At 36.9% G+C, this 144,179-nt stretch overlaps 6 protein-coding genes across 9 annotated transcripts in view; all 6 read left to right on the forward strand.

Moving 5' to 3' along the window:
* Positions 1–4,082: 4,082 nt before the first annotated feature.
* Positions 4,083–48,377, forward strand: LOC139152033 (polycystin family receptor for egg jelly-like). 2 transcript variants are annotated; one of them, XM_070725119.1, is made up of 37 exons: positions 4,083–4,229; positions 4,346–4,367; positions 12,144–12,655; positions 16,712–16,892; positions 17,784–17,977; positions 18,396–19,065; positions 19,466–19,603; positions 19,818–19,994; positions 20,685–20,917; positions 21,355–21,508; positions 21,816–21,910; positions 22,195–23,115; positions 23,516–23,666; positions 23,984–24,152; positions 24,707–24,897; positions 25,091–25,351; positions 25,941–26,110; positions 26,350–26,521; positions 26,797–26,858; positions 27,266–27,316; positions 27,734–27,859; positions 27,977–28,102; positions 31,088–31,208; positions 32,299–32,366; positions 32,588–32,845; positions 33,449–33,842; positions 34,601–34,857; positions 35,325–35,552; positions 36,207–36,308; positions 36,603–36,718; positions 37,369–37,534; positions 37,958–38,233; positions 38,702–38,866; positions 39,398–39,748; positions 40,138–40,512; positions 40,874–41,048; positions 45,561–48,377. In XM_070725119.1, exons 1-37 carry the CDS (start codon positions 4,185–4,187, stop codon positions 47,003–47,005), a joined length of 9,318 nt encoding a protein of 3,105 aa, XP_070581220.1. In that variant the 5' UTR covers positions 4,083–4,184; the 3' UTR covers positions 47,006–48,377. The 2 variants fall into 2 exon arrangements, with proteins under 2 accessions (XP_070581220.1, XP_070581219.1); XM_070725118.1 differs by having other exon boundaries at positions 4,089–4,229; positions 38,702–38,905.
* Positions 48,378–56,261: 7,884 nt separating this feature from the next.
* LOC139150784 (transient receptor potential cation channel subfamily M member-like 2) lies at positions 56,262–64,495 on the forward strand. Its single transcript, XM_070723178.1, has 11 exons — positions 56,262–56,849; positions 57,221–57,315; positions 58,087–58,249; positions 59,030–59,210; positions 60,093–60,265; positions 61,632–61,851; positions 62,476–62,641; positions 63,083–63,221; positions 63,520–63,592; positions 63,889–63,995; positions 64,343–64,495. Exons 1-11 carry the CDS (start codon positions 56,262–56,264, stop codon positions 64,493–64,495), a joined length of 2,058 nt encoding a protein of 685 aa, XP_070579279.1.
* Positions 64,345–80,799, forward strand: LOC139152035 (transient receptor potential cation channel subfamily M member-like 2). 2 transcript variants are annotated; one of them, XM_070725120.1, is made up of 16 exons: positions 64,345–64,476; positions 65,116–65,208; positions 65,615–65,653; positions 66,477–66,618; positions 66,990–67,121; positions 67,542–67,641; positions 68,136–68,361; positions 69,116–69,436; positions 70,065–70,208; positions 71,716–71,970; positions 72,729–72,903; positions 73,388–73,544; positions 74,059–74,246; positions 74,857–74,989; positions 75,442–75,561; positions 75,995–80,799. In XM_070725120.1, the coding sequence occupies exons 2-16, from the start codon at positions 65,170–65,172 to the stop codon at positions 76,722–76,724; spliced, it is 2,901 nt and encodes a 966-aa protein (XP_070581221.1). In that variant the 5' UTR covers positions 64,345–64,476; positions 65,116–65,169; the 3' UTR covers positions 76,725–80,799. The 2 variants fall into 2 exon arrangements, with proteins under 2 accessions (XP_070581221.1, XP_070581222.1); XM_070725121.1 differs by lacking the exon at positions 65,615–65,653.
* Positions 80,800–83,399: 2,600 nt separating this feature from the next.
* On the forward strand, positions 83,400–110,476 carry LOC139152036 (transient receptor potential cation channel subfamily M member 5-like). Of its 2 annotated transcripts, none has more exons than XM_070725122.1 (24): positions 83,400–83,538; positions 86,796–87,434; positions 88,120–88,257; positions 88,906–89,086; positions 90,896–91,062; positions 91,902–92,112; positions 92,549–92,732; positions 93,361–93,490; positions 94,264–94,336; positions 94,925–95,037; positions 96,721–96,855; positions 97,636–97,716; positions 98,416–98,689; positions 99,123–99,222; positions 99,782–100,013; positions 100,751–101,068; positions 101,451–101,594; positions 102,268–102,522; positions 103,201–103,375; positions 104,090–104,246; positions 104,637–104,815; positions 105,396–105,476; positions 106,001–106,133; positions 106,864–110,476. In XM_070725122.1, the coding sequence occupies exons 2-24, from the start codon at positions 86,847–86,849 to the stop codon at positions 107,180–107,182; spliced, it is 4,368 nt and encodes a 1,455-aa protein (XP_070581223.1). In that variant the 5' UTR covers positions 83,400–83,538; positions 86,796–86,846; the 3' UTR covers positions 107,183–110,476. The 2 variants fall into 2 exon arrangements, with proteins under 2 accessions (XP_070581223.1, XP_070581225.1); XM_070725124.1 differs by having other exon boundaries at positions 83,413–83,538; positions 86,799–87,434.
* Positions 110,477–116,263: 5,787 nt separating this feature from the next.
* Positions 116,264–120,189, forward strand: LOC139152037 (uncharacterized). The gene is made up of 2 exons (XM_070725125.1): positions 116,264–117,781; positions 118,710–120,189. The coding sequence occupies exons 1-2, from the start codon at positions 116,551–116,553 to the stop codon at positions 119,018–119,020; spliced, it is 1,542 nt and encodes a 513-aa protein (XP_070581226.1). The 5' UTR covers positions 116,264–116,550; the 3' UTR covers positions 119,021–120,189.
* Positions 120,190–123,346: 3,157 nt separating this feature from the next.
* The window catches only part of LOC139152038 (GATOR1 complex protein NPRL3-like), a 28,147-nt gene continuing 7,314 nt past the window's right edge, over positions 123,347–144,179 (forward strand). Inside the window, exons 1-8 of the mRNA XM_070725126.1 lie at positions 123,347–123,533; positions 124,482–124,572; positions 130,681–130,813; positions 136,412–136,477; positions 138,440–138,669; positions 139,765–139,867; positions 141,728–141,919; positions 142,591–142,697. Of these exons, the coding sequence (XP_070581227.1) occupies positions 123,419–123,533; positions 124,482–124,572; positions 130,681–130,813; positions 136,412–136,477; positions 138,440–138,669; positions 139,765–139,867; positions 141,728–141,919; positions 142,591–142,697 (1,037 nt within the window). The 5' untranslated portion in view covers positions 123,347–123,418. The remainder of the gene's footprint in view (positions 123,534–124,481; positions 124,573–130,680; positions 130,814–136,411; positions 136,478–138,439; positions 138,670–139,764; positions 139,868–141,727; positions 141,920–142,590; positions 142,698–144,179) is intronic.

The following is a 144,179-nucleotide window of genomic DNA, read 5'->3' on the forward strand; positions in this document are numbered from 1 at the left end:
AAAATGGCCACATGGCAGCTATAATGAGTTGCATTATGACAAAAGTGAATGTACATACGTATCTTACAGTACGGCCCCTTACAATGTTTGAATGAAATTTACGGAAGGCCTCAGCTGACCTAAGTTTACAGATAGCAGTATATTAGGAGGTTGGATAATTATTTTAATACTAATTACTGTATTTTTATTTGCATTAGGCTTTACTTTATGTGAAAACATTAAGATTTTATGTGCATAAAGTATTATTTTAGAGTAATTTACGATTATTTTATGTTCAAACACTATAATATTGTGTCCACAGTAGCATTTTATTTGTAAACATTACATTATGTGCATAAACCATTATTTGATGAATAAATACTATTTTGTACAGTTCAAACTGTATGACATTATGTTGTACAGTAGTATTTTATGTTCACACAGGATATTATGTGTACAAGTGCAATTACTATGATTTTGTATGCATATATACCATTATCTTACGTGAAAAAATAATAATATGTTTCAATATTATTTTATCAGCAAATGCTAAATATCATGTGTATAATCATTATTCTATTTTGTTTGGTCATGGTATTTTTATACTTCAGTATGTTATGAGCTTTCTTTATTATATTATGAGCTCGTACTTTTCCACCACTTGAGGGCACACTTTATGGCGCCAAGCAGGTCAGTTCGTGACTTTGCCAGGGATGTTTAACCCCCAAGCATAGAGTGATACCTAGACGACATCAGGGGCAGAAACGCGAAAGAAATCAATGCACTTGGACTGGTCATCTTGTATGTCTCGCAGATCGCTATGCAACTAAGGTATCATCGAGTGTAAAGAAACAGATTCTGCATCAAATGGAACTAGATTATATAGTAAATTGAACTGATGTTGAATGCAATATTCAAAAAACAATCGAAAAATTGATGTCTAATTAAAAGACAATAAGTGATGAAGTAATTGGTTTACCCAAGTTCCGCGGCAGTGATGGTTTTGAAATACTGTAGGTTGCGGGAACAGGTACCAGGGATTTACGATTATTTCAGTGTTCATGGAGTGTAGCTGAATTAAAGGCAGCCGTGAGACCACAGTCTAAAATATATCTCAGGCTAATTCAAAGAAACCTTTCTACAGAGTCTGTTGATCCCGATACCCCTCCCCTCCCCGGTGGAAATCAAGGAAAAGTGTAATTGTTTCCCGAATGAGTTCGATGTACAGAAGCTACGATACCACATGTGAACCTGTGTATCATTTTCCAGCAGTGACTCTGAGCCTGAACCCCTACCGAATAGAAGGGTTTTTGAATAGTTTTACAGATGAATCTGTTGAAGAAAGTACTATGACGATTGGTGCTTGCAATGATCCCGTGATTGCATCAGTAGTAGAATACTTTATGCACATAATACCTCAGTTTTTCAACATAAAGTAATGCCCAATGCATATAAAAATACAGTTGGCACGTAAAATATTATTAGTAATAAAATAATTATGCAACTTCCTAATAAACTACTATCTGTAAACTTAAGTCAGCTAATTTAAAAGCTTTCCATTGAAATTTGTTCAGCTATATGTCTAAGTAATGACTCTGGACATGAATGTTCATGACAAAATAGCCACTTGTAGCCTTATTGGATTCTATCACGAAAAAAATTGCCATGTATATGTACGACATAGTGTTGTGACTTACACAAACTTCGAAACAAAACGGTCCGGCATGTATTAGTTATAGCTACAGACAGGAAAAAATGAACAAAAATATGACCATTTAGCAGTAATATTGGATCCCATAAAAAAATCAATAAATGTGCATATGTACTGGACACGGGGTTATTGTCCTTGTGACCAATTTTGAAACATCGGTTGTGGATATGAAAAAATGAAACAAAATAGCTACGTGGCGGCCATATTGGATCGTATCGCAAAGCAAATCTTTCTACATATGCATGATATAGAGTTATGTCCTTGTACCTACTTTGAAATCGGCCCAGGTGTCTCTGAAAAAAGCTTGTGAACGGAACAACGCACGGACGGACATGGCCAAAACTATAAGTACCCAGAAAACTTCGTCTTCGGGGACTAAAAACTCTTTCAACGATTTCGAGTCAGACATACTAAATTTATAATTCGTTTTTTTTCTCTACTCAAGCTGTTGGTTCAGGCCTGTGTTGATAGACACCTATTCTGAATGATTTATACTATGTGACATTTTTCATGAATTGCTACTGTCGAAATTCAAGCTCCACAAAGCTAATTCTAACCTTAAACCATCATTGCGTAGACAAAAGAATTTAATTTTCTGTTCGAAGAACATAACATCAATCTACCATAGTCACTCTCTGTGGAGACAGCACTGTTGCATCAGCTATTTGATTTTGAAGGTTATTCCTCGGTTAGGTCATCGTATCATGCATATGAATTATAACATTTCGATAGTACCTCATCTCGATATGCATGATAATACGCTTGTATGGAATTCATCGCTAAAATAACACATATTTTGCAACATGTGCAAATTTTTATTCGTAGACTAACGTCCACAGATTACATGTCCTTGGTAAACTGTCACTGTAGGTTCTACATCCACTGGTAACAAGTTGAGGCTAATGTCAAAGCGAACCAGCATATCCGTTATAGTTCACATGCTCAGCGACAGTGAGCCAGGGTTTACTCATTTACTGTTCTCTCTTTCAGTGGTCGTATTTCAGAGACCAACTAATGTCTGCATCAATATCTTATATTGCATTTTTGGAATCAAAATTCCGTGTCGTTGTTTTGTTATTTCACCCGCTGATCTATCCATTTGATTGGGTAATTTGAAACATATTCACAGAGGATTACATCCACTAGTCTAAATCAATACATTTTCTACAAGTAAAGTCCATCAGTCTTCCCAGATGTTCACTCACTATTTGCGCTTTCATGGAAGAAATTCCGGGGATTACATGAAAAAATTGTGGCGCAAAATGTTACAATCACATTTACGACCTTAACAAGTAGAGGCGTTGAGCCAAAATCACATTAACAGTCACAAAGGTACACACAGACGGCTTGGAGATCAATAATCGGGATCGATCGTTGTGTTTTAAGACTGTTTGGTGTAATGACAGACAGATGCTGCCCTGACCAATGGAAGGTGATCATGAAAAAAAGTCCAATTTGTTCTCTAGTCACAATACCAAACGTATAAGAAATATATTACGAAAAACAACAAATACAGAAATTTTTACTTTTCGGCGGAGCTGAACGCATTTCAGTTAATTATAGCCTCAAGTAGCCTCAAGTAGTATGAATTAGTCATGCGGTCTGGTGAAAGGACGAACGTAGAAACCCCTAACACGTCCTCTTCCGTCAGAACACACATACAGACACACGAGATCATGGCTGAGATGAACTTAATAAAAGATGCGTTTGTGCTCAGTTCCTTGAGCTTTTTCAAATAAACGAACAAAAGTTGACAATGATGACTACGCCGTCTTGATTAATTATAAATAAACATTGCGAAAAGAATAATGGTCTCGCCAGTTGTTAATATTTATCGTAGTGTGCATGTTAACATTTCTCGGCCTCGCTTCCACAGTGTCTCCGATTTCGACAGCTTTTATTTGTTATTCAGGAAGCGTAATTTCTGATCGAATTTCGGAGCAAAATATCCTTACATAAGCACAATTAGAACGGTGAAATCGAATGAATTAGAAAATAAATAATATCCATTTTATAAATGTGTTTTACTCGCCACAATGAGAATATTTGATTACCAGACTTAATTTCATTTCCATTTAAGGTAAGCCAATTCTTCTGAGGTTGATGAAAAATTACTCTCTTTGTATGATTAAGAAATATGAGTTTTGTAGTTGCTTTCAAGGCCTCTGCACACCAACGACAAATCAGGTACCGACCGTATCTGATTAACTTGGCGGAAATCAATTCCTCTTGATTCTGTCAATCACGAAGTGAAAAAGGTCTCCTATTGGTTTGACGATGAAAACACCACATTGGTCGAATAATTATGCCTCTTGAATGCATGTCTGATTGGTTAGCATACACATAAATTACGCCGCTTGCATAATTATGCCTCCTGCATACATTCAAGGCGGATTTCATTTCTAAGCGACTCCGACAGGTGGCAATTGTGCAAATGTTTCGCTGAGTGTTCTCCCGGATTCAATGTTCATGAGTACCATGAAAACTTAAAACAATGGATGTTCTGTGGAAACGGCTTTCTTTTTTCATCGGTTTGCTGGTAAGATTTGCTCTACAAATGTTAAATTTGCTTAAAACGATAGTATGGGTTTATTGGAGCATTTCATTCTTTTTCTATCATTTTTCATAATGCCACTTTTTCCCTTTCCATTGCAGATACTGGCCAAGGGATCGAACGGTAGGTGTTCATTTTCGGAAATCAGTTTCTATAGAGAGGTAACCACTCAGTAAGATATAAAATGGCGGCCTAGCTTTACATCACTTCATTACACAAGTATAAGTCATTGCAATTTACTTTGAACTCTAAAGTATAAGTTTTTTAATGGAAAAACGACACTTTTCTGCGACGCCACTTCAGATCTTGACGGTAAAGTAGAGGCGAAAGTCCATCTGTTTTTTGAATGCGTTAAGGAGATACAGTGAAGTGTGCTTTCATTTGAAAGTTATTGGCCACATGTCTCCCCTTGTAACTATGATTGATATGATTGGAAATTAACTTGGTCTTTGTACACAAAAGAAAATAAATAGCGTAAAAGATCGAGTTCCCTAGCAGTCATGAGTTTACCCGCCAATTGAGTGTGTAAATTGACTTACATAGTACATTGGTGACGCGGATTTAGATCACAAGCCCTAGACATTTCATATTTGATATTGAGCGTTTATCGGGAACCCTTTCTGTAAACATCCGCTGGTTCAAGCATTTTTATTACTTCACTAATATCACGAACTATTTCCGCGATTTCGTGGGCATTATGTTTGATGTTGTAATAAAATTCAAGGTTTTCAAGAAATTGCTTCTTTATTTCTTCCAATCTTTCATCACCTACAGGTGTAGGTCTTTGTTTTTAACTTGTCCTGCCTTTTCTATTTAATATTACTTTACAGATTTCCCTCTCCAAATATCTAACTTTGTCTAATGGATTCAGACTAGTTTTACCATTTCTCTACATGTTTATTTCACATCCCAAAACCTCCAAGCATGTCATTAGATGTAATCTTTCAGTCTCTCCTGTCTTATCGTACTTCATCAGTCACTTACGTTGGCTTCCTTTGAAATTTTGCCTGTCTTAGTGTCCCTGTCAGACGATCTGTCTGTGTACCTTTCTCTGTCTCTCTGTCTCCCTCCCATTCATCCACCCCCCCTCTCTCTCTCTCTCTCTCTCTCTCTCTCTCTCTCTCTCTCTCTCTCTCTCTCTCTCTCTCTCTCTCTCTCTCTCTCTCATACAATCTTTTGGTCACATCTATATTTAGGTTTCCACGTTTGAGCTTGTCGACGTTTTAGTCACGGTTAAGTAGTGAATGCACTGATGTGTAAAATCTAGGCAATGGAAAATCTACGCTAATTCAATTCGATCATTAGTTAGGAAATAGGTGAATGTTTCTGGCTGTCTCTTATTTTTATTGTTTTTAAAGACCAAATTGCCATATGCAATGCCTAATGGAAAGACAGACGTAGATTAATTCTTAGCAAGGCACATTTAATAGTGAACAGCCATGCCGTGCCCGCAAAGACGTCTAGTAGACTAATGCGACGCGTTCACCGGTAAACGCTGCAGGTTGTGATGAAACTTTCCCTTCAACTCACTAAGGTCTCATATCCCGAAATCTTCCAAAATTGACAGGTATTTGAGAGACCAAACAAGGTTGATGCAGCTAATTTTCGACTAATAAGGCAAAGTAGCCATTATTCCTTTGTTGCTTTTGATAACACCTCTTAAGGAGATGAAAGTGAAAAATCACTCCTGTTTTGTGATGAATCGTCACCATGGTAATCGCGCCGCACGATAATACCGCCCTTATTGCTCAATAAGCAGGATCAGTAGGTTAAATGCAAGCCGCTAGGATTGTTATACTCTGTCTTTCCTTTGGACGCTGGTTGCCTTTATTTCGGTCATTACATCTGTAATTCTGGCCACAATACCCGATATCGAACATCAAACTCTCCTAACGCTGTCGGGCAAACACTTCACAAAGAATGATGACATCATTTCCTTAGGAAGACAAATTGTGCCACAGTATAATTTCTGTATAATATCCACTTAAGATCAAGGAGAACGTCGAGACAAACAACAAATGGATATACTCCATACATTTCGTTGTTCACAAATCCATACTCAGTGACTCAACAGCTGGACAAAAGTAACATCCAAAAACAGCAAGGTGGGCCACTGGTCGCCTACGGCGGGTGCTGTCGTAAAGTGACCCTATTACCTTCGCAGAATGCGTCAAAATGCTGATATAAAATGTGTCAATTTATTTTTAAAATCTGACAATGGCATACATGCCTTGTAGATTCAATATAATCGTAAATTATATTGAAAGAAAATGCTACGGAATGGTAACTTTTTACTGGAAATCGCTGAGGCCATAAAGAACACTGAGAACGCAAACAGTGAATTAAAATCCACTTTCCGTGTTGCTTAGCACCGGACAAGCGAATAAATTGAAATGAATCAACTCTTCCCTTGAGTTGAATTTATGAGTTTTCTGCCCTGCTTGCTTTGTTTGAAATGGTATCCTTTGGATGGAGGTAAAATGAAAGGAAAATATTCCGGTGAAGGATTTTATGTTTATTTTGCACTCGGACACATGCCTCGGTGTGTAAGGCTCGGGTTTCGCGTTGAAGTATTGCCTCGGTGGCAGATCGCGACAGCTTTGTCAACACAACACTCGACGAGATGCTCAGCTACTGTTTGAAGTTAAAATTCAAACAATCATTGTTGATCACCGGGGGCTTTTTGCTAAAATAATAACTTTGGTGATGAAATGCGACAACACCTCTTACACGTCCTCGTTCGTGTTATTACAAAGATCGTCTTATGAATGTGTAGAGATAGCGTGAACTTTGTGTTGCCGTGGTAATAATGGAATGAAACGATTTTGAATTTTAGAAAGTGCTCATGCAATTTTTTTGCGCTTTCTCCCAGCCCCTTTTGACTAACTTACAGAATAGATTACGTAAGGTGCTCTGATTGCTGACAATGTAAATTTTGATTACATTACTTAACGGAGAAAAACTCACGGTTTCACTGAGTTTGCATTGCCTGTTTTTACGTCAATTTATGTCAATTTCGATTATATTTGTTTGTGTTTTCATTTGTTTGTTTGTTTGTTTTGTTTTAAGACATCCGTATAAAAACAGCATGTTCTTTGCATCGGTGCTGGGCGATACGGTAAACCACAAATGGCAAAAACGTAAAAGTCGTGTGAAGCTTAACATTTTCTTGCTTCCCGGTGACTCCCTTTAGGTTTTGGATACGACTCACAAATATTCAACTAATATATTCCTCATATTGCAACGCTACTCCTGCAGCGAACAAAGGCATTCAAAGACTGGGGGAGTTGTCACCGATTCGGGCATGAAGAAATCCACCACTCTAGAGTCGGGTGAAAGTCCGTGCAATCAATTCCATATCCCTCGATGTAAAAGTTTTAACTTTTATCACGACAAGCAAAACATTATCCCACGTGATCTGTGATTAGATTTACAGTTAACAAAATAAATAGACATAAAGGGAAATTGATATGACTTTCATCTAATTACGTCGGTCGTTGATTGAATGGAAACAATCGACAAATTATTTGTTGAAGGTTCTGTAATCGCTGAAATGTAATTTGAAGGAAAAGAAAATGAGTGATTTAATCATTACCGGGCTGCTGGGTGAATATATTTGCCTGCAGCGTAAAATACTATAATCTTTGTTAAACCACCAACAGATATTTGGTTGGACTTGATTTTGAGTTCATAAACAATAAAATGTTGCTGAGATTAACATGACTGTTCACGGTTCTTGCTCGTTGTCAGTGGTCATGTATGCAGACTCACATCTATACTCTATGAGATTATAGAGGCACGCACAATAATTCGCCAGGCATGCTTTCGCATAGATCCATGAAGAGGGTTGATGGTAGTTTAATAACAGCGATTCAGCCATATTACTGAATATCGTTTTTCTTTTTCACAAAAATTAGTCGTGACTGTGAATCCTAAAGTTACAAAAAATTCAATGTTATTTGCCACTTTTGAATCTGCATGTATCAGCGTAGACGGCGCCTTGGTAACAGCGATAGCTTCATTGGGTGCGTGTTTTAATTACGGATTTATTCTATTGTAGGATCGAACGTGTTATAATAAATGCAACGGAATTGACATTAAATTATAGGAAATATGAAACGTTCTGAAAACAGACACTCTAATTGCATTGTGGATGAAATAATATCATATTGAGATATGGAATAGGTTATCGAGCTGTGTATAGTAACGATCTGTGTTCTACTTCTTCAAATAAAGAGACGCAAAGTTCTTAATTGCAAGGCAGTTTTTCACTGCATGCAATGCAAGGTCTTTTCAACGCCTTTCATCGATTTTAACAACAGCCACAATGGAACGCCGATATTGCATTGTGCGGTTTCCCATGTTATGCATCGAACGCTTGAAAATACACAGAAAGTAACTCCACTTTTCTATTTCCTTCGGTACGTGATTTTCGTACAAATAAACAGCAATCGATCCCTTTCTTACCCGTGCCGTGATGGATACCTTGCCACACTGTAGGCAAGGCCTAGAGCCATCGCCAAATACCTTTGCGATATTGAGTAAATCAATCATTATGGAAGGACTGTATTCATCTCTTTTTCTATCTACAGTTTACCTTAACATTCCACATAATAACTACTCCATTTTCTATTCATACTGCAATCGGAAGAAACGCCATATTGGGCGTGTGTGTTTTATCGATCAGCTTCTATCTACTTGTTATATCAACATTGCATAGGCCGTTGGAATCTGCCTAACGTATGGCGCCCTTACTTCTGTCCTGCGTCGGGGGATTTTTGTCTGTGTGTCTACTTGTCTGTCGTTTACTTCGCACTTCCCAACGTTCCGTATTTTGCGGACTTTCTGTAATTCCCATCAATTTTTTTTTAAGTTTCTGAGTTTTGGTTAGTAAGAAATTTCAATATGGTTGAAACATATGATCGCGATTTTCATGCGTCGTCTGATGACAAGAAACTGAGAACCAGGAAATCAATGTTATTGTCCGCGCACGGACGTAACGGGATACATCAATGTAAATACATTGAAATCTGGTTTATGTAACTACGACATGTTGATCAGGCAACTCAATACTTATTTGAAAGGAAAACTGTTAGTTAAAAGATAATTATAAAACATGGACTGATTGGCCATCACAATTGCAAAACACCACGACGTCATCGAATTGGTGAAAGTGACATAGTCGTGTGATCAACATACATTCAGCAGAAATGGTACTTTTTGTCGACGTTAGAGAAACCATTTCGGCGCGCTATTCATCGTTTCCATCTAAAATGCATTTATTATGTTTTCAATGAAGCATGTAACTCCTCCTCATTTAATATCCGATAAAACCCTAGCAAAGCTGACTTGTAGTGACGGTATGCCAGTAAACGAAACCGATATACGATATAGCGATAATTGATTTGTAGATTATCATTTGGGTTGTCATAAATCCACTTTCCACTGCGAAAAGCTGGATTACAATTCTAATTCTCTCTCTCTCTCTCTCTCTCTCTCCTCTCGTCCTCTCTCTCTCTCTCTCTCTCTCTCTCTCTCTCTCTCTCTCTCTCTCTCTCTCTCTCTCTCTCTCTCTCTCTCTCTCTCTCTCTCTCTCTCTCTCTCATATAAAACTAAATTATATGTAAAAGCAATTCCCATCCATGTAACTCCGTATCGCATCTACCTCTCATCTCTCCCTATGTTCCTTCTCTATATTTTCCTGCGTGTAATCCTTGGAGCTAGAGGAATATACGATAGTGCCTCTGGTACACGACCCATGCCATTTACGAGTGCATTTCGCTTCGTCTAATTGCGGGCTATATAATCGAAAGGAGAACATAAAATACTAATTGACACACGCAAACACGAAAGCCCTAAAACGAAGTATTTCCTTCTAAGCCTGCAAAGTTACAAAGCATGAATTATTTCATAAATTTCAAATGCGCTCGTATTCTTTTCTATTGCTTAGTGATAGCGTATCATTCATGACATGTCCACATGCAGCTGTGTCGTTGTCGGTCGGATAGGAAACTTAATATTTGCATAAACGTTTGTAAAACGATCAAGGGGACTGTCACTTGCCAATGTAAAGCCACAAATAAGTTCATTTTATGATAATGATTGATTGCAGGGGAATTGTCCTGATTCGTATCTTGAAAATAAATAATTTTTACCTTATTTTACAAAGATAACAAGATGAGATTTTTTAAGTTTTGAAGGCTTGCCATTTTTTAAATAGTGTTTGTAGATATGGCAGCATAGTTCCTAGAAAAGGAGGGTCTTTGATCCCAGCTACATCAATAGTAACCAGGAAAACCAGAAATAGACACTGCGTCTACAATTTGTACAATTGTACAATCTGTGAGAGATTGAAGTATAATAGAAATTCAATAGCAGAGTAAGCTTTCTGTACAACTCACTTTTGAAATAAACTAAACAATCTTTGTAGTATTGTTTTTGTTGCCTTTAATGGTATTGCCATGGAAACAGAACGTTTGGAATCCTTTACCAATACAATATGTTTTAAGGTCAATAGCTTTTTATCGAAAATCAGTTTCCTTGAAGTGAGTTAAACCAGTCCGTTTATGATTATCGTTCTTGGGAAAAGATTTGCAGATTATCATTTGGGTTGTCATGTTGAAAATCCTAAAACTCTGGCAGAAGAAAGCGACACCATCATAATATTGACATTGTCAAAACAAAACAAACGAAACGGTGCAAAAATGCGACGAGCTTTCAAAATATCGATTGGATTACGAATTACGCATTGTACGGACTGTCAACCGTGCTAAAACAGTTGAATTCGAAACGAATCTGTATCATATAAGATTGTCCTGCAAATTCCAGCCCCCATTCATCTAATATTCGCAAAATTAATTTGTACATGCCATTCATTCTCTATTGTGCGCCTACACGAACCAGCAGTGGAAACTCAGTGAAGTCTTCGCCATTCAACCTAAAATATGCATCTTTTAGTCCGTGGTTATATAAATTCTCGTTGAGTGCATGAACTATCCTTTCGCGGTAAAATTAAGGATAGAAAAAAGAATGCTACTCATTCTATTCCTCAGCATGGATAACTTTCACCATTTTTTCACAATGTCACTTCTCATAAAACATATACAACAACCCCTACATTGCGAAATTAGATCTGGTTTTTATGAGCTCTTTCCGTTGGATCGTCACTGTTACTGATTTAAAATGACAGCGGTTTATAGTCAGCCTTCCTCGCCAAACACCTGATATCATCATGGTACATATTATAGCAGACCTTACCGACCATTCACTACACTGTTACTTTACTCATCCGACAAACTTGTATGGCTGTTTATAAACGTTTCAGCCTTGCTGTCCGGAATAAAATGTAGTCTGCGATTTAGTGTTCAGCAGGCTATTTCTTTCGGCGGTGTGATAGAGACAGTTCGTGCGAATTTAGTCGGGGACTGTAAGGCCGCATTCTCAGTTACATATTATGACAAACTACCATATATATAGTGAAGCCCATTATTTTTGGATACATATGAAAACATAGGTTACAAACCGCTATAAGTTGCCTACATCATGAATTTCCTTCTTTTTTGTATTTTTAATATTTTATTCGATTCTCTTCCGGAAGAAAGTAATACAGTTCTGTCAGAAACATGTATAGCAACGTAAATATATCCCCGTTTCTTTATAAGTGTATCAATTTTACTTTAATTTTCTATTTGCGAATTTCAGTCTTCAATGTTTATGTTTGTTAGGCTGTGCCACAGTCCCTCTATCCGTGGATAGAGGGACTGTGGCTGTGCGATGCAATTTTCGCTTTCTTTTTCTACTTTTCGATTCTGTTTACAGATTTTCACGGTTTTTCGTTGCTTCAAATTACACATTATACCGCTTCATTACATTTGTTTGCTTTTCTTCATTTTCGTACAGGACAGTACCTTGGTTGTTACTTCATCGACAAAGAGAATCGCGTTTTCGGAGTGTCTCCTGGCAACTATGACCCGAACGCCCTAACCATTGAAATGTGCACCGGCGCCTGCAGCAATCTCGGCTACCATTACGCAGCCGTTGAAGCAGGCGCGTTCTGCTTCTGTTCCGACAACAACTATGATCTGAGCGCAGTGCAACCAGACGATACAAATTGCGACACTCCGTGCACGGGTGACAACGCAGTCACGTGTGGCTCTCACTCCTATAGCAAAGCCTACGAGACGCCATCTCCGATCTCAGTATTTCTGGATCCCAACGTGAACAACTTCAAAGTTTTCACACCGTCAAGTGCGAGCATTTTCAATACCACTGGTCCCGATCTCCTTTTCTCCTTTAACTACGGCGACGATTCCGGTGATACACCCCTACAATCATCTCAAACTTTCGCCCACTCATACACCTTGCCCGGGGAATACATCGTCACCGTGGCAGCAGACAATAACTACATGTCGGTAAGTAGTGTTGATATTCTTACTGATTCACATGCTATCGTAGAAAAGTTTTCTACGATTGGAACTAATTTGGGATAATTTGATCATCATATTTTTTTCAAATTTCTCAAAAGTGTTAGGTGCCCTATGGCTAAATGTTGCAATATTACAAATTACTCATAAAAACAAGTGTGTAACTTAAAAAGAAAAGCAGATGAGCTTACATTTGCAGGTTAAAACGACCTTACTTCACCATCCAATTATCCCAAATTCGTTCCAATCGTGTTAAATTTTAACATTAAATAGTCAAAGAGAACCACTACAGACAGGTGCTTTCGTGATCGAAAATATAATTTACTGTATCGTTTGATCTTTGCTTTTACTTTAAAAACCCAAAATGGTCAAAATATTGTTCGCCGGGGAAAAAATCTAATTCTGTGAATTATTATATAAAGTGCAATTTCAGAATGGAAAGCCTACGAAGTTAGTAACAGTGGCTAGTGTTTCGAAATTCGGGTAAATTGTTCGAATAACGCTCTTAAATTACAGTCACTTCGGTTATAAAGATAACACAGTCGTCATGGAAATAGCTGGAAAGAAAGAGCAACAACCATCAGGCAATGAGTGGCAGAGGTTGTCTTAGTATCTTAAGAACTATCGAGGAGACTTTGTCTGCTATGTTGGCACAGTCCCCATACAGTCCGTAGAAACCTGTTACGCATAAGTCTCCGTTAAATTGGCATGTTGTCCATAAAATGCTCCTGGCAATTAATGATGGTTTTTAATCGACTGACTCGGACTAAAAGCAAGCACGCTCGGTTACGCAGCGACTGTAAGCTTGCCATCCAAAGAAAACAGTGTTTGAACCGTAGCTCGTTTGGATTCGTTTTCATTTACGCTGTTTTTAATCACTTTGTTGCGAAGCTCAATAATACCATGGCAACAGTCAACATCTGGTGACGCAGGGGACACTGTCATTCGATAAAATATTTACAGGCTCGTATTCAAATAAATAGAAGCGGTATACCGTTCTTTTGTTGCGAATTCATATCCGTTGTTCAATAAAGCCTAGGTTTGAAATCTCTATCGAGGTTTTGCGGTGTATCAGTGGAGCTATATGGCTGCCCGGAGACGATGTAATGGAAAACTGATGCTCCTGTTCGCTCATAAAGCGAAAAAGCAGATATTGCAGATGACTGGATGGAAATGAAAGCTATTACCCCGGGTTCGCAGCCACCACTTTTCGATCGGCTGATGTAAAGAAAGGGGAAACTTCGGTGCACTCGATAATTGAATCAAGACATAAGCTATGAATGCGAGAACCTTTTAAACGCCGTCAATATACGGATTTTGAGTGGGCTCGCCACCGAACATTGGAACAGGCTTCAATATAAAAATGATAGAAATAACGTAACGATCACTTTCAGCGCTTGATAGACGTCATGGCAACCGTGATGAAACGGAGTTGCCATGGAATCGCTGTTGTCGTGGCAACCTTGACAAAGCGTACGCCATCGGGGCAAATGAATACACATGAAACATGATAATGTAATCTTTTATACCGCAATAGTCGTCTTAAATTTCCAATATACACAAGTTTTTAAAATATTAAACCCTTAATGTGTTGACTTAGAGAAGATAGATGCTGATCTATTGATGGAGAACCTATTGTTGAGTATGAAAACAGTCCTGGGGACATTCTCATTTCACAAAGGGATTTATGGACCTCTCAAAAATGGTGCATCCCAGGGTGCGCTGTAATTCAAGCGTTACACGCACTGTCTTGGAGAATTCATACAAATGCGCAACCTTCAACTGTTTGCCTTGCATTCTCTCACTGTCGCTCAAAACAACAAGATGGACTCGGGATGAATTTTAATTACATCAGGGCAAGTCAGCGTCGATAACCTGTCTGATCTGTATCCATCGACTTAATTTGCCGAAAAAGACCTATTATCGAAAGTGGTTTCTAAAATCTGCTTGGATTTTTGTTCCTTCTTGTGTTTTACAGTTCACGTGAATTTAGTCGCTTATCAGTTTCCGCAATTTTACTAACCTTGTCAGGTGGCCTGGTCAATCTCACATTCCGATAATTTATTCCATTATTTATTTAGGCCGTTAAATTCTTTGTTTTGCGTCCCCACCCGCGTAGGTTTTTAAGGTTTCCATGAAAAACACACAAAATGAATTTAAATAGGAAATTTTAGGACATGACTGCTTAGCTTTTCTGAACTAAAAATTTTGTTACAATTTTTTATTTGCTGCAATCAAATTACATTGTGTTAATTTTCTTGTGTGGGTTTTTCAGCCGCTTAGACGCGTACCTTTTCCCATTTAGAGTGGACGCAAAACAAAGAATTTAATTACTTTGGCCTTATTTACTTACTTACTATTTGCAGGCGCTAGGTCTTTACTCTCTCCCTCTTCCTACCCGCCTCTCTCTCTCTCTCTCTCTCTCTCTCTCTCTCTCTCTCTCTCTCTCTTCTCTCTCTCTCTCTCTCTCTCTCTCTCTCTCTCTCTCTCTCTCTCTCTCATATCACCGCCTGTATATCCGTATTTTAAACACACATATATATGCTTATCTTTTGTCAGCAAGTCTGAAGATTAGTGGACACAAAGAAATTTTGTTTGAATTGTTAGTAACGTAGGGAGTCCACTCAATTCCTTCTGGTTCGCAACCAAAGATGTGTCCACTAATCTTCAGTTGTCCCTTCTCATCTTCATCTCTTTAATTCTGTGTCGAAATATCAGCTTTATGCGCGCAGATCTCGATCGACAACAGATGACTGATTCCTCCCTTCATGCAGTTTGAATCCAGAACATTTTCCCTCACAATTAATCAGCCGTATTCGATTGAAATAACACGGCGGAAACATTAGCTGTAGTGCATTTAGTGTGCTAATAGTGTTGAAGGGAACTCTACACTATCGGGATATGCAAATTTGATTAAACGAACATAAATCATCTCTTTGTGCTGCACTCTTTACGAAAACACACGAGTCATTTGCTTTAAAAGCATTATGAAAAGTAAAAGACGACTACATTAGCAAATGGACTCTGTTGGCATGCTTTGTGATTGTTTATAATGTACCTCCATTGTCCTTTGATCATGAAAAGACCTGTAAGCTCGGTTATCGCATGAAATGCCGTCAGTTGTTACTATTTCGCTCGGTGCAGTGTGAATGCAAAGACAAACTGAAAAAAGCCAGCCTTTGTAACTCCAACATGGTGGGCAGTTGATATGGAAACGTATGGTTTCTAGCAGAAAGTGCTCTGTCTTTGGCGGTCGTCTCAGCTTTGGAGTTTTAACAGTTGTCGATTCATTTTTCTTTGTCCGCATAACGTCTTTATTTTCACATAAACGCTCTCCACAAATCTTTGCTCCTAATAAGATCGGATATGAAAATGAAAAAAATGCTTAATAATTACTGTATTTCCAGTTGTACATCTCGGGTTTACATTAGATTAATGTCTTATGGAATGGAACTATAAACATGTACTAGATGATTTATAATCTTTCGTATTTCGCTAAAGGAACCCTTATTACATTGGATTGTGATAAGTAGAGGAGAGTTTGAAATCTTTAGGGACTTGGAACAATGATGGAGCGCCATTATTCTTCCGACTGCTGTAACTCCTTCAGTGTATTTTTTTCTATTTTGGTCATAAATGTCGATAAGTTTTGTAACTTAGCTTCTCGAGCCTATATCCGCAATTTTTGCCGTGCCAGGTACGTTTACCCATTTCTAAACAAATGAATTTGACGACGAAAAGAAATTTAATACATTGCCTTTTCAGAAAAGCTTAGTGTAGGAAATGAAATATATTTCCAGTAATTGTAAATACTCTGCATTACTTTTAATGGAAATTTATAATTTTCCTTTTCACTGATGCCTTCTTTAAATTTTCACATATCAGCCTAATACAAGATTCCAATCTCCGAAAATCTAGAACTCTCGACTGTACAATTCACGGAAGTTTATTTCTGGTTAGTATTCGTTTTCGAAAACGTTTCATCTGCCCCTGATTGTTGGACCGCACAACTCGCCAAAGTTACGATTGTATTTCTATTTGAAGCCTGCCTACGATGCCATCAGAGTGTACGCAATGGCGGGTGTGGACAGGATGTCTCTGGAATGCCCTCTAGTGGTACAACCTGGTGATGAGGTCCGATGTATCACGACTGTCATCGAAGGGTCCGATATGACACTCTCTATGGACCTTGGCTCAGCCCAAGTACCGGCGTTCAGTATTGCAGGTATGGTGTAAGGAGAAACAGTGGGTAAAAATTATAAATAAGACTATGGATAGCATTAAATATTTTATAGCTTGTTGTCATATTTGTCTAAATGTTGTTCATGCTTTTAGTTTCCCAGGGGTTCTTTGAAGCCATGGATTATTTTTAACGACATTCGACCATTTGGGGAAAACGAATGGCGTATTAGATTAGTTTCTTTTGTGTAATGCGTCATCACTGTTTACACTGTTGTCCTTTCTAGTTGCTACGCCTCGCGCTTTAAAGATCGTGGATTCACGAGTTATTTTCGAGTGGTAAAATTTCTTACACAACATCAATATACTTCGCTCGATATGTCAGTATCGCTGCTTGAACTGTTGTTACATGCGGACGTATTGCTCTTAAAAATTGCCAGGTAGCGGGTACCTCATCTTAAGTTTCCCGCCTTGTTCAGAATAAGATAGCAGTATTATTAATGGTAGTTACTATGGGGTTGAAGATGCCAAGATTACGTCAAAATCAGAAACTAAGAGTGACAATGAAAACTGATGAAGTAGGCGGAATTATTTTGTATTATGGGGGATTTACTGAATAGGTTTGAACTAACGATTGGGCAGAGTTAAAATGCATTGCGTGATGAGTAAGTATTCATAGTATTGCTAAGTTATTTTATATTAGTTATCCCTCTTTGTGGTTTTATTGAATTACATGTATCATGATACAAACATTTTGGTCCAAAGTACAAGTTCATTGAATTGCCTCGCTGCCTTTTTTGCACTTGAACCAACAGTCAGTATAATCACTTTACATTACCAGAGTATCATGCAGCCATAATCAAATCACAGCCATTGTACGATACACTTGTCGGTCTGAACACTCTGCATGTCTTTTGCCATTTACTTATTTTCACAGATCCACTGTTGTTTGCATTTGGACGACCAGTCCCACAGTACATCGACCCTGGGGTGACTGACGGTGGGGGCTTGCTTGGAGGCAACAGTGACGTTTGGATCGTGCCGGAAGCTGAGATAACTGAGTATGGACGACTCATTGCCTGGGAAGTCTATATCTCTGACCTTGGCACTGACAGTACAATAGAGCTCTTGGTAGGTAGCGAAATGTAAACAAGGGGTGGAATTTGAAGTTCATGCACGATAGACTATGATCCGATACGCACTGTATATATATATATATATATATATATATATATATATATATATTATATATATATATATATATATATATATATATATATATATATATGTATGTATGTGTGTGTGTGTGTGTGTGTGTGTGTGTGTGTGTGTGTGTGTGTGTGTGTGTGTATATACATTTATCTACAACGGTTGAAATACGACCTTGGTGGTTACACCTTGGAAATAGATACAGATATGATGTTCAATTCTGTTCGCACTGTTACTTCGACGACAACTGGTCTACTTCAACTCGTCTATTACATCTTCTAAATATTAACATGAAAAGCTTTAAAATACGGAAAGTATCTTATTTTATTGCATGCAAAAGGTTTTACGTCCAGATTGTGACTACAGTGCTGGTACATCTTACTGTGCGAAGACCAATCTGTGTGAGTCGAGCTGTGCTGGTGTGTGGAACCCTGACGCTAACCCTCTCTACCAAGATATCTGCACCTCCAGCGAGGTGTTCTGCCTCAGTCGGAAGCGATGTGTCCCTCGGGATACGCCGAACACCTGCGATGCAGAGCCACAACGCCATGTTCAGAGTGGAGATGCAAGCTTGAATCCAATGTCAGACTACAGGGTTGTATGGGTGTATACCGCCACCGTTACCAGCACGGGATACAATCTGATAAAACTTGAGTCTATCCCTGACGAGCTGCTCTTCAATGTCGATGTGGGTGACAAACTGGGTTTCAGAGCCCATGTCAACGGGGCTCAAATCGGTTACCATGGCGTCGCGATTGGTGACCCTATCGAATTCAAGTACGACAACATCGCCTCCACTCCGACGATAGGTGAGCTCTTCCCAATAGGAAGCAGTGTCAGCAGCGCCGAACGTCACTTGATACGGGCCATAACGTCAGACCCTTCTCTGGCCCTAGTGACCCATTCATATCTGTCAACCGGAGAGTACACTGTTAGTTCCACGGCCACGAATAGTTTACCATCGGACCACACAGTCTCTACCATAGTACACGTCCAAGAACCTATTGCAGGTAAGGTAAACCATGTAACTAGAGAGCCGACAGAGAGTTTGACCAGGTTGACTGTCGGAAGAGATATTTACTCATCAGGTAGTTTAATTGGATGGACAGTGTCCAACAGGAGAGTTGAGACAGATAGTGATACTGTAGGAGGGACGGGGAGACGGAATTCGAACCACGCAGACCGACCGACACAATGACATATATTTCTATTGTCCTTTCGTCGTTTTTACCTGGCGTCCACTCAGATTTTGTTAATAGGACCAGCAATTATTAGAGGGTATGAGAAGTCTCGCTTTATCAAATACTTTTAACTTTCAACAGACACCATACTACTTTACAGAGAAATTTCTAAACTGCACCCTGCATTTTATAATTGTATTGGCGTTTTTCTTTCAATTGAATGTTACAGGGCTCTACATAGAAGTGGACGTGGATCTCATTGGCATTGGTGATGACGTTGTAGTTAAAGCCTGGGTGAGCACAGGAACTCCTGTCAATTACACATGGTCCTGGGGTGACGGTAACGAAGAAGTTACCACCAGGCAAGGTAAACCTTCAAATTATATATTCAATCAAGTAATATGATGAGATGGGTTTGTTTCATTCACAACTTGAAAGGAAATAAATGTTGCATTCTCCCCATGCTCCTATAAAAATATAGTCTGAACCCGGACTCTCAAGTTCCTCATCTGGACGATGCCTACCTAATAAGACAAAGCCTGGTGTCTTCGCCCTTGACATTTTTCTTAAAATCTTTCCAGCTGCTTCATATGCTGATCCGGACGAGAAGATCCATACATATTCATCTGATGGACACATGGTAATTACTGTGAACGCCAGCAACTATATCAACTCGCTGATAGAAACCTATGAAATCGATGTGCAAAGACCAGTCCTCAGAAACTATCAGTTCACCCACAATGCACCTGTACACGACGGTGAGTCTTTTGAATATAAATTTCATTCTTCCACAATGCTGGTTCAATCACTTCACCTGGATAGGTGGCGCTGTTCCGTGCGTTTTAACACTTGCCTTCGGCAGAAATTACTAGAAGTGTTGCTAGAGCTATGTAATGGCATATGAATCAGCATGTCTCGGGGGATTTCTTGTACTGCACACTTTGAATGGTTTATAGTAGGGGTCACTGCGTACTCGTTTTGCGTTCAGAGCATTTATGTTCTTTTGTGGCAGTATTTATTAGACTAAATGGAAGGATTTCTGATTCTGTTATAAACATCGAAACGTTATAAATTGTAGATGAGCTGTTAATGTTTTCACCTCAAAAACACGCAGCCGTGTACAGAGCAATGAAACAATTCAGCCACATGCATCTTAGAAATTACAAACTACCTCAAAAGAGGGATAAAATTGCAGCAAGTGGAAATTGATACAATAAAATACTAAACGACCAGCGGGAGATAAAAGCACTTGTTAAAAGCAGACGATAAAAACGCGGACGTTTCGGGTTAGGGTGCTGACAAAGGGTGGAATCCGAAACGTCCGTGTTTTCATGCTATGCTTTTTACAAGTGATATTACTTTACCGCTGGTGGTTAGTAGTTTATTGCATTTCAGAAGCTATCCGAGAAAATGAAATCACAGCGTTGTTCTCTTCTAAATCTGTCTAGATCCCGTGACTTACAACATCCAGTACAATCCAGGAGTCAACGAGTATCCGCCGACCGATGCTCAGTTTATGGTTGTCTTTGGTGACTTCGAGAACAGTTCCATCACAACACTAGGTTTGACAAATCCGGGCGATGTCAACTCTGACGTCACCCATGTATTCAGATTCGCAGATGAATATGCTGGCAAGATTATCATCTTTAATCTTGTTAGTCGTGAAGAATTCGATGTTGTGGTAAGAAAAATGTAATAAATACACACATTTGGATGAGACAAAAGTGCTAGAATTTATACGAGGAATCCATTTTAGTATTTGCACTTTTGAAACTATTTTGGAATTTATCACTCATTTATCCCACGAGCATTGATTTGATGTGAAAGTTATGCAGAGTGTTTCGCCAAAGACTTAGTAAATTGCCTTGCAACGGCATTAACTTTAATGATCACTGAAAGTGCTAACCAAACTTTGCGAAATTTCGGAGGAAATGATGAAAATTTACAATGATCTCCTTATTTTATGTTAATAGGCAGAATAGGTACGGTAGTTTCATCCCATGCAGTTCGATCAATTTAAAGTAGACAGTGCCACGTATTTCACACTACGTCACAGACCTCAGCTGACGATATTTACTTAGTTTATCGCACTTTTTTCAAAAATCTCACCACTGACAGGCTGGCTCTTACGAAACCATTACCAATCTTGGAATTTTGCCCCTATACATACCACCCACATCTAATGACGGCACGGCCGTGGTCGGACACGGTCCCTTGCAGAATATCTTTCCAATGGATTCTGAAGTCGTCTTCGAAGGGACCCATGATACAGGTACAGTATACTCCGAGGCAAAATGAAGTCCACAGGAAAATTCATTCGGCCCGTTACACACAATTTTGTTTCTGCGTTTGTCTGAGTATTTGCATACAAGATATATGTGGTACTAGATTTCGAAGGTTGACAAAATCGTGAAAGATTTCCATTCTCAAATGAGCGTATACATAAAACTCTCTGAAGGTGGAGAAAGTGAAATGGTTGACTGACGTTAAAATTATGACATTGAGTTCTTGGCACAGTGACGCACTGTACAGCAACAAGGACAAACGATTAAACATTTTCACATGTGTTTCCACGGCAGGCACAACAATTACTTATACATACACCGACTTCGGAGATGGGCCACCTGTCCCTCAAGTTACAACAGAGAAGAGGTTTTCACACAAGTATAATGCGGTGAGATTTGCAGATTTTGATCATTTCAAAGAAACAAAAACAATCCACATATTTGTAATGCAACCATGTTTGTTGCCTTATACAGAACTTGAGTTATAGAGGTTTTGGTTGCAACTAACAAACAAAATCAAATTCATTATGCATAATAACGTGGTATATAAATGAAAATCTAAGTCCTGTAAGATAGTTTTGCAATAAATTTGAAAATCAGTATTTACTGGGACATTTGAATGGGCCACTCTTGATCATCAACTTGTCGATTTTCGTTGAAACCCACACAACAGATTGGCCCCTACACCGTCCACATGGATGCAACAAATGCTGTGACGCCGACTGTGTCAACTTCGAAAAATATAGAAATTCAGGCAAACATCAAGGGTATTTCGATATTGGAAGGTGGACAGACCGCAGCCAACGAAGCCAAGGATTTCACTGTCGATATAACACACCCTGGGACTGACTCTTGCATCGCAATAGACTACGGGGACGGTTCTCCATTCCAATTCTACGGCGTTCAAGTGACGTGCTCCCAGCACGCGAACTACCAGGTCAGCGGTTATGTCACGACGCTGTCTGCCTCCAATGCTATCAGCCACACTTATACCTCAACTGGTAGCTTTCGACTGCGTGTCCACGGCTTCAATTTGGTGTCGTTCTACGAAGTGAGTCAGGACTTCACAGTGTCCGACGTTGATTGTAGATCTCCGTCACTCAGCATCCGAGATGGTTCACCTTACTGGCAAGGCCCGCGGGCTGTCTACAGATTCAACCCCATCCTCATACAGGGAATCACATATCTTCAATGTGCAGCCACAAGAAACAACTTCAAGGCTTGGTCTTATGTTGAAATTAATCCTAGCACGGGGTTAGAGATCCCGGCTACGGCTGTAGATTTGGCGTCCCTGACAGAAAGTGATCCACGCTACCTGCCCGATGCCGAAACGGCTGAAATAAGACTCCCGCCGTATTATCTGACCTCAGGGACTTACAAATTTACTTATTATGTCCAAATGGACCCCGCAGATACAAACGGCGATGTATTCTCAGGTTACGTCAACGAATTTATTGAAGTCAAGACATCCGATTTGGAAGTAAGGGTTCTAGAATCAGAAGCAACCAGAATAGAGGTTGGTTGGGGTCAAGTGTTCACGCTGGAACCACGAAAATACTCCAGAGATCCTGACATCGCCCCAAACTTGGACCAGGTAAATGCAAAACATATTTCCTAGTTTCTTTCGCTTTCTCGAAAAATTCAAAGACTTTTTCAGAAAACTCTGGCATAGTTAACCATATTTTTTGGAAATATACCTGTTAACTAAATTACTAGATAAAGTAAGCTTACATTTCCAACGAAATGAAACAGGTGGCCTGGTGAATTTAATAACGCGCGTAACCGAAATAAGGGGTGAGCAAAGCTGTCCTACATTTTGTGGCCCAAATGTAACTCCAGCAAACTTAGCTGGTTCTTGAAGGTTCAACAATACATCCAATGGAAATCGCCTCTTATAACGAGTGGTACAGTTCCCATTTCTTACAGAAATATATGTTGAATGTTCAGTGTCATTCATGTCGACTCATTGAGACTTTTCCTGCTGACTAACACAGGGCTTTACAAAGGTGTTGTACTACTGCCGTCAAGTTTATGAACCATGGCCACTGACTGACAACAGAGAGTTGGACGAAGGCAATCCAGTTGGTGGCTACCCAAAGAATCTGACACGTCCTGCAATTGATCAGGGAGGTTGTTTCAATGCCGGTGAGTCATATCAGTCGCTCATAACATGGAATGGGATGAACTTCTCAACTACCAAGAAAAACAACTACCTATACGAGTAACTAAACGTGACAGTGTTCAGAGAGAGTTTCTGCGTTACAAATTTGAGTCGAGTGATTATGACAAGAGCAAATGGTGGTTTGTAAAATCGGTCGGCAGATTTAGACACGACGCAATAATCATTGATATTATGGTGAAAGTAACGTGACGTCATTTCGTCCAGGTTGATTGTAATCTTATTACCAAAACAATCATTTCGATCGGAGTTTTGACAGGTTTGATTTTTAACTCTCATTCAGGGCCCGGACTATTGGACCATAGTGACTGGACTCTGCCCGTTGACACGACTTACATGACAGAAAATGTGACCCATGAGTTTATGACAATTGTTGAAAGTGGAACCAAACGAGGAAATAACACTGTCTTTGTGACTGTGACCACTGGAGACCCACCGATCATGGAAATCGAGTGAGTACACGGCTTTAATTAGTTGTAAAGTTAGAGTATGAAGCCTGTGATCGATTTGGACATGTTGAACGGCTTTCAAATAGATAATTGTGTAGTCATGCCAAAAAGGGAGAGTTGTTTATTGTCCTTGACATTGGGCAATACTGATGCGTTGTTGTGATTGTCTAGTTTTTCTCTTTCCCTTATAGCTTCAGAATGAGTTACAACTGTGACATTTTACTTCAAAATGCTTTCTTCTGTTGGTATGGAGGGGAGGGGCAGTTCAGTAAATACGGCCTAGTTATTTAGGTTATGAATACGCCGTTAAGAAGTTTTGAGGAATTTGAACACATAACATGTCTCACATAACAAAGATATTCACATAAAACTCTTTCAAAATGAAGGACTTCGTCTTTGTTTGTCAATTTTCAAACGTAAAATTGAATTTGCTGAGCATTTGATATCAAGCAAACAGAATACGCCACAAAATGTAACGCTCAAAAGAGGGTCTCCGTTTTACTTTTACGATAATAAGCGCATTTTAATTCTGCAGTGTAACTTTGCTCTCTTTCCAGTTGTGCACCCAGTACGGAGTGTTTCCAGGTATTTGGGGGAAGAAAAATCAACCCCAGCTCGAGTCTGCGCATGACCGGTAGTTGCCTCAGTGGTTGCCATGATGATTTGACCTACCAGTGGCAGTTACAGTTTTACAATTACACATCAGAGGAATATGAGAATATAGACGGTTGGAGGAGCTTCGCAACTGGTGAGATTTGGAATCGAGAACAAATAGTATCTCTGTTTTTTCGCTGTTTTATTGCTTCTAATCATTTGTTGTTGCGGAGGTGATAGTAATCACGAAAGCCACCATTTAATATAAAATAGAATATTTTTAGTCTAGAAAATGTAAGCATGGAAATTGAAGATACTTTTTACTTTTTCCGATTATCACAAACTAGGCGACCGGACGCCGTATCTGCATATCAAGAGGGATTTATTTGAGCGTAATCCCACCTGGACTCGATACAGTATGACCTTGACCGGAACTCGTCCAAGCGGTATTTCTGGAAGTAGTTACCTGACGATTTATTTGAATCAACCGCCCTCTGGTGGTACATGTAGTGTTACTCCAACAAGTGGTGTGGTCAGCACTGACCTATTCAGTGTACAGTGTAATGATTGGATCGATGAAGATGGAATCAAAAACTATCAATTCTACAGTGAGTATTTCCAGTTTGGATCGGAAGTAAAATAAATTAGTTCCAAAAATAGCATGTCAGACGCAATTTATTTGGTAACACAGAAAAAATCCGTAATTTTTGAAATTGCCTAGGCGAGCCTATGAGAAAAACTGTGATTTTTCAGGATGTTTTTGACAAACCAGTAAATTTCCCAAAGGATTCATTACATTAGGTCCTGGACGCTGTATATGTATCAACTGCAATTACTGTTTCAAAGAAATGTAATCACCGTAATACTTTTAAAAATGGAAAAAGCAAAACAATCACCATGAAAAATTGTTATGCGGAAATGTTTGTTGTAATTTTTTAAAAAACACAATATGGAAAATCTACAAAGATAATTCATGCCAAGTTTTAGATAGCATTAAAACATACAACGTAGCGAGTGTGTTCGGTGAAAAACAAAATGCTGAATTATCTGGCATTTCAGTGCACCCAGTCTTATTAGAACTAGATCATGCACAATGGAATCAACATCACCCATGAACATAAAATCACTGCAAATTGCTTCAGAGAACTATCAGAACACTGTCAAATATCTTACCTTCTCATTTGCAATGTTTCACAGGTGTGTCTGCCAATTCGACAGTTCCTAAGCAAATCACTTTCGGAATGCAATCGAACATGGAGATGTTCCCACCGCTGGGATCAGAGTCAAACGCGTACTTTCAAGAACTTATGGTGAAGATATACGATGACCTTGGGGCATATACTACAGTTTTGATAGATGAAATCCAGGTGTGTAATAAATTATGAGAGAGAGACAGAGACACAGAGAGAACTCGTTTGAAGATGTCACTGTCGTGCCATATAAGTCGTATGATTTACTCACCTGTGAAACATATTCATAGATATCTGAGAGATTGAAAGATTGAGAGATTGCTCGTCTTTCGGGGTTTTGAAAATTAACTCAAAGACCGCAAATATTCTTTATTAGTAGTGTAAAATCTGTGCGAATATTCCTCTATCATTACTAGGTAAGACCCCCAGACGACAAAGATGCCGGTGATATCATGGAACATCTATTCAATAAAACAGTGGGTGATCTTCGTCAATATGCTGATTTGGCGGCCAGTGGAAATACACGGGAAATCAACAAGCAGGTCCTCATAGACGCCTCCCAGCTAAATGGACTAAGTATTGCCGACCGTAAGTTACAAAACAGTGCGCAAAGATATTTTATAGGATTTGACTCTTGAACTTTGTTCAAACGCAGTTTGCAAGTCTGTGCATCACTCTCTACCATAGCTTTGAAATTTTTAGAAAATAATTTCTGTCGATGTGACACACGCAAAGCAAACAACATTGTAATATTCGTTTTAGGGTGGGGAAATACAAACTAAAATTAAATTGCGTGCTGCCAGTCCTTCATGAAATGGTGACAGTTTGATCACAAGAATTATGCTTCTTTATTTCTTCTGAAGGAAATGAGTACGAGAACCAGTACGGGGACTACAGTACAACAACGGCCAGCGTTACACCTGAGGTAATGCAGTCTTTGTTAGCATAAACAGCGACTGCAGTAAACATTAAATCAATGCTTTCCTCCTTTATCCCTTCAAAGAAATAACACGGAATAAGGAACTTCAATGCCTGGACATAAAAGTTGAAAATTGTTCTGCTGCAGATGCATTCAGACAGTCGATAAACTGTTGTCACCAGGACATAAAATGTTTAAAGGAACTTTTGTAAAAACTTTCAGTTAAAGAGTGTCGCATTTTATTTCAAAATAAAATAAGCTTCAGCACTCTAGGAATCAAACTGATTGTGTATTCTATCTTATCTTCTAAAATTCATGCAATTAATACTTTAACTAACTGTAACTGAATGATACGCTGGTCATAGTTTTGTTTGTTTATTTGTTTGTTTATTTGTTTGTTTGTTTGTTAACAGGCAGCTGCTTCATTTGCCGCCAAGGAATTGGGTAGAAACAGACGAGCCTATGTGAGTATCAGAGCTTGGCGTTCTAGAGTAATCGATTCGATCTAATTTGATTGCAATCAGTACACCTGAAAGCAAAAGAGATTATTTTGGTTTGCAATGAGAGGGCAAAGTCGCAGAGTCTCGCCGTTTCACTTGCTAGGACAGGCCAAAATATGTTGAAACTTGGAGAGAAAAAAATAAAAGCGCCAAATAACAAATTGTCGAAATGGACATCGAATGTATTTGTTGAATACTCAGGAGATATAGTATTGTCGAAGAGGACATCGAATGTATTTGTTGAATACTCAGGAGATATAGTTAGGAGCTCTTACATTGATGATAATGGCGTAAACTTAACGAATTTGAACTGAATTGAACCGAATTTGAACTGAATGTGACAGCACTGTAACGGAGTCGAATCTTTGATCACTCTTACAGCTGCGCGGCGTGTTTATGAACTCTGTATCGAGCGGTAGTTTGGACTCCATGGAAGACTTGACACTCGTCTCCAGTACAACGTCTGTTGTCACGGAAGTGACAACTGAACTATCCCATGATGCCTTGGTAAGGAGACATTTCCAAGTTAAACATTTTGTTTTCAAATCAATTCCACTAGGTATGGTATTGCTAATTATGTGTACTCCAATCTAACACCATTCACACCTGTATGTTTAATGTTAGGTTAAGTCGGCTGGTCTTGTGACCGACTTGGCTGGTGTTTTTTCGGAGCTATCATCGACTACTGACGAAGAAACATTAGACGTCGCTGCAAAAGGGATCCTTGGAACGATCGGGAATGTCCTGGAGGTATGATACCCTCAATTGAAGCGAAATAAGCTTCAGCACTCTAGGAATCAATCGAAATTTCTCTCTTAACATTTCCCTGTTTCCTTTCATCTGTCTCGATTGCTCAATAAGTCTGTTTCTAGGCAATGTTCATGCGGCTCGGAAGATTATATTTGATCGGTAGATCGTCATTGTTTACATAAACTTAGGGAGGCCAAAACTTGGAGGCTACATGATTGACTGTGTGGAAATGAGTCAGAAACGATGCACATTAGCTATCGTAACAGATGTCAGCAAGCACCTTTTAAAATTCCAAGATTTAACAATATTATTCCGAAATTGATGGAGCATGACAATATTTTTCCAGAAGTCAATTCTTTTCGATACGACTTTTTTAAGTCAGATCGAAAAAAATGTGTGTGTGTTTCTGTTGAAGTCAGACCTAACCTTTTGAAACTTTCTTGCCCTAGTTTTTGGAATTGTTAAAAATAACGCACAATCTTCCAAAGATTCTTCTGTGTTTGATTGGGTTCACCGCTTACAACATTTTTAAAAGTTTCCGTTTCCGCCCAACCTTTCATATGCTCTGAAGGCATTTTAACACACATGTAATTTATGGCCCAATGGGAATATTTGCTGCAAAAATGCAAGACTGTAGTCCATATTTTTTTACAATTTTTTGTCGTATACTACCCAAATGTATAATAGTTGATTTCTAATTGATTGATATTTGACACGATCCATTGTGATAATAATCATTACCTGTTAAAGCCCCATTAGATGTATCATTAGCTCACGTGTGTAAACACGTGGGCTAATGTCATAGCGATGTCTGTCTGTCTGTCCGTGTGTTAGTGTGTGTGTGTGTGTGTCTGTCTGTCTGTCTGTTTACACGATAACTCAAAAACGCCTTAACGGATTCAAGTCAGATTTGGTACACAGGTACCATATGCTACTTGCAAGAACTGATCAGATTTTGGTTAGTGTGGCTTGCATATTAATGAAGTTATGCAATATCGTTTTTTTCCGTACAATGGTTTCCCTATGGAGACGGTAATGACAGTGTAGACATATATCAAGAAATACTGCACAAAATTTCATGAAACTTTTCACAGATGACAATCTAAGAACATTATGATGATACTGTGAGTGTCATGTCAATTATCTTCTCATTTGCATATTTAATGAACTTTTGTTATTAGTGAGATAACTCTGAAATTCCTGCACCAAACTTGATGATACTTGCAACAAATATTGATCTGATATATATCTAATTATACTTAGAAACATTAGGCAGTGTCAAGTTAATAAATAGCTAATTTGCATATTTTATGAAGGTTTGTAATTAGTCATATACTAGTAACTCCGATATAACTTCACCAAATGTGATGAAATCTGCTGCAGATACTGATCCGACTGATATCTAACTGTAGTGTAAAGCATTTAGTAGTGTGAAATTAATTAAGGGTTGATTTGCATATTTAATGAACTTTGTAATAGGTATATAACTCTGAAATTACGGCACCCAAGTCAGTGAAATTGGGTACAGATACTGTTTTGATAAATATCTAATTGTGCTGAGAAGCATTTGGCAGTGTCAAATTAACAAATAGGTCATTTGCATATTTCATGAAGTTTTGTAATTAGTGATATAACTCCAAAATAACTGCACCAAATGTGATGAAATCTGCTGCAGATACTGATCCGACAGATATCTAATTGTGGTGTAGAACATTTAGTTGTGTGAAGTTAATTAAGGGTTCATTTGCATATTTAATGAACTTTGTAATTAGTGATATTACTCCAAAATTACAGCGTTAAATTTGATGAAACTTGCTACAGATGTTGATCTGATAAATATCCAATTGTACTGAGAAGCATTGAGCAGTGTCAAGTTAATAATTAGCTCATTTGCATATTTCATGAAGTCTTATAAATAGTCATATAACTCCGAAATAACTGCATCAAATGTGATGAAAACTGCTGCACATACTGATACGACAGATATCTAACTGTATTGTAAAGCATTTAGTAGTGTAAAGTTAATTAAGGGTTCATTTGAATATTTAATAAACTTTGTAATTAGGTATATAACTCTGAAATTTCGGCACCAAAATTTTGTGAAACGTGCTACAGATATTGATTTGATAAACATTTAATTGTGCTATGAATCATTGAACAGTGTCAAGTTAAATTAGGGTTTATTTGCATATTTAATGAACTTTGTAATTAGTGACATTACTCTAAAATTACAGCATTAAATTAAATAAAACGTGCTACAAATGTTGATCTGATGGATATCTAATTGTCCCATAAAGCATTGAGCAGTGTCAAGTTAATGAACAGTTCATTTGCATATTAAATAAAGTTTTGTAATTAGTGATTTAACTCTGAGAGTACTGTGAGAAGTTGAAAAAAACCTGCTACATATAGTGATAACATATATCTCATTGTTCTGTGAAGCGCACTACTATTAATGAACCTGTTGTAAAACACGTGAGCATATTCAGTTCATATCTGGTTTTGCATTTTCCAGTAAGATGGTTATATTTGAAATCAAATATGTAAAAGTGTTGACACGGCAGTGTGACGACAGACGTTAGCGATGGACACACAACTTAGGGTTTTAACAACTAAATAATTTCCTAGCTGCAACTCAGAAATGCGCTATATACGAGTGTCATTAAGCGCATGAATTAAATAAATGGATCAAATTCATCATCAAGGATTGAAGTTGTTACATTTTCAAGGGCATAATAACAGGAATCTAAAACATCTCTGCAAAGCAAAATGCAAAAAGATACAGCTGATGGAGCTTTAATGTTAACTTTTTAGTTGTTTTTCGTTGCTGTTGTTATCAAGTCTGAATCAGTACGTTCATATCAATAAAAGTGGAACTGCTATGTTAAAAACATCTTGCTTTGTTCAAACACAACGAATTTGATCCGAGGTCACAAAATGATTAAATAAAACTGATGAGCATATTTTGATTTTCATAATTTGTAGGGAGTACACCATGCTATGATGAATCCATTGACAGTTTTAGACCAGTACGAAGAGACTGGACAGGAGGGAACCGACGTCTTTGAGAGCGTTTACCAATCCAGTGTTGGTACATACACTGACTGTAAGTATGCGTCTGAAAATTCTTTTGATTGCGTTGGTGATTTCCTAAACTAGAACCGGGAATTTAAAACATATATATTGTTATAGCGCTGACTTCGATCGTCTTACGAGCAGGATACCAGAGATCGACCAGAGTAGTGGCTTGTGGATGACAAATGGCAATCTTTATTTCTTCGATAAAGATGCTTACAGAAGAGCCGCTGATGATAAAAGGCTACTCTATCAAGTTAACACCTAACTATATAACTCCTTAACTTAATTATACATGGAAATGCGATTCAACCCATTACAATAATTCAAGGTAAAACTTAATTGAACAAACAACTTTAAAAACAATCAGCGGGTAATGAATTACAAATCATAATCAGTGAAACTGTTTCATAAGCTACTCTTCCGGAGAACTCTCGTAAATTAATTAGACACTGGCGAAAACAACATATATTATTAGAAACGTCAACCCTTAAACTTTCAACTTGTTCATACAAACATCCGTTTATGCTGACATCATCCTGAGCAAACATCTGCTCAACTACTTCGTGATAGTTCCGACAATTAAGAGTATGCGTGAATTAAATGACAATTATATGCTAGATTACCATCAACTTTGTGTTGTTTGTCACAGTACCCAATTAACACATAACTGTTAGATTTCATGAAGTCAAATTACGTAAAATTCACAGAGTAGGTTCACTTAAACTGTTACACACTGAACTCTGTACTATACTGAAAGTTTGAACTTCGTACCACACTAAAAGTTTTCTGAGAAACAAATTTCCTTCGTAACAATATGCGATTACAATATTTTCTTCACTTTGATGTCTGTTGTACTAGCAGTCGGTCGTCAGGCATATGTGACAATGCAGGCACGACAATGGAGTATCTATGGAAAAATGTAGAGTTTGATTGTAGACTCTGGAACGAAAACCGAACTAAGTTGACGGTTTATCAACACCGAACGTAGACGACTTGCTACGGAATACGAGTACAGCTGTACAGCGACAGTGTACATTTACAAAAACCGAGACATGACAAGTAATTGTATGGTTCGAAGTGATGTTTGAAATAGTTTATTCTGTTCTGTGATCTTCTAGGGGTTGACAGTCCTAGTGAGGAAATAATAACTCCATCGGACCAAGTGATTGGATCAAAGGAAAGCAAGGTTAATAAAATATTTAAATCCGTTTCTTCTTTTCTGCTAAACTGTTGAAAGCAAGGAGTGAACACATCCGATTTGAGAAGAAAACACCAATCAAAGGACAACTTTTAACTTGAAACTGTATGTATTACATGAATGAGAGGTAATTAGGTAATTATTACATCTGCTAGATTTTTACACTTCAATTCATTCTGAAGAATATTTTTTCGTTTCCATTCAATCAGTCAAGGCAAACCGTCAACTTCGTGGAAAGCGCTCTGACGTCAGTCACGCGCTCTCTCCTTAAAACCAAGTTGCCCGGAGAAGACCCACTAGAAATGGAAACGTCGTCCATTTCAGTCAAACTTCAACGCAGTTATCCGTTCGATATCGCCAACCGAACCTTCGTTATGGGAAAGGGTAGTTTTGCCGTCCCTGAATGGTGTGCAATCAAGAACAGCCCTGGACAGAACTGCGATATGAAGGAAATTGTTGATATGGAGGTATCTGCGCCATAAGGATTCTTCTTCTAACTTTTGTAATGTTGTTAAAAGTCGATAATCATAATACCAATACTAGTATTATAGTATTTCTTGCCTATTTATGTTTGCCGAGTTTTAAAGTCGAAAGTCGACCATACAGGTCTTTTTCAAAAGTCTGTGACTCGACCAATAACAGTTGTTGTAATAGCAGGAGTTTAGATTGTCAGCTTCCCTTCCGAAGGCATCGTATTTTTAAACCACCGTCCTCTCTAAAGTGTCAATATGTTCTCAATGATGTCATCTGTTGCACATAATCTGTAATCACAGCTTTTTTTATGTGTAATCGATCTTCACAAAGGCTGGTTATCTTCACATAGGCTGGTTATCTTCCTACTTAAAAAGACTGATTTCCTGCATTCGTGGCTTCTGTCTTTATTTTTGGCTACACCTTGGTAATGGTTCCATCACTTTTCATCTTAAATGATTAAGCTTAAACAAATGCAGAATAAGTCTATGTATCTCATCGCCGGTTACACAGAGTTAACAATATCAGGGAATTACAGCGAACCGGTATGCCTCGGAACGTCTTGTTACAATTGCTTTTCTTCAATTTATTTTCAACAGTTGCTGAAGTTATCTAAAAATCCATACCTTTTCAATGGTGAAAACAGTCTTAGGGTGTCAGAGGAGACCGAAGTGATGGTTCTCAACTACCGCAACGTCAGCGGCGACGAGATGTCAATCGTAAATACAGCGAAACCGATCGAGGCGTACATTCCAAGGCCCGCCAATACGCCAGCGGAATCAACCTACTATTCATCACAACCGTTGAACGATACTGTCATGGTTTTCCATAACTTCAACGTATCAGATGTTGACACTGACTGTTCTGTGTACATCGAAGTGGTCCCAGATGACTTTACTGTTCAGTTTGCGATGTATCTGCGGTACATGGACAGACCAACGGCCGACGAGTATGACGAGCGTGTCTTGATACCAAGCAACATGGCTTTAGCCGGTAATTTGAATTTACATTACTGTTTGCAGTATCTACCCGAATATAGACCGTTACATAACGCTAACACAATTTTTACATTTCACTTTTTACTGTTACAAGAATGATTTCAATCCATATGACTTAAAATGCAAGGACAGTTGTCTTCGGCTCAGTAAAACAAAAAACTTCTATTTTAACGGAACTGAGTAATCTTGACTGGGAAGTGGTCTCTGTTATACATTGTTACCCTTGTCATTCAATATGGTTATAGTCCTAGCTTTTGAATGGAAATGAGTTTGCATGGTTTGTTTACATCAAAGTCATGCAGAATGATTCAATTCATCCTTGTTTAGCCTCAATTTATGTTTGCTTCCTTCATGCTTTTCATAGAAATGTTCTCTCTGTGTAGAGAATGGAGCTTTTCCTACTTATCCCGAAGTTTTCCTTTCTTCCTACACGATCAAGTGCGACTTGGCAGCACTGAGAATCGGATGGGGGAATTGTTTTTAAAATTGTCAAAACAGCACGTTAGATTGTCTCTTACATCGACGATCTGCAAAGTAAACTCACAACACTAAAAATATGTCGACGAAAATTTCAATTCTCATGGTTACTATATGAGGATAGTTTTCTTAAACTTTTTGCGCGAGAATTCTCGCAATCACAAGGAATGAGTTTTACTCCGCTTAAACTGACCTACCAACAGCGTGCCTAACTTTCTCATATCGGTAATTGGTAAGTTTACTAAATGTTTATCCCGTTCATTATCTCACTTACAGGCCAAACTAACCTGAAACCAAGTCCATATGCCCTCTTCCTTGACAACTCTTACATTGGTGATAATGTCGGCAAGTACGTCGTCGCACTAGTGGAGCTTGACAACACGCATGCGGACTACAACGCGTTTGTCAGCGGTGCTAATGTTGAGATTCCGGCGAAAGCGCAATTCAGTACCAACTACACTCTGACTATATCTGTGTCTGCGTGTCTGTACTGGTCAGCTAGTGATGAACAGTGGGCAACAGATGGCTGCCAGGTAAAAAAGGCCTCGAGCAAACAGGTCTTAAAATGCGATAACTGCTGCCGGCCTTGCCCAGTACTACTAATACAACATTCACGATGATAAATGGTTTGCGATGGCCCATCCAACCATATCAATTCTAAATACACCCCAATTCAACGTGCATGTTAATGTTTGGACCTATACTTCCAAATAGAGTGAGAAATATAAATTTGTCGAGTTATATGCTTACGCACTCGTTTTTCATAATTTTAAGAATATCAAATGCAAGTGCTAAACTGCGATGGATCTGGTACGTTTTTTCAAAGTTTTATTACTACCATAGGTTATCATTTTACTTCTTTTCCCACTTTAAGTAATTTAGAATTAGATAAATTTCTTATGCTCAGGGTATACACATACATATCGCACTATTTAACTTCAATTCACCAGATATCAGACTAGGAACAATTCCAACGTTTGCTACTTCCCTTTTCTTTCAGGTCGGTTCCGACACAAACTATTTACAAACTCAATGCCTGTGTTCTCATCTGACCAACTTCGCCAGTGCCTGGATAATCCCACCCAATGAGATCGATTTCGACTACGTATTTGCCAACATGGATTTCTACAAGAATCCTACCATCTATATTGTCACGATCGTTGTCTTTGTTCTATATTTCATCGGATTGATCTGGGCAAGAAGAAAGGACAAAAAAGATTTATTAATGGTAAGTTTTCGATAGCTTTTCCTGTCGACCAATCCTGTATTAAATAATATCTTATCGTTCAATAAATTCATTATCTTTCTCAGGCTACCGTAACAGCGGACTTAGTGAAACTAACAAGTAGTGCTTATTCCCCTTGAAGCGTGTATATCGATCTGAAGGCGCCAAAATATAGTACACGCATTGGTTGCCAAGTTAGGAAATTTTCCAGAAAGGTAGACACCCTCTCGGTGAAAGGGACATTTGAGTGTTTGTTTGAATACTGTCGGAAATTGACTGGACTGTGCATACTTATTACAGAGGATGAACGAACTTATATAAAAGGGTTGACGATGATAGATTGAGCTCGTTTGTCGTTTGATTTCCTGATCGGTCTTCATATAAATTTGCATAAGAATCGACGACGAATGTTTGCACGGCTAGAGTTTCACAGAAACATCATAATCAAAAATGATGTATTTGTCTCAAGCTTTACTTTCAAACCGCTTATTCTACAGTATGCAAGACAAAATAATGTAATTAGATTCCGCGTTTGAAGACACGATTAGTTTTCACAAATGTTTCATAAGTGGATATTCCCGATTGCACTTAAAGGCTACAAGAGATCGGCTGTGCAAACTTAATCAAGCTAATGCTATTTGTTATGATTCGCTGCAGCTTGGCATTACACCATTGCTGGACAACGACCCCAACGACAAATACTTGTACGAAATCATTGTCCTTACTGGTCGTCGAAAGAATGCAGGAACAAACTCCAAGGTAAGGATATACAACGACACAAGATGACTCATTGCTATTAAGTTTCCATTTGAAGCATAATCTACTGCAGTGAAAGCATTGCTTTTAATCATTTATTTCACAGCCATGAAAAGAAAAACGGGAAAAAATTCTAAATGTGTGGCTTTCGACATTTACTCTGAATAATTGCATGGACCCGGCGGCGGTTAATAAAAAGCTGTAGCTTAATTTATCTTTTAAGGAGAATATACGATCAGACTTTGTCACAGTGTCCAGATGAATCTGAGCTTTTACCGTTATGATTCCGACAAACAGGTGAATTTCATTCTGTCGGGAGATGATGACGAGACCGAAGTACGAGCCTTCGAAGACGACAAACGAAAGCTATTTCGGCGAGGTACCGCTGATGGATTCCTTATGGCGGTTCCACGGTAAAATAATGAACATTTTAATATGAGATTGCCACAGCCAATATTTCATTAAAGCGAGTCTTCATATTACAAGGCATAGATTAGATAACTAGTGACGAGGTACATTGACAGTAAAATTATGAATTTGGTACAGTGAGAGTAAAATTATGTGGATCCCACAAACAGCAGCATATATATAACCGGTGTAATTGTGCGATTTTCTGTTTTGTTCTGTATGTAAGTATGTATGTATGTATGTATGTATGTATGTATGTATGTATGTATGTATGTATGTATGTATGTATGTATGTATGTATGTATGTATGTATGTATGTATGTATGTATGTATGTATGTATGTATGTATGCATGTCCGCATTTATGCAGTCATGCATGCTTATTGTTGTTGTTATTGTTGTATTTATTTCAATATTTGCGACCAACAACAACAACAGCCTTTGGCAAAATCACAAGTGATTTTAAAACTGCGGGAAAAAGTTAACGGTTGGATGGTTGTAAAAAGGGCATATCCAGTAATTGGAAACTCACGTATTTATTCATTTGGTCTTAAAACCTTAAATGAAGGCTTGTTTTACTTCCAAGCTTAATTTATTAATCCTTCCCACGTCGACTCTTCAGGTTATGTAGTACAACATTTGATTATTTCATGCAGGCCTCTAGGTACCTTGAATTACATGAGGATTTGGCATGATAACTCAGGCAAAGGCAAAATGCAGAGTTGGTACCTCACCTACATAGCAATACGTGACCTCCAGACTGGCCAGCGTTTCTACTTCATCGCAAACAGGTGGTTCTCTGTTGTCGAAGACGATGGGCAGGTAAATACATCTCTCTGCTTCATAGATATATAGGAATATCGTTGAAATATAACTGTCGCTGGATAACCCGGACAAGCATATTGTCTCACTGTCTTGTATGGTGAGGTTTGGAGTTATAAGGGCAGTCGTCATCTTATTAGCATATATTTCGGGTAGTAACAACATAGTTTTTCTTTGATGTCCTAAAGACTGGTTATGTTTTGACAACATATCTGTACTAAGTTGCTAAAGGCCCTCTACAGCCACTCTTTTAATGTTACACTCTACAAACTGGACAAATATAGCGCCTCGAGACATATAGACCGCGCTTTTCAAAATATGCAGTCTGTGTAAAATGCAAAAAAAAATTAACCCTGCTACTTTTTAATATTACGTGAACATTGACCAGTTTTGTTACCCCTCTCTTATTTTGCAAATCTACAGATCGATCGCCTCTTGCCTGTTGCTGGCAAAGAACAAATGCAAGGTTTCGATCACGTCTTCTCCAGTACGACCAGAAAGAACTTGGACGATGGCCATCTCTGGTTCTCCGTCTTCGCCAGACCTCCACGCAGTCGGTTCACCCGCTGCCAGCGTTTGTCCTGTTGTATGATGGCGCTCTGGTTAGAGATGTTGGTCAACATCATGTGGTATGGTGTCGCCCCGCCTCAGACCGGGGACTCTTTGGAATTCGGGCCGTTCAGTCTGTCCCCAGCTCAGGTAAGCCATCGTGAAACGACAGAAAAGGGAATTATAGTTTAAGTTATGAGTTAGCCTGAAACAGGTAGTGGTTAAGTAGCCATGGCGCTTGTAATAGCGTTGTCACAAAAGAATGGATAATTCGAAACTACAAGGAACTACAGACAATGACAGCAATGACACATCAGCTCGTTTTACAAACATTTTAAAGAAAGTAATCTTGTTCGCCAATGAAATATCTACACAGTGACAAGCAGCGCGGAAAGCATCGAACTAAATCTGAAGGAACGTTAGTTCACATTGATATCAGTTACCAGCTAAATTTTATTCTGATAAAAGACTGATGGAAGTCTCTCATATGCACCGATTACGTCCTAAAAAGACGGATGACTGTGTTAATGCACGGTCCCTCCATGCTAGCACAGTTTCTGACCATAGAAGTGACAACAGTGACATTCACGGACGACCTTCTCCAAATCTTCATCACAGATCAGCATAGGCATCCAGTCTAATCTCATTGTGTTCCCGATAAGCATCCTGGTCATCCAGATCTTTAGAAAGTCAAGACCCAAGAAGAAAAGACGATCCAGGATTGAAATCGCCAAGGAGCAGCTAGCACAGAAACGGAATGAAATTGACAGTAGGAGCAGCATGGTAAGGCTCCAGTCCCCAGCCGACATCCGGGCTTTTATGGTACGCCAAGATAAATATCTAAGTCCAACATGCAGCTTTGCACGCAAGAAAAATCGTCATAGTTGGTGGATGTGCCAGTCATCAGCCGTTAGCAGTTTTACATATTGTTGTTGATTTTTTTTGTCTTATGTGTAAGCTCTATTTAAACGTAGACTCTGCATTTGTGCCTATAGGTTTGTGTGGTCGTATGTCTGTATGACTGTGTGCCAAGATGGATGACACACAGCGGAGAGTTCACTGTATAACTGCAATGCGGGTGTCAAAAAGGATGAACACCGCTCGTATATACTTCGCAATTTCTGTCTTTTCTTTCCTATCCGGAACCTCGCTACTTTCGGTTTACGCACATGCACTAAGCAATAGCACTTTCCTACTAAAACTTTCCGTTGGCACATCACTGTCGTTACTTATTCCTCCATCATGATCGTATGTTATTATATTTTCATAAATTATCCGAAGAATCCATTCTAAATATTTCACCTATACACACAGGTGTCACCATCACACATTGAAGTGAAGCCAAACAATGATGAGATGTACTTGCTAGACTTCGAAGAGAAAGAAGATGGTGACAAGTTCATGAGCATAGACGCCATGGTTGCTAGTGAAAACGAGAAAAAACTTGCAAAGAAAGAAAAGAGAAAAAAGAAGAAGAAGAAAGCGTTCGGTTTTCCACACTGGTGTATCTACATTGCTTGGTTTCTCGTCTTCTTATCCGTGGCCGTTGCGGTGACCTTCGTGACTTTCTATGCCATACAGTTAGGAGATTTGGAAACGAGGCAATGGTTTACGTCATTGATCATATCCTTCTTGACGGCCATTTTCCTGACCCAGCCAATCAAGGTACAGCGTCCAGTGCGAATAATACATTTAAAATATAACTGTAGATAGACGGCCGGATGCATTTAACTTTCTTTTCGAAGATTAGAAAATCAGCTTAATGCGAGGTCGTTCTGTTGATTCTCCGTTTGCCTGTCTTTCGCTCTCTTTTTCTCCCTGTCTCTGTCCTGGCTATGTCTCTCTGTCGCTCCCTGTCTCTATGACTCTGTCTCCCTGTATCGTCACTGAACATCTCTCTCCATATATCAAAGATTACTGTGTCGACTCTCCGATTTCTCATCGATCTTCTTTTACATCTATTTTTTCGGTATCTCCAGAATGCTTTTTTGGTGTCAGATATTTTAGTTGATAAATCATTTTTACATAATATCCTTCTTTGTGCCTTACGTCAGGTATTACTACTTAGTGTGTTTGTTGCCTTGGTTCTCAAAACACCTAATGCGGACGAGGATGAAGACGCGGAAGAGGATGAAGACGATTATGAACTGGCAGACGACGAAGAGTGGTTGCACAAGCCTGTCAAACCCGCCAAGGAAAGGAAGTTGGCTTACAAACCGATGGACGAGACAGAGCTGAACAAAGCTAGGGAACAGAGAATGAAAGAAATCAAAATGTATGCGGTTATTCGCGAAATTCTTTTCTACATATTCTTCCTATGGCTACTCCTGGTTATCAGTTACGGCAACAGAGATCCCAATGCGTTCAGTTACATGGAACACCTCAAAACACTGCTGGCAAAGGAAGAATCGGTGCACGACTTTTATAACGTATGTACAATTTCGGTCATTCTTCAAATGTTCTTGTCACAAGCGAACTTTTCTAGCAGGGGGTAAAATGATAGCAGATCGTCAAGACCGCTTCATAGGTGTAATCATGTATGCTGTTCGGATGATGGCTCAAAGTCAGGTTATAGCTCAGTAAGAGTTACGATAAAATGACACTATGTATCTCTGTGTATCATTTAATTATCGGAAAAGTTTGTTTCTGTTCTCGAGTTGCTTTCTTACCCAATGATCATATTGAACATCTAGACAGAAGTGCCAAGTATAAGAATCAACTAACAGAATCTCGATCAAGACACTGTACACTGTAAGATAATGTTATATTTCGTGTTGTCATTTCCAATAGGTGACTACCAGAGAAAGGTTTTGGAGTTACACTCACAATTACTTAGTGCCTTCGTTGAGCGTCGGTAATTGGTATAATGGAGATCCTCCCGGTGACGACATGAAGGGTTTCCTTGTAGACAGATGTTCTCGCATCATGGGATATGCAGTTCTCAGACAGTTACGAATCCCACCAGGTAAATCAGCCGTTGGTACTCAATACGTATATCTGATAAAATAACGGACCTCTATTGATATGTGTAGATACTCAGTTCGATAGCTAATGTACGAATTAAGGGACTGGACATAAATTACAGGGGGTGGGCCGGTGTTTTTGGGGGATGGGTCGCCATTTTTCGCGCAAGCATTTTGGAAGGGTCATAAAATTTTGTGCAAGCCTGTGGGGAGGGTCACCTTTTTTATGCATCAAATGCTGAAATTATATGTGCACGTATTGAAGAATATTGAATACTGAAAATAAGAAAACTTATTTTCTGGCAGTTTCATTTTCTTCCATTTCCATTTTCGGCGCGCCCTTCGGACGCAAGTTTAAGGGTATATTCAACAGTTTATTGATGATCCAAGCAGCTACATTCACTTGAGGCAAAAGATTTAGGTTGTCATGATGTCTACTTACCCAACTCCTCTGTTGTGCATAACTGCCTCCTGTAATGACTAAAAGTTTCAACTTAGCCTTTCAATAACAATTTGGGAGATAACTTATTTGATATCATTCTCCCATCGACAATACATTGGGTATAGGTCGATGTCAAACGTTCACGTCACTGTATGTACATAGTTATTTTTTGAGGAATTTGACAGAAACAAACTATTTAGAATAGTGCACAGTGTCAACAATAACAACTAGAAGCTTCAGGTCAAACAACCTTTGAATAACAATTTGGATGCAGATAACCTATGTGTTATTTGTAGTTTCCTCATAGCCTACAATGTATAGTGAATCAACATTTCGGAGAAATTCCAAATCATATTTCTTGCATACACATGGACTTGTAACCACTTAGTCTAATCAAGTACATTAATATCAATAACGAAGCATACATAATTACACAGATTTAGCTAGTTTTGTATTAATTTTTTATAGTTTCCTCAGAGACTATAGTGGATCAATATTTTACGCGAAATTCCAAAATCAAATTTCTTGTACACAAATGCACGTGTAACCACCCTCTTCTAATCAAGTACATTAAAATCAATAATCAAGCATACATAATTACACAGATTTACCGAGTTTTGTATTTAAAAAAAATTATTCATTGTTTCCTCATAGACTGTAGGCGAAATTCCAAAATCAAATTACTTGTACACAAATGCACATGAAACCACCTTCTGATCAAATACAATTATGTCATTTATTCAGGGTCCATATATGCAGAAATAGTGCATGTTTTTAATTGGGAAATAATTATTTACAGTTTTGTCATAGACTCCCATGTATAGTGGATCAACATTTTCAGCGAAATTCCAAAATCAAATTAACTTTGTTCACATTTGCACTTGTAAACAACCCATGCTAATCAAGTACATTTATATCAGTTATTAAACGTCTGTAGATGAACTAGTGCTAGTTGTAGTTTCCTCATAGCCTAGGAAACTAGAAGTATTGCTAGTTTTATATTGGAAAATACACTTTCATAATTTTCTCATAGACTACCATGTAGTGAATCAACATTATCGATGAAATCTAAAAATTACATTTTTTGTACACTAATGCACTTTTTACCTGCCACTTCAAGCAAAGTACATTTACATGAATTATCACACACATATGATTTGATATTTTTTGGACAAAAGAATTATATCAGCCACATTTTGCCTTCCTTTTGGGAGGGACTTCAAAAGTATTGCAAGTCAGAAGGGGGACTTCAACATATTGCGGGTTTGTTAGGGGGTATTGAGTAACAGGGAAGGGTGGGAAGGGGGAGGGTCACTAATTTTTGTGCAAGAACTTATGAAGGGTCACTATTTTTGATGCAGCGGTGTTTCGAAAAACACCAACCCCCTTGTAATTTATGTCCAGTCCCTAAGGTAGTGCGAGCCTCGAAATCGAAATGCGTAAACTTTTGCTCAAACTTTCCGTAACGAAACTTTAAACCATTCCCTTTCGAAAATTTAGGGGTGACTGTGCAAAATTTGGTACTAGAAAAACAAATTACACAATTTTTACCGATATTTGAAATTCAAAACGGCCGCCATTCGTTCTTGTATTAACCCTATGAGGAAAAAATATATGTTCGATTTTCACAAAAGTATACCTGTGAAAACTTCATTTCCACATGAGCTTCGAAACAAGCTCTCCACAAGTTGGAGACCAAACAAAGTATTGTAAAAGTTTTAGAGTCCGAATATCTGTCCCCTAGGCGCATTCTACTCTTGTGGGCGAGTCATTGCTAAGTCGCTACCGTAAGGCCGCGTTCAAAAAAAATGGTGAGGGGGGGGGCTGGAGGAATCGCGATTGAAATCTTATTTTTTTCAGATCCCCCCTCAATACCCTCAAAAATTTTCAAGTCCCCCCCAAAAAAATTACCATATAGCCGCATATTTATTAGGAATGTACGCAGAGTAAAAAAAACATGTAATTTGTCGTTCTGCACGCAAATGTTCAACACTATATCTTTATATCAGCAGGTTGTAGAGCCATATACCTAGGGCAAGTTCTTAAATTGATTCATTTTTAAATGCATCAGTGAACTTTTTGGATTTCTCAGTCTAAGCCGTCTTGAGTTTATCCAACTCTGGCCAGTTCAATGGCACCAGCTGAAAAGCACACAAAATGACAATATTGAGAGAGTATGAAAATTGTGTATTGCTTGCTACGTTTAACCAAATTGTGAAAAAATGAGCACAGTGACCTACTAATTTTTTTTTCAAAAGTACAAGACATATACAACTTAGATGCCACTTATAAAATGTTTTACAAAATTGACAATACTGGAAGGTTAAAATATTCCATGAAAATAATGTTTTAATCTCAGAAATTTTGGTTGTAATAATGGCAAATTTGATAAAAATAAAAGATTCCATTTAGTCACACATTTTTCCATTTAAATTAGAGTCTTTACTGTTCAAAGTTTTTACTTTTGTGTTATTGGTACAATGAGATGTGAAAATTTCATTCACTGCATGAACTTGAAATGAATGGTTTTATATATTGATTTTAAGTGATTTTAGAAAAACTGACTTTTCATCGTACATTTGTATAATATCAATTATGGTGACCCCATCTTTTTTCTCTAATATTTGATTGTTCTCATATGCCAGAATTCAAAAATCCATGGTAACTGTTAGTCCCTAGTCTTCTATGTGTACAAGTGGATGTATGTTTCACTGTCAATTGAGTGTCCTACGACTGAAACTCTTCTTAAACTACATCAGAGTCATATTTAGACAAACGGGCTTTGTTGACAAACTGAATATTGTGTTTTTCAGCATGCTGTAGAGAGACACCAATAAACTGTGTTTGATACATTGCATAGAAATATTGAAAAATTATCAACAGTTGTATCTCCTGCCCCATTACAAGGCCAACTTGTTCTACGAAAATCTAATGGCATTCATACATTTTTAGACTTTTTCGAGATTAAAGACATAAAATACGACAAAACGGTTCTATATTTTGTTTAATTATTACTAACATTAGAACCATTGGACAACATCAAAATGTTGGGAGTCAAAATATTTTCAGGTCCCCCTATAGGCAGAGCAAAACTTTCAAGTCCCCCCTCGACTACCCCAAAAATTTTCGAATCCCCCCCCCCTGAATTCCTCCAGCCCCCACCACTTTTTTTGAACGCGGCCTAACCAGGGTCAGCAGATATAGGCGGAGTAATTTATATATTATTATCTAGACTAATTGTGAACTCATTGTTGTAGAAGGCAATGTCTATACGGATTTTATATCGCTTTAGCATGAAACATACGCCTCACCTGAATCCAATCACACTTATTAAGGGAATACTTACTTTAAGTGTATTTAGAGATGAATACGTAGCATGAAAAAGTAAACCTTTTAAAATATGATTTCAATGAAATACGATAAATTTTGATAAAATTCCATCGTCGACTAGAGGGAAAGTTATGCTCCATTTTAGTGTAACTATGAAAGAGTGAGGCAGATAATATCAAAGTGGCAATGACGTCACAGCGGATAAGGGGTAAAATTTCTCTTCAGAAAACGTATCCAAAAATCGGTGGCGTATAAGGAGACAACAAGCCAGCCGAAGTTGGCGTACAATTTGTCGGTGGATTCACTCACTCAGTAGTATGTCTTCGACACGTGCTCTAAGTCTGTCTACAGACCGGTTACACTTTCTTTGACAGCTTTTTGAATGCTTGATATTGGGCGTGATTCTAAAGACAAGGAAGTGTTTCACTACCTCTACACTCTTACACTCTACACTCTACACTCTTATTGGAATACAAAAGTCAAGCTTAATTTTGAGCAAAAATGTCGGCCCGTGGGCAAACCGAACGGCCTGTTTGGCAAATGGAAGATAGACATCATGTAATGAGGCTCACTTAGTCCCCCTCTCTCTCAAAACAAAATGATAGCCTTTCGATTCTAATGACAATATAGCAGATGCTCTCTCAAAACAAAATGATAGCCTTTCGATTCTAATGACAATATAGCAGATGCAAAAAATAAATATAGTGAATCTGTGTATCACGATGATTGTTTAACTTTACAGGTTTGTGTGAAGTTCACAAAAAATTTGATGGTGTCGTAAATGAATGCAACGTCGAGTATAGCGTCATGGACGACGTTGAAGATAACTTCGGTGTGAGCTGGACGGCCTTCGACCCTAACAACACCGTCGATGAATACATGTACACTACTGCTGAGGAACTCGACGGCTACCCATTCCTCGGCAGGCACAGTTTGTACAGCGGGGGAGGGTATGTCGCCAAACTCCTCGGAAACACGACAGAGTTGCATAATTTGTTCTACAGACTTGAAAGTGAAAACTGGATAGATGACTACACAAAAGCGGTGTTCGTTGAGTTCTCGACCTACAACGCCCAGGTTAATATTTTCGCAGTTGTTGTCCTTCTACTAGAAATTTTGCCTACAGGTGCGGCGTATCCTTTGGTTCGAATCGATCCAATAAAGTTGCTGAGCTATTTCAGCGGATTCGCCTTGTTCCAAGTTGTCTGTGAAGGACTCTTCCTTGCCTTTGTCGTGTTTTTCCTCTTTAAAGAGTTGAATCACATGAGGCAACAAAAGAAGCATTACTTCAAGTCTTTCTGGAACTGGATCGAGCTGTGGATCGTGGCGCTCTCCATCTCTGCCATAGTGATCTACTTCTATCGATTTTTGGTCAGCAACAAACTCAGTACCAGGTTCAAGGAGACAGGCGGGAATGGTTACATCAAACTACAGTACGTTGCTTACTGGAACGAACTGTTGGGTTACCTTCTCGGATTGATTGTGTTTCTGGCCAACCTTAAGTTCCTCAAACTCCTCCGATTCAACAAACGTATGTCTTTCTTATCCTCAACACTGAGGGCTGCCGCTAAAGACATCTTCTATTTCTTCATCATGTTCGCCATTATCTTCGCCGCCTTTGCTCAGTCGTTTTACTTGGTTTTCAGTAGAAAGGTATTCGACTTTGCAGACTTCATCTACACGTTGGAGGCTCTCTTCGGGACCATGCTGGGCAAATTCAAGTGGAATAGCATGAAGGAAGCTGACAGTGTGATGGCACCTTTGCTCTTCTTCTTCTTCGTAATGAGTATTACGTTCATCCTGATCAACATGTTCCTGACCATCCTGAACGAGAATTTCTCTGAAGTGAAGCGAAACACCGAGAAGCAGTCGAACGAGTACGAGATGGTCGACTTCATGATGGGCCGCTTCAAGTTGTGGACCGGTCTAGGTCAAACAAAGAACAGGGCGCCCTCACCGTTGGTCCCGAACAACAAGGTTAAACCAACACTTGAAGAGAGCATCGAGGACTTCCCGAACAAGGTAGACCAACTCCTCGACTCGATTACCAAGATGTACTTCGAACCAACTTACGCATCGAAAGATCCGAAGAATTTCCGTGGTAACGACTACAAACAGGATCTATTCACGAAAGATTCCAATATCTTACGAGACCCTGCAAATTTAAAGAAACAGTTCAAGTTCTGAATCTACAAAATTTAAATCAATAAAATATATCATCGCGCAATTTTGACCTAACTTTAATCAATGTTGTCATTACCGGAATTCACAATGTTTGTTATTCATCAAACACCTGCTCTGTAAGTCCATAAATGTGTATTTAAAAACTATTGTTTCTTATTCACCAATGCCACTTGCCAAATTAAATAAAACACCAGCAAGTAACAGAAATCTACAGTTTACGAGAAGAAAGTTTTCTCGAGATTACCTATGCCTCATATGGAATTCAAGTCAAGACCGTTTTCTTTAATTTAAGGAAATGCAGGGTTGCGTTGGCAAAGAAATTAGGCACGGCAAACCCTGCTTTCATAGTTTATATTCTTTGATCACAGAGTGCAATTATAAGTATCGGTATCTTTTGATTCGGTGAAATTATGTTTAGCTCTACGGGAAGAGTCGAGATTTAACTCTACCACTTGTGTGTCCCATTAAATAGATAAGTTGTTAATGTAGGGAGTGTCTAAAATGTATTTAAGCAATAACAGTAATCTATTTGATCATGCACTTATATTATTCAGACATTGTAATGACTTGGAAAAGTGTGTATGTTTTCGTTTTCAGTGGTATATTTCGGAGTAAATGTAATCAACTTTAAAATCTCATCGCCCTCCATGCCGTCCTTGATTCTAAAAATCCAAAGATTATAACGATGGTTTCATCATATTATGCACGATTATAAATCAACGGATATTTCAAGTTTACCTTAACACGTTTAAACTGTTTTGACGATAAGTTTTCTCTATGTCCTGATATATTTATTGCACAGTATTTCGTGCTATTTGAATTTGTCGCATTGTCGGTTTCCGTAGATACAATTTTGTACCGGCCTCTAAATGAACATGCATGAGTTTCTGTTCAACATTTAATGGGCTGCGATAGTGATGACTCGCGTGTTGATGAAATGACTTTTGTCATATGGGAATGATCGAGCATTACCAAAAGGCTTCAAACATCTGAAAACATCTTATTTCACAAGTCACATCACTGAATTATCGTGATAATTATTAGCACCAGTGTCCCTTTTGTTTTAGAATTGTTGCACTTATAATGTTGTTTGTAAACAGATCAATCCCTGCTTTTGACAACCGTTTGACAATCGTGGTTCAAACGTGAAGATGTCCCAGTCACTCCACCACTCGTTTAGCCCATATTCTTGCCTCATAAATCTATGTCGTGTATCTTTTCAACAGCTATGGCTGACGTCTACTAACAGGTGGATTTTAGAGCACTGAGATTTCAAAACTGCGTAGCATTCTCTTACAGATGCATAAACTCAAGTCATTTACAAACTTTACATCGATGTTTAATGTACTTAGTCAATAAACATATAGTGAGAAGTATTTCTTGGCCTCTCTCATTTTTTCTCCCCGAGCAAACACATTGAAACACGAATTTTGATATCACAATTTATTTACAACACTTGCTCATCTATTTTGGATTTCACTCACTTTGTTTTTGCTGAGTCACGTATAATTTGATTTGAAAAAAATGAAGTCAAACTCGACTAAATTCGAGTAAACCCCAACTTCAAAACAACAGTAATCAAAGAGTCCACAGACGGGTACATTCAGAATTACTTGGAGCCTACGTTGAACGTCGGTAATCGATATAACCATAACTAAGATTTCTTTTATCAAAATTGATATCAAAATCAGTATTAACATTCTATTAAACGTCAATTTAGTCTACACTCATTTCAGCTTCAGCACGGACAGTTGAAATGATATCTTCGTGGAAGAGCAGATAAAGAGATATCAATCGCCTTTTTCAAAATTTTAGTCGAAACTGGTGACCATAAAAGTATAGCAGTCACGGAAAACGTTCAACTTTTGTCATTACAAATGAACCGTAGAGATTTTGGTTCATATTATTCACCATTATTGAACCAGTAAATACTCACTGATATAAATCTACCATGTTTGCGTATTTATTTGTTTTCAAAATGGAATTTGATGTACCGTAACAAGTGGATGAAAGTAGTTTTGTCGCAGTTTCACGAGTTCATATGCAGCCGGCCACGTATTCCTCGTTGAAACTCACCGAACACTGTCGCGTGACGACAGTCCTATTATTGCCACCCGAATTTTAATACAGAAATAACTGCTAACTGCTTGGACATCGTTTCATCGGGGCCATTTTCTCTCCTCAAAGCAGGTTTATTGAAATCATTCGCACTTGACCGAGTCTAATGAGCACGTAGTGAGCATTCATGGGTGGGCGGTTTAAAATCACGGTTTTGTTCGATGGTTCTATTTAGCATCAGGGGACAAAATGATGTTCATGCGGTCCACTTTTTTTTTCAAATTTCTGAATATTCGCCATTAAGAAACCGACAAGTGACTGTTTTTATTTGTTATTTCTCTCTAATCAGCCACCCTATTTGTTTGATCCGCTAATAATGCATTCCAGTAGGAAGAATAGCACCACTGCATTCTGCTAGAATAATGAACGAAATTATAAGTTTACAATTATGTAAGGGTAAAATATTTTAGGCTGATCTATTTCACCGAAAAGCATTCGGTCATCAAATACTTTTCTTCCGATTCAAAGCTAAACGGTAACCTTAAACACGGTTTCTGGTGGTGGAGGGACAGCTCATTAAAATATAAAAAAAGGCGTATGTTTTCTTGTTCCTGAGAAATTTAAAGTCAATATGTGTGAATATTCGTTTGCTGGTCTGAACTTTAACGTAGGTGTATATTAAATTTGAAATGTAGTTGGCAGTGCAGCAGTCATGCCAATTAAGTGAATTTTAGTTCTCATGTAAGATACTCAATACTATCCCGAACATTTTGGACACTGAGTACTCCTCGCCCAAATAAAGAAAATGCATATATTGCATTAAAACTTTATGTTGGTCTAACTATTATCTTAGAATGTGAAAGATGGTTAAACTAGAGCCTTAATGAATTCTGGTTGCTTGGCGAGACATGGTTTAGCCCGGCTGATCGACTCGATGGAATCCTGGTCTTTTAATAAGTATTAAAGACAGAGATTATAATTCTATGAAGGTAAGTTTGCAAATTGTTGCGATTATGCTGTGTGTAGAAGGAATACTTGGACTACGATTGTGGGCATTGATGTTAATTAATTCAATTGTACTTCATAACCTTCACAAAATCAACTGAACTGTGGTTTGCAGTGATGGAGTAACCATTTCGAAATAGAAAGATTAAGTTCTGTAACTGATCTGCACAATATAACGACATCAGAAGTACAAGTAAGATATTTACTCAAGCTTCGGTCTAATAACTTGCATCCTCGTTTACTCGAACGACAAAAAGGTCGCGCAGTATTAAATGGTGGTCAAAAATGGCCATTTTGTTAACTCCAGTGTCATAGCAAGATTTTACGATGCCCTTGCGTTTAACGCTTACACAGGTTACGACTATGTTATAGGAGACGGAAATTACAGTAATAGCACACGTCATTTATTTTTCTAAGAGCGAAAAATTTAATTCAGATGACAAGCAGGCCTAAATACTATTTTGATGATATTCATATTTGAACAATAGGGATTTTAATACAGGCTTTTTAGGATAATTGTTGAAATCGGTCAAAATGGCCCCGGTTCAAAGGAAAACTGCAACTACAATCTAGCCGAAGACATCTTTTTTGTTCATTGATTATTCATTTGTTTGTTTTTAATTGAACTGATTTACGACTAAATCCTTAATAGCAGATATATCTACCGTCAACGGAAAGTACACAAAGAAATTGTCTGAAAAGTAGACAGTCTAAAAGAAGTGCCTGAAACAATAATGTCGACTATGCAATTTTATTGTAGGAATGAGTTCAAGACGTATCCCTTCAAGTTTCACCAGACTTGAAAACTTACGCAAACTGAAAGTGTTCACCATTCTACAAGTAAAGTATAAAGTATGCATCAATGACGACCATGATTTAATCTCCTTTACACCGGTTTAATAACACAACATTGGGTAGGATATATTATTTTGACGGTATCAAAAACGCAATTGAAATCCCCATCATAGATGATAGAATATTTGCCTTGACTGATGAAAGCTTTATCAATTTCATCGGTCAGCGATGAGAAACTTTAAATAGCTTTTTCGTTCTGGGCAGACTTTGAAGCGTATCTATTGCAGAGCAAGATTTTAACATTGTTCCTCAGCGTAATTACTTTGTTTACCGTGGTATCACGTTAGTATATTGGTTTTTTTGCAACATTTCCATTCAAAGTATCATCCGCTCCTCTCGAACCGTCATCAGTGCCTTCTTCTAGGAGCATCCGATAAGGGTTAAATATTGCTAACACTCCGTATACAAATTTCTCTGGTTAGTAAACGTACAAAGGATTGGTTTGAAAAAGTAGACACTGAATGTGTGAGGAGAGGAAGAAAAATATCAAAGTATAATTTCTTCATAAAAATCCATTCAAGACGCATCCTTTACCTTCAAATCTCACAAGGCGTGAAATTTTAGCCACAAAACATCGACCTTTGGTCATCATCTTGTAAATAAAGTGCAACATATTCATCCGTGATGATGAATAGCATTTTAGTTGCATTATATAAGATTGAAGAGTAACATTAATTTCATTAAGAATAACTGGATTTCTTATATTCAAAATAATGTTTTATTATTTTACCACATAGGAAGTGATGCGGCAAATAATATCTGATGTTGCACTTTTCTCATTACTTATTCCCGCTAATGCTAATATTTTGGTATAGATGATGTTGTTGATTTTATGTTTTCTTATCAAATATAAATATAAATATAAAACGTATTTTTGTCAAATTTCCTTTACATATTTGAACTCAAAAAGGTGTCTTCGAGGGCTTAATGAGACATTTCTTACGTTCTGGCCATGCTTTCTGTGGTTGGGCTTGTGTAGTATAGTCTCCAATTTAAATCATGAAATAATTATGTTACTCACGATTCTTGTTGAATAAAAGATGTTTTGTTATTGATGGTGATAGCAGTTAGGTTCTCGGTCCAATTTTGGTCAATTTGACCTTTGACTTCCTGCCAGTTTTTATCAACCAGTATCAGATACAGTAATGTTGTTTTGACACCACTTTTTGTTAGACCATAGTAGTTTAAATCGAAGATCTCATAACTTTTTTCCCACTATGTATACATCATCTGATGTTTGTCTCCATGAGTCTGAAATAGTGAATTTATAGTAAGTATCTATTTGGACCTCCTCTAATCATCGCAATTATTTCTAATGGTTTAACAGTTTAATCCATTCATTTCTGTTATTCTAGATATCTTTCAGTCTTATGATACTACTTTTCGACTATCGAAGAGGATCTTCCCTCATTCTTTACTTTATCCTTGTACAGAGCTTCACTGAGAAGTGCTTTAATGTTGGCAAAAGTCACTCTTGGGAATCCTAGTCAATTGGAGTTATTAAACACATCACCATATACCATTGGGATATCGTTGTCAGATGGTTTTGTTCATTATTTTTTTTACTTTTTTTTTAATTGAAGAAACACCTGACATCACTTCTTGGCCTTTTGCCCAGAGGTTCATATATCTTTCTTTCATGAATTTGACTTTGTTGTGTGTACCGGTGCTTTACTGTCTGTTCTGTGCTGTTCTGTGTCTATGTTTATAACTAGTGCATTACGAATTTTGACCTAGTGTTATGGATTACGGACAGGTATGATTGCGCTTATTTTTATATCGAATAGTCTTCTGAGCAAGTCTTTATGACAGCGCCCTCTATCAGTAATTGTCAGAGGAGAAAGTTTTACCATTTTCGAACCAACTAACGACCGTATTATTACTATGCAACACCAATTGACCGTTTGTCAATGACACCGATCGACATATTTTATAATGCTAAATCATGACTATTGAATTATATGACAATTTTCACCGGTTATTTTTGCTAATTCCTTCAAAATATATTTGGAAAGAGGAAAGCCGGTTACAAAGGATTGTGGGTATAAATTATGACCTCAAGACGGTCCCCGTGGCGGCCATAAGGTGGTAGATTTAATTGACTGATTGTACTAAGATTTGCGCGTTAATTTGGCTTCAGATCAGATCAAAATCTTCCGGTAAGTATCGGTAGCTTTCATACTTCATTAATCAGATTACGTTGGTCGTCTGTTCACACTTGCATTGAATATGCGTAACCCAGGTGTTGCCAGGCAATGACTGAGCGTCAACAATTCTGCCATTTTACAATCGTGTGAATTGCCCGTTGATACAGATAGAGCAGCAACTGTTTGCAAAAAAGTGGCGCACATTCTGTGACGCTGCACGGGGTGTAACGTACAGTAATGTAGATGCCACTGATTACCGTATCAGGCATATTTTATGGCCCTCGAGACAAGTATAATGTACGTTTACCATGGGCTCGGCTCCCCGCCTGGTTTTACAATTTCATACAGCTGCAGTACATGTACACATGGAGGTAGTAGTCTCTCTCTACTACCTCCAACATGTACAGTAGCTCGAGGTTTTGCGTAGTATTGTTGATTGGTCAGCAAAACCGACCCACAACGTTAGACAAATCCTAGACTTTAACTACTGTAGTTACTGTAGATAGTGTTACATCTAGAATGATGTGCGTATAAAACTCTCAGGTACGGAACCAGTGGACTTTGCTGAATACTGAGTCACGCAAGTACAGATCATATTGATTTGTGCATGTGAACTAGTAAGAATAAGAGTTTGAAAGCTGAGAAAACATAAGAACAAAACTAAGAGAGCACATTTTACACAGTGACACACAATGAAAATATATACTTCTCTTTCAGTCATGAAAAATATATTTCGCTATTAGATGGTAAAATGGGGGTAAAATGTAAAATGTATAGCAATGTCAGGTTTTGATATCTGGCTTTCAAATTATTTCTCATTTTATTCTGATGATATAGGTGATTATTAACTGGAAGTTACTTGGTTGCCGTGTAAAGTTGCTAGTTTCAGCATAGACAGTACTGTCTATGGTTTCAGCAGAAATCTGACTGTGAGATCAAGAAGTATACTTAAGGTAAAGGGCGACGAATTCGGACGCGCACCACGCTTTCGAACGTTTCTGCGCAGATTTAACTCCAGCCTGCCGCAAATGGGTTATTTTGTAGCGCATGTATTTAACATCACCTGTCATTGTTGAAATTGCGCTTTTAACTTATTTTTGGACCCAGTGTCTTAGAAATACATGTGACTTATAACCTTGTCATATTTTGACCCCCTAGGAAGCTGGTTTTTATTCCATATGAGCGAAAAATTAACATTTCTCTCCCATTTATATGGCGCAAATTACCCATTCACCTGGAGATATTGTAAAAAGTAGCGTGGTGACACCCTTTTATTAAAAGTGTAAACTAAATGGTATTATGTCAGGAGTTTATTCGCCAAGTTTGGTCAAAATGACACCATTCAAAGCGACAGGAAGAAAGTTCGAAAATTATGTAGTGATATAATTTCGATATCGTCATTTTGTAATCGATACTTATCTTAAAATTTCTTCACAAACATCATGAAAACTATACATTCGATAGATATGGATCTTAAGTCTTGGTATTTATTAAAATTAACTCATTTGCTAAGCGTTTTATAATTGCTTTCTTTAGTTTAAGTGAATTATATCATTTTCATTTATTTCTAACGACGCCATTTTAACGTCCGTTTCCATGGAAACGAGCGTGGTGACCCCCATTTTTTATTTCATTTTTGCACTTGCACAACTTCCAAGAATATTTGTGCAAAGTTTCAAAAAAATGACACCACAACTTAATTTTGACGTAATTCGTAGTACTTCACCTTAACATTTGTACTTATCAAATATAGATATCATGCTGCTATATGCAGGTGGCTTAAAAAATTGTTCACCAGAAAGGGGAGGCACAATCATAAAATGATCTGGTTGAGCATGCTAAAATGTCAGATTTTTTGGAAGATTGTCAGTGCCTGAACTAGGAATACCAAACTCTCCATTATATGTATGTCACTCAGTCAGTCTATGAAGTTGCTGGTTGTTATAACAGCTAGGTCAGACCATTACATAATCAAAGATAATATCAGTAAGCTATAATTAGCTAATTGACAATCCATTCATTTTCTGTTTTAAAGCCATAGGAACATACCTGAGTGATGTTTTTGGGAGAAACTTTCAAGCCATGCATTCGGATATGTTGTATAGTATATAGGTGTGTTTTTTTCTTATCTATTAATGGGTATTTGCACATTGGCCTACGATTTATTACAAATAAAGACAGCATGGTGGAGCATAACTGAGTTATGTACTGTATTTTCTGACCAGTACAGGCATCATAGTGCAGTCAATCTGAGATCTCTCAAGGTCTCTGCATTTAACAAAGCATTGTATAAACATGCAGTTACCTTGGCTGCGTATGTTGGCAATTCTGTTTTATCATGGATGGGGTAGGCAGTGTAGGCAGATCAATTGTTTTATCATCAGCAGTAAATTTATCATCTTGGTCAGTGGAAAGCTTTGGAAAAAAGCAGCAAATGAGCATATGATATTTCTCAGTTGATTGAAGGCAAAGATAAAATACATGTAATATGGTTGAGAGAGTTTGGAGAAGTCAGTAGAAGCTGTTGATAAGTGGGGAGAGGGGAGGCTTAGTGGATAGACGGGGAATATTTCATTATTTCAGGGAAGCTTTAAAGACTTGTCACTTTCCCTTCACTTTTTCAGAAATCGTTAGAATATTTACATGTCAAATATTCTTCACACCAACTTGAATCAGAAATTGATGTGTTTCCCTGATATGTGCTATCTTCTAATAGTACTACCGTGTAATATTCTTTGGTATACATATGTCCTCAGACATTTTGGTTTATGCAAATGTACTCAGTGACTGAGTATCATTGTCACATTGTTAATGTCTTTGCTTCGAAAAAAAAGAGAATCTACAGGAATTTTGGAAGCCTTTTCACAAAACTGTTATAAAGTCATAATGTAAATAACTCAATGTTTCTAATTACAGTTTTTCTATGATTCCAGCCGTACATGTATTTGTAATTTAATCACGTATTACTTAGAATTTTAGAGCTGATGTGGTAGTACTTTAACATGGGAAAAGCAACAATGATAGTATATGGATGAGAGAGTTGTGTTTCACTTCTAATATACTGTATCTGTATGCCAATGTTAAGATGAAGTTTCAATTTTTTGTGCAATTTGGCAGGTATAATGTAACATCTTTGGCACTATTCCTTGAAGAAAAGAGGGTCAAGCCTTTCACTTTCAAGTTGACTTCCCAGGATGTATCGTAAACGTGATTCCAAGGTCAGTCCAAGTGATGAGGAATCTGAGGTCCTCAGTCAAGGCAGTGTCACGGGAATGCCACAGTCAGAAGAGCTTCCATTGGTGAAAGTGAAATCGGAAGCAGAAGGGAAAAGAGATAAGCCTGACACAAGAAGAAAAAGGCTTGGTAAGGGAGACAACAATAGCAAACAAACTGGTGAAAGTTCAAATATGCATAGAACTGCCCCTCGTTTACATGGAAATTATGGGTTTTTCAGCGATGAAGTGTATTTTTCCAGTGATTCAACTATACAGGAGCCTGCCCCATTGCCAGGCACATCCAGGAGTGAAGTTCCCAAAGTTTCAATCCAAGAACCCACTCAAGAAAACAAAAAGGCAGCCGATATGTTTTATGATGTGGCGCAGAAGGTAGTTACCCAAGAGAGAGAGTTGAAAAATGAACGTGCCAGGGAAGAAGCTGTTTATTCAATAAGTAGAAATTTACACAACTTGGCAAGCTCATCTCAGGATGTTGAAAGTGCCCGGAGCAACCGCGACAGAACCAGCAGCACCAGTTATCATCGACGGAAAACAACTCTAAGTCCAGTAAGTTGCCAAGTCTGATATTGATGAAGGGAAATGGAAATGCCTAAAAGCAAAGACTAGAAGTTACAGATAATAGTCATTTCAAATGAAAGACACTAAAAAATAATGATCCTTCTTGACATCTGTTCTCTACTGTAACATTAATCTTTTATTTCATTGTCTGAATTATAGGTGAGTAGATAACGTCTGGCATAGAATTACTCAATAAGAAGTGAATTTTCTATGAACCCCTCCAAGTATTAATGGTGAATCAGAATACCAGTGTAAAGCTGTTATCAGAAAAGTCACTTGGTCAGTTCAGATTGTTGTTACAGCCAGCTTTAGGAGACAAATGTAAAATAGTTTCTTGCACTCAATTTGATTTTCTGCAGAATGATCTCCTTAGAGACTTTGTGACAAATAACATGAAACAGAGAAAATGTAGAACTTTCATTGAAGACAGCAGATGGAGTTCTTCTGATGAGAGGTAAGTTATTTTTCAAAGAGCAACCTTTGGGAATGCACCTTTGGGACAGATATTCAAACTCTCAAACTTTTACAATGCGTGTTTGGTCTACCACTTGTTGGGGCTCCTTTTTAAGCTCATAGAGTAAATAAATTTTCGCTGGCTTATTTTCATAAAATCCAAAGTTATATTTTCCCCATAGAGTTACACAGGGATGGCGGCCGTTTTCAATTTCAAATATTGGTAAATATTGAGTTAATTTGTTTCTCTGGTTTCAAATTTTCCACAGTGACAACTGATTTTTATGCCCGATGTCAAAAGGGATTGGATTGAAGTTTCTCTATGAAACTTTGAGCAAATGGTTAAGTCTTTCTGTTTCAAGGCATTAACAACATTAATGCATATGAGGAAAAATTTTATGCACAAAATTCATAATTAATTGATATATCAAGACGGGTCAGCTAATTGAACATTGATTATAGGTTGAAGAATATTTGCTTGTAAGTGTTGTTCATGTTTTTTATGTCTGGACCCTTGAGAAAAACAGGATGTTTTTCTCGAGAGTCTATGGTGAAACTGTCAACAACAAAGCATTTTCATGTAAATTTGTGAGGACTGTCATTCTCACTGTCAAGAATGTCTGTACACTAATAGTTTGAAAAGAATGAACAGTAAGTTGTGTATAGATGCTAGTAGAGGTTGAACTTGTTCTGTAAATCCATTTCAGTCTGAGGAAAGTATACATGTTTTGTTCATGGTGTGTTTACCTTCCTGTTTCATTTTCCTCTGCAGTATTGCAATGTGTTGCTGTGGTCGATCAATGAGTGACCACCGTGGTGCAGTGAGTAAAGAAACTGGCGAATGGAAAGTAGAGACGTGTACAGTAACGGAACCAGCCAACAGTTTTGGACAGATTGAATTTGTAGGATATGGCCAGGGCAAAAAGAGAGCACCTGTAAGTTGTTGCAAGATATACATGTATTGTCATCTTTCACCCTTTGTAATTCTATTTCTTGACCCTTTCCTTTCACTTGATTATCACTGGTTTCCATGTTCATGTTCAGAGGATAATTTTAATGTGCCTGTATCACATGATTAATTCCCCGCTGTTTGACATATCTGTAAGGTATGACAACAAAACATAGGGTATTTCAAAATTATGCTGGCAATCTAAAAAATGTTTCTTGTCAGTTTTTGACCAGCAATTGTTTAAGCAGTACTTCTTGTCCTGAGGCCCTGAGTTCACGGGTATAAAGTAATATATCAAGTGACAATTACGTTAGATACGGAGTATCTTGAACTGATATCAAATAATTCAGCATTCTGTAGGGAGTAGGATAAGACTTTGTAATCACTAATGCTACACCAGGGTTCTCCACATAGGAATTTTTAGGGTCAGGCCACCCCTCTGTTTTTGGAGCTATGTATTCATATGTTCATAACTGTATAAAAGAATACATTTTCACAACAAAAGAATTTGCAAATTATGCATTGTTAAGTAAATTGCTGCTCCTGTTTTGTCAAACTGTGGAGAACACTGCTACACAGCATGCAAACACTGAAGAGCGAACAAAATCATCATAACATTGACATTATTCCAATCATTAGCTCCATATGGTAGTAAGTCACTCAATACATTTCATCATTTTGTGTTTGAATGGCAATCAGAATTTTTATCAATAATATCATATCTTCATCAATTATTAAATCATTGCTTCCGTGTTTTACATTTCAGTATGCCAGACTAGATTACAAGACAAACCCGGAGACAATATGGAAGTTACTGACTGAGCACTGGAGACTAAAACCACCCAATGTCTTGATATCAGTCACTGGTGGTGCAAAGGATTTCGTTTTGAAAGACAGATTGAGGGCACTGTTCCACAAAGGTCTAATGAAAGCAGCCACCAGTACAGGTCTGTAGTCTGATGTCCTCCATATAGATTGTTTACATTCCGCAACCTCATTTGACACACTGTGAATTGGGTCAGTGAGTTTGTTTTTGTCGTCATGGCAACCAGAGCTGAACTTTTAACCCTGTTGGCAATTATGTATGGCAGTGTATGCGTGGTATATTATGCCTCGGCTGTGTCCATAAGCATTGTCAGATATTAATTTAAAAGAGCAGAGAAAAATTTATGGTTGACAGTACGTGTAACCACGGTTACTGTGGGGTATAGTAACCGTGGTGTAACAGTATTGGCATCTGTAAGCTTGCCCAATTTTGCATGATTCATATATCATAGCCAAATTTGCTCATGACACTACTGCAGTAGTTTAGTCTAATCCTATGATGTCCTTTCAAGATACATGTAACTGTTTGATTAAAGTGTTCGTTGTAATGACTATTTTGTGTTCCCAAATTGACAACATATCCAAGAACATGTACTCGACACAGCAGCATAGTATAACCTTTTCAAGCTGACAACACAAGGCAATATTACGATATTTGGTGAAAATTTGAAGAAAAATGGTTGTTTTTTACTTCAGGAAGGTCTCATAGCTGTAACAATAATGAATGATTTCACCCCGTTTTCTGGCGCAGAGGTCAAATTTGAAAACCACGAATTGAATTCAAATTTTCATGCTGAAGAGTTAAAGCCACAGTCCTCAATCCCTGATTTTGCTCAGTTCTTGTAGATATTTACATGGTGTTTATCCTTTATTTCCTTTGAAAGTTCTATCAAATTAATCAGTTTGTGTTTAGTATAAAGCTGATAAACATCCTACACCTTCAAAGTAGGAACACTGAAAACCAATAGTAATGAAATGTTTTTGTATTTTGATCAACAAACTAGGAGCATGGATTATTTCTGGAGGTACGGCTGAAGGTGTGATGAAAGTAGTTGGTGAGGCCGTACATGAAGAAGCCAAAGAACATACACATGATGATGAGAAACCAGTGTATGCATTAGGTATTGCTACATGGGGCATTGTGGATAATAAAGAGGCATTAGATGGATCCAGAAAGGTATTGTGAACAGAGAAAATTTGGCATGGAGGTTTTTGGCAACATTTGATTAAATGATAATTGTTAACGATAAAAATGCTGTATTCATATAATGGCAGATTGAAGGAACATTTTGTAAGCATGTTGTGATAGCAAGATATAAAGATGTTGGATTTTGTCAAATTCTCTATAGAATATAGAACATATCCCAGGCATATATATTGATGAAACCACTCAAAAACAAAAACTTTTCAAGCGATGAAATTCTTTCACTTTATCAACTGAAACTTTGTGGCTGTCCATGATACTGTGTGAACACATATCAACTATCTTTTAAGAGGTAAAGCTGACAATGGAACATAGCTGTAACGGATCACTGTGTATTGTGTGTGTTCCCGTTCAAAGCTATTGTATTCACACTCAACAAAGCAATGAATTGAAACAGGAACAGTGGTGAACTCTTTGAAGCATAACACAGTGAGACATAGCCACACAATGCAAGTGAGAGTGTTATTCACTCAGTTATCAGTGAAAGTGTCTGCAACAGTTTTATCTCATACTGTCCAGAAATGACTTTACAAAATCACATACTGCTATCTGTCCATTTCCACCTTCCCTTTGTATGTTTTTCATACAGTGTGAGAAATATCTGCAGGAGTTACTGTAAGGTCACGTGAAGGACTTAGCTGCTTTTATGTGTTGTGAAATACACCATAAAATTGTCAATAAGAGAATAATTTGAATCAACAACAACTGAAGTCTCTGTTATCGTTGAGTTTACTCATTTGATAAACAACCAAACAGACGTGTCAGAAATTTCAATCAAGCTGTCATATCTACAGTCCCTGAAGTATTTTGTTTGTTCAAGCAAATACACATATACTTTACCTAAATTTCTTAACTTTGCTTTCTCACACCAGAAATCTCTGGCTAAATAAGCAAAGAATGAAGATATCAAGACCACATGTTTCTTTATGGCATACATGTAGTTGTGATTTTTATGTAGTCATGATACAGTACATAGTGTTGAATATAGAGTATTGCTATCAACAGTATTTAAAGTTAAGTTCAGACAGAATGATGCATATGAAAATCAATCTTTAATACATACATGCATCTCTCCGTTTATAACTTCAATGACAATGTAACAATTCATACGATGTTCTAATGTTATAAACAACTATTATTCAAAGTCTTGATGAATTTTACAAAATTGTACATTAAGGATTATGATTGCATTTTAGTAATTAGAGATTACGGTTCCATGATCAAAGTTCAATATTTCAAATTGTTTGAAAATTTTTCAAGGTACGAAACAACTTATGTTCTAAAATTAAAGTGGTTTTCATCATTAAAATAGTTTTGTTTATACACTTTGTTGCAACAGCACATCAAGTTATGGCCAGCTACATACCCTGCAGAGGGACTCCGCAGTGTGAAGAACAGTGCAGCATTGGATTGTAATCATACACATTTCATTCTGGTTGATAATGGAACCATTGGAAAATACGGTGCCGATATTGAGCTGAGGTCAGCTCTGGAGAAATACATCGCTGATGAGAAATTCATTGCTGAGAAAAGAGTCAGTGATTCATTAGAGGCACATTGTAAGTTTTGTGATTTATGTGCTCATGGTGATTTTCATAGTAACATTTGCATTATTTTTCTGCAGAAAAAGTGTTGGAAGTTGCACTATGTGTAGATATGCTTCAACAAGTGATGAGCTATGTTGCCTTAAAAAAATATACCCCAGTCAATTTTGTTCAGATTTTTGCCAAAATTTTGATAAAAAGCTTTAGCCAATGAAAGTGTGATATCCATTTGGTCAAAAATTATCAAAAGAATCACAGAAAAAATTCATAAAAATTGGTAAATTGTTGCACTAAAATTATGGTGGGAATATTGTAGCACTCAAAGGGTTAAAACATTTTAACAACTGTTATACAAGAAACAAAGGCTGATTCCCTCATTATTCAGCAAAAGAGATTTTGAGATATGTACAGCTGTATTTGCATTCATTTCACTGTTTAAAAAAATTCATTTCAAGGTTTGAGTTTTGATCATTTCAACAGCCAGTTTGTTGTTAACATGATGTATAGTGAATCAAAAACAAAATATCAAATCACCTATCTTGTTCTGTGTGTTACATACAGTGGTCAGTTTTGCTCAAATGTCTAGAAAAACAAATTTACAGATCTTGTACATTATGATGTCATATTGATGTACATCAGGTGAGAGGGTACCTATGGTGTTGGTGGTGGTAGAGGGTGGTCCTAACACCTTGAAGACTGTTTATGAAACTACAGAGAAGAAAATGCCCGCTGTGATCGTCGAAGGCAGTGGTAGAGCAGCTGATGTCATTGCATACGCATATAAGAAAACAAAACCAAGTAACACGTATGTTAATCAAATATTTTACATACCGTAAATTCAAACTCCCATTTTTCCTCTTTTACTGAAGTTATTGAGTATGAAAAAATGCCTGTGGAACATAATGCATTTTCCAAAAGTTCTCTTAGCCATGAGGATCTCATGAATGGACTATTAGGAGTCTCATGGTTTCTCTATTGAAATTATTTTAACATATCAATTGTTCTTCATGCTGATATCATATTCAACCAGTGTCTTACACATCTGAAAATATAAACCATCAAGGGAAACATGTTGCATTTGACAAGTTAAACCATACAGCTCTATTGATTGTAAGCAGATATTTGATAAATTGATCCAAAGTTCAAGTATCTCTTGTATATGGCCAAGACATTTTCCATGCAAGAAGTTTCTCCATAGCCCGGTATGTATAATTGTACCATTCCTTTTCCTAATATTTTGTTAAAGTGACAGCAATATCAGCAGGAATGTTGACAGAGATGACATCAAACAGAGAGTTATCAAAACCTTCAATCTTGATCCAAAAGATGCAAAAGTTGAACAGTTTATTGATTGGGTCCAAGCTTGCATCAGAAATAGAAACTTGGTAAGTGTGTCATTTGTGTTTTGATCAAGCATAAACTGCCAGCATTCTCACCCTCCTTTTTCTGATCCATTCACAGAACCATACATGGAATTGTGTCAAACTCACTCCAAGAATGCCATATGAAACAAGACACACACATACCAGACATTGCTTTAAGACACTTTATTAACAAAATGCTCTGACTTGAACTTAGTCTAATTAATACTTGAAAACAATACATTTTAAAACTGGCTGGTAATATCGTATGTAAGAGAAATCCTGATTTACCAAATCGTTTCTTAAATGATTTTTCTTTCAGATCACAGTGTTTCGCATCCAGGATGCTGACACAAGAGATATTGATGGTGCCATCTTACACGCATTGCTACAAGGTATGAACCAGTCATAAACATGTATATGAGTCACATGATAAGTGAAACAGACAACAGTGATTACTGTCGCTGAAATGCCATGAAGATGTAATGATCATCACGATTTTATTCAAGTTCAGACATAATTGATAGTTTTATATCCTCATTATAACTTGGATTGTTATTTTCATAGCAAAGTTTCATTTTCTTGTTCCCACATTTGTCTTTGTTTGGTATTTTCATACAAATCCATCGCATGTGTTGTTATAGCCTGCATCATTGGTAGTTTGTCCCTGGTTTGTCATTCATTTTCATAGCAAGGTCTGGTTCAGCCCAAGCCCAACTTAACCTTGCCCTTGCATGGAACAGATCAGACATTGCAAGACAAGAAATATTTGCTCCAGAGAGGAGAAAGGAATGGCAGGTAAGCTGAGTTTGAAGACAGGGCTTCATTGTGTCCATGGCGTGTTTTCACTCTTTGTGTTACTTCATCAATTTGTTGCCATGGTTTCAAAACATCAATGTTTTTGCATGGGTCAGTTTCTTTATGTTTGTTCAATCCCTGTTTGTTTACAATCACGGTCAGTTGTTTAAATTATCCATCATAATTGTAAAAGATGGTGAAGACAGCTGCAATGTCATAATCACCCATTATCATTTTCTCGTACAAAGTGTAAAGGTCCTTACATGATTAATTGTTAAAGAGATTATGGACATTAATGTCAAAGACTTCAAGATTGACATTTGCTGTTTGATATTTTTCTTGATTAGAAAATTGCAATGGATGAAGCCATGTTGACAGCTCTGACTTTAGACAGGGTAGATTTTGTACAATTGCTGATGGATCATGGCATTGTCTTGAAAAAATTCTCTCCATCAAGAGACTCCACCAACTCTATTACCAGGTCAGTCTTGCTAGAGTAGAAGTTTCTCTGTTGTCTTGGTGACAGGGAAGAAGTATGGGAATTATTCCAGGGTTCCGTAGTCTTTTCCGTTGGATTCTCCATGCTCCATCAAAACAATCCTAACAGAGACTGCAGACCTACATGTAACTGCTAAACAATTTATATATGTTCACAAACCGTAGAAAATGCATTCATTTTCTCAAATGCTTGCTGACAGTTCACATACTGGTATAAAAGGAAACCATTATCTTCATCATGTGTGTCTGTTCATCTGAGTATCTGAAAGAAGTTTATTCTGTGTTTAAATTTTAATAATAATAACACAGTCAGCAAGGACACTCCCAGTTTCCCATATTCAGATCAAATGTCACAGTGACAAAAGAATTGTACCAATTGAAGTCACGGTATTTGAAATAATTCAAGCGACCATACTAATCAAAAGATTTTATGAAGTACAAATTTTGTTTGTGTACAACATTTAATTTTAAACAAAAAAAACAAATCTAGATTGTTCTAATGTTTGTAACACTTTGAACTACATGTATGGTTAAATTTACACCTGGTCGAGGATATTTCTTGGAAGCTGTCATACATACATTTTCATATCTGTATCTTACATGTGTTTTAAACTTTTTACAGGCACTGTATTGTCCTAAGAACCTGAATGAAGACACAACCTACTGTACTGTTGAAATGATCAAAACTCAAATCCAGAACATCAAACAGTCAATGGTGAGTGATTCAATGCATTCAGATCTGTGTGGAATCTGCTGAATTTCATGTATGATACATTTATTCAAAGAAAACACCTTTTTTAAAATATCTAACTTCCTCATCCACACATTGACTTGGTTGTGCAGAAAAAAACACTCTGTATTGGTTTTGTAAACTCATTTATTATTATTTTGCATCACTCTTTTTTCACTGCTGACATAATGATTTGTTTATTTGGTTTTCTCATTTCATTGGTATCCCTGCTACTGAGTACATCAGTAGAGATAGCCATTTTATTTTAGTTGCTGACGAATGTCATCGTACATGCATAGTGAATGTACATATTGTTGTGTTGTTGTGTTGTTGTGTTGTCATCATCTCCATGCATCTTTGTCTCCTTTACATGTGATGTGTTGCTACACAGAAAGCACGGAAAATAACAAATTGTTGTGGCAGTGACCAGGTTAGTGGTTGTTTGCACACGTATTGCCTGCAACTATTTCATGTTGTGACAGTGTCATAGAGCCAAACCTGTATAAATCTTGACAAGTCTGAGAAACAGATGTTTATCTTTTATACTGCCCAGATATGTTAAAATGTGTAAAAAATCAATGACTGATTTCTCATATATACAGAATTTGTTTGTAATATCAAAACATTAAATGCTGTAACAGCACAGGAAAGCGTGCGTTATGTCATGGGATAAATTGTCACAAAACCTGATGTTTGTATACAACAAAAACTCAACAGTTTCTGTATGTTGCAGAATGCTGTGATGTCCGATTTCAAATCATTTTTCTGACAATCTGTAGAATAATGAATTATGATTGTCATATCAAGTGAAGAAGCTACTAGCTCTATTTTGCTAGGATTTTGTAACAAACTATGCACAAACTATGTATACATGCATTTTACATTTGTCAATGAATTTCTGTCAGAAAGGTCCTGTTTTACTGACTCTCATATTCTGACAACAGGAAATGAAATGTGCGCAGGCCTGTGAAAATTTTTAATCTCAACTAAAAAGAGTATGTTCCATGAAATGATTTTCTTGACTTGACCAGACAAGATGTTTGCCAAGATGAGTCCTGTCAGTCAGAGAAAGACATAAAAAATTATTAAATAATCAAAAATTAAATAATAAAATTTTCAAATAGTCGTTTGATTTCAGTGTTAAATTTAAGCATTCAGTGCAAGCTCATCATTCATCAAGCGCATCGTTTGAGTATACATTGAATCAGAAATATTCAGTTCTTAATTTCTTTTTCCAAAATTTTTTATTTCAGAAATTTTCTTTGGATGAACAATGGACCCGTTACCTGCTTAACTTCATTGGTAAACTTCTGACAAAGTTGATGGGTGATGAGTATCCACTGAGCTACTCTGATGATATCTTTGTTGTTGATCAGTTTGAAAGTTACAGAGAAGGTGTGTGGAGAAATATTCACTATATATTTGAATTTGATTTTGAGTATGAAGATATCAAATTGTACACTGGTATTGTTTTGTCATTGTTGTATTGAAGCCAGTCACCAGAAAGCTGGCTGGTCTATTCTATGCTCTTCCCATGTTGTTGCACAATTTTCATTTAAGTTAATCAATATGAAACAAAAGAAAGCAAGAAAGGAAACCTAAGGAGGCACATAAATTATTATAGTATTTGTGTAAATGTACTTGTAGATAAAAAACTTGTTATTTTATCATTTTGAAGAGTTATTCAACATGTAAATATCTTTTTAATGTAAACAAACTGTTAATTGTTGGTGACTCTTTCAACCACCTATTTGTGGGTATTCCAGACAAGTACCTTGTTAAAAGGAGGGAAGATTATGCATTTGATTACCCAGAGCAAGAACTCTACATGTGGGCTATTTTGTTGAATAGGAGAAACATGGCTAGACTATTCTGGCAAAGTAGTTCAACTCATATTGGTAAGTATGATAAGGTGCAAGATGAATAGAAAATAAAACATTGTAACATAAATACATCTAGAACATCTGGTACATGGTATCAACATATACCATTGTACTTTTTAATGTCATAGATACATGTATGTTTTGTCTCTTTTTGTTAAAAAACTGTCAAATTTTCTGAAGAAACTGCTCAGCATGAACAGTTTACCATAAAATGTTTAAAGTGAATCATGCCAGATTCATACATTTATATATCTACAATGCTAGCTTTCGTTTTCCAAAATACAGTAATATCTGCATCTATTTTGATTGTTTGTTAGAATTCATATAACCCTTTTTTCAGAATTAAGTGTAAATTTCAACAGCTTGAACATACATGTTTTTCAATTGAAACTCGTTGATCTTAATTTGGATGGTTCACAATTTCTATTCATCCAGGTGGAGCATTAGTTGCAGCTAAAATACTGAGAAAAATGTCTAAGATAGCAGAGGCTGAAGAAGAGTTAGAACTTAACCAAGATTTGATCAACCATTCAATGTATGTAACAACTCTATTACTCAAAGCTTCCACCATGTCCCCTTACCCTTTGTATTATGCCCAACTCAGTGTACTGTAAACTTTTTGAAATGCAGTTAGGTGAAAGTTAGAGAATCCTTTTAGAGTTGGATAATCTAAGGAAGACTGTCAAAGTGTATTCATTAGTCATCAAGCCTTTTTAATTTTCGTGTTTGTAGTTTTACCAAATTCGTCTGTTAATTTGCTTTCGGTTGTCCACCAAACTACTAAAACTGCCGACTTTAATTATTGTAATTTAAATTTTTCATCTCTGATTTGATAACAAATCTATTCTTGATAAATATGTTTCATATAAACAGTAAATCTGTCAAATTAAGGTACTATTATTGATTCTGGATGATGATGTGATTTCATTTGTTTTTCTTCCAACAGTTATTTCATATTTTCCTTGTGCCTTTCAAATATACTATCTAATCTCACAAACTTTCACTCTTTTTATGAAACCCAAATTGCAGGGATTATCAACTCTTGGCAAAGGATGTACTCACTGAATGTTATAACAAAGAGAAAAAGAAGTCCCAACTGTTGGTGGTGCGTGAACTTCCAAACTGGGGTCACACAACATGTCTGTCTATTGCTGACTCAGCATTTTTGATGGAATTCATGGACCACAGCTGTTGTCAAACAAAACTCAATAGGATATGGAAAGGCAACATGCACCTACACACTTCATGGTGGAGGGTAGGTAGAGACTTGCAACTTATTGGTTTCTGAAGACAGTCGATAAATCATGCCTCTCTAGGCATTTCATCATTCAATACTGTACAACATGTCTTTTGACAACTAGTTGTGACTCATGATTTTTTCCAATATTAATAAAGTTGGCCATGAAGTATGACCATGTATGGACAAGGATATTCTGTGTGATACATAGATAAGCTGTTGGCAAGTTCAATATATGACTCATGAATTTCATTACATTATTATGTGAAGGGAACATTTGTATTGTTTGAGGTCAACATACAAGTAATTAAGAAAATATACAACAGCTGATAAAAGGATCATTTTGATGGGCTATGCAAGCTTTGAACACCAAAGAAGGCAATATTGGAAATGTACATGTATATAGTTTGACATGAATTTCATTATGACATAATTTGTTTATCTCCAATTTTGCCAGTGTTATATATATGCTTGCATTTTTCAATGTAGAAATGCCATAAAAAAAATTAGACTGCATGTGTAAGCTTTCAGTTTTCACTCTGGAAGATTAAAGGAAAACTATAATGTTCGCAGATATAAATAGTACACTCTTTGTAATTTTACCGAGTAGTTGAGTAGTTCATGTGATATTGAAATCAAACTATTTCTACAATAAATCTTCAAAGTGTATGTCATTTGATCAATTCATTCATAATTTCACATGCATGTTTGCACTGTTTTCAAGGGCAACATTAACACATTCATTTTGATATTCTATTTCATCTTTTAACAGCTTCTATTGGCCATGATACCATTCCTGATATTCCTGGTGAGATTTTCGGCAGACGATGAAGAATTGGAGGTCACTGAGAAAGAGTCTGTACATCAGGAAACTATAGCAGGTGCCAACACCTGTTCATCACCAGCAAGACCTCAGTTACAGAAGAGACTGACCACTCTCAGCACTTCAGACCAGGTTGTCACTACTCAAAGACACCAGCCTTCAAGGAAGATACGACAGTTGGGTTTCCACACCGTTGAAAACAAACTCAGTATTTTCAGGGCAATCTGGTATTACTACACTGCGCCAGTGACCAAGTTCATGTTCAATGTGGTAAGATATGTTCCTGAAGCCTTTCACAGTCTTTAACCATTACACCTATGCTCTCCACCTTATGCAACATATTTTAACTGTGGCTTTGAGCACCAAAGTCAATTTTTGTCATCTTTAGAAAATATACTCCTTTCAATTTTTTTCAGCTTTTTGTCAAAATTCTGATAACAAACTGTAGCCAATGAAACGTGATGTCCATTTGGTCCAAAATTATTAAAAAATGTCAGAAAAATTCATAAAAATTGGCAAAATGTGGCAGTAAAATTTTGGTTGGAAAAATTACAGCACTCAAAGAGTTAATATGGTTGCCTGTGTGTTAATTGTGCTAACTTGACATTACTGCTCAGATTAAACCCAATTTGACTTTCATGTTACTTTGTATTTCAATGCATGCGTTCTTACCCCATGACACATGCTTGACAAGTCTTGCTGTAATCCCCACAGATAATGCGCTTGTCTAATTCATATGAAATGTTTGGATTAAGAAATATTGTTTATAATGGGATGTATGAGATCAGATAAATTTAATGTGTTAAACACAATAGCTACATGTATCTTTCACTTGATACAAGTTAGGGTTGGATGACAAATGACAACTAAAGCTCAATGTTATGCTTTTGTATTTCAGCTGTCATACATTGTGTTCCTGGTCATATTCAGTCATTTCATGTTGACTGATTTGAGGCCAATCAGTCATCCAGAGTCTCCAGGCAAGTGGGAATGGGTAACCATTGTCTGGGTGTTTAGTCTCACTGTTGAAGAAGGAAGACAGGTAATTATGCTCCATAGCATCAGAATGCCAACCGCAAGTATTTGCCTTTTTGGCACACCTAAACAAATTTTTTTTACAGTTCTCAAAATATTTTCTTCATAGTTTGTCAAAACATTTTTGAAATGAACATGGCAAGCCAAAAGTATAGTTGCATTCATAATCAAAAAAGTGATGAATGAAAAGTCTGTAATTACACTGTTCTCTTTTCATTTAGAAAATCAGCTGGCCATCATTTTTTTGGCAACAGCTAATCACACAGATCCTTGCTAAACAGAATTTTAATATTTGGAAGCAGAGATATTTCATATGGGTACTGTTACAGTCGTGGGATTTGTCATTTGAAATTCAAGCTTCTTGCCAGTATTTCAGAGTTTATCCATGGAGGAATATATTTTGAAGCTTTACCTTATGTAACCTCATGTATCCCCAGTTTTCCATGTGAATCCAACACATTTAAACCAATAACATTTTTAGCTCATATTCGGTTTTATATATAAATACCAAAAAGAGCTTATATGATGAGTCTTAGTGGCGTCTGTATGTCTGTATATTTGTGGGTATGTGCGGATGTATGTCCGTCACACACAAAGGCTCCCATACCGCCAAAGCTACCGTCTCAGTATTTGGTGTACAGGTAGATGTAGGGGTTGAGATGTGAATTTGTTCAAATGAACACATCAGTGTCAAAAATGTGCAAATGAGGTAAGAAAAAGGGAAATTCTGCAATTGTAGGAGTGGTGGCATGCCAGCATGCTACTCCACTGAGCTTGAGTCATTTCCTGTCATTGTTTATGAACTGTTACATATTAACAGACCTGCTCAAACTAAGGGACGTTCATTAGATCTCGGGAGGGGGTGGTCACAATGAAATTGTGAACATTTATTTTACACTTGTAAATTTCTAAGAGTTTTTTTCCAAATGAGAAAAGCTGTGCTAATTTTTTTTCTGTGTAAATTTTCAGATTTATAATTTATTTTAGTTCGATGCTGTCTGAGGATACAATGTACATCCATATCACCAGCGCAAATAAGATTGCGTACTGTAACTACAACATACATATGGCCCAGTGATTTATATTGCTGATAGATTTCGCGAAATGTTGCAGATCATCTTTTGACAAGCTGAGAAGCTGCTGGCAAAAAATGCGGTGAAATTTCAATATTATTTGTGTTTTTAGGACAATTTTTGCCCTTTTTTGATCAAAACATCTATTTCTCTGTAGCAGCATGTCCAACTTTTGTCAACTTGTTTTTCTGGTTTAAATATTTCTTGTTGTTTTTCTGGTTGTACTGTGCAGAATCCATTGTCACAACATTGAACGTAGAATTTTCCTGCACTGAACAGATAGAAACAACATTTATTGTTGATCTTTGGTACCCATACTGGTATGTACCAATTCTGATCAAATGTGAGCGACACCGTATAATTGTGGTATTTTTACCAATCTTTCAATAAAAAAGAGTAAATCTAAGTAAACCATGATTCTGTGTTTTTAACTCATTCTAGATATTTGTGAGGGAACCAAGATCACTTAAGTACAAGATAATAAGCTGGTATGATGACATATGGAACCGCTTTGATCTTGCCATGATATTGATGTTTTCCATGTCTCTGATATTGAGATTTTCATTGGACGGAGCAGAGTTCATGATTGCAAGGATAAGCTATTCACTGACTCTGATGGTTTTCATGTTCAGACTGCTACACATGGGTTTCTTCCACAAAGAAATTGGACCCAAGATTATCATGATCAAACAGATGGTGAGGAAAATATGTCTATTGAATTATACATCCTGTGTCTTGCAAAAATATTCCAATTCACCGAAATTTTCATGGAGATGAAATTTGCTGAAAAATTTCATATAATGCTTCTTGTTTTCAATAGGTTCTTTCAATTGGCTTAAAATCTCCAGGCACCTGTAGACTTGTAGAGAAAGAGTCAAGAATACTTGGCTCACACTGACTGATTATTATACTCAGCATAATCCTAGGGAATCAGTTGTTTCACTGACCAAATACTCCAAGGGAGTCAATTATTTCACTGACCGATCATTATAGTCCTAGAGAGTCAGTTGTTTCACTGCAGATTATTATACTCCTAGAGAGTCAATTGTTTCTCCGACTAATTATTAGACTCTTAAGGAGTCAGTTGTTTCACTCCTAGGAACTAAGGAAGTCAGGTTTTTTCCACAAAGCTATTTTAGGCCCTCCAAACGAGCTCTACTGTTCTAGAAACAAAGATTGGGCCCAGTGTATTTCAGGTGTGCCACTTATTGAATTTGAAAGAAGATAATATATTGACAAATTTCAGTCAGAGATACATTACACAAAGTTTGGCAGCAATTTTTATAACAAAGTTCAATGATGGTAAAATACTGGTTAATGTGTTGAAAACATGATATGCTGTGAGACAGTTACTTAATATGTATCTGTCTGACTTCTGGTCTAACAATAATTTCATCTTTACTCTCCCCTAATTTCACAATTCAACACTTATACAATGCCTTGTCTTGTTTCAGGTGCAAGACCTTGTGTACTTTGTTGCAGTTCTCATAGTCTTTATCATGGCCTTTGGTGTAGCATGTGAGGCATTGCTGTACCCTAACCATGACCCAACTCTCATGTTAATACCAAAGGTTGTCTACAAACCATACTGGCAAATGTATGGTGAGCTTTTCCTTGAGGAGATCGAAGGCAAGTACAGATATTGCTCAGACAATGAATATTCTATGAACTGAGAAAATCCCATCATATAGCTAGCATGTGGACATTTATGGATGTATATTTCCCAGTAAACTCTTCTTCTTCTTCTCTTGTGCGCTTGCATCTAGACAAATTATATATCTTTGATCAAAAGTAAAATGCAAGAAGTATAAAAAAGTACCAGAATTGTGAATTATCAGAACTGTGTTGGCAATGTCCATACAGCATTCACTAAGCAAGCATTTGAATCACAAGATTTTTGTTCACGAATCACGACAAGATTTTTGTTCTTTTTGTCACATGTACTGTAATCACAAACCAAAGAAAAGAATTCGATAACAAATGTACTAATTGTACTGTAATATTAAGTACCAGAAGAGACAGCTTCTGTAGTAAGAATGTTATTGTAAAGCCATGTAGGTGCTCATTCAAGAAGTCATAATCTTACAAGGGATTTGCTGTTATGCTACTTTAGGTCGACTTGATAATGAGACATGCTACTCGGAACCACGTCTTGATGGTCATTGCCCACCAATGGATGATAACTACAGATGGGTTGTACCACTTTTAACAGGGGTGTACATGTTGATTTCCAATGTCCTGCTTCTCAACCTCCTCATTGCCATGTTCAGGTAGGATTTAATTCAATGTGAAGAATGTAATGAAATTCATGTATGAATGTTTGTGAATTTACACAATTTTAGATGAATGTTCAAGCATAAGTGTTCTATCATTTGAAATGTTATCACCCAAATTTCAAATAATGTTAACTTGGTGTAAGTTATTCATACCAGCTTCAGCTATTTAAATCAACTTCAACTCGCCAAATGTTGTCATCATGCTTGTCCCAATTTTTGTAAAATTAACACTCCATTTTAACCTTAAAATTCTGTCACATTGCCTGTTTTTAGACATTCATGTGTTACATTGTAAGAAAAACTGTACATTTCAAGTGAAGTTTACATCTGGTGATCTTATAAAGCCATGATAACGTCTTCCAGAAACAAGAAAGCAAGGAGCAAATGTTGTAGAATGAAAAAAAAACTGCAATTCCTTTGAGTTGTTGTCCATGAACATCTTGTGTGATACCAAAGTCATTTTTAGTAACAAAGAAACAATAAATTTTGTTCTCTCCTTGTTGAACAGCTACATATTTCAGAAGGTAAATGACAAATCAGAAACCATTTGGAGATTTTACCGATTTGAGTTGGTGTATGAATACTTTGATAGGCCTACACTGATTCCACCATTCATCTTGTTAAACCATGCTTGGAGAGCCATCTGGTGGGTCATTCACAAGTGTCAAGGCAATGAAACACCCTCTACAAATTTCAGTAAGTTTTCGTTTAGCATGGTTTAGATGTGTGTGTTTGTATATGGCCGCTTTGGGTGTGTGTTTGTGTGGCAGGTTTGGGTGTGTGTTTGTGTGGCAAGGCATTTGTGGCTGTGTCATTCATAAGAAGAATATCCATTTTCTCATATTGATTGGTTTTCCTCACAAAATGACACATGGATAAATACATACATGTAGTATGATTAAAAATTGAGTCATGCTTTTATCGATTTTAAAGATTGTTTGTTTTTGATGTAATCTGTATCCATCACATCAGACACTGGTTTGCATATTAGACATTAATTCCTTCATGTGTACAATAAAATTTGGAAAATTGCAGGGTCACATAGCCTAGGCACAGTGTATACCACTGCTAGAAATTTAGTCATGTATGACCAACATGGCAGAAAAAATGGTGAAGTTTAATCATGTCATAACTACCAGTATGTCCGGGTTTAATGCTATTTTCAACATGATGGTTCAATCTCTTGACATGAACCTTGGAAGATGGAGTGACATTACATAACTTTGTATCCATATGCATGCACACAATGTGCATGCATACGCGTTAAATGCTCTTTTAATTTATTAATTTTTTTGTGCGTGAGCAGAAGTTAGACTTGATGAAGATGAAATAATGGATTTGAATGGATTTGAGAGAAGACAAGTTGAAAATTACTTCATCAAGAAACACCATAGAGATATGTTGATCCCAGAAGTCAGAATGCAGAGGACAGGCAAAAGGTATCAATGCTAGTTAATGACATCAATCAAAATCACAGTCTACCCATTAGCAGTAGTTTTATTTGCAAAGAAGGCCCTCAGTAACAACTATACTGCAGTAATAATGCATTTATAAAGCTACTACCAAAATCACTTTCAGCATAGGCATGAGTTCATGATAGAGGCAGAAAAACATTTTCCCCATTCTTCTACTTTTTCACGTGTTACGACATGAAAGAGTAAACTCAGTTTGTTTTTTGTGTTTTGCATCATATTTTTCCATAATTTTTCTGCCTTTCATAGTGATCAACAAAATGTACAATCCCAACAGGATATGTAAATGATGCATGTTGAGTGTTCCAGTCTTGTGATCTAAAATGCACAACAACGAAGAAATCATGCAGACAGTTATCACTATAGAGCTGCATTTTCTGCCGCTGGATAGAGTTTATCATTTGCATGTTTGTTTCCAGGCTTGACAAAGTTATTGAAGAAATCGAAGATATCCGAGAATCTCTGACTGGCCGTTGGACAGAGACTAATGCAATTGGACTTCTGGTTAGAGGAAGTTCATCTGGTTCCTTGCATGAAACGTAAGTTTCAAATCTTTTGGATGTAACACACTATGAGTGGTTTTGTTGAATTTAGATAATAAGTAGGAAAATTCCAGTCAGCAATTCTGCAATGTTTTCATGGAATTAAATCTTATCCTACCAGTCTTTACAAATCTTGATTCCTCTCAGAGTATGCTCTACTTCCTCCCTGTCAAAAGCTCAGTTTCTTCACCATTGATATGATGCTGCATAGTTCCAGCTTTACGAACTTTTGACAAATGCTGTTTTAGTGATTTGAAGTTAAATCTTTATAGCAGTACAGTAAAAGCAAGGGATATTCTACCCGAAAATGTCTTCACCACAGTACAATATTTGTTTTGGTTGTAGACAATTTACCCCAATCATCAGTTCAAGATAAACTTCTGTGAACTTTGTCACTTTTACCATTAATATTTCTTCTGTGATGTTACAGACCACGCAGACCCTTGGCTAGGAGAGCCATCACAGACAGTACAAAACTGAAGCAATTTGAACGAAGTGAATCCATAGCAGACACAATTGGGGAATCAGAAACTGGCACGGCTAAGGACGACTTGGAGGAACGAGTAGAGAAGATGGAAACAAACATATCAGAAATTATGAATGTCTTGAAATCTCTTCAAACCAGTCAGCAGCAGCTTCTTGAAGGACAGAGGCAAGCAAGAGATCAAGAGAAGAAGACAGAAATCTATCACATACATCATGCTCCTTCTAGACAACCACAGCCTGTCAGTGTGCAGCAAAGGAGTTCCTACCAGTCACACAAGATGCAGGGAATTCCTCCCCCTCAGGAGGTAGAGGAGGAAGTAGACGAAGATATCGCTGAGAGGGATTTATTTCAGTATTTACCGCCACAAGTTACATTCCGTGACCAGCTCCTGAGAGGACCAGGGTCTGTTGCTGCAGTACCATTAACAGCAAGCCAGGAAGAGTCTGTTTCATCGCAGTCACAGATGTCTTACAGAGATCAGCTCCTACAGGGCATCACACCAACCTTGTACACAAATCAAAGTGATGACGATGTTTCCCCTCCTAGAGTTGACTACCGTTCAAAGTCACAACCATCACCAAGTACTATGCGTGAACAACTCTTGCAAGGCTTAGCAACCAGACCATCTGGACTAAGACCAGCTGATGGATCAGTGTCTGATACATTGCACTAACTATCAGTATTCACCCCCATGAGATGTGGACTAGTCCATCTCAATCATTGAAAACAAATGGACCAGATCACATATTGTTGTGAAAGGGTACATGTATTATACTCTTAAAAGTGCCAAAGCCAATGGAGACAGCAGTCTTGGCTCTCAATATTTTCTCACTACCACATCTCTGTATATGCAAAGCTTTAAAATATTGATCCAGTATATTTCCAGATACCTTTAATGAATTGTTCTAATCTATTTTAGATTTAATGTATTACGTGGGAGTTGTCACACATTCCAATTCTGGCAATTCCAATAGTATTGTACAGTGTTTATAATAAGTTCAACATAGGTATACTGGGTGTGTAGCAATCAGCTGCCTGATTTGTCAATTCACAAACTCGGCATTGTTTTCTTGTCACTGTAGTCTATAGTAGCTAAAAATGTTCCTGTGTAGCGTGGGTCAGTCCACTTTCAAAGCATCACCATAATCAGTGAGAAGTGAACTGAAGTCACAAACAAATCGTACTTCAAAGCTAAAAGACCATGTTTGAACGACACTACAAATCTCTGCCACTCATGATAATAATATGCAAAGATTGCACCCTATAATGCCTGGTGATGCTATATTGAATCAATCTGATTAAAATCTAATGTAGCGATGCAATGGGCTTCCCTTGACTAATATCTTGGAGAAAAACAAAATAATATGTAAAGTTTGAAAAGTTACCATCTCTATATCGAATTTTAATCAGATTGAATAATCAAGTCAATTTTTAATATCAAGATGATCTTCAGATTCTGTTAATAGTGATGAAGAGAGTGAAAGGTTAAATGATAAAGAGTAGCTTTCCCATATGACCTTTTGTATTATACTATTGGTTTGTCTCTACAATAATAATGTACATACCACTTTTTGTCTCCTTTGCTAGCCAATTCAACAATAATTTTCAAATTTACACTGGCACCTTGCTTAGTTGAAACCCCATTGAAGGGCATAATAGTGATGTACTGTGTACAGCCACTGCTTACTGCGTATACTTTACGTACTGTAAATGAATTCTTCCTGAAATAAACTGATAAGTTGCCACTACATTTAGGAAACACATCTGACTTAGTACAGACAAGCCTGCTGATTTTTCACAGCAGGACAAAGCAAGCCAGTAGATGACTCTATCCTATGGTATATGAGTTATGCTAGATTACAAAGAATTCTCATTGTATAATAAATTGTATTATAAATATTGTATATAGTTTATAGTAATCCCTTTATCAGGAGGCTGTTCATATGGAGTCATAGACCGTCCACAGTATCTCTCTCAGGTCTTTGCAGTGAAACTTTTGAGGCTAAAATATTTAATTCCATAGATCTATTTTCTTCTTACATCTCATATTTGATACAGGCAGTACTATCAGAAATCATTTCATCTTTATTTTCTTTTTCAAATTCTGCTGCAAAAAGCAGTATTGTTCCATGCAATTTGTGATGGCTCACATTTTAAGATTGTTTTAAGTTTCTGAAGTGTATGATTCTATGATTTACATTCCATGTCTCAATTACATCACGTCCCAATAGATAAACACTTTTTGATGCAAAGTATTATGTAGCATTATAGCATTCAGACATCAAGGAAATCACAATGTGCACTATTTGATGGAAATTTTGTAACTTTCCTGATTACTGTACTTGCCAAAGACAAGTAAACATTTACAACAGGGTCAAGCTCACATGTACAGTGATGTAAAAATTTACAAGGCAGATCTGTTAGGTATACAACAGTTGATTAGTATGATTATTATCAGATACAGTCCTAATTTGGACTATTTTCTAATGAAAGACATTACCATATAATGAAGTTTTAAATATTCAAAGCAAATTATGAATGTGAAATGTTTGAGCATTCAGTCACTCTTTAACATTGGTATTCCATGGATTGCGTTTTTCTATAGAGTGCATATAATGTTCCCAGGATTGTATTTCTGAAACTTCATGTTTTGTTTTACATATTGTAACTAACATTGGCACTATAAGGCCAAAAAAAATTGTTTCTGGTCCTTGACATTTAGCAAAAGTGATGCGGTGATGCGGTTTTCTTTTTTTCTTTTTCCTTTTCCTTTTTTTTATTTCTAACAATGCTGGTTTGGCACTATTGATGCAACAGTTATTGTCTTTTATCACTGGCTGCATAATACTTGTCTGTTTTCTTTTTAGCATTTTTGGACATGCAAACAGGGATATCAAGAATAACTGTACTGATGAGTATGTAACCCCCCCCCCCCCCAAAAAGGCCATGACACGCAGGTTCTGAAATGACGTGTGCAGTGACCAGAAACAATTTTTTTTGGCCTACAGGTGATATTTTTTGTTTTCATTCAACACAAGTTGAATTTGACACCAAAAGATATTTTGCCAAATATTGCATGGTATCATTTTATCATTTCAAGCAGTATTGAAATTGATGTAGTGCTAATCTTACTCACAGCCAAACAACAATTCTGAGTGAAGCCAGTGTTTTCATTACCAAAACTGAGCCATTTAACAGAGTAATTAGGTAAACAAGGAGCCAAACAGAACAAGAATTGATGATCATTTAACAAGTGTGTGGAAAAATGGATGACTGCATAGCAATTTTGTTTGATTCAATTTAAAATTAAGTAAAATGAATATAGTTAAACATTTTGAGTATGAGGCTGTCTATCTGACATGTTCCAAAAACATTTACATTTCCAAATCATTTTATTTTATTTTTAACCTAGCATTCAAATGTTTTATTGAAAATGCTTAATAGCATGAACTCTAACACAATGCATTTATCACATTGCTTCATGGTCTGTCATAGTTAGCAACTCTCTGATGAAGCCTCGATTCTTGATGCAATGTAATGATAAGCTGATGAATATTCAACATGGAGATCATTTACCTGTATGTTCAATGTAATTCATTGCAGATGAAAGTCATGTGGCAGTCAATATCAACCCCACCCCCATCATGGGGCGTAATGGGGGATTTGGAAATTAGTCATGAAATTTGTCAAATGCCCCACACCCTGGGGCAAGCCAATCTGGAAAATCCCTACCTAAAACAAGGAAATCCCCCACATTTCCCCCACCCCCACCCCCAACCCAATGGGTTGGACATTAATAAATTCTGCCCTTGACAATGAAAGTGACTAGGGGGATCAATATGAGGCAATTGCCCCACTCCCTCGGGCATAGTTTCATGGCAAACATGGTGTGACCCCCCACATTTGTCCCATATGGCCCAAGGTGGGAGTCCCTTAGGGATTACATTGACTGCTGCATTACAAGCATGTTACCTCAATAACACTACTTCACTGTTATGAATTTTGTAAAGACAAGTATTTTAAATGGGGACTCTAGTAATTTCACTTCATAAAACATGTAGTCAGTTCTTCTTTAATTTCAGTTTTTGACATTATCAACAATATAGCGTTCAAATGCAGCTTTGTAGTATTCAGTAAACACCAGTAAAAGTTGTGTCAGATATTGTACGTACAATGTTATCAATTTTTGCAGGCAATTATAAGTTTACTTGATAGCATCGCCATTCAGTCATATTGCTTGATGTGTTCTACATTGAAGTTCTGAATTCTTAGTTTTATAGGAGTCTCATGATAACAATATAATTTATGGAATTTATTGACAAACTGACTACCAGGTTTGAGAGTGAACCGCATTGTCTGATCCTGTTAAGTCAATTGATAAGATGTCTTCTGTTTTACCCAGCAACATTCCATGAAACCACATTGTTTTCCTTTTGAACTGCTTGCTTGTATATTTGGTGAGTCCCAGTTTAATATATCTATAGCCGCAATTATGAATGAGTTTTAAATTTTGTTGCGAGGGGTCTGTAAATTTACTGTAAATAGTGCATATCTTCTGTGAAGTCCTGTCACAAGGACAGCCAACTATTCTCTAAAACATTGACACATTGTAAGAACGTGAATCTTCAAATTGTCATGACATGTACATATATGAGACATACTTTAATTATTACATTTCAAAGTTTATTGCATGGAATAACTGTCCATTAATAAGTATGATATACAATAAAAACATGTATGTAATGACATTTTACATATGAAGTGTGTTTGTCTGCAATCACTGTTGATTATCCATTGAATAAGAAGTAAAATCTCATTTTTGCATGAAAAATTGGCATTCTAAACTGTGAGGATTAAGAAAGTGTCATCTTCAAGATAGCTCATAATATGTTTTTCTTTGTTTCACACTGCTTTTTTGTTTTGCTTTCTTCTTTTTTGTCATTTTCAAACACATGGTAGGGTCTTGTCTGTTAACTACCATATTTATTTGAGTAAACACCATGCCTCAGTTGCTGTGTCCCGAAAGGATACTTGGAATGTAAGGTGGAGCATCTACCTCTATTGGTGCATTAGTATGAGATGATAGCTCTACATGCAGCTTGTCAGTTCCTACAAAGCATTGAGTCGCAGTCCTGACCTTCTGTCCTAGGAAACACTCTGTGGTTTCTGATTTCATTCAAACTTAGTTTAAAGATACAAAAGTATGATATTGCCTTCACATGCACATGAATTTGATTTTGCAACATGTACAGGTACATTTTCAATTTGGTCAGTTTATTTGTTCCTTCAAGGCAATTTGTCAGCCCATCTGTGTATTACTCTTGCCTCGACTGATTTCATTTCAAGACCAGTGTAAAGTCAGTGTAATATGGAGTACATGTACACATGTCAAGTTATTTTACCATTAGGTAGTACCTAGGTCTCAGTAATTGGCAATTTTAACACCATCTGCATTACCGTACAATATTATCGGTTCCAACAAGACACTGTATGAGACTTGGTATTCAATACTGCACCTTCAGTCATTGGGTTGGAGTTAGGGAAGACCCGTACACAACTGGATCTTTCGGTCTATATGACAATTTTGGTGACATGCAGCCATTCAAAGTGCACTTTTTCTGAATAAAAATGAATTTGTGTGAAGATGCAAAATTTTCCCTGAAAATGAATCCCAGTGCACCATTCACTAAATATTATGAGATTAAAATCCATTCACCGAAATTACTTTAGAAATTTATAGCATTATTACATACCATGTGCTTAATAGGAAAATGATTGAAAAGCAGAGAATCAGAAAGAAAGATTGAAATCAATTGTAAACTGTACAAAACAATGACAGTGACAAATCAGACAATTGACCCTAGTGCCTTAGGCTTGACAGAATTAACAAAGGAGATAGACTGGAGGTGTTTTTACTAACTGGATGTATGATACTGACCTCAAACAATGCAGAGCCTCCCTTCTCCTTGACCAGAGACAAGTGACCCTCCCCTGTTCAAGATAATTTGCATTTCAATTGAGCAGTTTTTATTTGTCACTGTTCTTTTTTATGTAAAAATAAATCTTTGTCTATCATACATTTTGAAATTACGCTTTACAAGAATGATGAAAACGCAGCTTGATAGGCTACTGTCAGAGTGTTGATAAGAATTTGAAAAGACGATAAAGAGCTCAGACTACAAGTGCAAAACGGACAAACTTTATTCAAATTTCAAGGAGCAGTACCCAATGTCTCACACAAGCAGCTGTATTTTGTAACAAACCTGCACCCATGGAAAGCCTTATAGCTTGATGATCTCATGCCCACAAATATGGAGGACTATTCAACATTACAATGGAACTTACTGTAACTGTGATTGCTTTGTTTGTACTTCATGGACATATTTTATTATCCTCATCAGCAAGGACGACGATGATTATGTTATGACTTTGTCAATCTGTAATGTGTTTTGCCTCAATAGAAAGGATGTCTGCATGCTTTAACAGGCAAAAACTGAAGCAGCATTATTGTTTCCATAAAGGCAGTTCATGATTTATTTCTAGCATTTTTTAGTATTCTGTTCATGAATACATGTTTTATGTTTTCTTGGGGTTTATCATAATCTTCCGCCTGTCAAGTGGATCACCATTCTTTGGTCCTGGATGAAGGGGGGTCTATCTACTTTTGAAAACCAACAACATGAACTTGCCCCCCCCCCCCCCCCCCCTTCCCCGGCCGTAAACACTGAACGGTTCCTTACTTATGGATGTGCCTATATGTAAATGGTACTTGCCCATTTTCAGGTATAACAGTAAAGATTATGAGGCAAGATAAAAAAATTACGAAAACAACTTGAAAAATTTTCAATTCCAACTGTTGCACCACCATTTGACAATAAACCCCGCACTGAACGTTCTCTCATCGCGCATCATGATCATCCTCTTTGCAACTGTCGGTAGGGCGCCCTCTATGTGATTAACCAAAATGTGTAAATTCGAGTATTACATCAGATCTATTACATTATTGAAAAGTCCTCCATATTATTGGTTCAAGGAACGTTTTAGCAGTACTTCAATTTAAATCAGCTATTGCATATAACCAGGGTGTTTAAGAGCTGAAATTTGTCATAAGGTAATGTGAACTACCTCTATGGTCGAAGAATTACAAAATTATTGACCTGAAAAAAAGGGTCTGTGATAAAATCAAAGGTTTTGCGTATTTCAATACTCAGAAAGAAAGATAGGAACACAATCTTTGTCGAAACATTTCTTGCCTGTTCACTGTCACCAAACACATAAATTGCTCTGAAAATGAAAGTAGCTTCTGTGTATTAATATCAGACACCAAATATGCGCATGCGCAGGAGGCAAAAGGACAGGTATCCCTCACCACCGGCATAACATATCATGGGCGCATGATAAATGTATTCTGAAACCACCTGTAAGAGTAATGTAGTTTATATCTGGTTCTTTCAGCGGCCAGTATTGTTTGCACTGTCAGTATAAAGGTAAGAGCCTACTGTGTATTCGATAAGGCCAGCAATTGTGCCACAATCCAATCTACAGCAACACTGAACAATCAAGTACAACAACTTGCAAGTAGCCATTTTTCAGACGTAGTACTTCGCGACCAGTGTTACATATCCCCGACATATCACAGTCACGATCGGTGGAGTGACCGTGAATATATGCTGTTGTACTGTAATATTGTTTTCGTAGGCGCTGGCACCCAGTCAACATGGACAGTAGACTATGTAAACAGTCGTCGTTTCATTGTGAAGTCAGTGGCAACGTTACGTTCGTAAATCGCAAGCACAAGTCTTTGAATGACCCGTAAGGTTTTTGTGTCAGGCGTCTCACGTAACGATGGCAACTGCTCAAACTCGATAGCGGCCCTCGCGTAAAAATTCTGTTTAGGAAACGCAGGCCGCGCCTCCTGATGGCCAGAATATATCGTGTACGGAATCTTATATCGCCATATTCTAGAAATGTATATTTAATACGTCCAAAGTACTGCATTACATCGAGTGCGCTACTGTACTGTTCGAACGTTTTCGTGCTCACACACCATAGAGGTAACCGTAACCGTCCACTACTACCTCCATGTTCACACCAACGTGACCATGGAGGTGGTATGATGTGGCTAACCCATCTGTTCTTGAATTGATTAAGTCCTGACTATCGGTAGGCAGTCTACAGTTTCAATTGTAACATTGCATTTTAGTGATCCCAGAGGAATTTTAATTGCTGGTATGATGACACCGTGTCTGCAATGGTGCAGTGGGAGGGCACCAGCAATAAGTGGGCATAAAGATCTCACAGAGATTGTTTGTATCACTAACACTCTCAGTGTGTGTTGATGAACAACAGCATAAAGTTTAAAATTTATTATTGTGAAATCAGCTGCTATCAACAGTCAATATTTGTCCGGTAGGACTAAGTCCTCTATATTAGTATACAACCAAAGACATCAAAACAGATCAATATTTTTAGAGTACTTCAGTCTTACAGGTTCATTGCTTGATTCATTGTAAACAACACCTTATATTAGATTATAATTCATTAGCTTCCAAAAAATATGTGAATTTACCTGTGATGTAAGTATTTTCAGTTTGACAAATTTCCTTATAAACATGAAAAATGTTATGTTGGGTTTCCAAGTTGTTTTTTTACCCATAGAAGTAAATACTGTACTGCTGACAGGGAAGTTCACTTTAAAGATCATAAACATTACCAAATTTGCAAGATTTTTGCAGCTATGCAATTGTATTAAACTGGTATTATAGTGTAACAGAAGGCTGTACATTACATCATGGAGTGAAAAAAGGATGATTACATTAGGCTACATGTACATCACATATTACATGTAGTGTGTGAAAGAAGAAGACCAAGTTGCGGATTTCAAGTCAGAATATTTTACCAATGATATTAGATACATATACAAGTACATGATGATCTACATATTAAATACAATGAATATTCTTTCAATGAATGCTGTATTTCTGACATGTGAAAACTTGATAATGTCAACTGTATTCCACATTGTCAATGAAAAAATAGGCTCCTATAAGCGGTACCTGTCAGTCAAAAACTTCACAGTAGAACAGAGACAGTAAATGAAATTGACAATGCGCTATACACACAAATATGTAGTATTGAACACCAACTTTATTTAAAACTGTCTTCATATTGGAGATGAAACTATTTTTATTGAGAGTTTGAGAATGTTAGTCCTTACTTGTGTACTTGAATATGTACACTGACAGAATGACAAACATTTACTGTAGAATGAACACCGAGTTAATAAGTCATTGCCATTTCAGTAATTTGAATAAGATTCTTTCTATGTGTGTGCAAGCTATAAAAAATGATCATTTTGTCAATCTACATGAATGTAGGTAGAGTATGAGACTCACAGACAGATACTCATGATTGTCAAATGTTTACAATACTTGTCTGGTCAACCATGCACTTGTAGAGACCCATTGTGAAACTCATGGAGTGAATAAGGTTTTCACTGTCTTATTTGAAATATGAAAATCAAAGATTTAATTTGCCTTCATAGAGTTAGTGTAGGGTTAGTGGCCATTTTGAATAATATATTTGGTAGCTGGGTAATATAATACCACATTTGTGTTGTGACCCTTGATATTGTTTCCTTGAGTCAGAAAGGGAGATGGCTTCAAGTTTCCTACAGAAAGTTTGAATAAAAGGTTAAATCTTTCTATTTCTAGGGGGGTACTACCCTAAAGATTTTTTATGTTTAGATGAAAATAACTACTGTATACTGATATATTCTAAAAGTTATTCATTTCCACCTATTGTATCGATAATATTCAGAGTGTAGTTGATTGTATGCAATAGTTACATTAATTCCTAATCAGGTAAATGAATCCATGCCTGCCTTTAGAGGTAGTTTTGCAATCTTGCAAAGTATGTTGATAGTTTCGTTTACCAAAGTACAGTGTACTGTCCTACTACAATGCATCAATTATGTCAATTTCTACACCAGTGTGGTATATTTACAGCATATGTTGACAAAGTTTGTGAAACTGACAATTCATTACATCTTCAACGACTGAACAAAATCAGTTTGCATTTTTATTTTAATGGAAAACAACAATTGCCAACTACCACAACCTCTTAATCCTTGCCTTTGTTTGCTTAACTTAATTCAAGACATGGCAACCGCCTAGGAATTTCTGAATATTATTAACCCTGTGGTCACATTGCATTCATACACCATTCTTATACAAACATTTTGTCACTTGGAATGCCACTGTACAGGCGAATACCAAAGTTCGTGTTTGTGGATATGTCACTAAGAGATTGTGTTACAAATCAGCTGAAATCACTGAAAAAGTTGAAATTATTGAATGTTTTTGTGATGTGACAAATTGTCCAGAGTCTTTCTATTTCAAAGCGGTTTTCACATAAATTACCAGTCTCAACACAAGTAAATATTGTGGTGTAGGTATATTACTATAATTTTTTGCCACATTCCCAGTAAAACTACCACATCAAATATTTGTGTGCTATGTATATTCAGTAATTAATTATGCAAGTTGAAAAATAACATGTTTCAGAAAATAACATCTGGAAAGTTAAGATTTGTTTTTGACAATAACAATAACAATAATAAAAGCAATATACATTCATTAATTTCTTTCAGTAGCATATATACATGTATAGCAGTGTGTTATTGTACCTAGAAATAGAAATTGTGCAAAAAATGTGCTCTGATTGTTTGGTTTCCTTGTTCCAGAAGGTGAGTTCATGGCACAGGTTGAAGATCCCGACAGATGACTGACATGCTATGAGTAACACCTATCAACTTCCAATATTCAAAGATCCGGATAGTGTGCAACTTCAGTGTTTCCACGGAAGAGAGACAGCCACCATGGACCCGCCGGAAAGCAAGGGTTCCGAGCACAGTCAGGGAGAGGATAGCCATCCTTCAATGCATCGTTCACCAAGAAGTGAGGAACTTTTGCAAACTTCCGAGATTTTGAATGAAAGTTTGACACAGCAGCACAATGATGATTACAGATACAAAAGGAAGAAGAAACATAAAAGGCAACACTCACGTAGACATTTACCGCCAGTCAGGGTTGGTGATGCTTCAACAGAAGAGTTCAATTCCACTCGGAGAAGTCATGTGGAAGGCTATGATAACCATGCATATGAAGAACATCCACATTCTCAACGAGTGAGAAAGCGAAGTAGTTTGGAAGAAAAGCATCGTAGAGAATACAAAAAAGATAAAGATAAGAGAGAAAGGGATGAGGGATATGATGTTGATAAGGATCGACAGCCAGTTGTAGAAGATGTAATTGTAGCCGAAAAAGTCGAAGACGTACAAGCAGGACTAAATGTACTGAAAGAAATATCTGAACAAGATTGGGTAAGTTTGAATCTACAATTTATATTCAGCACAGTCAAACTTGATATTCACGGCTCAATGCACATCATTGGATGGTGAGAGTAATTACATATAGTACATAATTTCCTGTACTTACCTGTACATGTTGCTCTCTGTATAAATTGCTACAAGAATCTCAGTTTTACCATTTGGTGATGGCACACCAGGAAACCTTTTTGATAGGTCAGGCAGATAGAATATGGGAATATTGTTTAGGGTGAACAGACTCTTGTTCGTTTGTAATTTCTCTCTGTATCATAATTTCACAATAGACCAGACTGAAGGAGGCTGTGTGAGATCTTTGGTACTTGTAGCTGTAATGTTTGCAGAATATTATCATGAGAAGCAGGACAATCAGCATAATATTTCCAGTGCAGAGTTTTGTACAGAAATCACTATTTTTAATAATGTGTATGGATTCAATGCTCTTGTGCATATATTTAATATCAAAGTCTTGTAAGATCTCATTCCAATCAGAAAAATTGCTGATCGATGCAGTTGATTAGTTGGAGAATTGTTGATGTGCCTCATCATCAAAGAAAAACTGTACATTAGGATGTATTGGCAGTAAATTTTCCATCTCTGGAAGCTATAGAACCTTAAAGAAAGACAACAAGAAGATGTAAATGTATTGTAATGTATTATTTGTTGATATTTCAATCTACAGCACAATGAAATTGCAAGGTTTGTGAAGGACAAAGAAATCAAGCAGAGGACAGGACCAAAAGATGGAGATTTGGAAAATGCAAACTCGTTTGGAGAAATTGAATTCATAGGATTTGGTCAGAACAATAAAACTGCACCGGTAAGATAACTTTCAAAACCTGAATTATTATGATAAACTTATTATTTAGTGACTGGATGAGAAAAATAAACTCTACCCTTCAAATAATTTGTTTTCCAACAAGAAAATTTCATATTTATTCGCATTGCTATCTGTAATGCTTAGCATAATAAATGGATGCTTGGGCGTAAAATGTGTGTCAAAGCTTTTCTCCCATATTTTTTTCAATAGTTTTTCTTGAGGGTCTATGCTCAAACTCACATTGTTTTTGTTTATCACAGTTTTGCTCCAATCACTGTAGATTTGATTAAAATGTCAAGAAAAACAAGCACTGTTAATACACCCATTCCAATGCAAAAGTATACATTAGCAGGATTTTGCCACAGGGAGAAAATATTGCTCTTCCTAAGTTTACATGTACGGTAAATGAATAATTTATAATTAGGTACTGGTACTATTTAAGACTAGGTGTACTGTACAATGAAATACAAAATTGACAAGAAAAATCAGTTTCATGAATTTAGCAAAAGAAAATCTTTGTCAATTTCATACCACAGTCACCTGACATCAAGTCATCTGACATCAAGTCAACAGAGAGGAGAATTCCATCTCGTCAAATTCTGTCAGTGTTAAGAAAACCATGTTGTATAATTTTATATTTGATTTCAGTACATAAGGGTTGATAAGAATACAAAGCCTGAAATCCTGTGGGAACTGATGACAAAACACTGGAAAATGCCGCTACCAAAAGTATTGATTTCTGTAACTGGAGGTGCTCAAGATTTCTTCTTCAAAGGAAGATTGAAGAACCTGTTCAACAAAGGACTATTTAAGGCTGCTGTCAGTACAGGTATTGCCATGAAACTGTCAGTAAAAAAGTTTACAGATAAACATACTATTATTGATTACTAAGAAATATACAAAGAGATGCATTGAAATTCACAAAAAAGGAACTTCAGTTTCAATGGCCCATTCCATGAAATTGTTACACCCAATTGCTCTGACAATTTCATGGAACTTTCTATAATTAAGGATGTACGATGGGAAAAATATTAGCGTACTGCGCCGATTTCCGCGCAGAAATGTATCCATGGTAACCACGCGCGCATAGTGACGTTCTGAACGTTTTTTGCGTTTTACAAAATGTCGTCTGCAGGTAAAGGAAAATTTCTATCTCGCGGAGAAAAATCGCGAGAAAATGTTCAACGTGCCCTCAAAACACGCTGGAAGGTACGAGAATTCAGCGAAGAGATAATAAAAATGCAACATGACCATAGCCTGTACAGCGTTAGTCAGAAAAGTGAAGTCCGATTCGCTATATTACATGAGGAGGTAGTGGACAATGAGAAAGACGAGTATTTATAATCCCAATGATAGTGTCGCTAGTAGACCTACCGGAGAATGGAAGAATGGCCGTCGTATTGTAGATTTGAGTGTACTAGCAGAAAATATTGGCACTTGTGTCAGTTGTGGGCTTGCCTTACGATTGTCATCGTGTATTGGGGAAATGGTTTACAACCTAGGCTTCTGGCTCAGCGTAGTAGTCTGTGGCAACTTAGCCTGCAGCGAAGTTAACCTAATCCCCACCGATAAGCGTCACGGCAATAAGTTTAATATATAGACTCTAAAAAGTAGAAGAACCTGAAAGTCTTTGCTTTGTTCAGTCATTTCCCTCTCATTAAAGTTTACTGGTAGGCTTGAATCATGACCAGGCCTGGACAAGGCCACTGCAGGTCAGCAGCATTTGAAGAGCGCCCTCGCGGGACGAATCCGGGAGAGCATGGTTTTTCGCCAGAACCTATAAATCCTAGTTACATTTTGCAAAATTGTGAAAAATCGAGCTCGGTGACCTACTAAACAAAATGTGGTTTTGAAAAATTCACAAAAAGAGCTATTATTTAGCAAAGTTTTAGAAATTTGACATTAGTACAAACTATCAATAATTAATAAATTACCCTCTCCCAATCATAAAATTTTGGGCATATTTGTTGCAATTTTGGTTAAAAAATAAATATCGTGACTTTTAAGCTCAATTTTAATGTAAGTAAAATCTTCAAAGTAGCTTAAATTTATATTTGTTTGTTCTTTTATAGTGTAAACGTGGAAAATGTAATCATGATATAAGTATGAAAATGATGACCTGTTTTATTGATTTTTAGTGATTTTGTGAAAAACCGTGAATTTTTAATGTCATTTTGTAAAAAAACAAGCATGGTGACCCCATCTTTTTTCCCAGTTTTGGACTACTCTCATATGTAGGTATTCAAAAAAAAAAACATTTGAAAAAATTGACATTACTTTTATTTTTTCCAATCGTACATCCTTAATACACAGCGGTGTCGTCCATACATGGATTCCAAGGCATACATGTATTTGGCACGTTGATTTACTATTTGTCTCATATCGATGTTATGGCCTCATAAGGCAAGTCATATAGCAACAAACAGGTTTCAGTTTGACTGTTTGAATTACTTTTCATGAGAATGACTACGAGAATAACATCCTCAAAAAGTGGCAACATTATGGAGAGTAACTCTGTCTGTGCTCACATGAATTTTGTCGTATACATTTATTTGTGATTTCAGCACTTTGATTATCACAAAACGCTGCATGTAGACACATGAAATGATCATATCCTGTACTAATGATTGATACCTAGGTGCCTGGATCATCACTGGTGGTACAGCGGTAGGCGTCATGAAAAAAGTGGGAGAGGCAATTAATGAAGAAAGCCAAGGAACAACTGATGAGAGAATCAAAAATGTAGTCGCATTGGGAATAGCAACCTGGAATGTCATCGTTAACAACCAAGCCTTAACACATCCTGTGAGTCAGTGTATACATACATGTAGAGTGCAATTCACCGAACATTTGATTTGCAGTCATACGATTGATTACAAATGATATGACTGTTGTATACATGCAAACATTTATTTTTGTTTGAACTTTATTTTGAAGACTATGGACAATTATGTTTGCAAAATGTGTAGTTTCCACAGTGCTACTATGAAAACAACAAAGGCCACATCAAGGAGTTTTACCACAATCTGTAAGAATAAATTAACCCTCTGAGTGCTGTAATTTTTCCCACCAAAATTTCACAGCCACATTTTTTCCAATTTTTATGAATTTTTCTGAAATTTTTTGATAATTTTGGACCAAATGGACATCATATTTTATTGGCTACAGTTTGCTATCAAAATTTTGACAAAAATCTTAAATAAATTGACTTGAGTATTTTTTTTTCTAAAGGTGACAAAAATTGACTTTGTGCACTCAAAGGGTTAATATACAGAACCAAGATCAATTGTCCAAATTTCTATCGACACTTAGAAGTCAATGTTGCATGAGCAGTGCTGTAATACATGTAAGAACTCAACCATAATCAGTGCTACTATAGAGAGCTGATCTTTCCTTGGCAAGTGTAATTCAGTCATGAATAAAGCTTTGCGACATTTCTTTCTAAACAAAATAACAAAAATTCTCAATACAGTGCCGAGTAATTATATTAGCTGTAAGAACGATATACAGGTGTATGATACTTGAATTTCATACATGATGTACAATATAGTACCAAAGTATTGTTGACTTTTCATTTCATATGGAATATAAAGCTTTTTGTAGACCGCCCCAACTAAAGAGCAGACCTGATTTCATGTTATCAGAACAAAGATGGATATGGACTTTGGCCAGCAAGATACCTTGAGAAAGACCTCATACATCATAAAAAGTTCACTGCATTGGATAGCAACCACACACACTTTATCCTGGTGGATCATGGGAAGGAGGAATATGGTGCAGACATTGGACTCAGAGCAAGTCTGGAACAGTTCATACACACTGACACCAAGGCTATGGGAAACACTGACCCTAACAGTAAGTACCCATGTGAATTGATATAGTTGACTCAAAATGGACAAATGTTGTACTGGATAGAACAGGAAATACTTAAATATGATAGTAGGTGAGTGTCTTAATTTTCAGAGACAGCTCATAGTTGATGAACATTCAGAATGAATTAAAACACAATTGATTTGCAATCAGCAAGTAGTAATCTACAATCAGAGACAGTGTGTTATTCAATCGCCAATTCACTGAGTACAAATCTATCTTAACTTTCATCCCATAGTTGAATCCAAACACACATGCACATGTAAAACAATTGAGTTCAACCTCAGTCTTGTATCAAATAATTTTGCTCATCTTTACATTCATATCAATGATATTATCCCAAATCCAAATCATAGCCAATGTATTTATTACTTGTTTAGATTATTAACATGTCAAAACATACTTTGTTGTATACTCACAGAGAGACTTCATGTACCAGTAGTGTTGGTTGTTGTGGAAGGTGGTTATGGTACCATAGAAACAGTGTATAAGTCACTAGTGCCAAAGGAGAAAAGCAAAAAATCAGTCCCAGTTGTGATTGTAGAAGGTAGTGGTAGAGCTGCTGATATCATTTCTGAAGCTCTGAGAAAAACAAAACAGTCAAAGTAAGTATCCTCCCCTCCCGTCAACAAACTTTATAATGTGATGTGCAACAGTCTTTCAATTTTCTCCAAGAAAACCCCCTTAAACAAGGTGACTTCTTTCAATGTTTTCAATGTCATGACATGACCAATTGAAACAAGGGTAGAATGGAACATGCTCACACCTTAACAACTCAATACCTAAAACATTTCAAAGATTTGTTTTGTATTGCCCTTATGCCATGCAGTCTGGCAAGAGGAGCAACTAGAATTGTATTGATAGTCTCTACATACTGTGAGTGTAAATGTATGAATCGTTGTGTAAGTACATAATATATGTACATGTATATGTATAAAAATACAATCGTGAATACCATGAATTAGTATAATTTTTCTAGTGAAGCAGTCATAATTACTATAGACAAACTCATTTTGTCTTGTCCAGTCAATGTAACTTCCTGTGTACACTTTTAAAGGTAAAACATCATGTTTGACAAAGTAATATTTTGCAAATAAAATCTTAAACTGTAAACTTTGCTTTCGGTTTTGAGTATTACACTGATATAACAAGCTCAGATTTTTCTTGTCTATAATAGTGTCAACGAAATATATTTGTCATCTGATGTACAACATTCTTTCAATTTTCTCCCAGAAAACCCAAAGAGATCCTAGAAGTGTTGGAGGGTATGGATTCGCTGAAAAGTGAAATCAAAGATGAAGACAAACTGAAAAAATGTATAGGCTGGTTAAAGAAGATTATGGAACCTCAATATAGGGCAATGGTTTGTATAAAAATAATGTTATCATTGCTGAAGTACATTTTACAAACCTTTACTATCTGGTTATTATTGCCTGTGTATGATATAGTTGTAAAAGGGAAAGATCTCCCCTGCTGTAGGACTGGACAAATTTGTCAATATCTGATCCAGTTTTGTATCATAAAAGTAATTCTGACACCTGAATATGTCTGATTGTTATACCGGTATGTCTGTCCTTTGCCTGCTATGTTGTAAGTGGCATATGAAACTTACCCGTACTCTGAAACAAGTTCAAAACAAACAATATTATCGAAGTACAGTGTATATATAGGTAATAACGACAAGCAAACTGACATGAAGAAATAGAACAATTTGAAAATTATTGTGTAGGACTTTTGACTGAATTCAAAGAGGAAAGTTACATTCCAGACAATTTTGTTCCCCTTAACAAATTATTTACTTACATAAACTTACTTGCTTGAAATTATGTTTTCAGTACTCCGTTATGTTGGCTTATGAAATGTGAAATATTCTCTCAGTTGATATTTTTTTCATCCACCTTGTTTACAATTCAGCTTGTCTAATATGCACATCAGGAAAAGCTTACATTCTTTGAATTTTTATTCTCTTTTGACTGTTGTTTTCATCGTAAATATCTCTTTGGAAGAAGAGGTATTCAAAGTATCATCAGTACAAAGTTTCATCAATGTAGTTTGTATATTGCATGTAGATGCTGCTTCATTCTCAAGAATGCAGACTTGCAATCTTGAATGGATTTTTTATTGTCAAATTCACAGATAACTGTCTTTCATATGCAAGAGAATAATTTCAAAGACATTGACAGGGCAATTCTACATGGTTTGCTTCAAGGTCAGTATCAACAAGAACAAAATTTTTGCAGTCTTGTCTTAACTGTCTCAAGAAAAAGAACACATGTACGACTTAGTCATTATTGCATCATGACTTGCCACGAAACATTTAACTTAACTTGACATTGAAGATACTTTCTGATACCTCACAACAACATCTCAACAAATGCTTGTGACCTTATAATGTACAATACAAAAATTGGAGATGTATCATTTATATTTCCTTGTTGCATACTTTGTACCTGACACGGTTTTCTAGTAAAATATTTACAATGTATCATCAAGAAAATCATTTTAAAAGACAACAATGTACTCATTCCTTTGCAGAGGAAATTAAGGAAATGTTCTATTGACTTCAGCAGGGCTTTACTTTGAACTTTGACCTTCTTCAGAGGGCTAGTGCCAAGCAATCTGGGTTGAGCTTGTATTGAGAAATGATTGCTAAATGGTAGATGAAACTACATGTGCAATTTTCTTTGCATTGATCTTAAAGTTTCAGTTACAATAAACTACGTTTATCACTTTGATGACAATGATAACAAAAACCATTTAAGTGGATATCTCATTGTCAAGTTAAATATCTTTACAGCTGAATCACTGTCTAATGACATCCAAGTGCAGATGAACTTGGCATTGAAATGGAATCGTTCGGACATTGCCAGGGAGGAAATCATCACTGCTGAGAGGAGAGACAAGTGGAAGGTCAGTTTTCCCATCATGCAATTGTGTAATCGACATGTAGAGGGTGCACATCACAGAATAGATTATCACATCTGCTGTGCCTTGATTGGATTTTGAACTTTTACATGGTATCAATATAAGTAGAAATAGAACAGAATCTACCAGTAATATGATATAATATTACCATCACTATAGAAATCACAGTGAATGGATACTTAGGTATATCACGGGTGACTGCGTGTATATGTATTACTTTACAAATCCAGGACCAGTATGGCATATTTAAGCATGAGTTATTGTAGAATTATAAATGACAGCCAAAGTGTATTGTCAATTCTGAAGCAATAATGCACCCCTCTCAGGCCATAATGGACGAAAGTAAACTTTGCACTACATAAGGTTCATTTTATGAGGTGAAGCCGAGTATATTATGGAGTGCAAAGTTTGCTTGAGTCAAGTATGGTCCGGTAGGGTGTCATTAATTGCTATTACTTTGTAGTTTTGGCAATGCCAGGGAGTTTGTAGATAGAAAACACCTGGAGCCATAATGCTGCATCATAGCATACATTCTGTGGGTATGACGTCACAAAATTCACTGGTTTTGACACAGCTATCACATAAGACTAGGTAATGAACAGCATGGTTAGAATAATGGCTTCATCTTCCTTATTTGCATGACATTAAGTGGCACTCACACTTGGTAACATTTTTAAAGCATATTTTTTTTATGCCAACGGTCGATATTTGACGAGGCGACTGCGCGCGGATCGCGAGATATCGATAAAAACATGTCTTCAAAAAAGAAAAAGTTTGAATTCCGGTGGCCCACTTAAATTCAGCTTCCGAACATCGAGCGTTCGGCACTGGTATCATTGTCAACTAAGCTATGGAGTACGAGTCTACGCTGACGCTGCGTACGCCACAGTACCACTGGCGTCGGTGATCGGTCATGGCCTGTGGGAGAAAGCTAAGTCTTACTGACTAGGCGTATAAATGAAAAACAATTTTTGCTGATTCCACCAGAATTGGCAAAGGTGACTAGCACAGTTACGTGCGGTTGATACATAGCGGCCGCCATGTGATATGCATAGACGCATGCCACGCGCGCATACCACGCGCACGGCGTACTGTGTGGCAGACGACAAAATGTAGTCATCGGAGGCGGCTAATATTTGACATGTAAAAACTGATGTTTATGTGGTATTGGTTAAAAATATAATACAACCAATTTAGAATAATGAAAACGACAAAAACTAAGGAGAAGTTTTTAAAAACTTACCTGAGGTAAAGGCATAATGCTGTATATAAAGTCTTTGCAGTGGGAAGTAAATTAATTGCGTCGTTCGAACTTATTGTAGACTCCCTAGAATATCGTCAATCAGCACAACAACAGACCTTCGGGGGATTTCGAGTCAAAATTAGAACGATCATAAAACTTCGGGATGTGAAAAATACGCTCGGGAAATGACATGTTTTTATCGATATCTCGCGATCCGCGCGCAGTCGCCAAGTCAAATATCGACCGTTGGCATGAAAAAAATGTGTTTTAAAAATGTTACAAAGTGGGAGTGCCTCTTTAAAGCAATATCATAAGTAATACACTGGTGTGTAGCAAATCAGTGAAAAGGGGCAGGCACTTTACTCCCTGCACCCTTTTTTTACCTTCACTGATTTCAAACACAATGTACATTTTAACATTGACAGAATGTGGAGTTGGAAGAGAATATGATGGCAGCATTGATTGACAACAAAGTTGAGTTTGTAGAGTTGTTCCTGCAGCATGTCATTCACCTTGATAAGTTCCTTACTGTTCCAAGACTTTATGACCTTTATAAGAAGGTAAGTCTTGTTGCGTTTAACTCTCACTTTCTTACAATGTTACAAGATTTTTATGAAATCTTAATCAATGATGAATTTTTAGAATCCCGTACTCCTTGCCACTGCTGAGGATAGAACAGCTTTCAGGATGCAAAGTTGTCATCATTTCTTGATTTTTATTCAACGATATACAAAGTCATTATCATCAGCAGATTTTGTGAAATATCCAAATTGTAATATTAAACTTCAATACTTTTTTGAAGCATTTACCCAAGTTCCACTTGACACTGTTACTAACAATTGTAAGAGTGCATGAGTCAAACACAGCTTCTACTATTCAGCTTCTCACAAAGTTGATTTGAATTGTGTGTAGTAGGTCCACAGACAGTTTGTGTTTTTTCAACATGACGTGTGAAACTGAAGTAGACATACAGATTATTTGTGTATGAGTTAATGGATTATGGTTTGACATATTGTTGAGAAGCATTATCAGTATCTCCCTTTTGCCATCACCATTTGGTATATATTGCTCAAAGATCTGCTCAAGATGTTGAGATTTCATGTAAATGTAATTTATAATATGATAAATATACAGAAGTTGATCCAGCAACATTTTCAATAAGCCTTGATGGCACCCTCTTCAAACTTTAAATATGGCCCTACACTTCTTAAGCTCTATGACAAATGATAATTTTCTGATCAACAATGACAATGGTGCAGTATTGTGAGTTCCTCTTTCACAATATTTCATATACCTACTTCAAAATTCATTTATACATGATCTCTGCTTTCAATCTGCAGGTGATTTACTGCGATTGGTCCATAGATGGAAGGTCAACTACAAAAGACATCTTGAAAGCCCGTCTTGACAAGCTTACACATGTAAGTAAACACCACCGTGTTTGATAGTTGTTAAGTTCTCTCAGTGAAAATGAAAGCTGGATAAGGGGGCAGTTATTATTAACTATTTATTTAACTAGATTGAGGAGGCACAGCGGTGGAGTGGTAAGGGTACCGGATACACTATTGGAGGATGTTGAGCTCGAGACCCGGTAAAGTTCAGAGTAGCGTACTCACTGTCAGAGGACGGTGAGTTCAAGACTCCAGCACAGTGTTGTGCTGTTGAGAAAGGCACTTTACTCCTTATTGCTCCATTGGGAGTGGGTTATGGGTATCTCATCCTGTAATTGGCCTTGCCTGTTAGATGAGTAATAAAATTAAAAATAAAATAAAAATAACTATATGCTCAAGACCTAAAATGCATCGCGTGGTTTGTCAAGAAATTGCTATGCAAAGCGAACTGGTAACCCTTTACTGTTGAAACCCATAGTAAAGCTACAAAGACGTGATCTACCTGTATGGATCATATTTTTTATGAAAAAAACATAACCAGGTTGTATCAAAGTGCAAAACAAAAGTGACACGAAGTCAACATCTTTGACTTTCTTTTCCAGGTCTAAAATTTATTTGTGAACCTCACAATATGTAGCTGAATCCATGAATGAAAGTTTTTATCGTGGTGGTGATATGACCTTCAAATCACAAAGTATTGACAATCAATATTGTGTTTGAAATGAACAGAAAAATGATGTCCATCAGGAGTACCTTCTGAGGAATGTTGGCAGAATGGTTCACAAATTGACCTTGCATGAAAGTGACAGAATTTACGTGGAGGAAAAGTACATTGTGAGATCCAAGAATGATCAGTTCGCATTCAATGTAGAGAAGAATCCAGATACTAAGGATGAACATGATTTCAAGTGCCCAGCCCAGCATCTCTTCCTATGGGCTGTGTTACTCAACAGGAGAGCCATGGCAAAATTATTCTGGAAAAGAATCTCTGTCGGCAGCATAGGTATGTTTGCTTTTTAATAGTTTTTATACTTTGGATCAGTGAGTACAAATACTTGTTTGAAAGCAGACATGGATTATTAACTGAAAAGTGCCACTTTTTTGCAAATAACTGGAAAAACAGAATAAAATAAAATCTGTTTAACGTGTTCATAATCAATATATCAGTATGTGAATGGAACTTTATGAAATGTTAATCAACTTCAAAGTTTTGGTTGGAAAATATCAATTGTAACTTTTTCAAGGAACCATGTTTTGTGTCTCTGTGGTATTGAGTATTTTGACAAATCATGGAGAATTTGCAGTGGCTGTATAACTTGAAGGCAGTGAGAACATTGTTGCTCCTGCAATGAACAAAACAGTGTTAAAAATACCATGGGAAAGATATTTGATGCCTTCTAGTCACATGTACATTGAATTTGTATATTTGATGGCAGGTTCTGCTCTGATAGCTGGAAGGATACTGAAAGCTTTGTCAGAACATGCCAAGATTGAAGAAGAGTTGACACTCTACAGTGATCTTTGTGACCATGCTGAGTATGTTTTCAGTTTATCTTTTCAACAACTCATGATCTGTATCAAATCCCAGTTTTCTGTAAATCAGGCAAAGTTTGTGCCCTTGAAGTGGGAGAAGAATAAAAGGATAAAAATGCTTTCACAATATGAGTGGGAAACCTCTTTTTAGATTTGAACATTTTCAGCTTATTTACCGCTAGTTTTGTTGCAAGCAATGTCTATAATGCTAATCCATCCCTAAAAAGGGTTTTTGTAAAATTTAACACAACCGATACTGTTACTGTAACATCAATTTTCAGACCCTAAGTGGTTTTTCTGTCCTTGTGTATCTCAAATAACAAATTTCACCTATTTTAGTTCGTTTGGTTCCATACCCTCTTCATTGTCATATACCATACTTTTTTTTTCAATTCTTTTTCATTTAACATTTCTGAAATCTGTAACATGTTACAAGCATATGCATCTTGTAAAAAATTTGTGTGCCAAGAATATTTCAAATGTAAATGGTAAACCATGATAAAGTGTTATTGGGCACCTTGATGAAGTCATGTACCAGTATGCTTTGTATTTGTTCTTTCAGTGAATTTGAAAGTCTTGCCGTTGGTGTGTTGGAAAGCTGCTATGAATCTGACAAGAGAATGTCCAAACTGGCACTGGTGCGAAAACTAACAGCCTGGGGTGGCTCTACTTGCCTGTCTGTTGCGTATGCAGCAGATCAGATGAAATTCATAGAGCATGACTGTTGTCAGACAAAACTACAGAGAGTTTGGAAAGGCAACGTTCAGATTCATTCTGTACCACAGTGGATTGGGGTAAGTTACATTGAAGTCCTAGGGGTCAGCAGTGCCAATATTCAAACATGTAGGTCCAGGACCACTACAAGTTTGCTCAGATTGGCAAATTTTCCATTTCACTTCAACTCATCAGACAGACTTGCCCTCTTTTGTAAAAACAATACACATAGCACTACCAACCTAGGTTGTTGAACCAGCAGATATACCTTGATATTGGTCTTGGGACTATTATGTACCAAATGGATTTGCTCACTCCCAGCTGTGTCAATGATTCAATTTATCATAGCTATCATATGGATAAATGGAGAACTTTATTTTGAATGAATTTTAGAAGGCACCCACGTTCACTATTGCTTGCTTTTTTAATGCCCCTTCATTAATAATAAATTTTATAAATCGCAAAATATTTCAGTAAAATCTAAACTGAATAATTTTAAACGTCATGATATTCAGATGAAAGTTACATCAACACTGCCTTCCTCCACTATCCGGCCCTCATCCCTCATAAAACTTTCAAGTCACATTTACCGTAGGTCTAGATATAACACAGAACACAATAGGGTTGTCAAAGACTTGGTGTTCAGATGTAAACCCATGATTCCATCAGTGCCGGTGACAAACATAAATCTGTACACAGCAAACTTTGGTGAGTGTCACATTTCTTTTGGTCTTTTTCTGTTCTTAAAAACAGGAAAACCTTCTGCCATTTCTCATCCTACTTTCATATTTACGCTGTTGTTTTTGTTTTTTCCCAGTTTCTTATTGCAACCATGTTCCCATTTATCATTCCGGGAATGACATTCCTTGCCAAGGATTACAAACAAGGATTACTTAAGATCAACGAGGACGACAAGTCCAGAGATGAGAAGCGGGAAGAGCAAAGCAAAGAGGAAAAACAGAAACTGCCGCTGTACCAACGAGTGAAGAATTGTCTCTTCCGATGGGACTCCAAATATTCCTGTGAGAGACAGTGTGAAATCAGACGTATCGGTGGTGAGGAAGACGATGTCACCCTATGGGAAGGACTTGGTTACTTCTACAAAGCCCCTGTCACTAAATTCTACTATGGTGTGGTAAGTGGTTATTATTTCATAGCTGTACGAATGTTTTACAGAGTGCTTGGTGATATGTTTGAGAATTGGTGTGGTAAGTGGTTATTATTTCATAGCTGTACCAATGTTTTACAGAGTGCTTGGTGATATGTTTGAGAATTGGTGTGGTAAGTGGTTATTATTTCATAGCTGTACCAATGTTTTACAGAGTGCTTGGTGATATGTTTGAGAATTGGTGTGGTAAGTGGTTATTATTTCATAGCTGTACGAATGTTTTACAGAGTGCTTGGTGATATGTTTGAGTTGTCTCAAACTAGAATATCAGCTGATAACATAATATACATTTCAAGTTTGTCAGATTAGCTTAATACCAACACTGTTTGCTTGATTTTTTCTATTTCAGATTATGTACATAGTGCTATTAATCCTGTTCAGTATATTTATCCTGACTGATCTCAGACCGGCAGATCAACCCAATTCACCAGGCTGGATAGAAATTGTCGTGATTGCATGGGTTGGTACACTACTCATAGAGGAATGCCGTCAGGTATTACAACATGAAATGTCTTTTTTTTATCATTGAAAATATCTAGCATAAGGTGCAGATGAAAGCTGTGTGCATTGTACCTTTGTAGAGTTCATGTAGTTCACACTGAGTTAGATGTCTGTTAACAAGCTATTACCATCAGAATATACATTTCACTTGAGTGATAACCTTTAACCTTCAGAAACCAGAGCACATAATATTTCACTTGTGTAGGTACTATATGCAATTATAGCACTAGCTATAACTTCTCTTGTTTGTGAATCTCCTTTTCCCACCATGGTCTGAACCCAATGTTATCAATGGCAATGCTTGACTGGTATGGCTCAGCCAATATTGCATTTATGTAGGGAGACAATTTCCTTCAAACATAAAAATTCTTACCACACCTAAAAATTCTTGGCACACCTAAAAATTCTCACCACACGACACATACATTTTCAAATTTTTAAAATGTACTGAATACTATCTTGACCAAAAATGTCAGAGAAGATTCACTTTTCTATCTTTTCATTTCTTTACTAAATTTTCTTATGAGAAATATTTGTCTCTGAAAGATGTCTGGTTACAAATGGTATTGTTTGAAAACCCTGCATTTCTAGAATTTCTTTGTCAGTTATCTCTGGCTATTATGATGTCTGACATCCATTGTGATTATTTTTATTCATTTTTTCAGATCATTGTAAAAGAGCCCAAGTCTATCTGGTATAAGATTTGGAGCTGGGGATCTGATGCATGGAATCTCTTTGACCTGGCAATGTTCAGTTTGTTCATCACTTCAGTTATTCTGAGATTCACACTTAAATCTGAATCCTTTGCTGCTGCTAGGGTCATATACTGCATCACCTTGATGTTTTTCTACTTCCGTCTTCTCCACATGGGATTTGTACAGAAAGATATCGGACCAAAGATAATCATGATTTCAAAGATGGTAAGGGTTCCAGAAAACTAATGTAAATTGAAATGTCTCTAGCATACCTAACAATCCAATTCGGTATTAAGCAGGATACTTTTTCACACAAGTAAAAATAGTACAGAATATCCCTTTTTACCATTTCCAGGTGTGTCTCTGTACATTCACTTTGGACAGTTTCATGGCACCTATGGGACAATTTTCAGTATTTACCTTACACTCCTTATGTAGATTCACAGGCTGTTAGATGTACTTTCTCAATCATGTGCTACACTGGCATTTGAAATAAGAAGATGTTGTTATCCGCCATATGTTCAAGTAGCCACATTGAAGTCCGTTTGATGCCAAGTTCACGTTTGAAAAATGTATATTTAGAACGGTTATCATGAAAATATCACTTTTGTAAAACACTAACACCATGTATCGATGTATCGCCATTGAGGGCAATATACTATGCTAATGTAAATGCACACATGGGAACTGTTCAATGATGATTAAACAATCTAAAATTCCTGTTGCTGTAGATTCAAGACAATCAGCCTTGTTTGTATACAATGAATTCAGTCTCACAACAGGCATTCATAATACAGTATTGTGTCAATTCCTCAAACAATCACAACTGCTACTCACCATTATCAACTTGTAAAAGATTTCTGAATGATGCACTTATGTTTTGTTTGTCTTTCTTGTCTTCAGTTGAGGGATCTTGTATACTTCATCGTGATATTGGTCATTTTCATCTTGAGTTTTGGAATTGCCAATGAAGCTTTACTCTATCCCAACATGCAACGGAATCCCCTTGTTATTTTCAAGTCTGTCTACAAACCATATTGGCAGTTGTATGGTGAACTCTTCCTTGAAGAGATTGAAGGTATGTCTTTTGGAGGAGGGGGGATTGGGAGGGACAAGATTGATGTTTCACCTGACAATTGTACTTTTCTTGAGAGTGATGACATTTCTGTTCATTATGAACTATTCATCTGCCATTACATGACAGAACTGCAAACGCATCTTTACTTCTGGTACATCAGACAAAAAAAAACAACCATCAACAGAACTTGATGTGTCATTAAGACAAGAAATTTGCCAGATATAGTTTCAGATTCACCATTGATAATAGAAAGAAATATCTCTGATAAATGTATACTGCGTCAAAAGTCTAGTTGAAGTGTTGACACCAGGGAAATGGCAATTTCTTTCCCAGATCTATTCACCCATCTCATACCCTTAGAACTCACATTATTTAACTTACTAAGTAGATTGATAAGACAAACAATTTGAGCAGAGAGAGACTGGATCAATTACATTACAGTACTTGATCACTTTCCAACCGTCACGTTAGATTCCATGTTATTAGGGATATGACTTCTCAGCATCTTGTTTGGCTGATTAAATAACACTGAAGACTCTGTCTGGGGGCTGTAAATACTTTACCACATAGCTCGCATGTTGTTAGTGTTGTGTTGATTCAAGATGCAGGCTGTATCATGTGACAAGAATGCCAGAGATGATGGACCATCTTACACCAGTCATTTTAAAACTTCATACAGATTTCCCTCTGACCATCAAAACATATCTTTTCTAGGTTTGGTTGAAAATGAGACATGTTATGAGGATCCCCGGTACATGGACACTTGTCCCCATACAGATGACAGCATCAAATGGGTGCCGCCGACACTGACTGCAATCTATATGCTGATATCCAACATCTTACTTATCAATCTACTAATTGCTATGTTCAGGTAAAGTCAACATCTGAGTATTATCCAGCACTGGGCAGATGATAACATGATACATAAAGTTGTCTTTTTTACATGCAGCTCACCCCATTTCTCAGTCTAGGAGTCTAGTAGTGCAGTGGAAACAATTAGAGGAAATCGAAGAACACAAATAAAGGGGTACCTTACTCTGTGGAGGCTCATCTTGCTCATTATTTTTATTTCAATTTAATGTCAAAGTAAATTCTTCCTGGAGGTCATATCCGCATATGTTTGGAAACTATACTGTATTTCTGTAGTGTGTAATTTTCACGTAATATGTAATACTTTTAGTTGAAAGAAACAGTACTAAACAATATCACATGATTCCAAAAATAAACATTTCTTCTTCTCGGCAATTTTCCATTTGTACAGTAACACCTTCCAGAAAGTACAGGACAACTCAGAAACCATCTGGCGATTTTATCGATACGAGTTAATCTGCGAGTATAATGACAGACCAACATTGGCGCCTCCATTAATCATTATCAACCACGTACACAGGATTATAAAGCATTGCTATCAGAAGATCAAACTCTGGAATTCTTTGAGAAGTATGTGGATCACAGATATCTTTCCCTTTGATGTTAACAGCCAAATAACTTTTCATCTTGGTGTCACGTCAGCAAATGCATCTCAATCAAGCACATTCAGACCAGAAAGATTGCACAGTTTCTCTATACCACTTTATGATTTCAAGTGTGGTAGGTTCCATGAAATCGGAGTTTTAAGGTTTGATAAAAACATTCCAGAAGTAGGCTGTACACATCACATATGGAAAGGACAATGGAATCAAGTTATTGTTGATCCTCGGTATACATGTATGTTGCATTCAACTCTCTCTCTCAAGATCAGTTCATACATTCTACATCTGCCAGGGACAGAGATCAATTCTCTCATTACTGAACTGCCATTGCTGCTGGCAACATCAGAAGTACAATATTGACACGCCATGTTCCAACAAACTATGAGGCCCTGCTTCCTCATCATTGTCATGACGCTCTTCAAGACTGTTTACAATTATAAATATTAAATAATGGTAGACCTGATTCCAAAATTAGGGCATTTAGTTAGCAACACACCTTTCACATGACAAAGATTCAGCTTACACAGTGTCCATTCTTCTTAATGTAGAAGCTAGCAAAATGGATAAGAAGGATGAAGAGAGAGCTAAGATATTGAAGGAATTTGAAATGAACCAGTCACACACTTTACGTAAGTTCTTTCCATTCAATCTTCAACAAATTTTGGAATTTAGATCGAAACACATGATTGCACAGTATCTTGACATTCTGCCCTCTACACAACTACTAGAAACACTACAGTTGTAAAGGCACAGTAGGGTGAAATTGGTATGACAGTATTCAATGAACAATACACTGTATGGTACTAGCCACCGTACACCAGTGTCTGATTCTGTAACTGTATTAGATTGTAGTACAGCCTTGTTGTTTTACACAAAAGATATTGTGATGGAATGTTGACCTTAGGCTTGGTTTGCACTATGCAGGAATACTAGCAAGTGAAAACACAGCCAGTGAATACAAAGTGTTGATGCACCATCATTTGAGGGCAGTCTCCGTGAGATCTATCAGGGGAATTGTGGTAATTGTTGATGTGTTCAGATCAGTAAGATAGAGATGCGATAAAAAAGATCTTTGTAGGACCAGTTGATTAATCAATATAGTTTTATTAGTAAGGTGACTTTGGTCTTGGATGTTTCATGTTTTTACCATCAGAGGTGAAACTGGATGACAGACTTGAAGACTACCTGAATGTGTTTGAAAGACAACATATGAACAACTACTTCATCAAAAGAAACCAAGAGTATGTGACGTCCTGGCAGAGTACAGTCTCTTCAAACGGTGAAAGGTATTCATTATCATTCTGTCTGTTATCACACCGTAACACCTGTTCAACTAAATGAAATCCATGAAGACACTTTTAATAGCATTTGTACATTAATAATTTGAAAGGTGGTATGTAAGTGGTTAGTTACATTTTCAAGATTTACAATAGTCTCCATGAAATCAATCTTTGTGAGGAAAATGTGAACTACATGTAAATATTGTAAATATTAAGGATATCAAGAAATATTTGCAAATTTTAGACGACTGGTATCAAAGTTAAAGCCGGAATTCTGTTAGTAATGATTTAGGCACATCAATTCTGACAGAATTTTAATGATGAAACAGCACAATTTGTTATGTAAAAACTTGAACTCTAAAAATGATATTTTACTTGAGTCAGTTATTTTTTTGCAACAATGAAAGAATATTTACTCAGCCTAAAGAATCACTTAATTTGTCATTGAAAGTGAATGATATCAGTTTCTGTATGTTTTCCCATTCTCAAATTATGCCATATTTGAATCAACTTAAAATCACGACATGCCAAAACAACACCATTGAACTATTTCATCACTTAGCAGTGACTGTGGTGTGAGGCTTTTTAACTTGAACGAAGATAAAATATATCATATGTTGATATGGAAAACGTGAGATGACAAGACTAGTGTCAGTGTTCTCATTTCTGTCAAATCTTGGTCAAAATACAAAATTGAACTTGTTACGTGTAACATTGAATTCATTGGTCACTACAGGTTGCAACAAGTCATACATGAAATTGAAGAAATCAAGGAATCTGTTGGTATCAGCAGCAGACCAGATGCTAACATTTCAAAACAAGCAGTCCCTCCAACAACACTGAATCAAACATGGTCATTTAGCCAAGGTGATTCAAGACCTCCTCACCATATGGGATATCCTCCTCCTCCTCCAATCAGTGAGAATGTCAAGGCTGATGTCAGTGAAGTGAGGTCACAGTTCCACAAACTCAACAGCAGAGTACTGGGACTGGAAGCCAAGATTGACAGGGTGTTGAAACTTTTAGAGCACTCACCTATCACAGACTCTCAGTAGATGGAAAACTATCTGACTATCATCAGACTGGCCATCAAGGGTCTTTCACTGCAGGTACTTACGTCTTTTGAACATCCTGTCAAAACATGCAAAATATCTCCGTCCAGTTCAAATGCTGTATAATTGATCAACTCTGTCTCAAAGATATCTTTTCACAAAATGCTACTTTGTATGATAATTGAAGTATGTTGATAACTTGAAATACCACAAACTATATTGTCTTATTGCTTTGATAGACTTTGTAACTATTCATGTCAGCAATCAGGACATTTATAATTCCAATTTATAGCAACAAGAAAAGTGTATGTCAAAATATACTGAGTCAAGACCAGTACAGTGCCTGAGCTCAATTTAGAAAGTGCAAAACTGAAAAAAAGATAAAGTATTATGACAACATTTATGCAAACAAACTCCAGGAAAGAACAGATTAATTTTGTATGCCTAAAGTAAGATACATTTTGCTATTGGATAGTCTTTATTAATGCAAACATCATCCCCAGTAGTGAAAGTAGGTGTGTGTGGGTGTGTCATACCTTTAAACACTTTGAACAGAGTGTTAGATCTTACCAGTATTGTCATTAACACCAAGTCTGTTCATACAATTCTTCATACTCATGAAAATGAGGCTACAAAGCATACTTAAACATAAATTTGAATGCTATTCCATTGCACCACACACAGTGAATTACATGTGTTTTTGTATTAATTCTTAAGTTTAAGTCATATCACAGAATGGCAGCTTATTACACGTTTCTCTCCAAGCGTACAAATTTCATTCATGTGAAATTACAAAAGGTTAGATTGGTTCTTTACAAGAAATGCACATTGAAACATGCATGTCCTTATTGATTTTGTATCATAGAGGTTTTTGTGATTGGACACTTTTCAGTTAATAGAAGAATTTAATGTACCGTACATAATTAATGATAAGCTAAGGAAGAGCAAACACAGGTGTTTTTGTGTTCAATAGGAATATACATCAACAGCCGTCCTGTTTATTCCTTTGTGATTAATTTTAAGTATACATTGTGCCAGAAAACAGTGGAAGTCACTGTGTGATACGAAGGAGATCTGCATGAATGTCATTGAAATAGAATTGCAAATACAATGTACAGTATGATTACATCATTTCCCTTAACATTTTTAACTTCATTTATTGTATATTTTATATATTTGGTGTAAAATTATTATTCATTTGATTTCATTTAAGTCTAAATGCAGAGAGTTCAACTCTGAAAGTTTTAAATAACTAACAAACTCATCTTAATTTTAGATCCAATTTTATTTCGAAGACATTGCGGATGTACATAATTTTAGAGATTGCTATCAATACGGACAGATAATCATGACATCATTGAGAATGTAATCCAAGGGATCACAGGCCTATGGTTTGTATGTGTCATAGATCACAGGGCATTGCAGATTTATAAAATGAAAACAAACTGCTAGGCCAGATAAATATAGGGAACCTATTTGCGATATATTGGATATTGAAGAAGAATTTTAGAAGATGAAAGAAAACAAGTGTTGTAATTCTGTAAGTCAACGTAAATTTCCAAAGAAGAAACAGTGAGAAAGATTCTATATTTAAAGGATCATGTGTACCTATTTAAAAGAATGTACAGTTTACTGTTGTGAAAACTTGATGTCATTTGTGTAAAATTTAATAATAAACAAAGTGTATTTTTATAAATTTCCTTGGCACAACTATTTTACTTTTTCTGATATTTTTGTACATATATAGTGTTGTATTGTAGTTTTTAAAAACTTAAAGGATAACATTGTTAAAATATGTATTATTGTAAAACGTGTATGTAGTTTTTAAAACTTAAAGAGTAACTATGTGAAAGTACTTAGTATAGAACAATCCCATCCATGGTTCAGATATCACCAAAACATGTCCAAAACTTTTTGAGGATTGAAACTGCATAGAATATGACTGCTTTCTGGAAGAGTGCAAGCAGACCAAGACTTGAGATGAATATTGTCAGATATGCAGGGTCCATTTTGAATAAATGTAAATTTTATATTATCTGATTTTTACTTTTTATTATAATTTTATTATATTATGATCTACTTCCTGCGGATTGGTTAAAAATTCTTGCAAAAATAACTGTCATTATGGTGTTGGATTTTGTTTATCAGAGGTAGTTTTCCTGTCAGTTTTTAAGATACAGTCAGGTATTACAATATATGCATATGTAATTATTCCAAGGATAGCCATGGAAACTTAACAAATCCAAGATTTTGTATTGTTTATACATCATAGCAAACGTAATGCTGTTTTTGTATTTTGATAAATATATTTCTAATGACCAGATGAGAATCTTTCGGTTCAAAAGTTTTAAATCAATACATTTGAAATGCATATGGTTGACATTTGTTATGTTGCTAATGATGGAAATTATCTGGATTGTAAAGCTTATTTTACAAACAAAATTAGCATGAATTGATATTTTGTCATACATAATTCATCATGTATTTGTAATCATTAGTCTCTATACGATACTGAGAATTTAAAGAAATAATACTGTAATTTCACAGTGTATGCCAGGTGGTTTTAACTCATTACACTTTGTGTATGTTGCCAGACTAATCAAATTTGAAATACTTTTTTAATTTTCTTGCTGTTTAGAATAGAGTTTGAAAATTTTGAATAGAGTGTGAAAATTGATAATAACTCACAAAATGGCATTTTCACATCCTGCAGATTTCCTTGCCAATAGTATATGTGCACTTTTGTCAGCTGGTTAGATGGGTTATGGGTCACAGGGTCATTGGTCTGTTCTACAAAGATATAGGGGTTACAGGATTGTTGGACTGGTCTAAGTGGTAGGAAGATTAACAAACGAAAATGTAGGAAAACTTTGTAATTACTGTAAGGCTGAAAGCTCAGTTGTCAATTCAGAAATACTCAGGTGCTTTACTATGATTATGTGTAAATACAAAAATGAAATGTACATAAAGGTGGTTGCCATGAAGCACTGTGAAACGTAGCTGAATGTGAAAAGTTTGTTGTCAGAATTCATACAAAGTATCCTCAATTTACCCAGGACTGAACTGATTGTGTTGGAATACAAACACAAGAGTCTCTTAGACTACTTTGTCATACGTGTACCTTGCTGTGTCTCAATGTCTATGTAAATTGTCTGTAATATTTATGCTAATGATAAAGTACATGAAATGTAAATGATTATACAACTCATTATGTATGTCTACTCCTTGTGCTAATATTGAAATCTATTCTGTATAAATTATTTTGGTAAATAAAGTTTTGATATCTAGTATACTGCAGTTGATGCCTAAGTTCAAGTAACTGACCGGCCTCTGCCATCCTCAGGTCAATAAATCATTATTGAAAAGACAATGGGAGGAAAATGCACACATATTGATAGCTAAAGAGCATGTTCATGTTGTAACGCAGCATACATTAGCTTGTTAAAATAGAATAATCCATTGCAATACAGAATAAACATAACACAAAAACCCAGTGTGTGGTAATGTTCAATGGAACCCTATGTGTGGTAATGTTCAATGGAACCCAATGTGTGGTAATGTTCAATGGAACCCAATGTGTGGTAATGTTCAATGGAACCCAATGTGTGGTAATGTTCAATGGAACCCAGTGTGTGGTAATGTTAATGGGACCCTGTGTGTGGTAATATTCTATGGACCACAGCATCACAGGTGTAACAATTGATCAAATTTTGATGACAGCAAATATTAGGTTCTTGAAATTTATCATTTTTTGGTAATAACAGCTGCTCTAGGCACCCTTTCTGATGAAAATATTATGAAATGAGCAACGTTTAGTTCCCTCATATCACAACTAAACCAAACATTTAGATTGGTTTATATCCTAGCCTGAACAAAAACGAAATTGTAGGGAGTGAATTTTGCACAAATGAAGTGTGCACCAGACTATGGTAGGAGTTATTGCCATTACTAAATGAATTTTCAGGCATTTCAAACAGATTGTGCATATCCAATAAGCAGAAAGCAGACTTTAAAATTGAGCAAATGTTGTTAGAAATGTAACATGAATACAAGTTATGAACACAACCATGTATCATCAATGTAGCATTTTTTAAGAATTTATTCTCTTCTTAATATTTACATACTTATTTTGTGTCACAGCATAGCCAATAGAGGGCGCCTTTACCAGTATCTGTGGTTACAGTGGCACTGTATTGCCTGCTAGGTTCCTTCATCAAGTTGTTTCACTGTAGCACTGTATTTCTCACAAAGTAATTTGGTCAGAACAAACAGATATGATTTCCTTAGTGCAGGTGCAACAAGTTTTTGAAAACTTAAAAAGATCAGTGCTCTGATTCTAACACTCCTGTTACAGAAATGTATTAGTTTGATACAAATATGTCTGACAATGTCACATTCAAGTGTCCGTGGCAAATATTTTTAGTTGCCTCCTCTTAAGATCTTATGACACTTTCTGAGACTTTTTTCTACAAAAACACTTCAAAGAAGTGGTTACCCAACTCCCAGCGTTCCATCTTCTAACAGAAATTAGAGACTGGTCAGTTTCTTCAGCCTTGGGGGGTGGGGGGGTAGTGGATTTATATGGAGGTGTCATCCTGTTTTTGACTTTGGTAATGGGGGCAGGGGGGTCGCCATGTTTTTGAAATGCCCAATAGGGGTTGATGTTTGTTAAAATTTCAATACTGGCTCATACTTACGTAAAATTCATCGTACCAGCCATGAATTTCATCATTCACTTTAATATGTCATAAATAAATGTCAGAGATATTTTGATGTTTAAAAATTAAAAGTCTGTTTATCAGTAAAGTGTAGTAATCACCATGAAATCTGCAGTTGATATGGAAAGCATGACAAATTCCTGATCCTTTTCTGTTTTCTCGATGAGAATTCAGTATGAGAAATGAGAAAGCAACATGCTTAATATTTCACAATACATTGATACAGTGACAATTTTAGAAAGAGAAAAATGGGTCACCCTGTTTTCGAAAGTTGGAATAGGGGGTAAGCCACTTTTTGACGTCCGCAAAAAATACCCCCCCCCTCCCCCGCCAAGCCGAAGAAACTGACCACTCCCTCATATTGGCAATTTCTGAGTTGGAGCGCCACCTTTTGGTGGGTTGCGGAGAAATTCTCGAGTCGGTACTGCCAAGCTGCGGTTTTTCAACTCCTTACGTACAGAGGACACACCCGTTGTCGTTTCCATGAAAGCTATAGTAGGTGTGTCGACGTCAGTATCACAGTTAACCTGCTTTGGATGCGACAGATGTATCCCCGTTAATACGTTGAAGAATAAATGATTGGAACATCAAAAGCAACTAAGATACAAGTACAATTAGACTTTATTGATAAATTAAAGTAACTTCCATGAAAACTGTAGAAATTTAAAATAATACATAGATTGTACAATATTGCCTTGTGCAACATTTCACCATTATGATGATTCTACACGTCCTCTCAGCCAGTAGAGAAAACGATACGACCGTGACAGGGGGGTCAAGGTTTGCCTTTCATGCCCTATATCTGTGAAATACTGCATATGTGAACGACATCATGCAATTACAAAATGAAACCAGACGACGACATGCGGGCATTCTATGACACCGATGAAATATGAATACATAATCAACTGGCAGCGTTGAACAATGGATATCCCGCGGCTGAAATTGTTATCAAGTGTTTAATAATGCAATACCAATTCGTGAAAGAAAATTTTGGAGTTTATAATATCCAAATACATGTAATTTTGAGATGGGAAATTACACCGTTGACTCGTTTGTTATTGATATTTATGGCAACGATATGACTGCTAACAAACGGGAACAAACTATAATTTTAGCTCCGCATTAATTAAGAGTGTTAAAGTATACCAGCATATTTTGTTTATTTCATCGCTTACATTGTTCTCCGAAACACTGTTGAGATGTAGGCAGCATAGCTGTGCCAATAAGGTGGTGTGGAATGCTGACTGGGGTGCAGTACAACATACAGGAAAATAGCATGTCAGTTATTTTTCCTGGATTTAGTGGTAATATCAATTTAATTGCATGACACAGGCAGAAATAAAAGAAAGACTTGTAATTTATCCATTGGTTGCAATGTGTATATAGCATTAAACTTCAGGAAGAAAGTAAAAGGGATACAAAACATAAGCCTGGCGTATATCGAATACACTAATAATGGTGCATTTACACTTTCATTTTCTGGTCTGTTGATATAAGTACAATTTCACAACTCCCCGTTATCCAAATCAGCAACAAATAGGTTGCTTTGCCTGCATATGTTCTTTATCAATCGACACAACAGGTGCGACAGCTCAAAATGTCGTTAAGCTTAATAGTTAAACATGGAAACAGTAGTGCTGCTGATTCATGAAAGTTCTGACATGATGACATTGAAGGAAAAATGTGAATGCAAAATGGAGTTCTACCGTAAGCTTACATGCCAACTTAACATAAGGAAGTACTCGGTTATCATAGACTGTGAGATTGGCCGGCACAATCGGCGTATCTTAAAATCGGAATATTGCAAAGGCGGGGTTCATTCTTTCACAAAACAGAACGAAGAATCGTATGGGGGTCATGATATTGTTAAGCGGGGAGGAAGTTTACTTATTCTTACAAAGGTACGAGAAGAATTTTCCAGCCAATCCGACTGTTCTTCTTTCGCATTGTTGCCCCTGGAATGGCTCATCATTACACTGTGAACAGTGAAAGCTGCCCTTGCCCATAATTCCGATGATGTTGACGGTGCTGTATGCCGGGACCGTGTGTATGCAACGAAAGTGTCGCCGTAGCAATCTTGAAGAGTGTACCTTTTCTCTTCTCAACTGCTTCGATTTGATAAAACTAAGCATTTCGGTTAATATTACACAATCGTTTCACGCTGGGAACAGAAACAAGTGGCATGGCGAACTGATGTGTACTGTCCAACAACGATTTGGAAACGCCGTAACATGCATGTTCGCATATTTCAATAATAGATAACAGTGTAGTGGGAAGCCGCACTGTCCCTCGGAAATGAGTAATTGGTATCTTCATTTGATATTTATACGGAAACCTTTTTCAATCGTTCAGATATTGCAATAATGCAATGACCGGTCACACTTTATGTAAAGTATTCCCGAATTCTGTTCCGGCACCGGCAATCCAGACTGGCTATTGAAGTCCTTATGTAATCCTACAATGATGAGTCAGGGTTTTGAAGAGTTAGAATCAGTGTGGGTTTGTGGCATGGGGGATGTCACGTAGGAATACTATGAGTGCTGCCATTAGAGTAATGCAGGCTAAGTGTTTGCATTTTATTTGCTGCAGAAAATCACCATCCACAAGTCAATTTATGTAAAAAGCTGCTGTCATGTATGGTAGTGTAATGACACACCAATGTTTAGTTTCCCCTTGCCCAAGCGAGCATCTTTCAACTTCTAACATTAATATCCTCAGCAATCACAGAAAGGAGAAAGAGTTTCAATCTACAAGTTCACAAGGACAACCAAGTATTGCACACAGAATGTTGATAACATATATATGCACAGAGAGAACTTCGGAATGTAAGGACAGGGGTCTGCAATCTAAACCTGCGTGGTGTGCATATAGAAAAGAACGGATGTCGTGCAAAGGTCAAGCGTTTACCTATATAAGGTTAACATCTAATTGTCTTGTGGATTTTCCACCCGCACTGGTGCATCCCCTGTACGACAAAGGTGTTGAGTTCATAGACCTGTACAAATAACCCAGCACAGCTGGTTACGCCCTCACTTTTATCAAGGGACAATAACTTCTGAACAACTGACAGGGTAACTGTCACGAACGACGAATTTTTATTCAAGCAGGCGCGGATTACACATCTTCCGATGGTTTCTTTCATATTCCGTACATTCTATCTTCGTCGACTCGTCATTTTCAGGAAGCTTGATGTCACAGGAGAACTGTCGAGAAGGCAGATTTCTAGCTCAGTCGCTTTTTCAGATATTCTCAATCAGAAGAGTTCAAAAAATAAAACTTAACGTGTTCAGTAAAAATACTAGAGTTTACTTACACTCAGGTGTCGTGTCAATAGCGCCTTCATTTTCGGATGAGCGGTCAAAGTTAGATTGTCGTGGTGTTATTCCTTGCCAAAACCATGACTTCTTATACATGAGTATTAATTTAGATAACTGACAAAGTGAGTCATTGTTCACACAATGACAACAATACTATTTACTACTAACTTGTCAGAAATGACATCCCTTTGTTTCAAGACGCATCAGCTTCAGTGAGCGACTTGTGCCAGCATATAGGGACCGTCAACAGTGCTTTTGGGATTCTTTTATCTGGCTTAATTGCTTTAGGACCAGAGTTTTAAATTTTATGGAAAATGTGACAAAAACAACATGTCAATCCTACTCATCGAAACTGAGTAATTTCCACAGAGACAGAAGATCACAATCAAAATCAGTGTGTGTGTTACAGCGAAAGGATACTAATTATTGCTTTGACGTCATCATCAATTGCATGATTACCCATGACCACGGACCAAACTCCTCAGTGGTACAAACATTATTGTTTTACTTTCTCAATAAATAATTCAAGCGTATTGTAGAAAAACTTGGTGTGGCCGCAACGTACATGGCCCCTTTTTTACGCCAAGGTCAAACGTTGGGGTTATTTTCAACCTTGACACAAGAATTCGAACTGGAATTTGTCTCCCAATGTCATCTACCACGTGCTTAACTCTGGTTATATCTGTATCGAAATTCATACGGGTGTTACCACGGTAACATGATGAATATCATCTAGCACCATTTTAACAGAACTGCAATGTCAGTGAATTAAACTTTTGTACCGTGCACGTTTGCGATAAATGGGAACACTTTTATGAAGATGACGAATTAACGAATACAAGTTCAAAGTAAAGAATATTGTAACATGCAACGTTGTTGATCCAAAGAGAAGTTTTCCATTTTGCGGGGGAAACTGTCAACGGTATTTGGGTTGCTTGACAAGCCTGAAAGTATAAAAGGTGTTACAATCACGGCGACGGGATACACCCACCTGTTGAGCTGTTGTGAGCTAGTGACGTAATCGTTTGAGCGTAATTCGGTAGCCAGCAGGCGCTCTGCACACGGATGACGCGTGTTTGTAGTGGGAAGTGGGAAATTGAGGCTTGGTTGATAGATATGAGAGACTGTTATCAGATCTGCGCTCTTTTGATTGCCAAAAGTCTGTCATTATATATGTGTATGTGTTCCCGTTGTTGAACTTTACATACCGGAGCACTTTTCTCCTCACGATAGCTAAATTCGGTTGCATGAATTTCATTTAACTGTTGCTGGAGGTGCGGTGAATATCTCGGTGAATATACAGCTTTGTAGCGGTCAGTGAATCGAGTTCAAGATGTCACATACAGCAACTTGCGGTAGTCAGGTTCTACTGAAAGCCGTTTCGGCAGGAAGGCCGCGACAGGTGCGGCTGTTGCTGGAATCTGGCGTATGTACCGAACATTCGGATGAATGCGGGCAAACTGCACTGATACGGGCTTGTTTTATTGAGAATCTGAAAAATCAGCTAAATATTACAAAGATGCTGCTCAAGGCAGGAGCGGTTGTTAGCAAGTCGGACATCGTTGGACGAAATGCTTTGCACTGGGCTTGCCTCTACGGCCGAGAGAAAGTTGTCCACCAGTTGCTTGTGTACAGCGATTTAGAACTCGATTTGAACCACAGTGATATGAACGGTTGCACAGCTTTGTTTTATGCCTCCTCTTCGGGCAGTGCAGCTACAGTTAAGATTATGGTAGACTGGCTGAAAAGATATTCTTTGACCGTGGATGTTCCGACTTTGAATGGGATGACTCCCCTCATGCAAGCTCTGCGACTGGGGCATGATGTCTGTGCTAGTATATTGATACACCAGGGTAAAGCGTCGACAACTCGACGAGACAAGGACTTTATGAGCGCTCGAGACTGGGCTAAGCAGACTGATAAGTCTGGAAGGAAGAATACAGTTGAAGTGGGTCGATCCAAACATACTTTTCCGCCGATCATTTCCCAAACAGTGGCAAACATCATTCGTTACAGGGAGAATCGGGCCCGTCAACGAATAAATTCGGAGAGCGAAGACGAACATTCGGATTCGGAAGGCCAGGATGGATTCACTGACGTTTTAGAAACTGTCGACAGTCAAGACGATGAGAGATTTTCTTCAAGTCTGTCAATCAGTACTCCAGACATCACCAGCAAAGACCAAGCCGTTATATGCGACGATGGTGATGGAATGTTGTGGTCGAGCGACGAAGACGACCAGACTCTGTCTACATCGAAATCGAGACCATCTCACGGGCAATTGCGGCGGCATCATGACCTTCGCAAAATCTACTCCATGTACGAGGAACAACTGGCGGAGTCATTTCGACCTGGCTATCTAAAACGACCGAGAAAGGGCGACAAGGACTCGCCGGAGTCGCACAACTGGTCGGATTGTAAATTAGATTGTTGTAGCGACGTGGTCCGACCTACCATCTTGGTGACAGACGAAATGATCCAGAATGTTGTAGCGGCAAATAGGCAAGCCAGAGAAAAGAAAATTACCAATACAGCTAGAAAGGACAACTATAACCGTGATGAAAGTAGGTCATAATAAACGTATTTCAATAATTTTTATTGAAATTGTGAATCGCCATTGCGACTGTAATTTCGTGAAAATTTAGCCCTTAGGTTATCAAAAAGTAGTCGACCAGGTGATCCAATAACAGTTTCATACCTATGTCTCCCTTCATATCCATATTATTCTGTCATGTGTCAAGATCTGCGAAATCATTAATTTTTCGCCTTTCTTTTTATACTATCGCTCTATTCTTTTCCTTAATTGTCCCTTCAAACGTCCACCCCCTTACCCTCCTTACCCTCCTTACCCTTTCCATCGTGATGTCTCTCATAAATAGTTTTAATTTAAACCTCAGGCTGAAACATTGATCTGCGCAGATGACAAAGTTTGGTCGATTTAGACTAAGTTTTACATTTCGTACACCACTCAGACCTATCTAGCTTGTATGGGGTTCCTGTTGACAACAAATATTTGTAGTAGGGTTTTCGAAGTCGGCACGTTTTACTTTAAATGCCCGTACTTCAATAGCAATTTAGTTGGCTGTGTGTACACGACATAGACGTGAAAATGTAAACGCCCCAGCACAATTCATCTTTTCGCGGTGGTGTGCACTCCAGTTTTGTCGCATCGGAATGCGACCTCCCCTAGAGCGCTGACTCCGCAAGAGATGTGGCTGCCGTTTCTAGCCGTCATTCCATTGAGGGAGGTGTCCAAATATCAGATATTCAAGTACAAGTACACTCTGCACTGAGTCAAAAAGATTTTATTAGGTCACAAGACTATTTATTCCGGCCGTCATTTTAAACAGATAATAAAACGACTATTTTTTCAATAAAATATTTAATCCTAAAATTATTTTAAGTTCTGACAGGCATTGCAGGCCAGTTGAACAGAATTTGCAGTTTCATGTCCAAGTATTATAAGTTTTTCTTGTTCCATTTTCAAATTAGGTCTGATGAACAGCAGAGAGAATTGGACAGACCTACGGAAAAGAATTGCCTTCAGAAATTCGAATATTTTCACAGCTCTGGGTCATAAATGGCACTCCGATCCTCAGCTCCCGCAGAAGCCGAAAGGTCTGGTAGTTAATGGCGACAGTAACCACAGTAACAACGCCAAGGGAAACGCCGAGGACAAGAAAGAGGTCACAAAGAAACCGACCACCACTCTGCCGTCGCTAGGGGACGGCAAGATCTCGTTGGTATCCAGAAACAACAGAGCGTCCGACGACGACGACGAAAACAAAAAATCTGGACCCTAAATATGCTTATCATGGTGATTATCTGACACTTTATAGATGCTATGGGGTAAATGGACTCAAAAGAAAATTCACTTGAGAATTACGATAAATTGACACTCATGTGAGACTTTAAACATACCGAACACTTCATCAAAATGTTCTCACGAAATGTATGAAGTATACAATTGTGTAATCGTATAGCAAATATGCCCCATGGGTCAACAGCTCTTAATGAGACAAAGCTCTATACAGTGCATAACACTGACAGATGCAATAATATCGGTGCGTATGTTTTTTTCTTAAAAATGGAATGGTCATAACGTTCCCTGACACTTCACCAAGGGAAATCAAATTTCTCAAAAAAACGAGAAAAGTTTCATGTTATCGAGTGTATTAAATTAAACTGCCTAAATGAACGACATAATATTCCTTTGTTACAAGGAGCTCTCTTTGTGGGGAAAATTTATCGTTGATTTTCAGACATCAAGAAGATGGAAGCTTTGCGTTTCAGTTTTTCAAATATTTAATCACAGCTACGACATCTCCGAAATGAAAACGATTAACAGAGTACTAATTTTCAGAAATTCATCCCCTGCCAAGTTTATCACAGTAGGTAACGGTTAAGATAGGAACATGTTTCATAAATTGAATTCAAAATTTTGGTACACGAACTCGTGACAAATTATAGGTGTTAGCGGTTTGGGATTTCTACAACGAAATTCTTATGAATCAAGTTGTATTTCACACTCTTGACATGACAATGTCATACCACTATGTTTGTTACAGCGACAGTTTTTGCCTTGTGTAATTAAGTAAATCAATGGATGATATCTGGTGCATACCCAGTTTCCCGTGTTTTAAGTTACCTACCTGTAAGTTTACTGTGAAATAAACGCATGCGGTGTTAGCATGTACATCCGATTTCTGACGAAAAACTTTATATCACTCTTAGCTTAATCTAGATTAGGTGTGTTATCCGGCAAGTTCAAATATACCTGTCGGTTTTGGTAGTGAAGTGCACACAACTAAAACCAACAAGTTTGCACAGTCGCACATGGTAAGGGTTATTTTTTCCCAAATATCGCAAATATTTATGTGTATCGAGGGTTGAAAGCCATTTTTCGTTTGACAATATTACGATCATGTTTTTTTTTTTATTTTAATAAATTATGTCCTTTTTGAAAAGGAAATGAGAATGCAGTACCTTTCCTACGGTGTTATAAGCCAGTCCACAGAGTGACTGTGGCCAAGTCAATTTCTAACAATGGTGACACTTGTGCTTGGTTTCATCGGGGAGCCAAAGGCGGATGCAGGGGTCCGTCATAATGGAATGCGATAGAAATATGCTTCAATAATTTTTAATTTATGAGTGGCTTCAAGTTAAGCTGTTCACCTTTAAAAAGTAACCAATTAATGATGATTCTGTACAGCACAAACCAAAATTCACCAAGGACATGGTGTAGTGAAATGTGTGTCGCTTTAATTTCTGGTAGATCGACCGTACCTTATAGGTGGTAGTTGATCAACCCATCTGTGTTAAGGGAATCGATTTGTAGGTTTAATCGCTTTCACACTTCCAATTTTTACTTATTTACAACAACCACGATTTCAAAGTAAATCAAACGTTAAGTTAACTTGCATTTCAAATAAAGTTTGTGAAAAATGGCAAAGCCAACAGAAGTGTATTCTGTCAACTCTCAGTAAACGATTGCTGCAGACAAATCGAATAAGTCTCAATCCAACCCAGTTCTGGAAATATGCACCGTTCGTAAGCTTACTCATGCCTGCATCAAGTCGATCGACTTGAAAGTTTACATTTGACCGCCATCCCTATTTTCATGTCCCGCACCCATCGATGCTGACAGATCCCGCTACAAAAAAATCGACTATTTATTGGACAACGACGGATTGGCTTCACTCAGGCTGAAACCCACGTACTCACTCCACACACTGTGTATTGAGGGACTGTGAGTGCAAAATGTATATGTATTGGCATCTTGGCTTTTCCCGGGTGAAAGAATCGTTAAATTTAGATGATTACACTGCCACATAACTAGAAACTAAAAACCACAGAAATTTCTCGAAGTAAACAACAGCACAACGTTGTTCAGGTTGTTGATAAAATAATGTTTTGTATATCCTGTTGTAACACTGAGAGAGCTTATTTACATGCAAGTCATATTTTCCTTTGGAATCTATAGTATGTGTTCAAGTTTTCTGCTCGAGATGCTGATTTTTTTCGTCTACGATACGTTTATTCGTGAATACTGATCCGAAATTCGACGATTTACTATACTTACAAATCAACTTTTTCGATGGTGTCTTTATATTAAGTCCCGCATAGCAGTGTGTGCGTACAGACAGACTGAAAGCACACCTAGAAACGACACGTACATTCGGCCAGAGTTAAAGTGGAAGCGCACAATTCTACTCTTTCTTGTACCTCCAAGCACTTACGCAGTTCTAGAGTATGAAAACCTTTCGTTGTCAGAAGAGAAGTCAAAATTTATATCTGTAAGTCTTTGTTTTTCGTTTAAATTTCTTGTGTGCTGTGTTCTGCATCGTTACTACCGACCTTGAGCCCATGTCGCCGAATGCGTCAACTCGTTCCAATCTGAGATGGGACGATTGGGAAAATCTATTTGTGCCGACACGTGAAATATTTTCATTTCATGAGGAAGATATCACCGTGTTATTGATTTCACACAATATCGTGAATGGGCCTGTTTTGCATAATTCGCCTTTTGAAAGGACCTTGTTCGCAGGGGTCTGTTGTTGAATTTACTATGCTTTCGCCAAAATAGTACAATGTTACACTTGCGTGTGTCGAAAATGCTATTTGGGGGTGGGGCTGGCATCGGTCAGAAGAAAAAATTGTCTATTTTTTTGCGTTGATGTCATCATTCTATGACCACACAGAAAAAAAAAACCCATACCATTATGAAAACCCACCCCAACGTTTTCGAATGTAACTTAACTTACGGGACGCTCTTCTGCAGTTTTTTGTAATGAAGTCTAGAAAGGAAATTTCGCACGGCCTTATTTTGGATCTCTTTGGATGGAGAAAATGCACTCGCACTTGTACCTTCGGCATGATATGCGATGCCTTTCCAGTTTCCCAACAGCAATATTTACCCATCTCTTAGCACGTAACTGTCGTTGACACTAACATGTGATATGTTTGTGGTTGATCAGTTGAATATACAGATGAAGGAACATGCGTGGGCGGACAGCCATTGAGACGCGACTATGACTTATAAAAAATATTTTCGTGGGACAAAATGCAATTTACTTGAATAAAGAACATGTGGAGATGAAATTTTGTATTTTGTTAGAAGTATATTGCTTCTTAATAAGATCGCCCTTGACAAAGAAGGAATTATCTGGCAGTAAAAAATGGATAGTTCAATTTAAATTTCTCTCTCTCTCTCTCTCTCTCTCTCTCTCTCTCTCTCTCTCTCTCTCTCTCTCTCTCTCTCTCTCTCTCTCTCTCTCTCTCTCGTACAAGTGCCCATTCCGCTATTAAATCACAGCTGGCCTTGAATTCATTATGCCAATTGTCTCTCCTACTGATACAGTACAGTCGCATTGCTGATACCTTACGACAAGAACACTGCAACTGTTTTCTGAGCAACCCCTCTGTACAAACTGACATTGTGTAGACTGCCCCTCTTCATATATTCGTTGAGGGGGTTATATGTACCTACAGCATGTAAAACTCAAGTTTCAAAATTATTATCATACTTAGGACATGCTCGTTCTCTCTTTTAAACTTTCAAAGTTGCAATAGTACAAACAAAGACAAATGTTGTTTTTAGGTTGTTTGTCCCCCCCGGGCGTTAGGACTTCCATACCGCTTGATGTTGAGTGTGTATTTACTATTAACTTTTTTTGGAATTGTGTGGCAATTTAAGCTTAACAGAACTGGGTAAAAGTTTTGAAATTTTATTTTTATGATCGTAATGACTTTAGGCCTAATAGACCCTACTGGGTAAATCGGTCGCCCATACAAATGTACACTATTAAATCAAGAAATACATAAAACCCTTGTGTTAACGAGTGACGACAGTCCACAACAACGTAACCAACTGGCACATTCTTCAAGTCAATTTTAAACGTTTTCATCAATCATCAAATACGTCGATGTCTGAGCGACCAAAATTTATTAACTTCTGCGCTCTATGACAGGTGTGTAAGGCAAAAATTTGTTAATAACTGATTAAAATGTTGTCATTTTAAAGACTTCAACAGTTAGGATCTTTTTTGTAATCACCCCGATAACCTTTGACCTAGAATGGTACTTGAGCGAATGCTGATGACTGCCCTCGCTTCAGTTGATTGGTCCATTACTTTAAAGATGGCGGCGCCCATGGCACGTTGATACGGATGCGATGTTGTCAAACCTAAACACATCCAAACATGTTCAAGTGCAATCCTATTGCCGTTATTTTGGTGTCGTCTGGGTCAAGGGGCGATCGACTACTGTTCCGTTACCCGTACGAGTTCGATGGCAGTAAAGAAGTAACGGAACCGGGTAAGTGGGAGGATGTTTGCCTGGGCGACAAGTCGCATGCATAGACCACAGCCGCTTGACTCGTCGTTTCGCGAAGCCCATATGCCCCACCCCTGTGGTGGCTGATGCAGCAAGAAAAGCATCACATGGGCTTCACGAAGCAACGAGTCAAGCGCCTTTGCACCAACCCGGTCACCATCAACTACTAGTTCTAATAGCGAATATTTTCAATACAAATTCTACTACTGTACTAGATTTGGGCAACTAGGTTGATAAGGTCAAGCATCGAATTGCTGCGGAACCGTAGCCCTACCACTCCCTTTGCTGATTTTGTTGGGGGAGCAAAGGGAGTGGTAGGGCTACGGTTCCGCAGCAAGGATCGAACTGACCTTGTTGCATTTTACAATACATGTAAAGCAGTGGGCCATCGACCAGTGATGCTTTGTTGAGAATTCAAAGCCATTTTCAGCCCAGTTACATTTGATGGGCTACATGTCTGATTTGCATTTGGATTAAATAGATTCAAAATTAGTGCATCACACTTGCATAACATCAGAGAAGGGTGGACTAATCATATTAGCATTCATTAGGACCTATCTATGCTGACATCATTGACTGAATGGCCAATAACCGCTGAATTGTGTAGTAAATTGGCACTAAGACCTCTGATCACACCTGCCCTATAAAAGTTACAATAACACATAAAACCAATTGCATGCAGGCTATAGCCAAAGAAACGATCCTTCCATAGCTGAAAAATACTGGTGAAATTCAATCACAATGTGTGACTAACTATAATTATTTCACACACCTAGCTTCACAGAGATCTAAAGGCTGACTTTTACATTAATTAGAAAAAAACCAGAAGCATCTTACTCTCAGTTATAAATCTGTCTTCAGAATTACCTCAAGAATTAGATGTCACTTATTATCGTACATCATAATTTTTATGATAAATTATATTTGTAGAGTTTCCACGTAATCCATATGCAGTGAGAGAAGACAAAGATCAAACTAATGGCATTGGAGCTGCTAGTGATAGTCTTGGTCAGTTAGCAGGGTAAGAAATAAAATTATATTGTAGAAAATAACTTTTTGTACACTACTGTGGGTCGTACTCACTTTTACAAGAAGAATATTATCTATGTATATGTTCTTTTCAAACACAAGACCAAGGTGAGCAGAGTTCTAAAATAAACCATGGTGTAAGGTGGCGTCACACATAACACAGCATAGCTTGCTCAAAATAAATATTTCACAAAAATTCATTTAATTTTCATTAATTTGTTGACATAAGATTGAAATATCTGAGTTTGTTCACCCATTAGCATTAATAAATTATTAAATTAATTAAATTAAATTATTAAATATTAGCATTAATTCAATATACCATTGCTAAAAGACTCAGACATTTTGAAATATCTTATGAATTTAAATTGTAACAAATCCACTGGTTTAGACGGCATCAGTTCAAAATTTTTGAAAATTGGCGCAGGTCAAATCACACCGAGTCTCACAGCTCTTTTTAATTATGTAATCACAACAAGTACTTTTCCAAGTCAATGGAAGTCAGCTAAAGTAACTCCTCTGTTCAAAAAGGGTATCAAAGATAACATCTCAAACTACAGACCTATTTCAGTCCTTCCTGTTCTGTCAAAATTGTTAGAAAGACATGTACATAGTCATTTTTACAATTTTCTTTCATTGCACAATTTACTGTCAGATAAACAATCCGGTTTTCGTACGTTCCACTCTTGTCAAACAGCTTTGACTAACATTACCAACTCATGGTACCAGGCAATCGATAGTGGAAATCTAATAGGTGTTTTACTCGTTGATTTTAGAAAAGCCTTTGACCTACGGTAGTTCATCATGGTACTTTACTTAAGAAACTCAGACTTTATGGTTGTTCAGAGCAGACAATGGGCTTTTTCACTTCATACCTCGCAAACAGAACTCAGTTGGTGTCCTTTAATGGAACCCTGAGTGATTCTCTTCTGTCAGTACAGGGATCTATTTTAGGGCCCCTGTTGTTCCTACTTTTATAAATGACCTCCCTCTGGCTTCTGAAAATTCTGATATGTATTTGTATGCTGATGACACAGCAGCTCAGGTGATCAGTCCCAAAATTAACGAAATTGAAACCAAGCTGAGCAGAGATATGAATCTGATCACACGCTGGTGCGATCAAAATAGCATGTGTGTTAATTCACAGAAAACTAAGGTTATTGTCATTGGTACAACGCAGAAAAAAGCCAGAACGAAAAATCACATCAATGTTATGTGTGGCAATGATCAGCTCGATTGTGTAACCCATGAAAAATTGTTGGGTGTAACCATTGACGACACCCTAAATTGGGAAAAACAAGTAAATTCAGTTTGTAGTAAGGTAGCCTTTAAATTGCTGCATCTAAAACGTATTCATCCCTTTTTAACTCAGAGAGCTAAGATGATATTTTACAATTGTTTATTTTACCCCATTTTGACTATTGTTCTAACATATGGGGTCATTGTTCCAACAAACTTTTACTTCGTGTTGAAAGACTACAGAAAGCTGTAGCCAGAGTACTTTTAGACTCAGATTTTAGCACTCCTAGTCGTAATTTATTCGACGTTTTAAACTGGTTACCATTTAGAGAAAGGATTGTTTTTAATGAATCAGTCTTGATGTACAAAGTCCAAAATGATTTGGCTCCTAATTATTTGAATGTTTTTAGAAGTGTCCAGAACGTCCACAGTCGTAGTACAAGATCTGTAGACAGAAATGAATTATATATTCCAAGACACAGAACTCAAATTTTTAAGAGGAGTTTTACGTATAGCGGTGTCAAAATATGGAATAGTTTACCAGCAGATGTCAAATTTTGCTCTACTCTTCACTCTTTTAAAACGAAATGTAAGTCTCATCTTTTGGGCAAAATGTAATTTTTGAGCCATTTTTGGCGTTTTTTTATATTTTGTCGTCTGTTTCTTGATGTCTTAATGTTTTGCTTTTCTCTGTTCTGTTTTTTATATTTTTTTTAATGTACATATTGTATATTTCTTGCATCTCGACACTGTGTGAGAAGAGCCTTCGGCTCAACAGTCTATCGAGTTTAAATAAAGTCTAATAATAATAATAATAATAATAATAATAAACAGCTGTAAGCTGGGTGAGAATGAAGTGTAAATTTATACAAATATATGCAAATCACCCAATTTCCTGGCTTCTTTTTTTTCGTATATTCAACAATCCAAAAAACTTTAACTCCACTTTGGCTCAGTTAAATTTTTGTGAAATTTTCACATTTTGTTCTTTAAATACTTTATAACAAATAAAAAAAATTTAGCAATAAAGTTCCTCATTTTAGATAAGAGACATTTCAATTTTGCTGATGATGATGTTAATCACTTTTTAATGGACTGTCAGTCTTTCATCCCCTGGAGTCATAGGTACCAACAGAAAGAAACTCAACTTTCAAAGTACCTTTCACTTAGTTTATTCTGTCATTTGTTTGCATATCATTCTAGATGACTATTCATATATACGGTAGTCAAAACTTAAAGATAATATTCGTGTGTTGAAAGTGCAAAGTGCACACCAATAGTAGTTTGTGTTTCCGCAGAAAAAGTGATCTATCTTCTGTGAATTTATGTACACTGTAAAGATATTGTTTATTAAGGACATCCTGAAGTACTGTATCATTTAACAGGTAGATGTTCATAATACACTGGTCAAATTCCATTCAACTTGACAAGATTGGCTGTGACAGGTTTCACTTTCACCAGATCTGAAGATGTGTATAAAGCATAGACATTTTATTGAATAAAATTGTTTATCTTTCTGTAAATTCAACCATAAAATGTATCTGTGAGTACAGCGTTGAAAGATAGAATTGTTTCCTTAACACACAAAATAGTGGTTGGGTTTTGTCTAGTTGTTTGTGTTATGTTGATCCAGTCAACTTCTTTCACAAAATACTATTTTAGTGGTGTCATTACAAGTATTACTATAGCAATCATCCATACAGCAACAGGGTAAATTCACCACAATCTCTTTCAATTCAAAAATTTTAACATAAGTGATTAGACTTGCTCCAAGTCTGTGGGCATATAAGTATCAAAACATATGGAAGGACTAAACATTAGCAGACGTACTGTCCCACTAAGTGGTAGGCTTTTGCACAGATCATGGGGTAAATGCCTTGGCCAGCCAGTAACTCAGTTGCCGAGAAAAGCCAGGAAACTGGGGGCCAGTCTAGTAAGTGATGTGACCAATACTGCATGATGATGGCTTTAATAGCAATGGCTATCTGATTGACATTCAATGTCATGAATATAGTTATCTAAATGGACATTCACCATTACCCTGTCCCTAACTCTAGACCCAAGTGTTGGATGGGAATTCCAGATGGAAGTAAACCATCCTCACATGGTGTTACCAGGTCACAGGTTGCAGTGCAAGAATGACATGAGTCACACTTTGAAAGCTGACAAAGGTCACCCATCAGTGTAGAATTCAGTATTCACAAAGGCTGTATGTATTCCTGTGTTTGAACAAACATATTAAGTGTAATTTAAAACAACAGTTTGCCTTGATAAAACAACCACAAAGGGAACACTGGTATGGACAGGTTAGCTGATTGATTATTAGTTTGGTTGACTTGGGTCATTTTTTTATTTGATCAGTGTCTGGATTCACTATGCATACATTAGGGACCGTATCAATAATTACATTGTGTCTGCCGTAGAATTATTGTGTTTTGAACAAAACTTTTCATATTTCTATAATTATTCATTTCAATTACTCCACTGAAAGTTAACATTTATCTGATATTTCATCAAAATTTTTTACAGTACAGGTTTATCTGAACTCTTACATGTACTTGCACTTGTGTCCCTGTCTACATGATTTGAATACATATATTTTAGCAAGATTTGTGGATGATACTAATAGGATGTAGTTTGTTCCACAATCTGATTAAAATCAGATGTAGAGTAGGGCGAAGTCTACTTACGCGTACGCGGTATTCTCTTGCTGTCGCCTCTCACTACTAGTAGTGAGAGGTGACAGCAAGAGAATATCGATGTATAAACATCGCCGTACTCTACATCTGATTTTAATCAGATTGTTTGTTCCACTGTTGTTTGAGGTATTGATCATAATACTGTACCAGCAGATCAAAGTACTGACAAATAACAGGAAGGGGATAGAGAAAGAGTATTAATTAAGAAAATGCAAACACAAGTACTGCACAAATTTTAAGGTAGAAAAACATTGTGATTTGTAAATTTTGCAACTTAAAAGGAACAAAGTTGCCGCATATGTTAAAGATGGAATAAATAAAGAATATAACATAGTGTTTAATTCACTACTAGAACTTGAATATCACTGTTAATGAATTATGGCAGCTCTGATAAACTGTGAATACTAAATATAAAAGTACAGTGAGGCTTTCAGTTGATGGTCATTATGTCATGCTACTACAATTCTCATAATTTATTGTTTATGTCAGGAAAATATGGTATGCTTTCTCAAAAAAAGCAGAATGTTAAATACATGTGTGCTGACATGTTTCCATAAAATCTTTGAAACTGGATTTGAAAACCAATGTAAAATGTTGAGCTGTCAACTCTTTCACCTTTGAATTTCTCAACTGACACAGACAGATTTTAAGCGATGTACAAAACAATAAATGGTGTACCAACATGACTATGTTATCATGTAGAAGCTAAAAATGTGTTATTTTGTCATTTTGATGATGTGACCGCTGGCACTATTTACTGTGTATGTGTCTGACACCTCACGTACCAGCCAGTTCCATCAGCAAACAATGTTTTTGAGATTATCCCTTTAACATCAGTGCAGAATGTAAACAGCAAAAGTGAACTTTACATAGGCACACCGGCATGTCTTTGAATTATAACAATAACAATTACATGAGAAACTGTTCAAATACCTGTGCTGCCTAGCCAGTTTACTGACAGCTGTGTTTGAAATCAGAGTTAAGATGAATTGCTGTTCAATTGTGACAACACCAGAACCCACCTGTAGAGCTACTCACAGAGTCAGCAGCTTCAAGGTGTGGCATATTGTTTGACCTGACATATATAGCCATTGTTCAAAATGGAAGCTGATGATGTTATTATGTGCTTCAGACATGCCATGTTATTCTTTGTGTATTTTTTACTCATTTGCATGAGAGGATAATAAAAGCAGCATATATAGGTAATACATTCTGGTGTGACTTACTGGCAAATGAATAGTATCATGACATGCAATGATGCAGTGATTCAATCTATGTACCTTCATGGAACTAAATCTGATTTATGAATCATAATAAGATTCCAGCTTTGTATGATTGATTGATGTCTTGTTGGTCTGAATGACAAGGTCATTGAAGTTATGTCATTGCTGTTATCCATTGCAGAGAAGGATTTATCCAGTTACAGGATAGCATTTTGTCATGTATCAGCATAGTCGAAGTCATTGCTAATCTGCACAGTTTAATGCCCTTCCGCTAATGAAGCTAGGTTGAATGCCCAGCACTCCTTCAATACAATATTTCTCAGTCTCATACATGTACAGCCTTCCTATCTATTCACACCAAGAGTTTACACCCACACACAAATCTCTCTCACCGTGAACACTAGGATCCCTTAGATTTCCGGCTCCAAATGCTAATAATGTAATTTCTCAAATTTTAAAAGTATCAGAACAGTGTTCAAAGCTAACTGACAGCTATTGCATGAAATATAAATGACATCTTTTTTATATCATCAACCAAGTTGTTATGTCAGTGTTAATATGGTTGCATGAACAACACATGCTTTCAAAGGCTTCGCCTGCACCATGATAGCATCATAATTATTATAATGAGCCCAGTGAATGAGCCATTAATGTTGTTGTCAAACATTTTGAGTTTGCATGTCTCTGAATTGACCAAAAGGAATACCTGGTTGAAACAGTGGGCATGGTCAGTATTAAGAAGTTTCGAGTCATTTATAAAATACCTAATTAATTTTTAGGTAAGATATGCCAGAATGATTCACCAAAATACATGTATTTACAGTAAAGCATAAGATCTTAACTGGATTTCAAATACTTAATTTTCTCATCACTGTTCTCTTTCTTCCTGGATCAATCATGTCATTTTTAGAGTTGATGTGTGCTATCTATGGTTGACAGGTATTCTGATGAAATTCTGACCACAGTTCTTGCCACAAAGACTGAAGTGTGTGGTCACAAGTTTGTACTGAAAGTGGACAACATCAGATTTGTGGGCCATCCGACCCTGGTGCAAGATGTCAACAATAAATTTGTAAGTACAACATAAATGTATTTCTAAGTAGTGTAAGTTTTGTGATGAAGAATAATAGAGGACACATATGATACAAATATGAATTAAAAAAACATAACTCATTAAAAAGATTTTAATTTGAAACATAATCCTTTCATGATCTGTCAATTTTGTCAATTCATATTTTGAAATAGTTAATGATTAATCCTTTGAGCACCAAAGTCAATTTAAGTCGCCTTCATAAAATATACCGGAATTATTTTTGCCCCAGATTTTTGCTAAAATTTTGATGAAAAATTGTAGCCAATGCAATATGATGTCGATTTGGTACAAAATTATCAAAAAAAGCACAGAAAAATTCATAAAAATTAGTAAATTTTGCACTAAACTTTTGGTTGGAAAAATTACAACATTCAAAGGGTTAATGTTTTCACATGAGGGAAATACGATAGTTTTTCTTGGAGAGTAAACAAGCAATTTCATATTGCATCATTCTGAATTAAAGTCCTGAAAGTTTTTACTGTTTTTAATGACCTAACTATCTATATAAAATCTTGTGACCCAACATCTTCCCTACTGCTTCTACCCATGACATCAAAACACTAGGCAGTGTTTCATTGATACAGGGGGATGGGGGGATTCCCCTTCATGTTGGCACCCCTAGTTATTTGTCAAAGGGGGACCAGCCCCCCCCCCTCCCCCCCTCCCCCAACGAAATGGTGCCAGTCACACGTTAGAGATACAAGTAGAACACATGAACTGGTGAAATCCCCCCTAAATTTTCTGGTAAGGCCAGGAAGAAAAAATAAATTGTTCATCGGAATCGCCGCTTCTACTTTGGCATATTTGGAAATTTTTTTTTTTTTTGATCCCGGCAAATTCTTACTTCCGCATTACAAATATTTTTAGTACTGCCGCTGGTGGCGCCCTACACTGTGTCGGGTTTTCGCGGGCACGGGATTTTGAATGAGACTTCATACGTGCTCGGACTTAGTTGACCGCCAACACGTTGTTGTGACGTCTGAATTTGGCGAATCACGACGCAAAGTGGGTCGATTTGGCCAGAAATTTGCTCGTTTTGTAAAGGTTAGTACATGTCACATCAAGAGTATTAATTTGATCGCCAACATTCGACGTGATGGCCAACAGTTAGTTCCAGAGACGCTATTCAGTGTTTGTCCTGACATTACGTTCGGCGATTTGTTCAACAAGATCGTGACAGCAGATATAGATGGACGGTGCATCTGATTGAATGAAAATTGCATCGAAAGTATAAAAATTTACGGCAATGACAAAACACATGGTTGCGTCGATGTTAAAGTACGATCTGAATGATGACTATATAACTTCATTCCGATCACAGTACAGTGTTGTTAGACCATTGTGTAAAATGTGTATATATAGTAGGTAAAACACTTGAAATCTACACAGAGGTTTTTGACCAAAATTCTTCTTGGTTGTGAAAGTATGACCCTAATGTAGACAAAAGAGGCCAAACATGGGGCCAAAGTAAAATGAAAAAAACTCAGATGCTAGGTCCTACCAGGACAATATTAAAGGACAATACTGAATTGTTGAATTTCAGTGATTTGCTGTACATTTCAGTTTTATTCTGAGAGAATTTTGAAATGCTCAGAATATGTTGTGCAAACACTAACTGTGAATGTAATGGCCTATATTATTGTTGGGAAATATAGTATTGAATTCAGTTACCAGTATCAGTGTTTCTTGTCTGAGATATTTCTGGTAAAAAGGGAAACAATTATCTTGCCTTGTCTGCATGTGTGCAAAAATGCCAGAGAACCGCCTTTACCTTCGGCCTAAAAAAATTAAAAAAAAAAAATTTCGCTCGCCGCTCCTGGGACTTGGTCCAAAAAATCCGATGAACAAGATTTTTTTTTCTCTGGCCTAAAGGGGGAAATCCCCCCTGTTGATGCCATCCTGGATGAATCACTGACTGGGGCTTCGGTACAGTGACAATAATTACAAATTAGACACCTCCTTCTGGTTTAATCAAGCATCAAACTTGGCAAATAAATTTGACACTTCACTTCAAATTATGATATGCAAGAAAGCAACATAGCAGGCAAAAGATATCCAAACTGATGAAGTATAATAAAGCGTCTACATCATTATGCAGCTCTGTTGTCACTGTAGAGACTAAATGCTGTGAACTTTGTCCAGCGTACATCAACATCAAATGTAAATGTTTATTGTAAGATCGAAGTCAGCTGCATGTGGGATATCTGACACTTGAAAATGTGTTGTCTATGGTAATGACTGGAGGATCAACATCCTGGTGCCGTCAGTCTCCAAGCAAGACCTGATCTCAAGTTGCTGTAATCCTTGCTGATCCTTTGAGTTGATTTAGAGGCATTCCTTTCCTGGATCATCCCAACCACAATGGCAATCCTCCATGAAGGAAACTACTTTTGATATTTTCTCATCACATTTTACTTCCTGTGGTATTTTTCAAAATTTGTTGTGATCGTAGGAGATTGAAAGTTATTTTCATTGACTTGTTGTTAACTAACTATAGTTTTAATGGGGTTCTAGCTGATAAAGCAGTTGAATGCTGATCCAAGTGTCAATCCTGTTAATTATAGTGATTCACACTGTTCAAATCTCAACCCCCGTACACTGATCAGACTGGCAATTGAGACCTTTCCCCTTATCCTGTCAAGTTTATCTGTCACCATCAATTCAAATTGGCTAAATCCAGTAAGCCATAATATGTCCCACATGTTGTATTTTAACAAAGACTTGAAAATGAAAACATCTAAAAACATAGACACTGTCAACACGATTTTCACTGATTTTACCCGAAATGATATACAGAGATAGTTGATGAATATACCGGTACATAAAGTTTTTGGTTCAATACTGCTTTTCACTAACTTTGGAGGCTTGCAGGAAAATGATTAAATTCATCTGCATAGCTAAAATTAATGACATGGCATCATGCATATTAAATTTTAAGTAAAAAAAGATTTGTTTCTGGTCATCACGCATAATTTCAGAACCTGCGCATCATGTCTTTTTGGGAGTTACATACTCATCAGTACAGCTATCCTTGATATCCCTGTGTTTGCATGTCCAAAAATACTAAACAGAAAACAGAAGTATTATGCAGCCAGTGATAAAAGACAATAACTGTTGCATCAATAGTGCCAAACCAGCATTGTTAGGAATAAAAATAGAAAGAAAAGAAAAAAAAGAAAAATAAAGAAAATTGCATCGTCGCATCACTTTTGCTGAATGTCAAGGACGACCAGAAACAAGTTGGGGGGCCTAAAGTTGATCAGATTAATGAATGGAAACACTTACTACTCATTTGCATATCATCATGACAAAGGACTTCTGTACAGTCACGTAGAAGTAAAAACATTCCAGCAAATGAAATTAAGATTCTGTTAATATTTGTGCAGTCTACTAATATATTTATTAATTCCACATCTAATAAAAAATGAAGAGGTATGGGTAAATATTGTAATTCTTCACATTGACTTTAAGATAATTAATTACGCCTATCACAGACATTCAATCCAACAACTCCTTTTACAGAATAAAAAAATGTCACAAACACAAGTGACTTGACCCAAAATGACAGACATGGATAGTTTGGTGAATATACACATAGTTTTTGGCTCAATACTGCTTTTCACTAACTTTGAAGATGGTAAGTGACTGGTCTTGCAGAAAACTGTTTATATTCATGTGTTTAGCTATTAATATGACATGGCCTATTAATTTTTACAGTTGATCAGATTAATGAAGGGAACCACTTACGACTCATTTGCAAATCACCAAAACAATTCCAGCAAATGAAATAAAGATCCTGTAAATATTTGTGCAGTCTACTAAAATATTTATTAATTCCACATCTAATAAAAAAATTCAGAGGAGTGGGTATTGACAGTAAACTGAGTAATTCTTCACATTGACTTAAGATAATTAATTACGCCTATCACAGACATTCAATCCAACAACTCCTATTACAGAATTAAATAATTTCACAAACACAACTGACTTGACCTAAAATGACAGACATGGATAGTTTGGTGAACATACACAGTTTTTGGCTCAATACTGCTTTTCACTAACTTTGGAGATGGCAAGTTACAGGTCTTGCATGAAAATGTTTAAATTCATGTGTTTAGATAAATGACATGGTTTTATGCATATTAAATTTTAAAGTTGATCAGATTAACCCTTTACTTGCCAGACAGTATCACTTCCCTATCTGCCAAACTGCCTATCTGCCAAACTGCCATTGTATCACTTCCATATCTGCCAAGCCAGTGAAAAGTAGTATTGAGCCAAAACCATACATATTTACACCCACTTGGCTTGGTATGTTATAGCAGCTGTAGTCTGTAAAAAGTACCGTATGTTTACAGTATCTCTGTCTTCAGGGACCTTCAAATCTTCAAGTCTTTGTTAAAATGCACCATATGGGACATGTTTTGCTTCACTAGTTTTAACCAACTTGACCTAATGGTGAAATATGAACTTGGCAGGTAAAGGGTTAATGAATGGAAGAACTTACTACTCGTTTGCATATCACCATGGCAAAGGACTTGTGTTCACATAGAAGTATAACATTCCAGCAAGTAAAATTAATATTCTGTGAATATTTGTGCAGTCTGCAAAAATATTTATTCATTCCACATTTAGCAAAAATGAAGGAGACTGTTCAAGTGATAATTATATCATCCCATAAACTTTTCCTGTTTTTGACATGATCAGATGTGGACATTTTTTTGTGAACCATACACTTTTTTCGCTTGTGGGTCAAAATCATATTGCCCTACAAAAACCACATATCTGATGATGTCAAACTGAAAATAATTTCTTTTTATAATATACAACCTGAAATGTGTAATCACATGAATTAAAAAATTCGAAAGTGAGAGAACACATTTACAGTGAATTTCAAAATAGCTTTGAATTACAATGTGCTTAAGTGATAAGACAAACAAAAAATAATGCCAACTGCATCCATTGCAAACGTTCTCCTTCGGTAAATTTTGCAACAATTTAAACAATACGACGTTCACTGTGCCACAGCCAACATCGTCAGTGTTGCCACGTTCCCATCGAAAAACTCACCCCTACACTGACTGCTTGAACATTTTTATATTGCCTTTATCACATTTCCCGGCGATGAAACTGCAGAGAACGCTAACAATAGTTTTTTAGTACAACGTCAACGTCTGTACAACGATTGGTATTTCCCACACTGAACGTGTTCTGTAAGTGAGAACAGTCGACGTTGTATTGGAAACTGTTGCAAAATCTATCAAAGGAGAACGTGTGCAATGGATACAGTTGGCATTATTTTCTACCGCCAGAAATGTTTTTCTAATCACCCAAGCACATTGTAATTCCAAGCTATTTTGAAATTCACTATAAATTATTCTCTGTCTGAAGTTTGTCATTATTACTGGAGAAAAGATATTCTCCAGTAACCATGAGTTTGCTCACTGTTTTTGCAGAACTGTCATGTTTACCAACAACTTGCCATTTTAAACTGCTTTAGTTTATCTACTTCCAGACTTCTAGGAGGTAAATATTCACTATACTGACATTTAATGCTGTTTTCTCATTCTTCCATAGCAACAGAGGACAAGAAGTAAAGAAGCCCAAACAATGATATTGTTCAACGTTGTATTTGTACTGCAGGTGAGACAATTTTTAAATGTAATATTATATGTGGTGGTGATTTAAGAGATCATGTAACAGATCAGAGGATATGGCAATACTGACCACTGACTTAGGGATGCTTCATTATTGACCACTGACTTAGGGGAGACATCATTATTGACTGGCTGACTTAAGGGAACAATACTGTACTGACCACTAACTTGGTGATATACAATACATATCACAGAGTTAGTGGACGCTGTAACAGTGACATTGAATTTTGAACAATGCTACATACATGTAGATCTTTTAACATACAGTACTTTTATACTGCAACACTGACATTTATTGACTGAGGAGAAGATTCTGTACTTATCCAGGGATACTGCAATATCAGTCAATAAATTGGTAAATACTGTAATTCTTCACACATACTTTATAGAGACTTAATTACGCCTATCACAGAGATTCAATCCAGCAACTCCTTTTACAAACTCAAATAATTCCACAAACACAAACATTGCAGGCTCATAGTTTCTATCAGGCAGAATTGTCGATGTTTATTTGTCACTTGCCAGTTTCTATTGCGATGTACAATACACTAACATAATGAAATCATTAATTTCCTCAACGTCAGCACAAGACCAGCCATTTATGATATCCAAAGTGTCGATCATGACTTGACTTCATGCCTAATGTATTCCTGACCATTGTTTTGACACAGTCAGGGATTGACTCATGATGTCTAAAAGTATCCCCACATTCCATGTTGTCGATATTTCAATGATCCTAGGCTCTGTATCTACACATTGATAAAATCGTTGCTGTTATAGTTTCACCTGGATGTATCAATAAGTTATAAACTGCATACATGTTCCAGTGTAGATATGTTGTTGACCTGACCTTGTTGTGGGTCAACCATCTTACACTGAATTCAAGCATCCACAGACTCTCACATTACAAACTTCTACTTGACTGTGATTGTGTTAGTCTAACATGTAGCATCCTGAAGAAATGTGTTTGATGTTGAGCCTTTGCAAAGAGATAAATGTTTGTCTCTCAATGGAAGTTCGGTTTTTCATTCAATTACTCGTCATAAACTGAGAAAAGTACCCTGACAAGAATTCAACAGAAATTCTGATTCAGCCATTCCACATTAATCTTGACCTATTCTACCTGCTACAGTTATACTATATGGTATATACATGTAGATGATAAAATAACTAGTGACTTTCTGTCCTTGGTTGAAATCAGCATGAATAATTTTCTAATCAAGATTAATATTCGTGTAAGTGTAGCCATTTCAAAAGCTTTCATCCCAAAGCATTATGACAGTTTCCTTGAACCTATGATCTCTCATCTTGAAAAATATCAAGTCTTTGAACTCAGGTATTTCACAGAAAATTAACTGGTTAAAGTTCATGAAACAAGAAAACGAAGAACTTGGTTGTCAATTTTCATTTTGATACATGAGCTTTGTGTACAACTTTATAACATAATATCGACTGAATAATTGTTATTGACAAAAGTTGAACAATTCACAGAACTTGTGATCTTCTCAGGAAATGCAGATTTGTGTAAATATACCTGCTACAGAAGAAGGGTTCAAAGGGACAAAGTCGGCCATTTTTCATGAATTTTGTTTGATACGAGATACTACTTATATTGTTTGACATGTTGAAAGATACTGAATGAATGGGTGACCATGCATATATTCAACCCCAGTTTTAGACACGATACATGAAACCATCACGAAAATGAATTAATGGTCATGACCATTAATTCATTTTCGCGATGGTTTCATTTCATTTGTCCCTTTAAACTAACAGTAATTGTGATCATTTTGAAGAAGAGTATTTATATGAATCAACTGTGGATAAGAAACATTACTGGTACTTTGTCAAAGTGGACAGTAAGGTTAGGATTGTCTAATGGCTAGAAGAGACATTTTTTGTTGATAGATTATAATCCGCACTTGTCTCTGCTGTTCTTTTTTCAAAGGGCGATGTGTTCCAATCAGTCGTGCATTGCTATCATGACCTATCCAAGCGCCTGGCATTGGCCCTGAGACATGAGGAGAGACGATGTGGTTACCTTAGCAACCAAGCCAGAATCATGCTTGCTGTGCATGATGAAGTAGCCGCAATGCCTGAGGATATTGCAGAGTCTCCATTCAGAACAATGCTACCAAAGAGTAAACTATGTCGAGATCTGAAAGAAGTCTATGAGAAGTAAGTTTGACAATTTTAATGACAATTCACCATCACTACTTTGTTTCATTGGTGACAGCATGTAAATGAATGTTATTAGTATTCAACATCAGATAAAGGTAGAATGCGCCTCGGGGACCGATATTTGGACTCTCAAATTTCTACAATTCTTTTCTGATCTACCACTTGTGGGGACTCTTTTTAAAGCTCTTGGAGAAAAAGAAACTTTCACTATCTTAGTTTTTCGAAAATCTAAAATTTTCTTTTCCCATAGAGTTAAAACAGGGATGGCGGCCTTTTTGAATTTCAAATATCACAAAATGTTGAGTAATTTGTTTCACTAGTTCAAAACTTTGCACTGTGTCCCCTGATTTAATTGTTGATTTGGAAAGAGAGTGGTTTAAAGTTTCATTTAGGAAAGTTTGAGCAAAAGTTTAAGTCTTTCGCTTATACTATCTTACTACCTTAACAAATTTTACTGGAATTGAAACTTTTCTTGTGAAATAAACAACCACTACAACATAAAGTGAGGTGGGAAACCAAGAAAATTTCATTGCAAAGTTTCCATTAGTCTTAACAGCTGCTCTGTTTTGCACCATTAAAGGGTAATGAAATGGAATGTGCCAAATTCTTAGTTTTAGGCAGAGACATATGAAAATTTACAGTCTACATCATTGTTTGGCTGTCAATGGTAACCAACAAGTGTCTCTATAATAATAAGAAAGTTACATTATTGGATGCCATACCATTGCAAGGTGAATACCCCTTCTTTTATGTTGGACAGGCAGGGCATGGCTTGCCACATTGCAATCATCCCGCAATTCCGCTGCATAGACGCAACACTGTGAATGTAAAGCATTCAGAAAGTGGCAGGAGTAGAATAAAAATAAAGCAAAGTAATGCCTAAAGGGCATTTACATAATTGATAAGATTGTATAATACGTAATAAATCTGTAACATGCCCTATCAACCATATGAGCAAGATTTCATTTCAATGTGCACCAGCACACTGTTTGTTCTGCTACTGAAATGCTTCATAGAAGTCAGGTATGTGTCAATAACAAATATATACAGCCACTGACATGTATGCACCATTCTGTTATAATTGTATTTCAGCTTGTGTAATGCTGGTGTAGTCAGTGTTCAAATCAATAACTGGGTGCAAGTCAGTTTTTGTCTGCCACACAAAGTTCACAATGTTGAGCAAATGCACATACAGGTAAGATTTCCATATTCTTTACCTGCAAGAAAATGACTCCAGGAGTTGACCTATACCTGCTTTTTCAACAGCGCCCTCAGTGGTATGTTGTGGTCATTCTGATTGTCAAACATTTGTGCCAACATTGGATAGGAAAGTTTCGCCATATTGATTGAAAATGCTTTTTCCTTTATAAATGTTTGTTCATCTGTTATAGAGGAAAATAATCCAGTCCTAGACTTTATCACTTAATATTTTAATTTTACCAAATATGGCAGTGTTTCGCATTGCTGTAAACACAACTATTTTCTTAGCAGGAATAACTCAATCAACACATTGCCTTCAAGAGACTGTGGTGAATGCATCCCAGAGTCATGTGTGTATTTCACTGCTCTAGCACTGTCAGTGCAGAGGTATTCAGGGAATATACCTAACAAAGCAGTCAAAATTATTAGAATGATTGTAGACTTGCTGATTCAGATGCATCCACATATCATCATGTGTTTGTACTTGAAACCGAGTAGAGATACTGGAAGAACTGATTTTCACAAGGCAAACTGTTCTTCTTGGCCATTCCAGTTGTACTTGGTAATGCACACCCACTTTACAAACACCAGTATCAAAGCAATACAGTTTCTTGTATCTCCATCGAGATGTTTCTTGTATCTCCATTTTGATGATGTCATAATTCATGAATATTCATAACCTCGTCACAGATAATCCAACATAAAAAAAGCTATGATTGCAGAAATAGACAAGATGCTAGCTCATGACAATGATATTGCAATGTAATTAAATTTGTTGAAAAATTGCTGTTTCCTCAACAATGACAATATTTGATCTGACTCTCGAGAAAGTTTATGAGTCACTCTCAATAAATAGAATTAGGTCAAACAAAATAAATTGTTCCTCAGAATTGCCCCATCTAATTTTGAAATTTTCATGTTGTTTGAAATTGCGGCAAATATAAACTTCTGCATTGCAATTTTTTTCATGCTGTCTGTTAGTCTCTTGAGTTATCGTGTCTGTGGAACTTCAAATGAGATTTTTGTATGGAGTCCAGGCACAACTTCTATCAACGAGTTCAATTGCTTCAGTATTTTTACATGATACAATGCAACAGGAGTTGACTTTCAGAAGTAATAGTTCTGTTTCTTAAAGGTTTGTGCATCATGAGTATTCATGAGTGACGGCCACCAATTAGTTCCAAAGCTGTTACTCAACACCAGTCAGGATGATACATTTTGGGATTTGTTCAACAAAATACTGACATGTGATAAAAGTCCAACAGTTGGAAGGAGACTTGCACTGAAATCATAAAGACTCTCACGATGAAAAATGTATTGTTGCATAGAATTGGACATGAACTTTGTCATGCTCAGTGTGCGTTTTCCAGCAGTGTTTGCAGGCATTCAAGATAGGATGAATGAAAAATGTAAAAAGCTCAATAGTAACACCCATGAGGACATTAAAAAGACAATACTTCAATTGTTTAACTTTTAGGGCATTTTTATTGTGCATATTTTAATTTTTTTTCTTCTGGGAACACGTCTAAATGCTCAGATCTGTCAACACTGCCAGTATTTGTAATGCCTCTATTATTGTTGACAGTTTGTAAAATCCAGACTCCACGTCATCACTAACAACATAACTGATAGAAATTTTTTTCCTGGTCATAAAAAAATTCACTTGCTGCCTCTGTAGCTTTACCAAAATAATCAGAGCAACAATAATTTTTTTCTCTCGTACGTTACTTGATAATATTTCAAAACTTACTGATTTTATTCATGTGCAAAGGATTCCACAATGTACATCATTTCAAGAACTATATGGTTTAACTGTGCAAACTTCCAGTTTTTGAGTTTTTGTTCATCTTTCCAGGCTGATGTTATAGAAAAAAGTTTGAAAGCGATTCGACCATATCATGCCGTTTTGTTACTGGAAGATGAGACAGAACTTCTGGATTCATTGCCAGCAGATTCCTCACCGTCACTCATTAGAATTATCAAAATGACAAATCCATTGAAAAGTTTACAGCAATTGTCACAAGACTGTGATCTAGCTTTGTCACAGGTAAGGCAAAAATAACTGTCTTTTGTGGTTTTTGTTAAATTTGCTTCAAGACGGATTTCTAGAAAGTAAGATAGTTTTCTATATCTTCACACTCTCTTAGCACTTTTGTTATTTTTGTTTTCAATCTATCATGTGCAAGAAAATAAGTCAAAATCATACTTTTGCAAGAGCATTTCTGAGGAAACTCTCAACACCAGGAATTGGGCACGCCCATAATTACCTTTATTTTTCATTGTCTGACACCAATAATAGAAGTCAAAATAAGCTATTCTACATTTTCCATTTGGACGCTTGCATGATATTGATTTTGTTATAAATTCTCCAAAGCTCACAACAAGCTAGACTCTCTATAATCAAGTGTAAGTCTTTTTTACTCAGAAATACAATGTCATTTTCAAGTTTGTATTTGGAATTTGCCTTCTAAACTACAGATACTTGTATGAATACTGTACTGATGGAATAATATTTGTAGTGCTGTCTGTATGCATAGGGTACATGGTAACTCTAAGCACCCATTACTGCTTTTGTGCCAATACAGTATTTGAATTTCAAATGAAGTGTTAACTATACCTTTATGTCACAAACGCACAGTCTACTTAGATTTCTTATCATCAACAAGAAAACTTTTCCTTATATAGTTGTTGTATGTTTTGTGAATTTCCTACAATCAGGTCTTCCAGGTTGCTGGTCATCTTGTATACTGGGGCAAAGCTACCATTATTTATCCACTGTGTGAAACCAATGTCTATGTTCTCTCTCCAAATTGTGATCTCAGAGTGTAAGTATCACATACCAATGCTATCAATACATTGCTGTGAAAGAAAGAGGAAAATTGATACTGCATCACAAGTATGTGACATGATGTGCAATTAGAAAATATGATGTTACAGTACAATGTGGATCATTTCATGCATGGTTCTGCATCAGTTGATAACAATGACAGCTGGTCTATGTGAGCATGTAATGGACAGTTTGTCTAGAAACTCAGGCTTCATGCATGGTACATTGAACTCACCTACAGCTCCATCAATATGTCATGAATGAATCCCTTGTGAATGACCCTATATTAGTGCATATACCGGTACCCATATCTGCCCTTGAACTGTACGCTTGCTGATCATGATGATAATGTGCAGTATTTTGACTGCCTGGTTCTTGTGTACCGGTACATGTTACAATGACACTGCATAAACTGAGTATGTTTTAGGAAAGAATGTGTATTTAAGACTTTGATAGTACTTTGATAATAATGAAGCTGTTCATTTAAAAATGATTACCATTACCCTATCAGTTTGACCAGAAAAAAATAATTACAATTTTAAATAGTTGAATTATTAGAAAATTAAAAAGATAAAATAATTTTAGTGGTCGAATTGATTTCAACTTTTTTTGACAATTTATAAGTGACATGCTTACCATCTTGGATGATTGAGACATATAATGGTGACTTTCCTGAAGTCCCTACTCAGACATTCTGAGCAGGACATTGTATTGTTCTGTGTACTTTATCAAAAATAAAATGTTCAAAACAGTTTGTCATGATTGGTTGTTCAAATTATTAGAGATTTAGAAAGTCCCAATTTCCATTGGTGGTCGAACTGATGTGGGTAAAATAAAATTATGTTTTGAGGACTAAATAGGATGTTCGAATTAATAGGGTTTTTACGGTAGCTACAGCAGACCGTACATGATGCTGCAATAGTAGGGAATAACAGCAATGCTATAAAGCAATACTCTATACAAAAAAACAATTTAGCACATGCCTACAATATTAGTTATATTTTAAAGTGTAGAATTTTATGTATTTTACGATGTTTTATTGGTAACAGTAAAGAATATGATGGTTTCAATTGGGTTCGAACTCACAACGCACGGTACCCAATCACCTAGCGGAGAAAGCGACAGACAAAACCGCTCAGCCAAATCCCCAATCTCAAAAAGATTGGTTCAAACCAAGCTAAAGTTGTTACAATTCTGACTGCTTATCAGAATGGTGCAACTGCACAATTCTCAATTATCATTTATCGTTTGTAGTTTTCATGCTGTGACTGTGAATTTTATTCTCGGGTTATCAATATATATATTGTTATTCATGTGATGAATGACTGCTGTAGCAACACAATATGACAGCATGTCTGCAGCACTACAGTCCCAGAGTACTAGTGTGGTATGTTTATTAGTGATTCAATGTATCATAGCTGCAAAGTTTTCCTAATTGGGTAAACTCCAAAACACCAGCCTAGCCAAGCCTAGTAGAACC

The sequence above is a fragment of the Ptychodera flava genome, chromosome 15, assembly GCF_041260155.1.
Source record: "Ptychodera flava strain L36383 chromosome 15, AS_Pfla_20210202, whole genome shotgun sequence".
NCBI classification, from domain to species: Eukaryota; Metazoa; Hemichordata; class Enteropneusta; family Ptychoderidae; genus Ptychodera; species Ptychodera flava.

Excerpts from the sequence above, each read along its gene's own strand:
- LOC139152033 (XM_070725118.1), top strand. The coding sequence starts at position 4,185 with ATGGATGTTCTGTGGAAACGGCTTTCTTTTTTCATCGGTTTGCTG. Across the intron at positions 4,368-12,143 it reads ACTGGCCAAGGGATCGAACG|GACAGTACCTTGGTTGTTAC; the intron begins GTAGGTGTTCAT and ends ATTTTCGTACAG. Across the intron at positions 17,978-18,395 it reads ACAGTACAATAGAGCTCTTG|GTTTTACGTCCAGATTGTGA; the intron begins GTAGGTAGCGAA and ends TGCATGCAAAAG.
- LOC139150784 (XM_070723178.1), top strand. The coding sequence starts at position 56,262 with ATGTATCGTAAACGTGATTCCAAGGTCAGTCCAAGTGATGAGGAATCT. Across the intron at positions 57,316-58,086 it reads TGGAGTTCTTCTGATGAGAG|TATTGCAATGTGTTGCTGTG; the intron begins GTAAGTTATTTT and ends TTTCCTCTGCAG. Across the intron at positions 63,996-64,342 it reads AGAGGAGAAAGGAATGGCAG|AAAATTGCAATGGATGAAGC; the intron begins GTAAGCTGAGTT and ends TTTCTTGATTAG.
- LOC139152035 (XM_070725120.1), top strand. The coding sequence starts at position 65,170 with ATGATCAAAACTCAAATCCAGAACATCAAACAGTCAATG. Across the intron at positions 68,362-69,115 it reads TACACACTTCATGGTGGAGG|CTTCTATTGGCCATGATACC; the intron begins GTAGGTAGAGAC and ends ATCTTTTAACAG. Across the intron at positions 69,437-70,064 it reads CCAAGTTCATGTTCAATGTG|CTGTCATACATTGTGTTCCT; the intron begins GTAAGATATGTT and ends TTTGTATTTCAG.
- LOC139152036 (XM_070725122.1), top strand. The coding sequence starts at position 86,847 with ATGAGTAACACCTATCAACTTCCAATATTCAAAGATCCGGATAGTGTG. Across the intron at positions 89,087-90,895 it reads TAAGGCTGCTGTCAGTACAG|GTGCCTGGATCATCACTGGT; the intron begins GTATTGCCATGA and ends ATTGATACCTAG. Across the intron at positions 91,063-91,901 it reads ACCAAGCCTTAACACATCCT|AACAAAGATGGATATGGACT; the intron begins GTGAGTCAGTGT and ends TCATGTTATCAG.
- LOC139152037 (XM_070725125.1), top strand. The coding sequence starts at position 116,551 with ATGTCACATACAGCAACTTGCGGTAGTCAGGTTCTACTGAAAGCCGTT. Across the intron at positions 117,782-118,709 it reads CAACTATAACCGTGATGAAA|GTCTGATGAACAGCAGAGAG; the intron begins GTAGGTCATAAT and ends TTTTCAAATTAG.